The sequence below is a fragment of the Odontesthes bonariensis genome, chromosome 1, assembly GCF_027942865.1.
Source record: "Odontesthes bonariensis isolate fOdoBon6 chromosome 1, fOdoBon6.hap1, whole genome shotgun sequence".
In the NCBI taxonomy this organism is placed as follows: Eukaryota; Metazoa; Chordata; class Actinopteri; order Atheriniformes; family Atherinopsidae; genus Odontesthes; species Odontesthes bonariensis.
Genome location: NC_134506.1, coordinates 10,380,446 through 10,493,074, shown reverse-complemented (window position 1 = coordinate 10,493,074; position 112,629 = coordinate 10,380,446). Strand labels below are relative to the sequence as shown.

The following is a 112,629-nucleotide window of genomic DNA, read 5'->3' as shown; positions in this document are numbered from 1 at the left end:
TATCTGAGGAGCATAAAACTTCACAACCTGGATGCAGAGGTTGATCTGCTCATTGGGACAGATGCTCCTAAGGTGATGGAACCCTGGGAACTGATTAACAGTCAGGGGGAAGGACCATATGCAGTCCGAACCAGAGTCGGCTGGGTAATCAATGGACCGCTTCGTTGTGGAAACAGCTCTGTCGTCACGACCAGTGATGCCGGTAACGCGTAAATTAGTAACGCGTTACTGTGGTCGGACTACTTTTTACAGTAACGAGTAGTCTAACGCAACTACTATTTCAAAAATAGTAGTCAGATTGAAGTTACTTATCTAAAACATCGTGCGTTACTATTTCTGCATTTCAGGGGAACATATATTTGGCTTTTGTCAACATATATTCACGATTATTACAACCATACATTTGTATTGAAATAATTTGGGATAATTTCGTTTTCTTATGAGTTATATCAGTGTCCGCGACGGGAGCGGGGTTCGCCTGAAGTCACTCGTTATTTTACATCTACCTACCCAGTAAAACTGATCTGTCCCACTAAAATGTTAAACACCAGCGATATCATGTGTTACATTTTACTCACTTTCCCTAATCATTTTAAATAAGTACACCAATCTAAACCACAGTTTTCATCAGTGCCTGTCACAGACGATAGTTGATAGGTTTAGCCATTCGTGCTAACTTTATAACATATAGCCTACGTTTCAGGCAGTGCTATGGAGAGGGCTAGCTAGCTGTTTATCTTACCTGGTCGCAATTGATGACTCAAAGATGACTTGTTAACGTCTTTGTACTGTATTACATCCTCTATGATATCTGAATGAGTGTACGGGTGTTTATCTATGTATACTTCGTCAGGTGTAGCTTTGGGTAATCCAGTAACAGCTGCAGTTGTAGGCGACTAGCATACAAACATTTCTGCAAAGCGACGGGTCTGACGATCAATCAGGTTTGTTTAAACTTTTATTGGTCAACGAGTGGATAAACGTGACATTTTTCGGTCAAAAACTTGACTGTCATACTGGCTTGGGCCAATAATTATCAGCAGGTTACGTGTTATGACCGTCCGTTTGTCTGCATCGCTGCGAGTGAATGACTGATGGTCACTGAATCACTGGTTACTCCACAGTTTCTCGCATAAAAGCAACTAAAAGCCAAGTCATAAATACAGATACGGGTTTTGTTCTGATTTGTTTTGTAAAACCACTCCTTGCTGCTCTAATGCGGGACAACTACATGTTCAATATAACTTAAGTGTTACCGTAATTCATAAATAGATGCAATCAGAGTTAAATGCATGGAGTCAAGAATGTCTATTGTATTTTTTTTTTTTTTAAAGAAGTGTTTATGTTAAATTGAGTCAAGAAACGCTACTTTATTTTTTATAAGAAGTATTTAAGTTAGATTTAATGAAGTCAAAAAATCATTTAATTTGTAATAAGTATTTCAGTTAAATGAAGTGAAGAAAGAGTTGTTTTTTTTTTGTTTTTTTTTTCTTTTTTATATATACTGTTTTTGTTTCATAAAACCCCTTCTTGCTGCTCTAATGTTAGACAACTACAGGTTCAAGGGATGTTCAATATGTATTACTTTTTTACGTAAGAGGTTTTTTTATATTTTAAGTAAAGTCAAGAAAGACTGTCTTATTTTTTTTTATTTAAAAAACATGTAAGCCTATTTTCAGAAAAAGTTTGCAAATGCCAGTGTCATTTTTGATGTTCCGGTTAAAATACATGTCAATAAAGTGAGTATTGGCAGAACTGGTAGTCATTTTCATGTTATAGGGGCGGGGGATCAGCCTCGGCTGAAAGTAACTAAAAGTAATCTAACTTAGTTACTTTTGAAAGCAAGTAGTCAGTAACTTAACTAAGTTACTTTTTAAAGAAGTAATCAGTAGTCAGTAGTTGGATTACTGTTTCAAAGTAACTATGGCAACACTGGTCACGACTAATCATATCTCTGTGGAACATCTGGAGGAGATGCTTATTAGTCAATATAATCATGATTTCAGTGAAAAAACATCAGTGGAGCAATTGGAAATGTCAAGAGAGGACATTAAGTTCATGAAAACTATGGAAACTACAACAGAACTAAAAAAAATGGCAAAAGAGAATGAGAAAAAGGGATATCTTCATTGGTCTAGAAAGACTAACATATATTGCTAAGGGAAAACTGAAAGAGTTTGTTCATCTTTGGGTGCCATACATGAGCATTATAGAATCTGGAATGTATTGTATCTATTTATGTTTGTTTATTTACTTATTTATTTTAAGGGAGATCGTTATTACATTGAAATGTAACTGTATTTCAGTTAAGAATTTTGTACTTTGAGTTATTAATGTTAGGATTGTGCAAGTTTAGGTATGTGTGTGCGTGCGTATGTGTGTGTATGAGTGATACTGGTTCTGTGACGTGTTGCAGTCACAGTTACAGTGTTCTATAAAGTAAAAAAATCCAATAAAGATATTTGAAAAAAAAAGAAAAAGAGATATCCCGGAAACTTTGTTGACCAAGTTTTTGGTGGGGAAATGACTATAATGTGTCAGCAGTGCAAAACGGTGTCTGTGGTGATGGAGTTTTTGGATCTTTCTCTTCCCGTTTCATATGAGGTATACAGGACGAAAAACCAGCAGAAAGGAGTTCAGCAGACCAGTGAGTCAGTGCAGGATGGCAGAAACAGTCCTGCCTCGACAAGTGGAAATTATGATATTCCTGTTGGAGCTGGCAGCAAATACCAGCAGAAAAAAGCAAAGAAGCAAGCAAAGCATCAAAAAAGGCAGCAAAAGTTTGAGGGCAGAGTGACTTTGGACAGTCTGACACCTCCAAGCAACACATATACTAATATACTGCCAGTGTGTCTGAACAAGATCAGAGCACTGAGCAGGAAGAAGAGGAGGACCAAGATTCAGTGACTGACTGTGACTCAGCTACGTCATCCGTCAACAATTGTTTCACTCTTTTATCAGAGGAGCAGCACTCACAGGACAGCTTATGTGATGAAATGGCCAACATGGTACAGTGGCAGCTGGAGAGGTCGATGTTTTGGACTGATAGCACGACCGTCCTCAAGTACATCTGTAGTGAAACTAGACGTTTCCATACTTTTCTTGCTAACAGAGTCTCTGTTATTAGAGAAGCTACAGATTTGGGCCAGTGGAGGTATGTTGGCACCAAGATGAATCCTGTGGATGAAGCATCACGTGGATTTACAGCTGAGGAACTCCTCACAAATGGAAGATGGATTAAAGGCCCGGAATTCCTCTATTTGTCAGAGAGTGAGTGGCCTGTATCTGATTTTGAGTCGGCTGTGATTCCTACTGATGACCTGGAGGTCAAAAAAGAGCCAGCAGTGTATGCCATCGTTAAGCACTCTGAAGATCCCACTGACTGTGTCATTCACTACTTCTCGTCATGGAGGAAACTTAAATATCTGTTGCCTGGTTCCTTGAGCTTAAAAGAATTATTTTGCTTTTGAGCCAAAAGAGAAAGGAGTTTAAAGCTGCTGAGAGTGACAAGGAAACAGGAGCTGAAAATTCTCCTCAACAGAAACTTCAGAGCTTCAAAGTCACACTTCGAGGGAGGATTTTGACCCCGAAACTTGGAGAGCAGAAGATAGCAGATTTACCGGAGGAGATATTGTCATCATCGCTGATGTTACAGCTCCCAGAGGATCCTGGATGATGGGCCAAGTTCTGAGTACTAAGTCTGATGCCAACGGATTGGTCCGTTCTGTGTGCCTGCAAACTAAGACCAGTGTTCTGGAGCGGCCTGTAACAAAGATCTGCCTGCTCCTGGAGGCCACAGTATAGGATCATGGACATTATTCTTTCTTTCTCCCTGGCTACTCTATCCTTTATCTGTGTTTTTTTTGTTCACAGCTTTCCAGAAGAAGACAGAAGAATCCTCTTTGTGGAGTTAGGGAGAGATAAAAGTAATAGCTCCTTGTAGAAATGAATATAATTGTGAGTTTAAACTTTTCACAATTAGGGCCCGGAATGTAGGAGCTATTTGTTATTTTGTATATTTGCCTCACTTATTAGTTAGTTATCTTTTGGGGGTTTAGTTTGGGGAATAAACCTTTTTTGGTTGTTTATGATATTTAGTATTGTTTGAGTTAATTTGGGTATTTAATTGTGCTTTTATTTTGAAAGCAAGTGGTAGCTGGGGCGCACTGGAGAGTTTACTTAGATGAGCAGGCAGTCACAGGTGAGCAGGCACCTGGGAGGGCAAATAGGTTTTTACCAGCGCAAGAGAGGCAGCAAAGGCCATTGTCATTTGTTTGTTTGCTTGTTTTTGGAGAAATAAACCGAAAGAAACGTAATTTTTTGCCTGGACAATGGACTCAATTACCTGCGTAAATTCACTCCCAAGGTGTCTCAGTGGCCGTTTGATTTAATTTAGTTTATTATGGTTTTGACATATTTTTTTTGTTTTGATTATTGACATAAGAGGACAAATAGCCACTACAGAACTGAACAAACTGCATTTGCTAGATCCAGAAATATAACATGCAAGTCTTTTTTCTCAATCTTGGCTGTCTGAATCTGATGCCAAATCATGCTTGTGTGCTCTAAACACCCTGCAAAACCAGGTATTCCTGCCTTCTGCACAGTAGTATCTATTAAGCTATTCTTTTCTAAATAACTAGCTAATCTCTGTGCAACTAAACTAAAGAAAATCTTCCCCTCTAGATTTAGGAGAGAGATCATCCGGAACTGACTCAGGTCCGAGGACTCTTTCTTCTTTGGAATAAGAACGCCTCCTGCCCTATGCCATGCTCTAGGAATAAACTGTTTCTCCCAAACTATTCTTAATTGCTTCCACAAAAACTTTATGATATCAGGTGCACTTTTATAAACCCGGTAGGGGACTCCATTTGGCCCTGGGGCCGCCGAAGCCTTTGCACGCCTGACTACCTCCTCAACCTCTTTCTACCTAGGTGGTCTAACATCCATCTTATGAGCTATCTCTCTTCTTATGGTGGCATGTCAGGTGGAAGACCTACTACTCTACACTGCTGAAGATCTGAATATGTATTTCTTAGATACTCTTCCACCTCTGACTTTGTTGCTATAAGCTGCCCTCGCTTTTCCTGGTTAAACAACCCTTTAATAAACTTGATCGGGTCCCTGTAAAACGCAGTCCTTACTTATTTTTTCTTCTTTCTCTTTTTCCTAAGACATTCAGCCCTTCTGAGTATTGCTAGTTTGCTTCTCAATTCTTCCTGCAAAACATTAATTCCCTCCCGTTCTTCTTCTGTAGCTCTTTTCCACTGCTTTCTTAAATTTCTTCTTTCCTTAACCAATTTCTCCATCTCTCTTTGCCGTCTAGACTTAACTAAATGTACTCTTTTAACCCTCTTTCTATCTTGCACCGCAAAACTTTCTACACCATAGGAGTAAATTATATTTCCCATCTTCTCCAGCTTCGCTCTCTTTGTTCTGAGAACTATTCTGCTCAGCTCTCGCCCTAGAGAATAGGTCCGTGTCCCCATCCTTCAATGAGTCACATCTCCACCTCATAGTCATGTTCGTTCCAGTGTCATTTGCCATGTAGTCTGCCTGTGAGTTATCTTCTGCCTGTGCTCTCGCTGACCCTAGGGGTATTCTCTAATATATACTATATTATCACATCATATCATATCTAGTAACAGAATTTTGACAACAGACCAAGGTGTAAATGTGGGATTGCCTTCCAATACACCACTTCTTTGATTTGCCCCCTATAAAACTTATTTTTTTCTCCTCCGTGTGTGTGCTGCGGGTGTGTGTAAATCTCTTTCATGATCTCTGGCACTAACACAGTAATGGCACATGCGGTTCGGGACCATCTCCTCTGCTTCATGCGTCTAGCAGGCCCACTCTAATTACATTTCTGTTCTTCACACACTTGCAATTTTAGGCTTAATGTGTTAGAGGGAGAATGATGATGGACATGGCAATTCTGCCGCAACATAAACGTGAAAACAATTCAGTTGAATGCGCAACAACATATCAAATTTTAAACTGAGAGAGAAATAGGTTTTGACAGGAGGATGTTTACTACTGTGTGTCATCAACTGTGTTTTATTTCAACTACACTGATCATTTGGAACAGAGGAGTCTAATTATGGGATTCTAGCACCTCAATAGTCCTGGGTCTTCTTTGTCAGATTTTGCTTTTCATGATGTGCCAAATGTTTTCAGTTGGTTAGAGAACTGAACTGCGGGTAGGTCAGTCCAGCCCCTGGACTCTTCCACTATGAACCCTGCTGTTTTAATAGATGCAACATGTAGTTCAAAGAATTTCACATTTAAATTCATTTGACCAGAAATCAGTTTTCTACTTTGCCTCAGTTTGCCTCAGTCTCATGGGCGTCGCACCTGTGGGGGATGGGGGTGTTTCGACACCCCCACTTTTACAGCAAGATGATTTCAGCCCACCCCCACACATTTTCAAAGGTAAACCCGTTTGCCCCATGGATGTATTATATTAACGGTTTGCCCACCCTCGTAGTGCACCGACATAAAATGTGTTTTAAAGACCCTGTACCCTCTTTAGAATAATTCCATCCAGATTTGAGCAGTCTAACTAATGTAGTTTCCATACAGGACCTAGTTTAGGGTGATGAGAATACAAAAAATGCTGTAATATGGCCCTGTTCTGCATTTTTACAAATCAGAAAAAGGTTTCACAAATCCCAAACAAGGTTTTAATGAATCTATAGCCTCTTTAGAATAATTCCATCCAGATTTGAGCAGTGTAACTATTGTAGTTTCCATACAGGACCTAGTTTAGGGTGATGAGAATACAAAAAAAGCAGTAAAATGGCCCTGTTCTGCATTTTTACAAATCAGAAAAAGGTTTCACAAATCCCAAACAAGGTTTTAATGAATCTACAGCCTCATTAGAATAATTCTATCCAGATTTGAGCAGTGTAACTATTGTAGTTTCCATACAGGACTTAGTTTAGGGCGATCAAAATGCAAAAATGCAGTGAAATGGCCCTTTATGCCCATCCATTTAATTCGCAAATTGGATGCCAACTTCAGCGTTGTGTCTATGGGCTTAATGTGGCGCTCATGTGCCCCCCCCCCCTCACATTTAAAATCACTGCTCCACCCCTGCTCAGTCTATTTCAAATAAGCTTTGCATCAGGGAAGAGAGTTGGATCATATTCACATATGGCTTCTTCCTTGCCCGATACAGCTTTAACTTTTTTTGATTTTTTTGCATTTTTTGATGGTACGGAGAGCGGTGTTCACAATGATGTTTGATACTGCAGTGATTTCCATGACAGAATCATACCTGCTTTTAGTGCTGTCTCATCTCAGGGCCTGAAGACCACGGCCATCCAGTACTGATTTTCAGTCGTGTCCCTGGCACATAGAGATTCTCTGAATCATTTGATGACATGATGTACTGCACAGATGACAGAATATTCAGTCTTCACAATTTTACATTGAGGAAAATTGTTTTGAAATTGCTTCACAATTAGTAGACACACCTTTTTTTGCAGATTCCTGAGCTTCTATCCATCTTCTGAGAGACTCCACCTCTCTTAAAGGGATATGCCACCCCCAGGCCAAATTAAGTGTATCCCCGCATTCCCGAGACATAAATAAGTGTGTGGGAGCGTTTTCCTGGCGACCCAGGCATGTCCGAATCTCACAGCACTGACCACTGCTTGGTTGCGCGTAATACATACATGCTAGCGTCGCCAATCAAAATATTTCGCCCAACGTGAATTTATTTACTTGATTTACCTTCTAATCACTGTGTGAGTGGTGTACTTTCACATCGAGTGCAAATGACTGTGTAAATCTACACGGAAGGTTTGGTTTGCTCATGTCGGTTCGGGAACTAGTTTCCAATGCGGAAAACACAGCCGAAGCACACTCCCCGCTGCGTCTTTGGGACCCCCCCCCCCCCCACCCCCGACTTCTTTAAACAAACCAGCGTGAAGCAGCCGGAGGGGGGGGGGGGGGGGGGGGTCCCAAAGACGCAGCGGGGAGTGTGCTTCGGCTGTGTTTTCCGCATTGGAAACTAGTTCCCGAACCGACATGAGCAAACCAAACCTTCCGTGTAGATTTACACAGTCATTTGCACTCGATGATAAAATCGCAAATGCACTTCCGGTTTAATCGTTTTCCTCACAAATGAATTAATTAGTTAACAGTACGACATAAAATCTATCAATTCCCGGTCTATTGTATATTGTTTTTATTTGTATTGTAAACTTTTGTTTGGTCAGTGCACACATTTTCTCTTGGGCTCATATTCATAAGCCAACATCTCACAAGATGCCATAGGCCTATACTGTACATTTTATTGTGTACTATAGAGTAAGTCACTGCTATTTCATTATCATTTCATTTTGACTTTATCGCACTGCTCTTTATATATATATATATATATATATATATATTTGTTTCAATTAGTTTTTCTGTTGTATTATTCTGTATTTTTATCCTTAACCACCATAAATGTCATGTTTGGTTCTATGTCTATGCCAATTATGTTCTTGTGCTGCTGGAACACCTTAGTACCACTAAATAGTACCCTAACTCTTGATATCTACAGTATAATCTCAGTCAAATTATTAAGGGATCAATGAGAAAACATAAAAAACACACCAAGTCACAACATGATCAAATGTTCTGTAGTGTTTATTCAGTCAAACATTCACAATATGACAAAATATGACAAAAAGGTCCACTCTGGCAGACAACAGTGGTTTGTTGGCCTCAGCCCACTCTGCTGCATGTCTGCAATTTTGAAGAATGCGATCTTCAACCGAGTCCTGTGGAAAAGACAGAAAGAAAGATGTTTGTACTCTAGCTGCCACACCAACAGTATCTGACCAATAGATACTGTGCAAAAGCTTACGCCTTCCACTGGTGTGTCCACATCAGCAAGTCTGGCTCTCTTGGAGACCTCTGCCTGCTGCTCTTCTTCCTGAGTACTCAACTATTAATATGAATACATGCATTATACATACTTTATACTCTTACCTGAATTTGTAGTCCAGTTTTCTCTGTCCAGTTGCCAGGATTTAGTGACTGGGATAGGTTTCTAAAAGACAGAAAGTGAGGTGTCAGAAGTTCTTCACTGCAACCTACATTCCCTTCATTTTCCTTTTACCCTTTTACAAACCAAACCACAACCTGCCAGAAGTTAGTAGCGTTGGCTAATACTTATGAGTACAAACAAACAGACAAATACATTATGCTTACCTTTAAATAAAATGCCACCTTTCGTATGTGCCTCTAAGTGGCTCTGCAGCTTGGACAATTTTCCTGGTTTAAATTGTAGGCATAGAGGGCAGTGAAACAGTTTGCAACATGAGGTGCAGCGTTCAATTTTGGGCGTAGTGCCGGCGGTTGTTATTGAAATATGCATCTGTAAGAGACAAATAATGTCGTAATAAGTAAAACTAAATTATATATATAAAAATGACGCATTTAAGTGAGCACTATCGATACGAAAACAACGCTAAAGACTAGCCAAAAGTAAAAAAAACCTGATTCTTTAAAATTAATATAACTTTACAGTATATAGTTATTGAAATATTTATCTGTAAGAGACAAATAATGTCGTAATAAGTCAAACAAAATTAAACAAGTCAGCACTATCGATACGAAAAATGGCACATTTAAGTGAGCACTATCGATACGATTGCAACGCTGAAGACTAGCCAAAAGTTTAAAAAAACCCTGATTCTTTAAAATTAATATAACTTTAGAGTATATAGTGTGCAACGTAACGTTAAAGTGAATAAAGACTGTTTCTGTTTCTTCGTATGAAAGAAAGTTGTTTTCACTCGACTTTTACTCAGTTCAATTCAATTCAATTCATTTTTATTTATATAGCGCCAAATACAACAAATGTCATCTCAAGGCACTTAGATAGTAAGTCCAATTCAAGCCAATTGGAATTCAATTAATTAATAATAATCATAATTCATAAAATAATCCAATTCGTTCATATAGAGCCAATTCAAAAACAATTTCCTAGCTAAGAAAACCAACAGATTGCACTGAAAACTTTTTGTTTTTTCGGTCCAATCTCCCGGCCTGAGCGTGCCTGAGGCGACTGTGGAGAGAAACGACTCCCTTTTAACAGGAAGAAACCTCTGGCAGAACCAGACTCAGGAAGGGTGGCCATCCGCCTCGACCAGCTGGGGTTTGAGAAGACAGAAGGAGGGGGGGGGGGCGCGGCGGCGGCGGCACTGTAACACCATTCAAAGGATATCTGTTGGAACAGGGAAACACGAGTTAATGACCACAATAATATCACATATACATAAAGAGAGTAAAGTGAGGAAAGGTGTGACAGATGAGGCCCCCCAGCAGTCTAGGCCTATAGCAGCTTAACTATGGGATGTTTCAGGATCACCTGAGCCATCCCTATTCAAGGTAAACACAAGAAACTTGTGCTAATGAAAATAAATAAATAAATAAAGGACCAGACTCAGTGAGTAATTCCCTATACTCCCTATCTAGATCCATATATAGAACCATCTTTTACAGCCACAAGCTACCTCAGCCTCTCACCAACTGCACACCAGTCACAGCGGGGTGGGGATGCAAACCCTGGTTCGGGTAGGGGGTAATGAAAGTATAGAGGGTGCCAGAGGTGGAGGCAGGACAAGACACACTAGCAGACACACTATCAGATTCAACAGACTTAACTATAAGCTTTATAAAAAAGGAAAGTTTTAAGCCTGGTCTTAAAAGTGGAAAGGGTGTCTGCTTCCCGGACATTTACTGGCAGCTTATTCCACAATAGAGGGGCCTGATAACTGAAGGCTCTGCCTCCCATTCTACTTTTAGAAACTCTGGGAACCTCAAGTAAACCTGCAGTTTGGGAACGAAGTGCTCTGTTAGGAAAATATCTTACAATGAGATCTTTAAGATATGATGGAGCTCGGTCATTAAGAGCTTTATATGTAAGGAGAAGAATCTTAAATTCTATTCTGAATTTAACAGGGAGCCAATGAACAGAAGCTAAAACTGGAGAAATATGATCTCTCCTGTTAGTTCTCATCAGAACTCTGGCTGCAGCATTTTGGATCAGCTGGAGGCTTTTCAGAGAATATGTGGGACAGCCCAATAATAAAGAATTACAGTAGTCCAATCTTGAAGTAACAAATGCATGAATTAGTTTTTCTGCATCACTCTGAGACAAGATGTTCCTGATTTTAACAATATTACGAAGATGAAAGAAGGCAGTCCTAGAAACCTGTTTTATATGCGAGTCAAATGATAAGTTCTGGTCAAAAATAACTCCACGGTTCCTCACTGTAGAACTAGAAGCCAAGGAAATACCATCTAGAGTAACTATATAGCTAGACAATTTCTCCCTGAAACGCTCAGGTCCAAAGATAACGACTTCAGTTTTGTCTGAATTTAGAAGCAGACAGTTCTGAGTCATCCAGGTCTTTATGTCTATAAGACATGCTTGTAGTCTGACCAACCTATTGGGTTCATCTGGTTTTATAGATAAGTACAGCTGAGTATCATCAGCATAGCAATGGAAATTTATGCCATGCTGTCTAATAATGTTACCTAATGGAAGCATGTATAAAGTGAAAAGAATCGGTCCAAGCACAGAACCCTGAGGAACTCCATGACTTACTCTGGTGTGTGAGGAAGATTCTTCATTTACAAGAACAAACTGAAATCTATCAGATAAATATGACTTAAACCAGCCTAATGCAGTTCCTTTAATCCTAATAACATGTTCAAGTCTCTGTAATAAGATACTGTGATCGACCGTATCAAATGCAGCACTGAGATCCAACAGGACAAGCACAGACACAAGTCCGCTATCAGAGGCTAAGAGGAGATCATTGGTAACTTTCAGCAGTGCAGTTTCTGTGCTATGATGCACTCTGAATCCTGACTGAAACTCTTCAAACAGATTATTTCTGTGTAAGTGATCACAAAGCTGAGCTGCAACTATTTTTTCAAGAACTTTAGACATAAAAGGGAGATTGGATATAGGTCTATAATGAGCCAACACTTCTGAATCAAGAGTAGGTTTTTTAAGTAAAGGTTTAATTACAGCAACCTTAAAAGTCTGAGGTACATATCCTGTCAACAAAGACAGATTGATCAAATCCAATATGGAAGTGTCAATTAAGGGGAAAACCTCCTTGAACAGTCTATTTGGGATTGGGTCTAAAACACAAGTTGATGGTTTAGAAGAGACTATTGCTGTTGTTAGCTCAGAGAGATCAACTGGGCAGAAGCCGTCTAAATATAAATCAGGTTCTAAAGATACTTCTAAAGCTGCTGTACTTGATGATACATCAGTGATAATAGTGGGAAGGACTCCATCAATCTTCTCTCTGATAGAAACAATTTTATTAATAAAGAAGCTCATGAAATCATCACTGCTGAGAGTTAAAGGAATAACTGGCTCAGCAGAGCTCGGACTCTTAGTCAGACTGGCTACAGTGCTGAAAAGAAACCTGGGATTATTCTTATTCTCTTCTATCAATGATGAATAATAAGCAGTTCTAGCTTTACGAAGGGCTTTCTTATACGTTATTAAACTATCTTTCCAGACTAACTGAGACTCTTCTAAATTAGAGGAACGCCACTGTCTCTCCAGCTTTCTTGCAGTCTGCTTTAAAGCACGCAGCTGTGAATTATACCAAGGAGCCAGCCTCTTCTGACTGATTACCTTCCTTTTCAGAGGGGCAACATTGTCCAGTGCTGTACGCATTGAAACTATAGTGCTGTCAACAAGAGAGTCAAGTGCTGCTGGAGTAAAGTTTATGTAGTCGTCCTCTGTCATATCTGCACATGGCAGTGAAGAAAAGGATGATGGAATTAATTCTTTAAATCTGGTTACAGCATCCTCTGATAGACACCTTCTATATGTAAATTTCTTCTCAGAAACTGTATAGTCAAGTAATGTAAACTCAAAGGTTATCAGAAAATGGTCAGATAAGACAGGGTTATGAGGGAACACTGTTAACTGTTCACTCTCAATGCCATAAGTCAGCACAAGATCAAGGGTGTGATTAAGGCAGTGTGTCGGTCTGTGAACACTCTGAGAAAATCCAATAGAGTCTAATATAGAATTAAAGTTCATATTCAGGCTATCATTTTCAACATCTCCATGAATATTAAAGTCACCCACAACAATGACTTTATCTGTACTCAGCACTAACTGGGATAAAAACTCTGAGAATTCAGACAGAAACTCAGAATAAGGGCCAGGTGGACGATACACAACAACAAACACAAGAGGTTTCTGTGATTTCCACTTTGCGTGGGAAAAACTGAGAATCACAGATTCAAAAGAGCTCAAACTAATCTTGGGTCTGGGACTGATTAGTAACCCTGATCTGAAAATAGCTGCCACTCCTCCTCCTCTGCCTGTGGTTCGAGGAACGTGAACATTTAAACAGTCAGAGGGAGTTGCTTCATTAATGCTAACATGATCCTCCTGCTGCAGCCAGGTTTCTGTAAGACTAAATATATCAATATGATGATCACAAATCAACTCATTCACTAACAGAGACTTCGAAAGGAGAGATCTGATATTCAGCAAAACACATTTAATAGTTTGATGTTTTTGTTCAGTTAAAGTTTTTGTTTTAATAATTTCTTTTTGCACAAGAGGATTTGCTCCTTTTGTGTTAATCGATTGGGTGGGTAGCAGCAGGTGGGAAGCTGCAGAGAAGTGTGTAAGACTACAACTCTGCATCCTGGTCTGAGCCCTGGGTTGTCATGTTTTAGGGTGGCAAATAAATTCATCCATATTTCTAGAAATGAGAGCTGCTCCTTCCAAAGTGGGATGGATGCCGTCTCTCCTCATCAGACCAGGTTTCCTCCAGAAAGATTGCCAATTATCTATGTAGCCCACGTTGTTTGCTGGACACCATCTAGACAACCAGCGATTGTAGGACGACATGCGGCTAAACATGTCATCGCTGGTCAGATTTGGCAGGGGTCCAGAGAAAACTACGGAGTCCGACATTGTTTTGGCAAAATTACACACCGATGCAACATTAATTTTAGTGACCTCCGATTGGCGTAACCGGGTGTCATTAACGCCGACGTGAATAACTATTTTACCATATTTACGTTTATCCTTAGCCAGCAGTTTTAAATAGGATTCTATATCGCCCGCTCTGGCCCCTGGAATGCATTTGACTATGGCCGCTGGTGTCTCTAATGCCACGTTTCTGACTATAGAGCTGCCAATTACCAGGGTTTTTTCCTCAGCGGGTGTGTCGCTGAGTGGGGAAAATCTGTTAGAAGCGTGGACAGGTCGATGGTGAACAACGGGCTTGACTTTAGAGCTATGCCTCTTCCTGACAGTCACCCAGCCACCTTGTAATCCCGGCTGCTCGGGTTCTGCTAGGGGGAGGCTAATGGAGCTAGCTACGCTAGGTGGCTCCACACTGGCTAAAGGGACCTGGCTCGCTATCGGTTGATTTTCAACAGTGCAGAGCCGAGCTTCCAATTCAGATAACCTCGCCTCCAAAACTACAAAAAGACTACATTTGTTACATGTACCATTATCGCTAAAGGAGGCAGAGGAGTAACTAAACATCTGACACACGGAGCAGGTGAAAGCAAGAGAAGGAGGAAGAGAACTGGTAGCCATGCTACGCTAGAGAACCAGACACACCGTTAAAAAGTGAGAATAAAGATCTGTAGGAGTGTGTTAGAACAGAACGGTAAGCTATAGAGTTTAAAAATGCAAAATTGTGTAAGTTATAGATAGAAATAAAGTGATTATCAGTACTCCAAGCGGAGCAAGAAATTCCACAGTGCACGAGCAAGGTAACAGGAAGTGATGCAATACGTCTTACCGCAAAGCAAAGCGTCACAGCCTCACCTCGTCGTCTCCACAGTTCAAATGGGGAACGAAAAATATGTGCTCCTTGCTTGTCGCTTCGGGTCCTCACAGTGCAGGTGACGTCACAGTGCATGTCTCCAACTAAGGGTCCTGACAGTGCAGGTCATGGGTCCTGACAGTGCAGGTCTGCAGCCAGACGCCTCTCAGACACTTTGCAAAACTTGCATTTTGCAGAATGCTTCTTCCTGGCCCCTGGACTGCAAATGTCTTTATGGTCCGTAAATGCAAATTTGATGATGGCGGAATTCGCTGACATTATAGTTGGGCTACTAGGTCTGATTGAGACTGAGCTACGACATAAACCTAAAGTTTTGCGCTGGCTCTTCACTTTGATTGGATGAGCGCCAGTTTCTTAATCACAACAAAATACATGTATGTCATTGATTGGTTGCATTTGAAGGGCGTGAAAGGCGAAATAATTTAATGTTGCATAATCGAATGTTATGTTTTGTATCATGGACATTATTTGTTGCAAATCTCCCGAGACCAAGACAGTGAGACCAAGACAAGACCGAGGGATCCGAGACCAAGACAAGACCAAGACCAAAGACGGTCGAGACTATGACAAGACCGAGAACACGTAAAAGTGGTCTCGAGACATCCAACTCTACATTTAAGTGAGCACTATCGATACGATAACAACGCTAAAGACTAGCCAAAAGTTTAAAAAAACCTGATTCTTTAAAATTAATATAACTTTACAGTATATAGTTATTGAAATATGCATCTGTAAGAGACAAATAATGTCGTAAACAAAATTATACAAGTGAGCACTATCGATACGAAAAATGGCACATTTAAGTGAGCACTATCGATACGATAACAACGCTGAAGACTAGCCAAAAGTTTAAAAAAACCTGATTCTTTAAAATTAATATAACTTTAGAGTATATAGTGTGCAACGTAACGTTCCAGTGAATAAAGACTGTTTCTGTTTCTTCGTATGAAAGAAAGTTGTTTTCACTCGACTTTTACTCACCTCGTCGTCTCCACAGTTCAAAGGTGATAGAGAATGGTTGAATGGGGCATTAATCCTTGTTCTGTGATGTAATATGTAGCCCAAAAAAAATTGGTTGGGTCTGTAATGGCTCAGAACCTCCCTAAAAGGCTCTCTGAAACAGCTGTTACTATGCTGGGTTTAGAATGCGTCTTTTCCCGTCGTTTCAGAGCTTATCTGGCAACCTCATTATGAAATGCAGGTTGCCGTTGCTTGATTGGCTGCCCTTGCTCTCACTGAAAACAGAGCTATAGAGTAATACACTGACTGAAAAGAAAGCTCATATGAATCAGAATTCGTTTTATTGCCATTGTTAGTGAACAGTGTTCACTAACTAGGAATTTGCTGCGGCGTAAGGTTCACACATGTAACATAGGATATAATAACAAAAAATAAAGAATAAAAATATATGAATATAAAATGTACAAGGTGTGTAGGCCTACAACAACACACAGTATCCAATATACAGAGCAACAACAGTGCAGCTTCATTAGTGCAATTTTAATGATGGTAAAGTGACTGGGGCAGGTTATGAGGTGATTATGAAGTGTTCATAAGTCCAACTGCAAGGGGGAAAAAACTGTTTTTGTGACGGGAGGTTCTGGTCCGAATGGACCGAAGCCTCCTGCCCGAGGGGAGTGGTGCAAATAGAGAAGGGTCAGCTGTGATCCGACCTGCTCGCCCCATAGTCCTGGAGAGGTGCAGCTGATCACCGGAGCGAGACACAGACTGCAGCGAGCGCGCAGTCTGGGCCTGTCCCTGTCGGAACTGACCATGAGCTGCTCGGAACGAACGTTTGTGAAACTGTACTCCGTGAAATGCGCAGCGCAAAGGAAAAGTCGGCGGTTGGGGATGCTGTTAAAAATAAATAAAAGCCATTGATCGCGAACATTGCTTTCCGGGGGAAGAATATGTGACGATCGTAGTCCGCTTTCACAGCCTTGGAAGGCACACCTGTTTCTGTTTCTCGCCGAAGGGGCGTGTCTAAAACGGAGTGGCTGTGGACTTGGGTGCGGGGGGGGGCGATTTCTGAAAAAGTGACGTCACTTTTTCACAAAAACGGATAGGGAAAAAGGGGAGAACTTGAAACAGAGGTTCTGACGCTTGCTGGCACTTCGTGTGTACTCCCCACAGCGGGGAGACTCAGGACTAACACCAAAAACGGGAAAAAGACGATTCTGATTCTCTATCCCTTTCAAATGGGGAACGAAAAATACGTGCTCCTCGCTTGTCGCTTCCGGTCCTCACAGTGCAGGTGACGTCACAGTGCATGTCTGCAACGAAGGGTCCTGACAGTGCAGGTCATGGGTCCTGAGAGTGCAGGCACAGCCCTTTTACAGACAGCCGTTCCACTTCCTATTCGCCCCATTATAAAAAATTTGGCTGCAGTTCAGTTGATTTACTCTGGGGGCGCTGGCGAGCGAGTGCAGAATGACCATTTTCCATAGGGCTGGCGCTAATAACTCAAAAAATGTCCCCGCTAGCGGCTGAAACCTGAAAATAATACTGTGATTTCTGACAGAGGGATGTGAATTTATATCGAAAGTACAATAACCTGGGAGTTATAGCTTTCTGTTTTCTTACAGGTCTGGCATTTGCGAGTCAGTATCCGCTAGCATCTAGCTAACGGAATCTGAATAACGCACGGCTGATTACGACCGGCTGCTTTACGGCACTCGTCCACTGTGCCAGAGTGCTAACCTGGTGCCGCTAACAACAACCAAAGCTAAACCAGAGGCTAGTCAGAGAGTATGTAAAAGGGCTGTGCTGAAATCTGTAACTATTTGAGCTAACCCCTCTCTGCTAGCTCAGCGCTAGGACTGACCATGCCAAGTGATGCCACATGCGTGACGTCAATCGGGATGCAATACTGACAATAAATGTGTATTTTAAACAAATCTAGTGAGTCTAAAAAATCAAACCAAGTGCCGTTTGAAAGGATAATTTATCCTGCCTTTAGGAAATTAAAATGAAAAAATATAAAAAATTCTATCAAAAGCAATGGCTGCATCTAAGGTGGATTTCATAGTACCACCATAGAGTTCGGCGTGCTCTGCGCTGCTTCGTTGGCGCCCCTAGAGTGCAGTACCACCCGGAAATAGCCGCCAGTTTTCCCTCTCCTCATAATAGAGACCACAGATTCTATAATAGTACAGATACGCCACTCACGGTGCATTTCCGGTTTCCAACGAGGCGATTTTGGTTGCAGTTCCACCCTTTTTCCACGTGGGGCGCTCAATTTTGGAGACCAGAATGAATGGAGTCCTATGGAGCTATACGCCCTTTCGTGCCCTCATCTCAAGATATAATTTTTTCTCTAGTAATTCGAATGTTGTTTTCGAAAGAGGATGTTTAGAAAATACCCATGGCTGAGTTTTAGATTTTTAGAGCCACTCATTTGCTTAAAAAAAAGATTTGAAGTGTATATGACGTCATACATAGCTTACGACTGGAGATGCCGCTTTACGGCAACAATCCTGCTTGTTGTTGGTCTCAAAGGCAGCAGCGTTTTCAAGGAAGAGCTGTATTAAGAGAGAATGTGTGGTAACATCACAGATTCTTAGGCTGTGGTAACATAAGCGGAAAAAGTCCATCTTAATTCTGTTGTCGCTTGGTATGGAGCCAGCCGTCAAGCGGTGCCTCTGGTCGTAATTCTGGTCGAGCGCTGTCATTAGCACAATGCTAGCGCGTGGTGGACAACAAGAAGCCAACCTGTAAGAAATCAAAGGGATATATGTACTCGTTCAGTAGATTTTTGACTTGAAACCCATGTTGAGCTCCCAGAAACTACATTCAAATCTGAGCGCTCTTGAGAAGACTTAGGTGAAACTGACCATTTGTAGCATCTAGCTCCATTTGGCCCCATTCATTCTGGTCTCCACAGACGCCCCCAGTGGAATTCTGGTGGAACTGCAGCCAAAAAGCCAGTACAATGGGGCTTAATAGAGAGTGGCAAGGCTGTTCGTTATAATGGCTGTGATAGAGACTCTCTGGTGCAGGTCATGGGTCCTGACAGTGCAGGTCTGCAGCCAGACGCCTCTCCTTATTTATGTCTCGGGAATGCGGGGATACACTTGATTTGGCCTGGGGGTGGCATATCCCTTTAGAGTGCTCTTTTTTATAACTAATCCTGTAACTGACCTATTGCCAGTTAACTATTTAGTTTCAACATCTTCCTGCACCTGTTCCCTTTTAGCACCACTCACTTATCCAGCCTTTTGTGGTGCCGCCCCATTATTTATGTGTTACTGCTGATATTTTTCATGTGAAAGTCTTTCAGGAAACAGCAGCTTTTCACTCAGAGTGACAGACTGTCACTCTTCTCACACGTGAGGACGCGGTGGTCAGCTCTGCGCGCCCGCTTCTCTCTCTGCGCACTTTTCCATTTCAGATCATATCTTATGTGTCTCGATCGTTGGGACACTGAAGAAATATTTTTCAAAGCTTGTGACGAGGATTTTATTTTTTTAGCTGATCAACCTGAGTCCCTTTTACATGACGGACAACAGAATTGGAGTTTCCATTCCCAAAGTTATCGCCGCGTTTTGTTTTGTTTTTAACCAAAGGACTTATTCTGTTATTTCTCATTGGTATCACTTTGTGTGAAACATCCAGTTGAAGCTTCATTTTCCGGCGTTGAGCATCTGAAAGTCGTGCAGCAGACTTCAGGTGGACCCCCGACAGCACTGCTGGAACCCCTGAAGGTTAGCCCTCTTCTTCTGCTTCACGCTGGACTAATGGTTTATAATGCTATGAATATGACTTGTGGAGGGTTTTATATTTATAAGCAGCTCAGTTACAGAATGGCCTATTATAAACTAAACACTGTCACAGTTTAATTTTAATTTCCTCAAACGGTGGCATAAATATTAATATTCTGGAAGTCATCGTTATTCTCATTTGGACATGAATCAAACCATGTCCGTTTCATACCGTTGAAAAGTCCTAAATTGATTATAAAAGCAGTATTTTGTAATAGACTGATTTGCACTCCTTTGTTGTTCTTTTTAAATTGCATTTGGCCCCTCATTCAAATGAAACTTTATCGTTTTTCTTTTTTTATTCTAAGTGAACGTACGCGCTGATGTTTTTATTTCCTGGCCCTTGTTGGATTTAGAGTGACCGGGTCTTCATCATCTTCATAAGCCTTCCTGCACGAAGTGGTGAGGTTTTTGTTGTTGGTGTTGAAAGGTGTAAATGAAAGGCACAGAGCAGGGACTTCATTGCTCTAACCTGCTCTCTGTGCAGCTGTAGTATGTGGTTTCCTGGCTGTGCCAAGGTGTGGAATCAAAAGACTTCACTCAAAGAAGAAGAAGAAAAAAAGATGCGAAAATGAGTATGAAACGAGGGCATTGCCCTGTTTTCAAGATCTAGAACCTGGCAGATCAGAGAAACGACTGAAACCAAAAGTCAATAAATGACACGCATCAGTTGTTGTTTAAAAAAAAAAAAAATATTTCTGCAAACAGGGCCGCTGACAGGTTTTGCTGGGCCCGGGACAAAATTCTCTGAATAAAACTCACGATATTTTATTAATTTAGAACTCATAAACTGCACATTTCATCAACCATTTTTCACTTGACCAAGGGAATCATGTTAAGGGTACTTTTATTTATTGCCAGACCCAAAATCAATTCAGCCTGATTGGCGTGCCTGAAACATTTGGACATATTTGCAGACTACTGTGCATATTCCTTTTTTTTTTTTTTTTGTCCCCCCCCATTCCTGGGCCCGGGCCAAAATAGCCGTTTGTCCCCCCCCCCCTATCGGCGGGCCTGTCTGCAAATACAAACGATGTGGCTGTGGTGAGTCACTTCAGAAACCCCTTCCGCTTTGTGCTGACACAATTTTTCATAATGCGGAAAAGAAAGCCCTTAATGGCGAACTAAACCTCGTGACCCACACCTAAAGACACACAAGGTGATTTAGGCCTAATAATATGCTGCCTTTTGTCTGTATGTGTGTGTGTGTCGTTTTATTGATTTATTCATGGTCCTGAAGGACCTATCTGCAGCATTCCACCTGCTCCTCCAATTTCCTCACCAGATAAAAGTCACGATACAGATAAAAGAGCACATAAACACGTGCACAGGCGTGCACGATGCATCATTGTGGTGCTGTTACAAAGAATGCAACTCAAATGTAGCCCAGGGAGCATTCCACGCCGGCCATATTACTTCCAATCTCCCGCAGAACATTTCTGTGCAGAGGGCTTATATTCTCACTGCTGCTATGATGCAGCTCTTTTAGTTTTAGTTTCAGCATTTGCTGCGTGTGGGAACATGAAAACCATTACAAATAGATTGTAGACGTCTCAGTTTAGAAACGTACTCAGGAGCTGATGGATACATGACTGTAGACATGTTTTCACAGACTTCTGTGCCGCTAACAGCGTGTTATGTACAGCAACAGCAACCACAACACGTTGCTCGCTTCTTGTATTGTGACACAGGGAAACCAACATGACATAGGCATAAAGAGTGTTTATTCACTTCTTCTTACAGAAAAGAAGGTATTTCCCAGCAAATTTCCAACACTTTGTTTGTTTGCTTCCACGTAGACAATTGGCACGGTGGCCGAAGTTGCTTTAAAAGTGCGTCACTCACGGTTGATGAGCTTCATCGGGTTTCAGGTGTTGAAGTAATTTAATCCACAGTTCCAGTTTTCCAGATCCTTAAATATTTTCGACTTTGTAAGGTCCAATTTTTTCCAAAGTTCCAAGGAATGGAGAAACACTAGGCCTCGGCAGGGATCGAACGTGCACTCCTTTTGTTGTAGAAAATAATTTATTGCGTCCAGGATGATAACAAGTGATGAATGAAAGTGTAGTCAAAATAAGTTAACAGTCCAAACTAAACGAAAAGATGATGAAAATGTAACAACATAAAGTAAGTACGGTCGAAAATAGTGTGACAGCCCCGTCTGCATTTCCCTTTCACAAAAACCAACCCAAAAACCCGGATATAATGCCTTTTGACCCAATGACGTCACCCCAATGGTGATCGTCATACTTAAACCAACCTAATAACAAAACTAAATCATAATCCAGGCATAAGCATTCCACATTTTCCATAACAACTAAATATTTCATACCTCATATGTCATACATAACCCAAATGTTACCTTAGTGGGCCAAAACATAAAAAACATCAAAATAGCTGTAACAGTGTGGATGCCATACTTTGTACTGAGAAATCCTAAGGCCACAGTAGGTGAGCAGTGTCTGCATTTTACGCAGTCACACACACACACAATCTCTTAATGCCAGTGCTCGCTCGATGCCTCTCGCTCTCACACAAGAGCTGGGAAGTGAAAGAAGAGGGGAATTCTTTTGCTGAATGGATGCCTGGTTGCAGTGCAGGGACAATAGAGTGGGCGTGGGAGGAGAGAAAGAGTTAGATTACATGTCATGCCAATTCAGCAGGTTCAAACGCTGTGTGATGGAAGGAAAGTAGAAAATTATGAACTGAGGAAGAGTAAATTCTTCTGTCATTAAATGCCAGAGAAAGGAATTTCACGTTTCATCTTAAGACACGCATACAGAGACTTTGTGCCCCATGCAGGGTAACTGAATGTAAATCTCAACTGGGATATTAGAAATTTTTATACAGGCCACTCACTATCATGAAGACACACACACACACACATAGTGAAGGCTTCTGTGTTGACGATGGGGCTCATTTATGCCTCTCCTCAAACATTTCTGTGAAACTGTTCACACTTATCTTTGGGTGGGGTGACAACGGTGTACTGGTTCTTCTTCTCTTCTCTGTAACTTGAGGTCATCTTTGCCAATATGCCGTCAGTCACAGAAGTGTGATGAATTCACCTCCGCCTCTGCAGTGACTATTGTAGCATCTTCTTGTTGAGTTTCTGCATGTGTCATCATTTCACCCCAAAAACACATTAGTTGGCCCAAATTCAGCCACTTTGGACATTGTTGTTTGAGTAGCCATTAGTGAACCTAGCATCATTTATGATTTATTTGCAAAAAAAAAAAAAAAAAAAACATACCCTGTGTTACATTTATTGTTTAACTACTTACAAGTTTTGTTTGGAGAAAATGGGGACAGTTGAGACAAATAAATTCATCTTTTGAATGAGCTCACTATGCAGCTTAGAGACAGAAAATGTAGCATCAGATTTTATCACACGCTTTCATCACAATGTTGATGACACTGCAGGGTTGTCAGTGTTTTATCTGGGATGAACAGCATTGGAAAGGATAGCCGTGCACCACTAGCCTGGGCGAAAGCCGACTGTTGACTCCGTCAGACAGTCCCATCAACCCACAACGGTACCATTTGATAAATCAAACTTTTCCCAAAGCCAGTTGGAAGGAGAGCTACGACATCCTTGCCACTAACAAAATTGACGAAGAATTCCTCTTGCTCTTGTTTTAATTGTGTAATGCTCTCCAGAGTTGAGACAACTTCATGGATAGCTTCTAGCGTCTCTTCTTCCGTCGCCATGTTTATTTCCGCTGCGGTTGAACTACAATTACATGGACTACAATGGACTCCGCGCGTGAGTTCTGCGTCACCACTCTCAACTGTTTGCTGATTGGTGAAACACTGAGCGAACCGAGGTAGGGGGGTTGGGCCAGACTATGTGCGGAGCCAAAATCTTTGGGCGGAAGTACGTAGGATGGCGTCGCCAGGCTAGTGCACCACCACTGGCAAAACAAAAGGGGGATTTAAAAATCTTTGATTAAAGTCTGCTCAGAGCCTGGGGCCCAGTCGAGCTGCACTCAACTGTGTTTCCATTCTGAATGTAACATGGCTGGAACCTTTCTGGAACTGGTGGTGCGTCCGATCCATTTACACCGATTTAATATCCGTTTTTATGACGAAACGTATCATTCAGACAAAAATGAACAAGTAGAAATTTCCGTCAAGTTATCAAATACAATTCATGTCGTGAAAAAGTTACTCAATTTTGAATCTTCTTTATTAATTTCTTTACTAAATCACAAAACATAAATACCCCGTGACCCTGAACTGAATTAACTGGGTAAAGCAAACTGATGGATGGACAAAACATATAATGATGTTACAGGAAAATACACATTACTATTAGCCTGGGAATTCCCATGCTGCTTTGCGCTCGATTTCATTCTCACTGCAAAGTCAGCCTGGAAACCACCGCCCTTATTTTTGCCAGAGTTTGGGAACCAATCACAGAACGGGGGGGGGGGGGGGGCGGCGGCAGCAAGACGATGACGACGTCTATGCGCTACACCAAAGCTTGTAGAGTGTTAATTCAACATGACAGCGGACACAACGTTACCGTTCAATGCAGCCTTAGAAAGTGTTTCGGAGTAGATTCACCCTAGGGTCATTTGAACCGTGACATCCAGCCAAGTAGCCCACCCGAAGTTTTTCCGATATTGGCTGAACATCAGCTGAGTTACCGAGTTATCCCGAATAGCTTCGTACAAGCGCTAACGGACCCTGGCAGTATCTCCAAAATTACCACACTAAAATCACATGTCATGAAACCAAACTTCTACAGTAGTACAAATATGGTCTGTACTCACAAAACGATGCATTTGGAAGTTTGTACATAGTCCAGGAGTTTATTATTATCATCAACACAAGCCTGATAGCTTTTCTGCTGCTAAAGCTACGTCGACGTCACTTCTGGGAGCTGGGAGCTTCAAAGTAAGATGAGGGTTGAGCTACTACTGTAGACAACAAAGCAAGGCTGCTCAATTTCTCCATTATTAAAATAAATTCACAACTCTACAACATAAAAATTCATGTAGAATATAGTATATAGGCCTACTTTGTTGTCAATTTAAGTAGCTTAGAGCGCAAGTTTACTTTTATTTTCCATTTTTTTCTTCTTCCTCGTTGAATTTCTGTCGTCATCTGGTATAAGTGATACAATTGGCTATGAATCGCGCGCAAAGCAGCATGGGAAATACCTGACGTCATTTGACAGACATTCGTAGCGCCCAATAAACGGCTCTAGGCATTCGTAAACCACGCCTCAAATACGAGAAAATGCACACCTAGTTCCCAGACCACCATCTCATCGAGATTGTGGACGCGTCAGCCAGGCTACATTACTATAATAGTATTGCAACAATCAACACTTCCTATGGAGGATGTTTTTGGGAGGTTATTTCGAGCAAAGCACAACCGCGGCGGGTTTCTGCATGCCTTAAGTTAGTAGACCACTGCCACAATGTGCATTTACTACCACCACAAGCCTACACTATGCACTATGAAATCAGACCAACTGAAATCAACTTTGTGTCGATCAACGTTTTTATCAAAGTTAGTTATCCTGTTCAGTACGTCGTCATTGGACAGGCTATGTCAAACATATGGATTTAGGGTTGAAATGATTTGCAAATCATAGCATTCTGTTTTTACTGTCACACACCACCCTGATGTCTTCAAAAATTGGCCTGTAAGAATTGTGATTCTTTCAAAAAATTAGATCAATGAATCTGAAATGGTTGATGTACTAGTTTTGAACATCACCAGTTTAATTCCCATTGACTTCTAAATCACAACATTTCTGAGCCTAAAATACAACGTATCATTTATATGACAAATGATACGTAATCAATTATTAACCACTTGAAATCACACCGTGGCAAGCCCTAAATATGTCATGTCAATTAAAGAAAAGGGAACAAAAACCACAAACATTTCTTGCGCGTTACGCAGAAGTTTCATTTTCACACATTTTTTGGATTAAGCTGAGGTGAGAACCAGGCTGTGTGATATTGTTTGCTTTCAACATTATTACTTTGTCCTATTTGGTCCACTTGTCCTCCGGATCTGAGGTGTTCTGGTTGACACGCATGCACACAGGCCTTTGTCAAAGTGAAACAAAAAATGTCATATGCCGAAGCCTTGTTTCCACTTATGTAATGCTTCGTATTTTACTGAACTGAGAAAGAGATCAGACTTGTGTTATTCCTTTAGAGCCCTTTATCTACTTTTCCCCTCAGTACAGTAAGGAATGTATCTGATGTCGAGATGAAAGGAAAACAACAGGATACTGGCCTACATAAGCATACATAAAACTAGTTCAAATGTATTTGACTTTTAGTTACATACCTGAGCTAACTAAGAAACAGAGGTATTACAGCACTGGGTTGATTTGGAAACCTTGCTTGAATAAGATCAACAAATCCAATTAATTTCAGGATGAAGGATATCCATCCATTCATCCATTATCTACTCACTTCATCCTGTTCCGGGTCGCAGGGGGGCAGCAGCCTGTCCCAGTGAGAGGCGGGATCACCCTGGACCGTCATCAGTCCGGATTAGGGATGATGTCTCGTGTAAAAGAAGTGTGGAAACGTGAGGGAGCACATGAATTTGTCTTGAGTGAGACGGGGACTTACATTGTCTGTGTCTTGTTAACAGACTTTACAGCTTTCGCTTTTACTGTCTGTTAACTCCTTTAACAGGAGTCCCAAAATGCCAAACTTGAGGCCTCAATACGCTAGTCAACTAAGCAATGAATAGTGTCACGGTGTGGTATGTCCATCTTAATACATTGTATTATGTCCAGTGTACGAGTCCAAGACAGATGAACAACCAGAATGGCATGAAAATGTTTCACATTGTTGCTCTGTGTTGTTTTAACTGTTCTGTCTGCCTTTTTGTGTTGTTGTCCAAGTCTTAAGTACTGCTCAAATATCAGGTGTGTGTCTCGGTATACGCTTCTATAAAAAGCCAACTGAACTGACCCCCCCACAAGACAATGCAGTCAGGTATATTTTCTGCTCTCTGTTGCTCTTTGTCTTAGAATATTAGAGTATCATTTCCTTTCTGTCACTGCCTACTACATGGTCTGTGGTTCAGTCAGTTCCTGTCTGTCCTATGATGTTCAGGAGAACTGTAGCATTTCTGTTTCCCCTCCAAAATCAGCCTCTGCCTCTGTCTCCCCACACAAAGAAGCAGCGTTTGGTTTAAGTCAAAATGTGGTAGTTCTTCTACAGAACAGAGAAGTGTGTTATCATGCGGCCACTTGCTTAAACCTTTCAAGTCTGTCAGTGTTGCGAAAACTGTCTGGGATGAGCTTGCATCTGAGGTCAAGACTGAACATTGATAAAATGGCAGTCATGTGGTTTAGACATCACTGTAATATTACATAAACTGGTGTTTTTGAAAGGAAACTGCTTTTTTTCCCCCATTTATTTAGCTCTCACTCCTGCTGTTTCTGCACTTGACTGTTAATAACCAAAACAGTCGATATCAGCGATGTTAGCCTGTATGTATGTTTTTGCTGAATGGTCCTTTATGCATATGCAGAAATGAAATATAGATCTGTTCCTGTTTTTTTTTCTGTATTTCAGTTTTTGTCTCTCTGTGTTGCAGCTGTTGGTTATGGAGACCCGACTAACGGATCCTCTGAAGACTGTGCTCTTCTTGATCCCCCTCCTCTGCGCCGGTATGATTACCTCACTGGGACCACAGTTTATTCCTCACGTTCACATGTCCATCGAAACTGTCGCAGCTCACCACTTTTTTTTTTGTTTTGTTTTTCAAATTAAAGTCATTTCAAAGTTTTCCTTTGTTCAGCATTGGAAGGGTTATGCCTTCCATTCTGTGTCAGTGATTCACAACAGAAAAAGATCCTCATTTCGACTGTGTGGTCTAGGTGTAAAAATGGACCATACAATGAAATCTTTTGCACATGTCTGCATAATGCCATGGCTGACATGACCACAGAATAACAGACACATCAGTCTGCATGAGGCTGGACTGAGAAGAAAAAACAAAACCAGAGAAAAGAATGTCAGTTATTTCAAGGGCTGTACACCTGCAGCACCTGCATACCACCATAAACCCTTAACCGGGTGAGTCACATGTGACTGCCACTTGTCACGATCAACAAACGTACCTTTTTTTAATTTCAAAACATCTTTCACAAACTGCTGTTTCTCTCATCTTGAGGCGCTCCAGATCTCCGAAGCACTCAGCTTTGTTATGTTTTGACGTTAAAATGTCCCGTTAAATCAAATATAGTTTTGTCATCAGATCCCTATTTTCAAAACACTAAATGATAGGTGTGGTGCATTTTTGGAATCCTGAGAGTATTCTTTGCTGACATGAGAAAAATTCCACTTCCCACCAGTGAACTTTCACTTGTACAAAGAGTTATCTAAGGGTCAGATTAGGGCTCCAATGATGACTGAAAGCAATAATGATGAGTCATATCTTCAAGTGTGTGCAGCAACTCTGCATTATCCACTAAGACAACAGAAAGCTCAATAACTCCTGAGGCAACAGTGGTTTATATACACAACGATGGATGTGCACGCCACACAACTATTTGACAACATTTAAATGGTAAAGTCAGAGCAAAGTTCTGCCGAAAGAAATACAGAGTAGGGGGAAGGTAACAGTATTTTTTTGCGCAGAATATTGTGCATTCACCTGTTGTACGTGGGAGTCATTGAAATTATTTTCTCTGACGATGACAGCCTCATGTTTAAATTGGATGGAAATAGCGGGTATAGTGGGTGTCCATGACTGTCACAGCTTGTGACAATCCCACTTCTAATGTAAGAGAATAGTTGCCCAATAGCTGTGCAAGCTTACCTCACACACCTGTGTGGCTTGGCCATTAAATGACTAAAACGTCCTTTAGCACATCTACATTTGACTTTATACACCTGTTGATCCATGGACAGAAATTGTTTACAATTTCACATTAATCACAGATAAAAACAGATCTCTGAACACCATTTTACAAAACCCTGTATACTACTGTTTCATATTAAGTGGCTGAAGAAAAAAATAAATGACAATTTTTGTTTATGATTTGTTTCTATATTTTCATTGTGTACGTTTTTTTTAACAGTTTCCAGTGAAAATGACCTGTATTTGAAGTTTTGTGGCACCTGGCGTCACGGCAAGAACGCCCTGAACCTGAACGTCAACCTCTCTACCGGCTGTGGTGGGATCTCCATTTCAGCCAATGAGAGCTCCCTGTCCATCAATGGGAAGATCACAGCGCAGTGTGCCAGGTCTGATGTGATTCCTCTCAACAAATTTGGACTTAATTCAGAGGTGGACAGTGACTTCTGTCTGTACTGGGAGCCACTGCTGGACCAGTTGAAGCTGAAGGTAAATCAGAAAAAGAAAACTTATAGCCCAGCAGGTCCTCATCTCTCACATCTCAGAGCTAATATAACTCAGGTTTTTCACTTGTTATCTGTAACGGATCATCCTGCTCTATTGAGCAAGTAAAAGTGTAAAAGCAAAAGAGAACAAAGCTGAGTGTGTCTTCCTTTTTTTCAAAGTCAGCTCGATGTGAGAAGGTGTGGAAACATAACAGCTTCATTTTTTTCCTCAGAAACCAGATCATCAGTTCTGAAAATAAAGCCATTTGTTGTGCTAAAATGCATGCATGTGAAACGAGTAGGAGTCTTAAGAGTACTTCATTGCTGGAGAGCATAAAAAGCTATGTTTTTTTCAATTTTATGCAGTTTTGTTTGTTTTATTTTGCTGTTTAGGTTGGAGGAAGGAATCTCACTCTGTGCTGGCCTGCAAGCCCGAAGGACTCCTGCTGCACTGATCTGAGTTATGGTGCCAATGCACCCGAAGCAAAGTATGGAATCATCAATGGAGCAGTCCAAGATGACATCATCACAGATAAAATACTGACAGCCTACAACTTTTCAGGACGTTCCACTAGCACCGGTAAGGAAGGATGGGAATCTATGTAAAAATCTACAAAAAATAGTCCAAATGGGTAAAATTAGATATAAAGAAAAACTTGTTTTTAAAAAAAAAAATGTACAAAGAAAACTGATGAATTCATATGTACTCACCTCCACAAGATGAGTACTTTGTAAAGCCACCTTTTGGAGCACTTTCAGATTTTAGGGCATATATATACATATACTAACCACCCTATATTTAGCACCAACCATCACTCCCTGCTGACCCCCCCCCACCCCCCCCCACCCCCCCACCCCCCCCCCACCCACAGTATGAGGCTGCGACCACCATGCTTAATGATGGTGTTCTAAGAGCGATGGGAGGTGCTGGATGTGTGTCAGACACATCGTTGATGGCCAAGAAAATTCAGTTTTAGTCTCACCTGACCACGTGACCTTCATCCATATGCTTTTGAAATCCCCTTCATGCCTTTTGGCAAATTTTTCTGCAAGCAATGGCTTTTTTTGAATACTTTTTCATACGGCCGTAGTTATCAAGATTAATGTTTCAATTATTAACCAAATATTTTCTCAACTGTCCTCTACTTCTGTCACATTTCCACAGCAGTTGTTATTGTCTTTGGTCAAATAAACTGTGCTTAGATAAGTCCGAATCTGCTTAAATCTGAAGAAGATACTTTGGCTTCATTTTAACAGTCTGCGTTTGTCTTTTCTTTTTTTGCAGATAAATTATGTAAACAAGCAAACCAGACCTTCTTCAACAAGTAATTTTTTTGCACCTTTTTCATCAAACCCATTCCATCTGTTGCAGAAGTATCATGACGTGTATTTTTGACAACACCCTTCCTCATTCATCTTTGTCTTGTTTGTGAAAGCCACTGCAAGTGAAGGTTAATCTAATCACAGAACACATTCTGACTCCAAACAGGAAGCTAAGCATTAAACTTTGCAAGGGTGTGGTCTTACTAAAATAACTTTGTTTTCAACTTAAAATCCTGACTGTGTGGGTTTTATCTCTCTGTCCAGCACTGGAGAGACTGCGACGAGGCCTCCCTGCGCTAAAAGATTTGAGTCAGGGTTGAAGGAGGCAACAGGCAGCGACATCACATCATCTGTAAGTAGGGTTGCCAACTCCCTGAAAAATAAATAAGGGACACCTCATTAGAAGGGCCGGCCGACCCGATTGCCTTCACCTTTCCTGGCCTAGAGAATTTTTTAGCCCATTTTTTTGTGAGTGAAACGATTTTTTAACTATTTAACTAGAACCTGAATTGAATTAGATGCATATTTTTTGAGTGACATGAACACATGGAAAACAAATTATTATTTAGGAATTCACTTTAATACAAAATAACAAAATTAACTGAATAAAATGATTATCTTTCTTAAAGGAGAAGTTAATTTTTTTTTTTAAATCTGGACCTTATTTCTGGCATAAAATACGTTCATCTCCTCACCCTTTAACAGTTTGGTGAAAGTCAGCGTCCTTCGGAAGATATTTAGATCACTGGAGATCGGCGTATATCCATATAACGGGAGAGAACAGGGCAGAGACAATACAGCCTCTAAATAAGACATTATATGTCTTTATTTCCCCTATACTTTAAGACCAATGAATGAATGAACGCGTACGATTGCATTGTTAGCTCAGAGCTGCCGTGTTTTTATTTTGTAGCAGAGTGGTGCAAAAAGTCTACATTAAGTGGTTTCAAGGCAAGGCAAGGCATCTTTATTTATATAGCGCATTTCATACCACAGGCAACTCAATGTGCTTTACATAAAGACAAGGCATTTAAAAGAACAGCATAAAGCAGCAATTTAAAGAGAAAAAAAAATAGAATAAAAATTAAAAACACAGTTAAAATCAATCAAAGAAGAGGGGATAAAGAAAGATATAAACTCAACCATACGGTTGAGGTTTCAGAGAGTTTCAGAGAGTTACATGGTTCTGTAAAAGCATTCAGAAAACAATACAGCAATGTACTGATATTAGAAAACGTACTTTGTACTTTTGAATACTTAAGTATTTTTAAAAGTAAGTTCTTCAGTATTTTAACTTGAGTAACATTTTGAACTTGTAGTTGAGTAAGATTTGACCATGAGTATCAATACTTTAACTCAAGTACTGGAGTTGAGTACTTTGTCCACCACTGCTTAAAGCAGTGTCTGCTTACTGTCACCCATGCATGCTGACTTGTTGTTTTCCGCTATCTTCTCCATGAGCAACAGTACCTCCTCGACCAATGAGCTGACAGCATATTCTGGTGTGTGAATATGCTGTCAGCTCATTGGTCACACAGAGCAGGACAGGGCCTGGGAAAAAGTTTACCGAACATTTTCATTTAAAGCCCCGTTATTCATTTCCATTGGCACGGTACTGACTATTTTTAGACTCTCACAGTAATACGGGACAAAGTGCGTCCCTTTTCAGCTCAATACGGGACAGGTGCTGTTGTTACGGGACTATTCCGTTTTTCAAGGAACGGTTGGCAACCCTATCTGTAAGGCAAAGCTCACAAAGAACTGTTACAAGAAACTCACTTTCACTTTGGGAGAGTTTCCTCAACTGAGTTAATTCCTAAAACTTGAGCACCAACAAAACTCGTGAGGAGACCCAAAGAAAAAGTGTGTCGGCAATCAATATGTTATCCTCAGAACAGAAGCTGCGCTCGACAGCAGGGAAGAATAACACATCAGACTGTGGATTCACGCCCACCTTAGTTCACAGCAGGAACAGGACACAATAATTAGTCATACCTGTTTCTGTGTTGAAGCTACTGATGTCACCAAGGCCTGATCATAAACAGTAACCACTGTAATTGTTGTTTTTGCAGCGTTTTACCTGCATCTCTTCCTGAACAAACTAACAAGCATCCAGCTCTTATTCTTGTTGCTTTGTTTTTCATGAAACTCCAACGTGAGTGAAGATTAAAGACTTTTCCCAGCATGCATCTAACACAGCAGTGCAGTCAAAAAGACTTGGGAGTCGTTTGGAAAAACGACCTCTAACCAACAATTTCTTCTTTGTTTGTCTTCTTGATGTTGCCACTTTGGCAGCAAGGCTGCCTTACTCCTGCAGCTGTGCAACCATTTTATTCAGGCACCTACTTAGTAGCAGGCTTTGAAGTCGAGGGCACTGGTGTTTTATTTGAGAAAAAAGGTGGCAGGGTAGCCATATGAGAGAGCAAAGGGGCTGCTTTTTTCTGGCAAGTAGAGGATGGATGTAGAAAGTTGACATTTTCAACCAAATTATCTTAAAATAAAACCACCCAGCAATCTACAGATGTACTCATTACAGCTGTTTGTGTTGTGGAGAAATTAGAGTCGAATCCCGCGTTGGTCAGCCGTCCATTGGGGAGTTTATTGAACAAACCGTCACAGCAAAACGTGCATTCAGAATGTACAAAATGTCCACCGTCTTCATACTGTGAACCAACTTTATACTGGTTTAATCATAACATGCATGCGTCATCCGGACTCAATCTCTTCCTGCGACGCCGAGCGTCTGCCCTAAATGTAAACAGCCCATACTACCTTTTACCCATATTCATATGAATCAGTCAACAAGGCCCAGGATGTAACTAGGCCAGAAGTCATGAACATGTCATGACATCCTTCTCCCACATAGTCCCCCCTGAAATCACTTATCAGTGATTTAATAAAGAAATAATCTAAAATGAAAGAAAATCATCCCACATAGTTAATTAAGAATTAATTAACATAATAAACACTAAATTATTCTAATAATTCTACAATATCAATCAACGGGACCATTTTGAATACATGAAAAGGAATATATATATGTGTCTACTCTAATCATATTCAATGATTAACTTAAATTACACGATATTGATTTCAACAACACTACAAGTTTTACATTGCCATCACACTTGTCCACTGTTCGCAGTGCATAGGTGCGAAAAACCCACCGGCTGCTACTTTCGTAACTCATGTTCTTATCTTGGGAAAATTCACCTACGGCCCCCCCCACTGGCGACCGACCACTTTACCAAGGTCGCACTCCGAACAGTTGACTGACACAATTGGCAATGGACATATCAGTGATCAGTTTTGATTGATAATACACATAAACTGAATACACCACCTTCAAATCAGTTAATCACCGTTTTGTATCAAGTACAATACATAAAATTATGGATTATCACACAACAATAGTAATAAAATGCAATGTAATGCAGCTCCTCCAGTCCCGTCCCATCTCCTGTGCTCTGGTGTCATCTGCTTCTGGCCGAACATCCGTCCGGCTGGGTCTGGAACTGCTAAGCTAACTCTGGGAGGAGAGGTCGCCAGTACGTCACTCCCCATCAAAGAGATCTTCAGCATCTCTTCTCCCTGTCAGACTAAACTTGGTTCCACCCTCGAAGAAAGAAACTTGTGAACCGTCCGTTGATAACCTTCATTCGTTGACCAGCTCTTCCATGCGTTGGTCCTCAGACCTGGTCTCGCATGGTCACCCGCCTCCAGATTCCTTCCGCTGTTCGTTTGAACATCACTTGCAGCAAACACCTTCTTAGAATGGGTATAATGCAACACACCAATAGGGAAACCATCCTCACTATCAACAATATTGCTATTCCCGCCTTAACTGCTATCGCTCCCCCTTCTCCCAAAATCCCAAACAGACCAGTCCACCACCGTTCACCTCCACCAGCATCACACGCCAGCTCCTCTCTCCGTTCTCTGATCTTCTTCACGGCCGTTGTAAACGTTCTATCAGCTGCAGTGTTCCCGGGTATAAATGTACAACATTTTCCCCAACCATCTGGCACACACCATTTTCCCTTCTAATATACCTTCTAAAACTTGTCTGTTCTACCAAGCCATCATATTCGTCTCATGTAGTTGTTCTCCAAAGCCTGCAAACCCTTCACTCGTGTAGCTAAGAATTCCCTGTTGGTTGTGTTATATGTAATTAGTCCACTCCCCATTTTGTTAATTGTGATCCCCTGCAAACCAGCCTCAAATCCAGCTGCAACCTCCCTGCGTGCTTTGAGCTCAAAAGGAATCCCTTTCGGCTGTAATATAGCATCCAAGTAAACGTGCTTATCCCTGATGTAGCCATCACTAGATCTTTTAACTCTCCCTTTTTCCACAACCAAACCTCGCATCTCGTTTACCTTGTCATACACTACCACAACTGATGTGTTCCTCCTCACCAGTGCCCAAAGACCTATCTCCCTGTTGGGTAACACATTTAACAAAACATCATCTCCACACATCCAGTCACTCTCAGCCACTGGTGTGTCTGACCCCAAAAAGATATAGAGTTAAAATGATCACTTCTATATTTTCACATTTTGATCCAAATAAATAAATCCCAATAAATCTTGTTTTCATTTAACATTAGTACTACCTACGCGAGTTCCAAAAGCATTCAAACTCACCATCGTAATCTACTCTATAATCAGTGGGAGGCCCCTCCTGTGATGTACCCAGATTAACTTCAGCACAAGAAGACTCCAATTTGTGGCCCTCCCTTATTTTGAAAATAACTATGTAATTTATTTGGCCCAAACATCAATCTGCACTTAATACCACACATAGGAGACAATAACCGTTTATCCTCTTCCGATGTGAACCTACCTTTCCTGCATTCCCGTTGCTGGACCACTGCACAGTCCCTGAAGGTGTGTGGCTCTGGAACAACAACAGGCAATGCTCCTGGAGCGTCTGCACATATGAGGCACTCTGTCGCTGTCAGTTCCCTCGTAGTGTACCATGCCCATCTATACCACATATCCTGTGCTGCCTTAACCCATTTTCCACAGTTACACTGTTTTCCCGACTCCACCTGTGCATGTACACTCCATCTGTTCTTGGATTAACATGATTATTCTGTCCTGTAGTGCTAATGGTATCAAGTCCCCCTAGTCTTCCCCGAAAAATCTTTCTATTCTTACAACCATTGTGAACAACTCCTTCTGACCCAATCTGACATGATCTTACCAGATTGCCCCTTTGTCGTGGCGTCCAGAGGCGGTGATTTGGTCGTCTCCTCCACCGGACCCATGATCCACACTTCCTCACACTTACCCCTACTTACTCATACTTACTCATCCTTCCTCATACTTCCACCAACCTTTATTCCCACGTACTTAAATTCAAGCTTAACATCTGCCTTTTCACGACTAGCTCTAGTGTGTATTGCTGGCAAAGTCTGTGGCGTGGCATGGTCTGAGTGGGTGTGTATTGTTGCATCATACTCATCTGACCCAGGCTGGCTACTTCCCTGCGGGGTGGCTTCATCACGGGACCCTTCCAGCCTCTCCTGTCTGCGGGATCCCGTCCAACATCTCCAGGCTTCGTTCTCCTGAGCCCCTGCTGTCGGCCAACACCCACACCTGGATGCTCACAGTGTCAGAAATCTTAACCTCTTCCTTTTGTTCATCCTTTCCCTCGGACTCAACTCCGTCTGTGTCTTTAGTCCGAACCTTAGTGCAGTGATTCAAATGGTACCATGTGTTGCTACCTTCCACTTGAACTGCTGTTGATGTTGCTCGCACCATTGTGTACAGTCCTTTCCGTCTTGGCTCGTGCCCCTTCCTCCGGAACACTTTGATGTGCACCTGGTCGCCTGGCACCACTGGCCTCTCAACCAGCTGTTTGAGACTCGAGTCTCTGAACTCCTCCTGTAGATAGATTGTTCTGTGGATTGCAGTTAGTTGCTTCATGTAAGCTGTCCACTCTGTTTGCACCTGCTCAAGTGGGAACTGAGGTGCCGGCATGGGTCGACCCGTTAGCGTTTTATGCGGTGTTAGTGCCTGACTCTATGAGTCTGCATACGAAAGCTCATTAGTGCAAGCGGCAAAGCATCTAGTTAGTTTAGTTGAAGCACAGATTCAATTCAATTTCACTTTCCAGGTTCCATTGATCCTCTCAACCATCCCTTGACTCTGTGGACGATAAACGGCCCCACAGCGCTGCTTGATTCGCAGCTGCTGCAGAATGCCTCTTGCACCTTTATAAACAAACACTTAACCATTATTTGAGCTAATCTCTGATGGAAAGACAAACAGATGAATCAATTCTCTTACCAAAAAAAATAAAAAATTTACGACTATTTATCCAATATGTATGACCAATATCCTTGTGATGGCGCGACATCTGGCTCCAGTAACACCATTGGTGCCAAAACAGCAAGCTGGCACTTTGATGCTACTTTCGCTGCTTCATCAGCCGCGTTATTACCTTTACCAACCATTTTGTTACCTTTACGATTATTTGACACTGTATCACTGCCAATTTTCAATTTTCATGACTGCAATCCGCTCCTTCATTTGGACCTCATGTTGCACTGGACTTCCGTCTGACCTCCTGAACCCTCTCTGCTTCACAACTGCTTCAAACAAATAGCAAATATCATGAGCATATGCAGAATCTGTGTACACATTCGTAACCTTACCTTCCACCAGTCAACATGCTTCCGTTAGTGCCTTCAGTTCAGCCAACTGTGCCGAACATGGCCGTTCACACTTCTCAGCTTTCACCGTCACAAGGTTCTCCACCTTCCTGTTTCACAACTGCAAAACCTCATGATCACCCAAATGATCTCACAACATGATCCATACACAACATAAGTGACATCAGCCTGAACAAGTGGAGTTGCTTCTAAGTCAGGTCTCAGTTTAATGTATCTCACAGCTTCTGCCACACGCTCATGTGGTTCTCCTTCAAACTCACGTGAAATGACATCCGCAGATCCCGATGTAGTACACTTCTGTAATCACATCTGGATGTGTCAAAAGATGCACAACCTGCAAACATCCTGTCCGAGTCACAACATACCTACTCTGATTTATTAGTTCTGAAATCTTATGGTTTTTATTGGAGACATATAAGAAAAATGGCTTCTCATAGACTAGTGTTGGCCGTTGGATGACTTTTGCTAATTTCGTTTCAAATTTTCAAAGGCTAACTTAGCCTCGGTTGTCCTCTCCAGTTGTGCTTTCAACCTTTGATCTTTGGATTTTTCATGATTCCTTCCAGAGGAAGCGCATTTTTTTGCATAATCCTCCCAAAAGAAGATCATACTTGTTGTATTTTAATTTTACTTATTTATTCATTAGTTATTTATTTATTAATTTTGGACATGGCGCTTTTCTTACTCCCTCCAAGTGGGATGGAGAGATATCAGTAATTCCCTATGGGCTAAATAGATACTCTAATTCAGACTATCAATGCTAAAATTTAAATTAGAAACTTTGTTCCGTTCAAATTTTAGAACTTCGTAATAGTGGCACATTTAAATTTTAAATTCAGAAACTTTATTTTGTTGTGTCCTAGTAACAGTGACCTATTTAAATTCAAGTTTTAGAAACTTAGTAGTCGTGATACATTTAACTTAAAAACTTTTTTTTTTTTTTTGTAGTATTGACACACCTGAGGGCGGTTTTTAAACCCTTTTGAGTACGTCTGGTGTAAGTGTACTTCTTACCTCTATATGTCAATGTAAACCAATACTGGGATTCCTCTGCCAGAGGAACGCCTTGGACCTGCCGGGCCACTTGCTCCGCCCCCCAGGGACTGGCCACGGTCCTGCCGAACACTCGGGTTTCTCGGTGCTCTCGGACAGCTGTAAACAAAGTGTCCCCTCTCGCCACAGGCCCAACATGCCCCCGAGGACCTTCGTCCTCCAGGTGCACCTCTTCTTGACCTTTGACAGGGTCGACGATGGACTTGCCCCTGTGATGGCAGTTCAGCGGCCCCCGCTGTCATGGCCTCATTTCGTACTTCTTGCTTCGCTTGCAGTTCTTCTAACTGCAACCGTGCAAGTTCCCTTTGCATATCCTCCTCCTGCTCCTTCCGTTTCAGTTCTTTTCTGTATTTGTTTACTGCATGCACCACGTGGTCTCGGAATTGTCCATGTGACATTGAATTCAGCCCCACCACATCCTCCAGCCTCCCCTGAACTGGGGCAGGCAGAGCCTCTTTGATGGAAACTCTGAACAATGTCACCCAAGCTGGGCTCTTCTCGATTTCTCCCTCAGCCTCTTGTCTCCATTTCTTCAATTGTTGTGCAATGTACACAGCCGGACTCTCTGTTCCTGACAGTGGCTCCCCCTTTAATGCTTCGAGGTCCACTCCCACATGAAACTCAGCTCGTAACGCTCTCCAGAGTGCAGCTCGATATGCATTAAAGTCAGTTCCATCAGCTCGGTGGCTTAACATCCAGTCATTCTCACTGTGTCTCAAAATGCCCTCCATGGTAGAAGTTCCCAAACACAGTGCCCACACTGCCTTAATGTGTCCCACAGACAACAGTTTATGCACAGTCTCTTGTTCAAAAGCTCTTATCCATCTACTTGCACCTGTGTGAATGTCCGGCAATCGAGCAACCAGCCCCCCTAGGTCGAGTGTCTGCTACGGCACATACTGTCCCTGCGTCATTTCTATCAAACTCGGTGCTGACGCTGTTGGACTCTTATGTTCTTCAGAAGATGCCTTTTGAACTGGAGGTGCCAGTTCTGGTGATTTTTGGTATTGTGGGAGCTGTCCCCTTGCCTGATCTGAATTACAGACGGCGTCTGGCTCAGGAGCTCCATGACTGCTTGATGTAGCTATTTGTAGTTCTGAACGTTCATGAGATATTTTATGATCTTTTATTTCGGAATCTCCTTTTATGTTTGCTGCTCCTGGCAGTGTTGGAAATAGCTCTGCATTTTCAAAGAAATGTAAAACTTTTAATTCAAGCTCTCTTTTTTCCTGTCTCTTTTTGCTTTTGTCCTTTGGTTTGTAAGCTTTAATCCTTTGTTCCATACTCTTACAGGTAGTTACATTGAAAGTGCCACCTTTTGGCCAGGGTGAGATGTTATTTTTTGTTCGTTTTTCCCATTTTAGAGATATCTTTTTAATATCTTTGGAATGTTCAGGATGTTTGGCGCTGATGATTATTGTTGGTGTTACCCTCCATTGTTTCACCTAGTTAGTTCCCTTCTATTGTCTTTTGACTTTTTCTTTTTATTTACTTATCTATTTTCTAAATTTTCCTTATTTATTATTCGAATTCCCCCTTTTTTTTTTTTTTTTTTTTTGAAAGTCAATTTAAATGCACTAATTATTTAACTCTAATCAATGCTAATTTAATGCTCGGCTAAATTTAGCTTAGATGCAGCTAATTATTGGATTGGATGTTGTCAATGCTAATGTTAAGGTTAGCCTACGTTAGCTTCGAAAGCTTATGCTCTAGGTTTTTTTTTTTTTTTTTTTTAAATTAAACCAATGTTAATTCAATGTTAGGCTAATTTAGCTTTTTGACTTCCGGTTTGGAGTTCGGTTCCTATTATTGCTAATGTTAATGTTTGCCAACCAATGCCAATTGATGTTAGCTTCCTAGCTGTTGCTAATAAATGCTAACCTATTGCTAATTAAGATTTAAACCAATATTTGCCTTATTGCTATTGCTAATCAATGCTAATTGTCTTTCTGATCAATGCTAATTATGGCTAATGAAATGCTAACAAATGCTACTAATGCTAACCAATGCTAACTATTGCTAATCAATACTAATTGTATTTCTGATCAATGCTAATTATGGCTAACGAAATGCTAACAAATGCTACTAATGCTAACCAATGCTAACTATTGCTAATCAATGCTACTTATTGCTAATCAATACTAGCTTCCTTGTTGACCAATGCTAATTGAATGCTAATTATGCTATTCAACACTAGTGATTGCTAATCAATGCTAGTTATTACTAATCAATACTATTGATTGCTAATCAATGCTAATCAATGCTAAACAATGCTAGTTATTGCTAATCAATACTTGCTGTATTACTAATGCTACCCAATGTTAATTTATTACTAATCAAAAGCTCAGTTAATGCTTACTCTGTTTGAAGTGACTCAGGCTAAAGGCGTTGCCCCAACTTTTGCTCACATCCGGATGCTTCCGATCCAATCCACACACAATGTCCTCCACCAATCCAGATGATCCAATGTACGTCACAGCTACGTCAATTCTGACCAATGAAATAAAAATATTTTTTGACCAATGAAATCTGAACACACCTCTAAATCTAACTCCAGTGAAACACGTCTACGACAGTAACTTCTAACCAATGAAATATGAACACACCTCTAAGCCTGCCTCCAATGAACCACGTGAATTTCTAACCAACCAAATCTGAACACATCATTACATCTGCTTCCTAGACTGTTATTAACTCCTCCCAAGCATAACAATTGAACCAGACATAACAATTGAACCACACCCCAACTCAAAATGGCGTTTGTCACACTTATATTACAAGTTGAGAAAAAGGAGGAAATACAAACTTTCAGCTGGACAGAGAAGAAATACAATTTAACACAGAAATAACAGTTGCACTATTCTTCACCTCGAAATGGCATTTCTTAAGAAAGAGAGAGAAATACAATTTAACACGCTGTGGACAGGGAAACTACAAATCAAAAGATACAGAAACAATGCACAAGCGAAAAACTTTCTTTATCAGGAATGTCACATTCAACTTGACTAGAGACAGCAACCTCTCCTCTAGAATTGTGAAACCCTCATTACTCGACTGATAACAACTCCGCAATTAGCACATTACCTAAAGAAAACTAATAATTATTACAGTTCAACCATAAATTGCCCCTGGAAGACACAAGGAAAGAAAATGTGATCACACACGAACATTTGCAGCAGCAGAAAACTCTCAAGGACAGAGCCCGCGCCTCCACACCGGCCTCGTGAACGCGCAGCACCCTCTGTCCCCCTGAAAGCCAAAACACATTCACTCGCCTGTTAAGAATAGAACTTTAGAAACTTAACACCAATCACAGCAGTACTCAATAATTCAATAATAACAAGATGCACTCAACGAAAAAGTCATAGCACATTACTGCAACAACTCCTTATCTCCCCAAGTTATTAATGTGGCAACTATAACAATGAAGCAAATTATAACAATGAAGCAAATTATAACAATGAAGCAAATCTGAGTTTAACTTAAAATGCTACGAATACTCAAAAGTCAAGGGATGATATGAGTCAGAACCTTTTTTCTTTTCTTCTCTTTCTTGATTCACACAAACATCAGATTTCACACACACATTGACAGACAACAGAGACCGGTCCCACACACTCACACCAAGTCGGTCAAAAGTTTTGTAAGTCACCGTTCAAATCTTCACATTTTTAAATTATCAATTTCTTTCATTTAGACTTTTAATTTTTCAGGAGATGTTGGTGTCGGCAATATATGGAATACAAAATGTGTTTTCCCTACAAGCCTTGTGATATGGTCTCTGACCAAAGCAACAGATGCTGACGTGTACTTTACCAGCTTCGCTGTGACCTCTCAATAATAATCTCCTGTGGCCAATTTCATAAACGAATTTGAATTTTCTTCTCAAAATGTCTTTATACTGAGGTCTCGGATAACTCCAAAGAGTTCTAAGCAGATATATAAAATGATATAAACATATATACTTAAAATGTGCTCCTCATAGAACTGGATTTTTTCATTTCAGAGTTTTTTTTTGAAAGCCTGATTGATTCAATCGTTGAACTTTAATGTTCGCCAGTCAATCAATTATCAGTATTCGTTTTACTCCTTGACTAGTGAAAATAATTTTCACGTATGTTTAATGCGTCTAGTGTACCCCGTACTCCCATCAGTGTTCCTCCCCCCCATGCATTGAAGGATGGCTGATAGAACGCAAGAGGTACTATTGGTGGTCGCTCAACGGCCTACCCGCTTCTTTACAGCTATTAATTAATCCAGTTTGAATTCATCCGATTCACAATTGGCCGGAGCGCAGCGACTATAGTCCTTCTTAATTACCAACAAAAAAAATACAACAACACAATAGCCCGACCAGCTGCTCACAGCTGTCTGCTTCACAAAACACGTCTCACATAAGCTGCTGTTTACCCAATTTTTATCTCAATTAAAACACTCGGCTCCCCTTGGCCCACAATTTCAACAATTTCAGCAGCCCCCCTGCGCAGAGGTAACAATGGAAGAGCTTACCGTGTGCAGGATCCGTCTCTCTCCTGTGTTCTTTTAAATTTGGGGAAGCCGGAAGAAGCCGTCAGCTGTGCTCCACTAACCGAGATCAACTGTGTAATGGTAGGAACAAAATCCCACCTGCCGGCTTGTTACAGCTGATGTCGGTTGTCGGGGCACAGAGGACACGCTCCGCCGGGATCCAGATGCAAACTCTCACGAATTCGGGGTCACTGTGGGGGTGGTGATGTTCTTACAAACAAACAGAGCTGCTGGGCGGTACAAGTTGTGTCTCAAGCTTTGAAATATGCAAAGATCTTCCATTGCATATCTAACTGCAACAATTAAAGGGATAGTTCGGGATATTTGACATGGATCTGTATGGCATCACCATAACCAGTGTCGTGCATTCAAACTGACTTACCCCCGACAGTGTCCTGTGAGCCGAGTTTTTGTCCAGTGTTGGTCAAGGCGAAAGTAGTCCGGCTTGTTTGGTGGGGTCAAGAAATTAGCGCGTTTTTCTTTCCAAAACAGTACGTGTGCTAAAGAGTGATTTATTTCATCACAAAAACCGAAGCCGGCAAAAGTCACTCCTCGTTATCACTTGGGCCCTATACTGTCTCTCATTGTGTATCAGTGCGCACGTCATTCTGACCGCGAGCTGTGCGCACGAGTCGATTCACTTTGTTTACTGCTCGGGAAGATGTCTGACTACGAGAGCGACGAGGAACATATTGACTTCCGTTCAGAGCCAAGGGGGTATCTTTCTGAACCCGTTTATACTGAGGAGGAAGTTCGCCAAATGGACTTAGATCGGGCAGAAAGAGAGAGGGTGGACAGAGAAGTGATGGAAACAGAAGCTGGAGCCACTGCTGGAGCTGCGATACCCAGGGTGGCCGACAAATCCTGGTGCACTTGTTTGAAGTGCGAAGTAATGCAGACAGAGGTGGAATGTTACTGCTGCCACGAGTGGGATTTAGTTATGCCCCAGATACAAAACCTTTCCATAGATGAGGATGTCGGCGGCCGCGGGACAGCTGCTGCCTGCATCACAAATAACGGTGACTTCCCTGCACTCCTGAATGCAGGCGTCTTGAGAACTTTTTTCCATGTTCCCAAGATCAACTGGAAGAGGCGTCCCAGACCAGCTGGACCCGATGGCCAGTTGTCTGCAGAGTAAGTGTTGAGCACTGCCAAAGAACAAAAAGACTCGTGCGCACAGCTCGCGGTCAGAATGACGTGCGCACTGATACACAATGAGAGACAGTATAGGGCCCAAGTGATAACGAGGAGTGACTTTTGCCGGCTTCGGTTTTTGTGATGAAATAAATCACTCTTTAGCACACAAACTGTTTTGGTAAGAAAAACGCGCTAATTTCTTGACCCCAGCAAACAAGCTGGACTACTTTCGCCTTGACCAACACTGGACAAAAACTCGGCTCACAGGACACTGTCGGGGGTAAGTCAGTTTGAATGCACGACACTGGTTATGGTGATGCCATACAGATTCATGTCAAATATCCCGAACTATCCCTTTAAGAATTCATTTGGCTGATTTTTGATTGGGTCCATTTCTTTTATGTATTGACTTTAAAGTGACTAAACTGAAGCCATGGTGTGCTAGCTGTGTCATGCTGTGCTCTCTTTCCATCCTGTTTTCTAGGCCACTTCAGGTTTATCAGAGCCCGCTGTAGCTGTCCTCCTTCCTCGAGTGTTAAACAATTTGACAAAATCTTCAAGCAAAGTGGTCATTACTTTCTTCAACAAGAACTCGCTGTTCCAGGTGAGCTGTTGTTAGCTCTCAGTCAACGTAGATATTTGATGACCTCATGCCCTGCCTACCTGCCATTTCTTTCCAAGTTTTGAGTTGTGGACATTGTACTGTTTGTATCGACTGGAATGTTTTAAAGTGATAGTTCGGAGTAGATTCACCCTTGGGGTCATTTGAACCGTGACATCCAGCCAAGTAGCCCACCCGAAGTTTTTCCGATATTGGCTGAACATCAGCTGAGTTACTGAGTTATCCAGAATAGCTTAGTACAAGCGCTAATGGACCCTGGCAGTATCTCCAAAATTACCAAAGTATATGCTATATTCTACATGAATTTTTATGTTGTAGAGTTGTGAATTTATTTTATCAATGGAGAAATTGAGCAGCCTTGCTTTGTTGTCTACAGTAGCAGATCAACCCTCATCTTACTTTGAAGCTCCCAGATCAAGGAAGTGACGTCGACGCAGCTTTAGCAGCAGAGAAGCTATCAGGCTTGTGTTGATAATAATAAACTCCTGGACTATGTACAAACTTCCAAATGCATCGTTTGGTGAGTACAGACCATATTTGTACTACTGTAGAAGTTTGGTGTCATGGCATGTGATTTTAGTGTGGTAATTTTGGAGATACTGCCAGGGTCCGTCAGCGCTTGTACTAAGCTATTCGGGATAACTCAGTAACTCAGCTGATGTTCGGCCAATATCGAAAAAACTTTGGGTGGGCTACTTGGCTGGATATCACGGTTCAAATGACCCTAGGGTGAATCTACTCCGAACCATCACTTTAAGTCTCAGACACTTTTGTTCTCCCATGTGCAAATATAAAGGGTGTATTTCAAGAGGGGAAGGTAACGAAGTGTGTATGTATTTGTGTGTTATAGGAGGGGTACAACGAGGTCAAGCTTCTTAATGATGTGGTGGATATTTCAGTGGAGAATGAGATCATTGCAGATCTGTCTGAGCCAATAAGGATTGGCTTTAACCACGATGTCATACCTGTAAGTTTGTCTACTTTGTTGCCTATTATGGGTCTTTAGTTTGTACAAAAAAAATTTGACGGCCTACTTCATGCTCAGTGAAACACACTGGTTTTGACTCATATAGTAAGATGTGAAACACTGATGTCCATAACGCCATTTACTGTACTGTGTGCACCATAGAGCTCAACAAACTCAGCCCCTCACATTTGGTTTTGCAGCAGATGCTGTTCGAAAAACAAGGGATGTTCCTTTTTATTTCCATGACGTCCGCTTGTGTTGTTCAGCGACTCAGACAACACGCAGAAACCACCTGTAGGTTTCTTTTCTAACCAGACACAGAATGTGCTCTTCACTCGGCTCAGTCTGTTGCTTCTTCTCTGTTTTGCACACGGCAGCACATCGAACCACCTTTTAATGTCTGGATACAAGCCGTCTTTGGCGATGTGGTCACAGTCAGCAAGCCACCTTTTTTTTGCATTGAGGACACAGTTTGCAGTTGCAGCACTTTCAGTCACAAGCATATCTGAACATCCAAAGCTTAGCTGACATCAATAAATCTGTGTTGCATCTTCCTCTTTATTTCAGAAAAAGCATTCAAGGAAATGCGTTTCATGGGACACTCGGAAAGGTTTGAAGCCTTTAAAATAAATATCAGAACCTCTTTTTATACACCACACTGTATATCTGTACTTTATTTACTGTAACACACAGGAATAAGCTGAACTCTGTATTTTCTTTGTGCAGATCCATTGCTGGTGAATTGGTTGGTGGATGGATGTGAGACAATAGTGAGAGGAGCAGAACACACAGAGTGCATGTGCAACCATCTGACTTACTTCACTGTGCTGGTGGTAAGACAAACAGCAGATAAACAGCTATGTTTTATATGACAAACAAACTACAGAGAGAACTTAAAAGTAATACAATCGTCGAACGGAGGAAACGCATGAAATGCATAGTACTGAGAATACAGACTGGCCCTGTTGCGCTGCTCATTGCACTTTATCCACTGGCAGGAAATGAAGCCTCGACCAGTGCGCCATCTGCTGGCACTTTCTGCCATTACATCTGTGGGCTGCGCTATATCCTTCATCAGCTGCATTGCACTCATTGTTTTACTCTGCAGGAAAAGGTAATACCATGTTTTAAAGAGTTTATACGCTATATGAATAACAACGTTTTATTGTTATTATTATTTTATTACAACTAACCTAATTTCCTCTCCACGTTCCTCTCAGGAAACGATCAAAGGAGCAGTCCATCCCCAGCCGCCTGGGCTTAGCTGTGTCCCTGGCCTTACTCAGTCTGCTCTTTTTCTTTACTGGGGTCCTCGCCAACGTGGGAGGGGGGCGTGTTTGCACATGGGTGGGGGGATTCCTCCACTATGTGCTGCTCAGCTCCTTCACCTGGATGGGCATAGAAGTGTTCTACAACTTCTGGTTGCTCTACAAGGTCCACCCAAGGCCCTCCCCAAAGTCCTATGTCTGGATCCTGGTTGGCTTCGGTGAGTATGTGAAGTCATATTTCTGAAAATGGATCTCATGGTTTATGACAGTGATGTACAGTACTAATATTCTCTTCCAGTTCTCCCCGTTGTTCCTGTTGTCATCCTGACAGCAGTGGGTGATATTTATGGGCTGAGAGAAGTGGTGCCAAGCGATGACATCTCCAGCCCTTATCTGATGTAAGCTTTTTGTTCTATGACTCTTGCCATGAAGAAACATGCAGCAATACTTGGGGAGTGAATAAGTAAAAGTACACAGATCTTGAAATAATGGTAGACTGATTGTATTTGTTTTCTGCAGGTGCTGGATGAAGGGAACCAGTAAGGCCTTACTAGCTCACTATTTCACTACTATGACAGTCCTGACCATCTTGGTGTTGTCAGGGATAGTGATGCTTTTCCTCGTCTTCCGGAAGAGCCGCACCTGGGATGAATGGAAGAATAACCAAGTGGCTTTTCTCAGCATCTGGGGCCTCAGCTGCCTCTTTGGCACAACTTGGGGTCTGGCCTTAATAAACTTCGAACCACTGTCAGACTTCATCCACTTCCTCTTCTGCATCCTAAACTCCTTTCAAGGTTTGTGTCTGTGTTTGTGGTGTGCAGTTGCTCCAGACTCCACTTTAGGTTTAAAATATGTATCAACTTGTGTGAAATATTTCAGATTTCTTTCCCCCTTTTTTTAAAGAGGTTTTAGGCCTTCCGATGAGGAAGCAGAGTTGGGGAGCTCGGACGTGGGACCTCCCATCTCTGGGGCTGAGGTCGCCGAGGTGGTCAAAAAACTCCTCGGTGGCAAGGCCCCGGGGGTGGATGAGGTCCGTCCTGAGTTCCTCAAGGCTCTGGATGTTGTGGGGCTGTCTTGGTTGACACGCCTCTGCAGCATCGCGTGGACATCGGGGGCAGTGCCTCTGGACTGGCAGATTGGGGTGGTGGTCCCCCTCTTTAAAAAGGGGGACCGGAGGGTGTGTTCCAACTATAGGGGGATCACACTCCTCAGCCTCCCTGGTAAGGTCTATTCAGGGGTACTGGAGAGGAGGATCCGACGGATAGTCGAATCTCGGATTCAGGAGGTGCAGTGTGGTTTTCGTCCTGGCCGTGGAACAGTGGACCAGCTCTATACCCTCCGCAGGGTCCTGGAGGGTGCATGGGAGTTCGCCCAACCGGTCTACATGTGTTTTGTGGACTTGGAGAAGGCGTTCGACCGTGTCCCTCGGGGACTCTTGTGGGGGGTGCTCCGGGAGTATGGAGTGCCGGACTCTTTGATACAGGCTGTTCGGTCCCTGTATGACCGGTGTCAGAGTTTGGTCCGCATTGCCGGCAGTAAGTCGGACATGTTTCCTGTGAGGGTTGGACTCCGTCAGGGCTGCCCTTTGTCACCGATTCTGTTCATAATTTTTATGGACAGAATTTCTAGGCGCAGCCAGGGCGTTGAGGGGGTCCGGTTTGGCGACCTCAGAATCGGGTCTCTGCTCTTTGCAGACGATGTGGTTCTGTTGGCGTCCTCAGGCCGTGACCTGCAGCTCTCACTGGAGCGGTTCGCAGCCGAATGTGAAGCGGCTGGGATGAGAATCAGCACCTCCAAATCCGAGACCATGGTCTTCGGCCGGAAAAGGGTGGAATGCCCTCTCCGGGTCGGGAATGAGATCCTTCCCCAAGTGGAGGAGTTCAAGTATCTCGGGGTCTTGTTCACGAGTGAGGGACGAATGGAGCAGGAGATTGACAGACGGATCGGTGCGGCGTCTGCAGTGATGCGGGCTCTGCACCGGCCCGTCGTGGTGAAGAAGGAGCTGAGCCAGAAGGCGAAGCTCTCGATTTACCGGTCAATCTATGTTCCTACCCTCACCTATGGTCACGAGCTGTGGGTAGTGACCGAAAGAACGAGATCGCGAATACAAGCGGCCGAAATGAGTTTCCTCCGCAGGGTGTCTGGGCTCTCCCTTAGAGATAGGGTGAGAAGCTCGGTCATCCGGGAGAGGCTCGGAGTAGAACCGCTGCTCCTCCGCATCGAGAGGAGTCAGATGAGGTGGCTCGGGCATCTAGTGAGAATGCCTCCTGGACGCCTCCCCGGTGAGGTGTTCCGGGCCCGTCCCACTGGGAGGAGGCCCCGGGGAAGACCCAGGACACGTTGGAGAGACTATGTCTCTCGGCTGGCCTGGGAACGCCTCGGGGTCCCCCCAGAAGAGCTGGAGGAAGTGGCCGGGGACAGGGACGTCTGGGTCTCTTTGCTCAAGCTGCTGCCCCCGCGACCCGATCCCCGGACCAGCGGAAGATGATGGATGGATGGATGGATGGTTTTATAACAGCACAGAAACACTTATGTGTGTATGTTATCTTATTTAACTTATTCGAACCTTTGCTGAAGGTTTCCTATCTGTATATGCTCACTTAAGGGTTTTTTGCCCCGTTCAAAGAGAACTTGATACGCAACATAGGAAATTAAACAACTTCATCTGATATAGCAAAGATTAAGATGAAGTGACTCCCTTCCTGTTGTCTTTGAATAATAAAAGTCTTTGATGATAGTCTAAATGCTGTGAGGTTAAGGAAAGATGTTTGGAGGACTTCTTAAGGACTTGTGAGAAGACGACCGTGCTGCAACAAGAATTCAAACACACTTACTCCAGGTTTTGACGTGGGTCTGCAGCACTGAAATGACGTGTTCAGTTAATTTTCTACAAAAAGTGCTCTAGATACTGTGTCTAATACACCCTTATCATATATCAGTTGTACGCTAAAGGAGATAATAAAGAAGCACTGAAGCTCCTTTTCCCAGTTTTAAGAGAATACTAAAGGCTCCTTTAATGACTGCTGATTAGATTCTTTCAGGTCCTTTCCACTCATTTTGGAACCTTCCAAAACCAAAAAGACTATTCGACAAGACTTTTGGTTTCTTGTTAGGAATAAAACTTCCTCTATTTGAATTACAGCCAATGGCTATGTAGCTTAGCCGCGACCCTCTGGCAACACTGCACAGCCTAGTTTATTTGAAGGTGTGTAAACACTGTATAGACAATTAGATTATTATTAGATTATTATTATTAGTTATTACTAGATTATTAGATTATTACTATTAGACTATTAGATGCTCACAGACAGCATCTCACATTTTCCTCTTTTATCACATTAAAGGTGGCTTGCTGCCTTTTCTAGAAGCCGAAGAAAACGGAAATTCTGCTGAAACACTTTTTTCTCAAAAGGATTTCCTTGTAAATTTCTAGCATTAATGCTATAAACCATTGTCCTATCACATCCTGACAGCTAACACAAATGGAATAGATTATTCTCTAAAGCGTCATTTGCAGGGCTGTAGTGGAGGGTAAACGCACGTAAACGCCGTTTACGCACCTCTGGAATTTAGGAAATAGCGTTTACCCACCTCTAAATAGCGTTTACGCAGCTCCTAATGGCAATTACGCACGTCAAAGTTCCCTGCGCCTTGTGATCTGCCGTTGGAATACAGTGAACCCTCGCTATAACGCGGTTCACCTTTCACGGTCTCGCTGCTTCACGGATTTGCATCGTGCATTGTGTTCTGCATTCTGATTGGCTAAACAGTCTCTCCGCTTCTTCTCTACCTGTGTGTCAATAACGTTGCGGTTTAATATGTACACGTACACGTTCATTACAGTTCTCAAACATAATCGATGGTGGCATGTCGGTATATATAAATCTTTTTACCCAGAAGAAAAAAGAGCAACAACAACTACCGATCTATGCTCTTCTCTCGAAAAAAACACACCTGCACCGCGGGCTTTAGAAGAAAAAAACGCTACAGAGCGGAGTCAGGATGCAGCGGCTCAGTCAGAAGAGCAGTGAAATACACGCGAGTCACTATTTGTCCCACTGTACTTTGTATTTTTTTTCAAAATCATTTTTCATTTTCTCCCGTTCTAATCCAATGACTCGGGTCGCGGTGGGGCAGTGCTGATCTCCGCAATTTGAAGCCTTCAGTTCGTATTGATGATGAAAATGATTATTTTACAGTAGGCTACAGTAGTTATTTGTAAAAAAAACAAACAAACAAACAAAAAAACGTTTATACAGTACTTTTATTTGTTAAACAAATGCTTGGGCCTGTAAAAAGGCTTTGTTCTTTGGTTTCAATGCATTATGCAGTATTTCATTGTATAATAATTGTAAAAAAAAAAAAAGGTTTCTACTTCACAGATTTCGCCTATCACGGGTTCTTTTTGGAACGTAACCCCCGCGAAAAACGAGGGTTCACTGTAATCCAAAATAAATTTGGTGTCCTGGAAATGAAGTCCTGGCTGGTGAAGCACAGGGGAGCCATGGACCCCAGAACACGCCCCTGCAAGGCAGAACCTGACGTAGAGGACAAGGAGGCCCTCTGGGCACTACTTTAAAAAGCATGCATACTAACACACACACACACACACACACACACACACACACACACACCATATCTACTGTAGATAGAGCTTACTCTACACATACTTTTCTTTACTGTTGAAATTTGAAATTTAATAAACTACAAACTACAAACACATTTGTTGACTGTCATTGATTTAATATGACTTTAACTGATAACGTCATGGAATATGGCCAGGACAGCCATACAGATTCGCGACACCTTGCGTTGCTTTGTGCTGTGTCGCGTCATGTTGCGTTGCGTCGCGTCACGTCACGGTCTGTCTGATAAAAAAATTCATAGTTTACCCACCTCTAATTTGACCACTACAGCCCTGGTCATTTGGTTAAATAAAAAAAACATGAAACAAGTTTTAGTATCCTAAAACTACGAAAACCATGTTAACTATTCTTGTCTTATTTTAGACTGCATCCACATTCAAAGTACGCACATATTTATACATTGATCAGCTATTCTGCTGGCAAAATCTGCATCCTGCCACTCACATGGACCAGTTACAACCCACCTAAACAGCTTTGCTGACCAGTCACATCTCCCATATGACAACAGGACTCACCCTACAGTCGCAGCTTCCTCCAGCAGTAGGGCAGTGAGCTTTTTAACTCATTGGCTGCCAGCCATTTTAATTTCAGAGAGACCCATACTGCCAAGTGTTTTACAGTATTTTGACTGATTTTCCAAGACCCACAGAAAAGTGTGTCTTATGACTATGTACACACCGAAATTACCAAACGAAAGAGTAGACTCTCTTCTTTCATCAGGAAAAAAAGTTTGTTTCTACCATTTTCAGTCCTTTAGTGATAGACAGTAGAACACAGGTTGGTTTCACCAAAAACAGCTGTTTGACCCAAAAAAGGAGAAAACACGCTTCTTCTTTTTTTGTGCAAAGTGGCACTGCTGCCACCTAGCGGGTAATTTTGCCAGTATATTCTCTGTTTAATGTTTACAAGCCTAAGATTTAGTGACGAACTCCACTAGATTGTCCCCCAGCCCGCTCCGTTAAAAAACGCAATTAACGTCTATAGACGTCTTTGGCAGTCAGCGTTTTTTTTTTAAATTGACGTCTATAGACGTCAATGGCACCGAAAGAGTTAAGCTGCCCCGCTTCAAACTCTCCAGGTACCAATCTGATGGCATCTGTGGGAAGCAAGCTCAATCCACAAAGATCCCAGCTCAATGTCAGGCTCCCCGGGACACCCTCAGACGTTCTTTGTTCACGCTTTGACGATTCAAAGTTCAAAGTTGTTCTTAATATCATGGCTAATCTAAGTATTTAAGAACTGAAAGTTGAAATGGATTCTGAATAAAAGGATATTTAAAAAGGTAAAGATGCATAATGAATGAATCCTGGGTCTGGTTTGTTCCCCAGGCTTCTTCCTGATGCTGAGGTTCTGCATGTTGGACTGGATGCGGAAACAGGCGAGTGGCTCTGTTCTGGGCAGCACCAGCTCTGGATCTACAAGGCAACACATGCTGCAGTGCCAGGAGAAGAGTTAACTGGGCTGAATAAAGGTGTGGTGCAGAGTACAGCAGCAAAATCAAAGCTGCAGCAGTCAGGCTTTTGTAGAAAAATGCAGTCTACCGTCGGACTATATTGTTGGGAAAATCAGACCGGAGAAGAATGCACCACCACTGTCTGAGTTGCTGTAGATTCCCTGTTTGCTCAGCATGTGGTGAATATGTGTGGGAGCAGTCTTTGTATATGGATTGGTTTGCACAGGCACACCAAGTAAGTTTCTAAAAAACTTCTCCCCAGTCAGTTTGAGCCACCGCCTGCTCGGTGCGGCTTCAACTGGCGGCTTATTCAGTTTTTGTGTTGAGCTAATGATGATGGGATGACGGTCAGTATTTCTTACTATACAAATTATATTAGTTTTAGCTTCTAAAGGACTGTTTTTGTATAAGCCAAATTTTGTGATTTAAATCTCTCTGTATGGTTCATTCCCTTAGATGTGTTGTGTTCATTAGAAATCACGTGAGGTGAAGAGTTAGAAAAGTGCATTTTGCAAACATTTTTTGCGCAGTTATAGTGGCAGACGTCACTCCTAGTTCTCACGCATTTGGGTGAAGATTAACTAAACATAATGTTCAGTCACGTTTTGCTGGAAGCATGTTTGTCAGGGGCCAGATGCATAAACTATAAGCACACACATGAAACACGTGTTTGCCTTTTTGTGCACATAAACAGGTTTTACAAAGGAAGAACGTGTGCACCTCTTCAGCACATGTTGGATGTGGTGGAAGCAGAATAAAACAATTTCACAGAACCTGCTCCTGAGTATGACAGTAGCTTTTTTGTGTTTTTGTTTCTAATTAGTTTTTGTAATATCCTCTTAATTGAGTGCTATAACCGATGAGCATTTCAATTTTACATTTGATTAAATTGCGCTTTTTCATACCTGGTACTTTTATGTCTGTTCAGTAGTGGTGCAAACAGTGCTTTTATATGCAAATGGATGGGGGGGGGGGGGGGGGGTTTCATGGCTGAAGATGTGAGTGGAAATCAGGTTCAGGCATGTTTATACAATTACACCATGGCTGAGATTTATGAAAGAAAACCGTGTGGAAACATGGCTTTATAAATGTCATGAAAAAGGGATGTGTATACACAGTTTTAGTCACGAAACACCTGAGTTTTATACATCTCGCCCCTTGTGTGGTAAACTCCATCCATTCAGCAGTCAAATCAGGTTTAAAAAAATGTGCGTGTCTGAGCCAGTAGCAAAGAAAACACCACAGTGACTCAGGAAGTCAAAACACCGGCCCGGAGCCTGTGTCTGCACAATACCTAGACTGGTTCTAGTTCAAGATGGGATGGAATTTATTTGAGATTTAAATAATAATTTGGGGATAGAGTTGAGCTTTATTTCCAGACAGAAACATTGGGAAGCTCAATGATTGTAGGTTACTTTGCTGTGATTTCTATTATACAGTGTATAAAGAGAAGCATATATTATTATTGAAAAACCCTTTTGTACCTTGGATAAGCTTTTTATTTGAATTGTTTTACTTTTTAATGTTTTGTACTGCGTCTTTCTTGAAACTGATTTTTTATTTGATGTCTTTTGAAATAGCACTTCAGCTGATCATTGTGTTATAGAACCTCAGTGAGTTGTCTTTTTGTTCTTTGACTATGCTTAGAAAGCTCGTGTAGATTGTAAAATGAATGTTTTGTGATAGTTGACTCCAAACTGACTCCATGCTGTTTTAGCATTCAGTTTAAGCCGTAATTTAAAGCACATTTGTTTGGAGGAATTTGGTCAGATGTCAAACAGAAATTTCAAATCCCTACATCATGAGTTGCAGTAAATATGTTTGTTTTTTCATCTCCAGATAAATCCACCATTAAGCTTTTATACTTTGATCTTTGCACTTTCTTTTTCTTCTTTTAAATTTTATAAAGAAAATGATTTTGTTCCTCAGATTATGTATGTTTGACTTGTTGTTGATTGCTTATAGAGTTAATAAAAAATGTGATTAAAGAGCTTGTAGTTGTTTGCTTGTATAAATTTGTGTGTGTGTGTGTGTGTGTGTGTGTGTGTGTGTGTGTGTGTGTGTGTGCAAGCACATTTACAACTTGCTGTTTTTCTGCTCAGTCGTCCCTCCCTTGTGTATGTGTGCTTCCTCCCCTTCGTGTTTGTTATTTTCTTTAGTGCTTGTTTGCCTCTATAAATATGCCACAACGTGACATTGAATAGCCAAAATATTTATGCCACTTTTGTTTTTGGGAAGAAACTGACTGAACGTTTCATTGTGGCCTGCACTGCCAAAAAAGCCTCAAACCAGAAATAGAGCAATACTACAGAATATAATATAGATAAAGTATCTCCTCCAGAAAGAGCAGCTCTACATTTACTGATCAGTTTTAACAACCGGTGGAACCTGTAGGTTATCATTTCAGTAGTTTTTGGTGTCTCTTCTCTGTCAATTATTAACAATGCAGGTTTTTGGTTGTGATGCATTTCCCTCTCATAATGCCAACTAATCTAAGATAAGAAAATACAACAACCCTTTGAAGTAGATATTTCATATTAACAAAGATAATGATAAGAATAAATGAGATGTAATACATTGGATAACTCTGAATGGTCTATATTTAATTAGGTAATATTGTTTGTCTGGGGATGGAATCCTGTTTGAATTGTAAATTAAACATAGAATATTATTTTCTTCATCAATAAAGGTTTAATATCTTTTCCACTAACAAACTAATGAACATTCTCTAAGAGTGGTGAGTCCATAGTTTTTGCCGGGGTTGTACCTGCATATAACATAGTCATGAATATGATGCTGCTTTGCTCCCCGTACACTGCCTGAAATGTTCTGAACTTTAAAAACTTTGTTTCATTTGCTGTTGTTTGTTTTATAGATATATAGATATTCAAATTCAAAGTAAACACAAGAAACTTGTGCTACAAAAGAAAATGGACCAGACTCAGTGAATAATCCCTATAATCCCTATATAGACCAGTGAGCAGTGCTGACCAACATGTCATTGGGGTCATCAGGTGGGAACCTCCTTTCATCAGTGTTTCTCGTCTAGTTGGGCCCACAACACCTCCAGGAGGCCACACAGTGATCACTGACGTCCCAGAGTCACTCCGCTAAGGCCAGCCATCACTGCTCCTCACACCACAACAACCATCTTTTTTCTTTTTTTTTTGTTCCACAACCACAAGCTACCCCAGCCTCTCACCAACTGCACACCAGTCATAGCGGGGTGGGGATACAAACCCTGGTTCGGTTAAGGGGTAGAAATAGAAGAGGTAAAGATAAGTAGGAATAGTATTCAAACCCTGGTTTGGGTAGGGGGGTAATGAAAGTATAGAGGGTGCCAGAGATGGAGGGATGACAAGACACACTAGCAGATTCAGCAGAGAAACTCACCTTAACAGTCCTACAGTCACTAAAAATACCAGCAAATACAAGGCCATACAGGCCAAGTCACCTAAAAATGGCCGCCTGGTTTCAAAAGGCTCTCACGGGCCACACCCTCCACTTAACACATTGACTCCCAAGTCACATAAAACTACGTTTTTACTGCCCATGCGTTGGATCCCAAATGGTAAAAATACGTTTTTACGTTTTTTTTATGGATTCTGAATCTTTACATTCTAATGCACATTCTGTGTGATTTTTCAATTCAATTCAATTCAATTCATTTTTATTTATATAGCGCCAAATACAACAAATGTCATCTCAAGGCACTTAGATAGTAAGTCCAATTCAAGCCAATTGGAATTCAATTAATTAATAATAATCATAATTCATAAAATAATCCAATTCGTTCATATAGAGCCAATTCAAAAACAATTTCCTACCTAAGAAAACCAACAGATTGCACTGAAAACTTTTTGTTTTTCGGTCCAATCTCCCGAACTGAGCGGCGTGCCTGAGGCGACTGTGGAGAGAAACAACTCCCTTTTAACAGGAAGAAACCTCTGGCAGAACCAGACTCAGGAAGGGTGGCCATCCGCCTCGACCAGCTGGGGTTTGAGAAGACAGAAAAGGGGGGGGGGCAGGGGGCCACCGCGACGGCGGCACTGTAACACCATTCAAAGGATATCTGTTGGAACAGGGAAACACGAGTTAATGACCATAATAATATCACATATACATAAAGAGAGTAAAGTGAGGAAAGGTGTGTCAGATGAGGCCCCCCAGCAGTCTAGGCCTATAGCAGCTTAACGGGATGTTTCAGAATCACCTGAGCCATCCCTAACTATAAGCTTTATCAAAAAGGAAAGTTTTAAGCCTGGTCTTAAAAGTGGAAAGGGTGTCTGCTTCCCGGACATTTACTGGCAGCTTATTCCACAAGAGAGGGGCCTGATAACTGAAGGCTCTGCCTCCCATTCTACTTTTAGAAACTCTGGGAACCTCAAGTAAACCTGCAGTTTGGGAACGAAGTGCTCTGTTAGGAAAATATCTTACAATGAGATCTTTAAGATATGATGGAGCTCGGTCATTAAGAGCTTTATATGTAAGGAGAAGAATCTTAAATTCTATTCTGAATTTAACAGGGAGCCAATGAAGAGAAGCTAAAACTGGAGAAATATGATCTCTCCTGTTAGTTCTCATCAAAACTCTGGCTGCAGCATTTTGGATCAACTGAAGGCTTTTCAGAGAATATGTGGGACAGCCCAATAATAAAGAATTACAGTAGTCCAATCTTGAAGTAACAAATGCATGAATTAGTTTTTCTGCATCACTCTGAGACAAGATGTTCCTGATTTTAACAATATTACGAAGATGAAAGAAGGCAGTCCTAGAAACCTGTTTTATATGCGAGTCAAATGATAAGTTCTGGTCAAAAATAACTCCAAGGTTCCTCACTGTAGAACTAGAAGCCAAGGAAATACCATCTAGAGTAACTATATAGCTAGACAATTTCTCCCTGAAACGCTCAGGTCCAAAGATAACGACTTCAGTTTTGTCTGAATTTAGAAGCAGACAGTTCTGAGTCATCCAGGTCTTTATGTCTTTAAGACATGCTTGTAGTCTGACCAACCTATTGGTTTCATCTGGTTTTATAGATAAGTACAGCTGAGTATCATCAGCATAGCAATGGAAATTTATGCCATGCTGTCTAATAATGTTACCTAATGGAAGCATGTATAAAGTAAAAAGAATCGGTCCAAGCACAGAACCCTGGGGAACTCCATGACTTACTCTGGTGTGTGAGGAAGATTCTTCATTTACAAGAACAAACTGAAATCTATCAGATAAATATGACTTAAACCAGCCTAATGCAGTTCCTTTAATCCCAATAACATGTTCAAGTCTGTGTAATAAGATACTGTGATCGACCGTATCAAATGCAGCACTGAGATCCAACAGGACAAGCACAGACACAAGTCCGCTATCAGAGGCTAAGAGGAGATCATTGGTAACTTTCAGCAGTGCAGTTTCTGTGCTATGATGCACTCTGAATCCTGACTGAAACTCTTCAAACAGATTATTTCTGTGTAAGTGATCACAAAGCTGAGCTGCAACTATTTTTTCAAGAACTTTAGACATAAAAGGGAGATTGGATATAGGTCTATAATGAGCCAACACTTCTGAATCAAGAGTAGGTTTTTTAAGTAAAGGTTTAATTACAGCAACCTTAAAAGTCTGAGGTACATATCCTGTCAACAAAGACAGATTGATCAAATCCAATATGGAAGTGTCAATTAATGGGAAAACCTCCTTGAACAGTCTGGTTGGGATTGGGTCTAAAACACAAGTTGATGGTTTAGAAGAGACTATTGCTGTTGTTAGATCAGAGAGATCAACTGGGCAGAAGCCGTCTAAATACAAATCAGGTTCTAAAGATACTTCTAAAGCTGCTGTACTTGATGATACATCACTAATAATAGTGGGAAGGACTCCATCAATCTTCTCTCTGATAGAAACAATTTTATTAATAAAGAAGCTCATGAAATCATCACTGCTGAGAGTTAAAGGAATAACTGGCTCAGCAGAGCTCGGACTCTTAGTCAGACTGGCTACAGTGCTGAAAAGAAACCTGGGATTATTCTTATTCTCTTCTATCAATGATGAATAATAAGCAGTTCTAGCTTTACGAAGGGCTTTCTTATACATTGTTAAACTATCTTTCCAGACTAACTGAGACTCTTCTAAATTAGAGGAACGCCACTGTCTCTCCAGCTTTCTTGCAGTCTGCTTTAAAGCACGCAGCTGTGAATTATACCAAGGAGCCAACCTCTTCTGACTGATTACCTTCCTTTTCAGAGGGGCAACATTGTCCAGTGCTGTACGCATTGAAACTATAGTGCTGTCAACAAGAGAGTCAAGTGTTGCTGGAGTAAAGTCTAGGTAGTCGTCCTCTGTCATATCTGCACATGGCAGTGAAGAAAAGGATGATGGAATTAATTCTTTCAATCTGGTTACAGCATCCTCTGATAGACACCTTCTATACGTAAATTTCTTCTCAGAAACTGTATAGTCAAGTAATGTAAACTCAAAGGTTATCAGAAAATGGTCAGATAAGACAGGGTTATGAGGGAACACTGTTAACTGTTCACTCTCAATGCCATAAGTCAGAACAAGATCAAGGGTGTGATTAAGGCAGTGAGTCGGTCTGTGAACACTCTGAGAAAATCCAATAGAGTCCAATATAGAATTAAAGTTCATATTCAGGCTGTCATTTTCAACATCTACATGAATATTAAAGTCACCCACTACAATGACTTTATCTGTACTCAGCACTAACTGGGATAAAAACTCTGAGAATTCAGACAGAAACTCAGAATAAGGGCCAGGTGGACGATACACAACAACAAACACAAGAGGTTTCTGGGATTTCCACTTTGGGTGGGAAAAACTGAGAATCAGATATTCAAAAGAGCTCAAACTAATCTTGGGTCTGGGACTGATGAGTAACCCTGATCTGAAAATAGCTGCCACTCCTCCTCCTCTGCCTGTGGTTCGAGGAATGTGAACATTTAAACAGTCAGAGGGAGTTGCTTCATTAATGCTAACATGATCCTCCTGCTGCAGCCAGGTTTCTGTAAGACAAAATATATCAATATGATGATCACAAATCAACTCATTCACTAACAGAGACTTCGAAAGGAGAGATCTGATATTCAGCAAACCACATTTAACAGTTTGATGTTTTTGTTTAGTTAAAGTTTTTGTTTTAATAATTTCTTTTTGCACAAGAGGATTTGCTCCTTTTGTGTTAATTGATTGGGTGGGTAGCAGCAGGTGGGAAGCTGCAGAGAAGTGTGTAAGACTACAACTCTGCATCCTGGTCTGAACCCTGGGTTGTCATGTTTTAGGGTGGCAAATAAATTCATCCATATTTCTAGAAATGAGAGCTGCTCCTTCCAAAGTGGGATGGATGCCGTCTCTCCTCATCAGACCAGGTTTTCTCCAGAAAGATTGCCAATTATCTATGTAGCCCACGTTGTTTGCTGGACACCATCTAGACAACCAGCGATTGTAGGACGACATGCGGCTAAACATGTCATCACTGGTCAGATTTGGCAGGGGTCCAGAGAAAACTACGGAGTCCGACATTGTTTTGGCAAAATCACACACCGATGCAACATTAATTTTAGTGACCTCCGATTGGCGTAACCGGGTGTCATTAACGCCGACGTGAATAACTATTTTACCATATTTACGTTTATCCTTAGCCAGCAGTTTTAAATAGGATTCTATGTCGCCCGCTCTGGCCCCTGGAATGCATTTGACTATGGCCGCTGGTGCCTCTAATGCCACGTTTCTGACTATAGAGCTGCCAATTACCAGGGTTTTTTCCTCAGCGGGTGTGTCGCTGAGTGGGGAAAATCTGTTAGAAGCGTGGACAGGTCGACGGTGAACAACAGGCTTGACTTTAGAGCTATGCCTCTTCCTGACAGTCACCCAGCCATGATGTAATCCTGGCTGCTCAGGTTCTGCTAGGGGGAGGCTAATGGAGCTAGCTACGCTAGGTGGCTCCACACTGGCAAAAGGGGCCTGGCTCGCTATCGGTTGATTTTCAACAGTGCAGAGCCGAGCTTCCAATTCAGATAACCTCGCCTCCAAAACTACAAAAAGACTACATTTGTTACATGTACCATTATCGCTAAAGGAGGCAGAGGAGTAACTAAACATCTGACACACGGAGCAGGTGAAAGCAGGAGGAGGAAGAGAACCGGTAGCCATGCTACGCTAGAGAACCAGACACACCGTTAAAAAGTGAGAATAAAGATTAAAGATCTGTAGGAGTGTGTTAGAACAGAACGGTAAGCTATAGAGTTTAACTATGCAAAATTGTGTAAGTTATAGATCGAAATAAAGTGATTATCAGTGCTCCAAGCGGAGCAAGAAATTCCACAGTGCACAAGCAAGGTAACAGGAAGTGATGCAACACGTCTTACCGCAAAGCGTCACAGCGTCAGCAATTGTAATTATGTGATGAACAGAACTGACATAGATGGCAGTCAAAAACTGGTGTCATCATCTGGACATTTTGATCATTACGCAAATGGCTTTGCGTCAACTCAAGAACAATTTTGATAACGCTGCATTGATTGTTGTGCATTTCCGCATTTTGTCCAATCGCACGTGTCGGTTTCCAGAGGGTGGCGGTAAAGTAACATAAACAAAGAACAAGAAGGAGAAGAAGACACGCGACAAGTCTAAGGAGGCGGTCTTATGAACAGGTTAGCTTTGCAACATGTGACACGACGCAAATCCTCTGACCCGGATATGTAAGTATCTAAAGTGCGACAGGCTGAAAGAGCGCACGTTTCACAAAAGCCCCGATATCTCAGTTTGTTGTTGATTTTGGTGGATACCCGCCTTGGTTTAGCTAAGGATAGCTCGCTAATGGCGGCACCTAGAGACACGCAGTTTTGACCCACAAAGAGTTTAAAGTCTCAGCTTTCAAACGAGCCATAACATGTTTCAGTGGCCCTATCACATAATATGCTGTGACTGTACAAAAAACGTCAAAAAATGGTTTAGAACGCTGGGATTCTACGACATAATTCCGTAAACACCGCCGGTATTCAATGTGTTAAATACATCCTGGATTTCTTCCTTGCTTCTCCCAAGAGTCTGTTTACCCTAAGTGCTCCCCCTGCTGGGCCCCCAGCTACTATTGCTTCTTCTAATCCAAATCCACTGACTGGACTTTACTGCCTCATCTGACACTTCCTTCACCATTTTCCTCACACTCTGTCCACTTACACCCAGCTCCCTCAACAATGAGACAACAGACTTTGCAACAAATCCTCTACATCCTACTTCCACTGGACAGATCCTAACCTTCCATCCTCGCTGATCTGCTTCTGCCCCCAACTCTACATACCTAAGCTTTTTCCTTTCATATGCTTCTGCCAGGGCTGCACGGTGGTGTGGTGGTTAGCACCGTCGTCTCACAGCGAGAGGGTTCCAGGTTAAACTCCCAGCTGAGGCCTTTCTGTGTGGAGTTTGCATGTTCTCCCCGTGTATGCGTGGGTTCTCTCCAGGTACTCCGGCTTCTTCCCACCGTCCAAAAACATTCATGTTAGGTTAATTGGTGTCTCTAAATTCAATTCAATTCAATTCATTTTTATTTATATAGCGCCAAATACAACAAATGTCATCTCAAGGCACTTAGATAGTAAGTCCAATTCAAGCCAATTGGAATTCAATTAATTAATAATAATCATAATTCATAAAATAATCCAATTCGTTCATATAGAGCCAATTCAAAAACAATTTCCTAGCTAAGAAAACCAACAGATTGCACTGAAAACTTTTTGTTTTTCGGTCCAATCTCCCGGCCTGAGCGGCGTGCCTGAGGCGACTGTGGAGAGAAACGACTCCCTTTTAACAGGAAGAAACCTCTGGCAGAACCAGACTCAGGAAGGGTGGCCATCCGCCTCGACCAGCTGGGGTTTGAGAAGACAGAAAAAGGGGGGGGGAGGGGGGCAGGGGGCCACCGCGACAGCGGCACTGTAACACCATTCAAAGGATATCTGTTGGAACAGGGAAACACGAGTTAATGACCACAATAATATCACATATACATAAAGAGAGTAAAGTGAGGAAAGGTGTGTCAGATGAGGCCCCCCAGCAGTCTAGGCCTATAGCAGCTTAACTATGGGATGTTTCAGGATCACCTGAGCCATCCCTAACTATAAGCTTTATCAAAAAGGAAAGTTTTAAGCCTGGTCTTAAAAGTGGAAAGGGTGTCTGCTTCCCGGACATTTACTGGCAGCTTATTCCACAATTGAGGGGCCTGATAACTGAAGGCTCTGCCTCCCATTCTACTTTTAGAAACTCTGGGAACCTCAAGTAAACCTGCAGTTTGGGAACGAAGTGCTCTGTTAGGAAAATATCTTACAATGAGATCTTTAAGATATGATGGAGCTCGGTCATTAAGAGCTTTATATGTGAGGAGAAGAATCTTAAATTCTATTCTGAATTTAACAGGGAGCCAATGAAGAGAAGCTAAAACTGGAGAAATATGATCTCTGCTGTTAGTTCTCGTCAAAACTCTGGCTGCAGCATTTTGGATCAACTGAAGGCTTTTCAGAGAATATGTAGGACAGCCCAATAATAAAGAATTACAGTAGTCCAATCTTGAAGTAACAAATGCATGAATTAGTTTTTCTGCATCACTCTGAGACAAGATGTTCCTGATTTTAACAATATTACGAAGGTGAAAGAAGGCAGTCCTAGAAACCTGTTTTATATGCGAGTCAAATGATAAGTTCTGGTCAAAAATAACTCCAAGGTTCCTCACTGTAGAACTAGAAGCCAAGGAAATACCATCTAGAGTAACTATATAGCTAGACAATTTCTCCCTGAAACGCTCAGGTCCAAAGATAACGACTTCAGTTTTGTCTGAATTTAGCAGCAGACAGTTCTGAGTCATCCAGGTCTTTATGTCTTTAAGACATGCTTGTAGTCTGACCAACCTATTGGTTTCATCTGGTTTTATAGATAAGTACAGCTGAGTATCATCAGCATAGCAATGGAAATTTATGCCATGCTGTCTAATAATGTTACCTAATGGAAGCATGTATAAAGTAAAAAGAATCGGTCCAAGCACAGAACCCTGGGGAACTCCATGACTTACTCTGGTGTGTGAGGAAGATTCTTCGTTTACAAGAATTGTCCCTAGGAGTGAGTGTGAGCGTGTGTGTGTGAGGTTGTTTGTCTGGTTTGTCTCTGTGTGGCCCTGTGATGGACTGGCAACCTGTCCAGGGTGTACCCCACCTCTCGCCCGATGACTGCTGGGATAGGCTCCTGCCCCCCCGCGACCCGACTGACGGATTAAGCGGGTATAGAAAATGGATGGATGCTTCTACCAGTAGTTCCTCCCAAGGAACAGTCAGCTCTATGAAATAGACTCTCATTTTACTCCTAGACCACAAGACTATATCAGGCCTTAGATTTGTAGAGACTATTTCCTGGGGAAACAACAAGCTTTCCTCCCAAATCTACCTGCATTTCCCAATCACAAGTATCCTCTAAGCCGCCTTGCCTCCTTATTGTCTTATTAACTTTCTCCCCCTCTTGAACAAACTGAATTGCCACTCTCTTCAGCTTAGACCCCCCTAAAGCCTTTGTTTATCTTCAATACCTGCAGCTAAGCTTCTTAATACTTGGTTATGTCGCCAGATATACCGGCCTTGTGACAGACTAACCTTACAGCCTGACAAAATATGTCTAAAGGCTGAGTTATACCTCTTTTAACTGCCCTTGCGCTTGTGTTAATGGCTCGAGACGTTTATGCTTCATTTTGCTTTGTCGGCGGTTGCGTGTGCTGCGTGGCGATTCACCGCCAGGACAGTAGGTGGAGCAGCGGGTTTTTTCAATGACAAGCCTACTACGATGAAAGGAAATTCACCGCCAGGACCTCTTCGGCAAGTCTCTCTTCGGCAAGTCTCTCTTCGAGTGGATTCATGCTTCTTCTTCTTCTTCTTCTTCTTCTTCTTCTTCTTCTTCTTCGCTTTCTACCTTGGCGTTTGAAAACATAGACATAATATGTCTATAACATGTCTATGTTTGAAAACAGCGGTCTTTTATTAGGGGATGAAACCGGAAGATGAACACGCCGCCGGATGTGATGTAGATAGTGGCTTTCGCTCGCGTCTTGCGTGAAGTTTAGAAAATTGAGGTGACACACGCAAGCACGCAAGGGGGGGCTTTCAACCGCGCAAGGGCTTGCGTTGCGTCTTGCGTTGCGTCTTGCATCACCGACCATAAATCAGGCTTTAGAGTTGCAGTATCTGAACATAACGAACATATACCCAGAGTTTTAGGTTCTGGGGAGTTGGCAATACATCATATGTTGCCCATATCAAAAATCTAATTCTCCTTTCATCCATACTCCACAGTTCTTTCCAACTAAGCTTTTTCTTCTCTACACCTTCCCAATTCAACCACCGTCCCTGCTTAGCCTGAGTCACTGCCTTTGTACCCCTTAACATTTCCTCCTGTCTACGAACCTGCTCAACAACTAACTTTCTCTTCTCCTTGGGACCTGCTCTACTCCACGCTGGTTTGCCTGGGCCAAGCTCCAACCCTCCCCGGCCTATTTGCACATTACCCACAATCTCTGCATGTCTAAGAGTTGCTTCTGCCTCCTGAGCTGCCATTCTTGGTTTCTATTTCCTCCCCTTGGTTGGGTTTGGAACCACCTTACTAACTACCACATCTTTACTCCCAGCTAACAGGAGCTCTTTCCTAACTTTAGTACATATAAACTCCTCTACTAGACTAGATACTGGGAGCTGGAGTATGCCCTTCCCATACAGTGCCACAGTACTTAAGAATCTAGGAACACCTAGCCACTTCCTAATATAAAAACTAACTAATCTTTCCATTTTTTCTGCAACAGATAATGGAATCTCATTCACAGACAGTGGCCACATCAACCTAGGAAACAATCCAAACTGCAGACACCACAGCTTCAACTTTCCTGGAAGCTCTGATTTATCTATTCTATCCAGTCCCTCAGCAACATATTTCCGAAATTTCACTGCCTGCTCTCCATCATTCATGTCTGCCTGGTACCACCTGCCTAAACTCTTTACTGCCTTTTCCCTAATTATTGGAATGTTTTCTTAATCTATTATAAACTTTCTATCACTTAATTTCCCTCTACTTATTGAGATACTTCTAGACTTAGTAGGTTGGATTTTCATACCAGCCCACTTTAGATTTTTGTTAAGTCTCTCAAGTATTCTCTTCATACATGGCACTGTTGTAGTCACCAACGTCATATCATCCATGTATGCTCTAATTGGTGTAAGGCGCATGCCATCCTGACGTCTCTCTCCACCAACAACCCACTTGGAAGCTCTAATAATTATCTCCATCGCCATTGTAAATGCTAATGGAGAAATCGTACACCCTGCCATAATGCCTACTTCTAGCCTCTGCCAGCCTGTTGTGAAACCTGCTGTACTTAGGCACAGTCTAATATCCTGAAAATATGCTATTACTAAGTTACGGGCACTCTAAAATAATCAAACGCTTTCCATATAAGACTATGTGACACTGAACCAAATGCATTTGCTAGATCCAGAAATATAACATGCAAGTCTTTTTTCTCAATCTTGGCTGTCTGAATCTGATGCCAAATCATGCTTGTGTGCTCTAAACACCCCGTGAAACCTGGTATTCCTGCCTTCTGCACAGTAGTATCTATTAAGCTATTCTTTTCTAAATAACTAGCTAATCTCTGTGCAACTAAACTAAAGAAAATCTTCCCCTCTAGATTTAGGAGAGAGATCATCCGGAACTGACTCAGGTCCGAGGACTCTTTCTCCTTTGGAATAAGAACGCCTCCTGCCCTACGCCATGCTCTAGGAATAAACTGTTTCTCCCAAATTATTCTTAATTGCCTCCACAAAAACTTTATGATATCAGGTGCACTTTTATGAACCCGGTAGGGGACTCCATTTGGCCCTGGGGCCGCCGAAGCCTTTGCACGCCTGACTACCTCCTCAACCTCTTTCTACCTAGGTGGTCTAACATCCATCTTATGAGCTATCTCTCTTCTTATGGTGGCATGTCAGGTGGAAGGCCTACTACTCTACACTGCTGAAGATCTGAATATGCATTTCTTAGATACTCTTCCACCTCTGACTTTGTTGCTTTAAGCTGCCCTCGCTTTTCCTGGTTAAACAACCCTTTAACAAACTTGATCGGGTCCCTATAAAACGCAGTCCTTACTTATTCTTTCTTCTTTCTCTTTTTCCTAAGACATTCAGCCCTTCTGAGTATTGCTAGTTTGCTTCTCAATTCTTCCTGCTAAACAATAATTCCCTCCCGTTCTTCTTCTGTAGCTCTTTTCCACTGCTTTCTTAAATTTCTTCTTTCCTTAACCAATTTCTCCATCTCTCTTTGCCGTCTAGACTTAACCAAAACGTTCTACACCATAGGAGTAAATTTTATTTCCCATCTTCTCCAGCTTTGCTCTCTTTGTTCTGAGAACTATTCTGCTCAGCTCTCGCCCTAGAGAATAGGTCCGTGTCCCCATCCTTCACTGAGTCACATCTCCACCTCATAGTCATGTTCATTCCAGTGTCATTTGCCATGTAGTCTGCCTGTGAGTTATCTTCTGCCTGTGCTCTCGCTGACCCTAGGGGTATTCTCTAATATATACTATATTATCACATCATATCATATCTAGTAACAGAATTTTGACAACAGACCAAGGTGTAAATGTGGGATTGCCTTCCAATACACCACTTCTTTGATTTGCCCCCTATAAAACTTATTTTTTTCTCCTCCGTATGTGTGCTGCGGGTGTGTGTAAATCTCTTTCATGATCTCTGGCACTAACACAGTAATGGCACATGCGGTTCGGGACCATCTCCTCTGCTTCATGCGTCTAGCAGGCCCACTCTAATTACATTTCTGTTCTTCACACACTTGCAATTTTAGGCTTAATGTGTTAGAGGGAGAATGATGATGGACATGGCAATTCTGCCGCAACATAAACATGAAGACAATTCATTTGAATGCGCAACAACATATCAAATTTTAAACTGAGAGAGAAATAGGTTTTGACAGGAGGATGTTTACTACTGTGTGTCATCAACTGTGTTTTATTTCAACTACACTGATCATTTGGAACAGAGGAGTCTAATTATGGGATTCTAGCACCTCAACAGTCCTGGGTCTTCTTTGTCAGATTTTGCTTTTCATGATGTGCCAAATGTTTTCAGTTGGTTAGAGAACTGAACTGCGGGTAGGTCAGTCCAGCCCCTGAACTCTTCCACTATGAACCCTGATGTTTTGATAAATGCAACATGTAGTACAGAAAATTTCACATTTAAATTCATTTGACCAGAAATCAGTTTTCTACTTTGCCTCAGTCTATTTCAAATAAGCTTTGCATCAGGGAAGAGAGTTGGATCATATTCACATATGGCTTCTTCCTTGCCCGATACAGCTTTAACTTGCATTTTTTGATGGTACGGAGAGCGGTGTTCACAATGATGTTTGATACTGCAGTGATTTCCATGACAGAATCATACCTGCTTTTAGTGCTGTCTCATCTCAGGGCCTGAAGACCACAGCCATCCAGTATTGATTTTCAGTCGTGTCCCTGGCACGTAGAGATTCTCTGAATCATTTGATGACATGATGTACTGCACAGATGACAGAATATTCATGCTTCACAATTTTACATTGAGGAAAATTGTTTTGAAATTGCTTCACAATTAGTAGACACACCTTTTTTGCAGATTCCTGAGCTTCTATCCATCTTCTGAGAGACTCCACCTCTCTTAAAGTGCTCTTTTTTACAACTAATCCGACCTGTTGCCAGTTAACTATTTAGTTTCAACATCTTCCTGCACCTGTTCCCTTTTAGCACCACTCACTTTTCCAGCCTTTTGTGGTGCCATCCCAACATTTATGTGTTACTGCTGATATTTTTCATGAAACATGTTTTCTGGGTTCCATTTAGAATAATTACTTATTGTTTTAATTAGCATTTACACAATGTCCTAACTTTTCTTGGCAACGGGGCTGCTGTATAATTCCTTAACTTTAACAATCATAACGGCTTGTTTATTAGCACATCTTGCATTGAGCAAAGTGATTCAATTTCCCTCTGAAAGGTGCATATTTTCACTCCTTTCCCTTTCTCCATCTCTTCCATTCTCCTACATTGGTGACCGTTTTCAGCTAAATAAAACAGAAAATAACAAAGCAACGATGGAAGTGTGTAGAGGTGCAGTTCCTAAGCCTACACTCCCAGCATGCACCACGCCGTGAAGCACTCTCACATTCTTTAATTGACATATTGACACATTCACATAATTTAATTGTTTGCTCAGACACAAGCTTCGATAAACTACGCCAGTGTAGCCAATACCCTCTACAACACTTTGTGACACCCAGCCACTCATGTTAGAAGCTTCCAATTAACCTAATTACCTGTGACCTTCCACACGTTTTTTTTTCTTTTATCGTACTAACTCGTGTTTCAAGATGTTTCTGTCGGCAAATTTAAAATTTACTTGTATCTATTAACGAAAATAAAACTTAAAAAAAAAAAGATATTAGTTTCAATGGGCGTAAGCGGCTGTTTACAAGTGGTGACAAGATTTGCGAATATTTACACTTGTGTTCTTATTCAGCCGTGTGTTTTGCACAACCAGATGTATTTGGTAATGGGGTAGTGGTTCATTCATTGTTGTAGCTGGAAACATTAATTCGTCCAAAGACATCTACATATAGTAATACGATGCTCGTACAGTAACAGCGTCACATGATATTTCCTCTGGACTGCAGGAGCCAGTTGTTTACGGCTGCTGCGGATGTCTTTGTCAGCGGACGCCGTGTTGGCTGGCTGTCAAAAGCACTACAGGAGGTAAACCGGCGCAGGTAAGGCTGGGCAGTAATGGCCTAATAATTGACACTCGGCAGGAATAATCTCCTTTTAAAATGTTGAGTATTCGTTCAAGATAGGGCTATTTAAATTTTGAGAAAGGAACAGGACAAAAGAGAGGCAAGTTGGCGGCACAAAGCCGACAGTAAGAAAGGAGTTCAGGCTTAATGGAAACTAAATTTAGCGATACATCATTTCAAATAGTGAGTTCAGTTTGTGTTTTTTATTTTTATTTTGTTATAGCTTTGTTATTTAACGGAGGTGAGATGAAGGCGTCCTTGTGGGTTGCCTCAGTTAGATTCAACTCTGTTATAGCTGTGGGATGGAAAAAAAAACAAGCTAACAAGCAGTACAATTAGCTTGGAGCGGCGCTTTGCCTTTAAACTGCTCCTGTTTAACCGCAAATGGCCTCGTGCCATCTGAAGCTGAAAGAGCCGCATGCAAGGTTGTTCTTGACAAAGAAACACCACTCGACGTGTTCGGCGAAAAGCCAACAAGGGTAAAGAAAGAAGGTATTTTTCCTCCAAAGCTCCAAAATATATTGGCTTTATTTTGAAAGTCTGAAACGGAAAAGTAGTGTCGTAATGCAGATCGTGCTTGATACAACATGCTGTAAAGACAAACCGCTGGCTGCTGTGACGTTTCAATCTGTGTTTATGATCATTCAACAGATATGGGTCTGGAAGAAACAAGATGGCTTTAGAAAGTTGATATTCACTCCTTTTATTGATGCTATCACAAGTTGATAGCCGTTTTTAAAACTAGACCCAACAAAAAGTGTCCCATCCACACTCAGTATACGGTGAAATGATCCTGCTTTTGTTCCACAATTTATTGGCATGGAATTTAGCTGAGGCCACTTGTAATATGGACATAACATATGGCTTCTAGAATGATCCCCTTTTGACAAAAAACCTGTGCCTGTTTTCACCTTATATTGCAATATGTTGCTGTAAATGGCTTAGCTACGAAACATAAGTAAACTTACAAGTTTCACTGTTTATTCAGTGTCCACTTTACTTCTTTTATTACATTTTGGAAGAATAGTAAGCTTTGGCCAAGGGGGTTCAGGCAATTACTCTAATGAAAGAAGAGACAAGCTGACAACAATTTATAAAAAAAAAAAAAAAAAAAAAAAAAAAAGGAAGGGGGAGGTTGGGTATCAAGTAGGACGAGTTATTAAAAAGATTTGATTACAAACTGAGTCCCGTTTACCTGGCCGGAGCTCCTCCTACACTGAGCCTGTCCCCGGTTACTCAGCTGAAAACAACTGAAACCGCCTGTAGCCACAGACTATAACGACCTGTCTGTCAGACGCATACAGTCCTGTACGAGCTCGTATGTCTACATAGTTGGGAAGAACGGAAGGCACACAATAAGAAGTCCAAACATGAATATAACCAACAGTTCCTATAAGCTGTATCTTTATTATTAATTATGGATGCCAACGGCAGGGAACGATCGGGAATGGTGTGCTTGTATTTTTCTCTCTCATTACTCGAAAGGAATTCTGGAAAAACATGGAATTTTCCCTAATGAGGAATGCATTGAAAACCACAAAACAAGGGCTCAACGAGCACCAAAAAGCTATATCCTATAAATAGGAGTTATGAGGCCTCCTTTTTTGGAGGTCTCATAACTCAGCCATACGGCAACACAGAGACATAATTCAAAGTTTTAAACGTGACAGGAAACACTCAACTTTAACTGAACAGAACTTTGTGCTGGACCTTATGGTTTTCTCTCAAATCACCTCAGATTCATACAACAGTGCTATCGCACACTGCCATCCCAATCATTATAAAACAGCTCTCCTTCAAACTGACAGCGAGGGGTGTGTTCAAACTGCCATGAAACCTGCATATTAAACAGGACCTTGATAGAAATGACAAAACTGTCTTAAGCAGACCTTTCTGCTATTAACAAGTTCATTTTTTCTTTACACTGTGACCTAAAAATCTATTGAAACAGCTGTTCGGTCTAAGGGGGCACAACCTGTCCTCCTCTGTCTCTCTCTGGCTTAAACACACCTTCTGTGCACGTTCCCTTCCTCATGCTGTCTTAAGGCCCATTTATGCCCTACGTTAACTACGGAAACGGACGCTTTCACCCGGTTCCGGGGGTCGTTTCATCCGTCAGTTTGTCCGTAGGTCAAGAGCTTAGCAATCCGGTGAGCTCCGGGCGAAACGGAGCAATACCAGAGGAATTCGTGGGGGCAGTAGAGAGTCAGGAGCGTGTTGGCTCCGGAAGTTATGGAGGAAGAAGAAGAACGAAGAGTAGAAGATTGAAACATTTTAAGATTTAAAAATGCCAGGTAATGGAGGAGAGGATTTGTGAGATGGTCAGGGTGTATATACATTTGTATGACTGCAACTTCCTCAAATGACGCCATGTTTCTCAAACCCGCGGCCGACAATGACTCAATATATAATACCGCCCTCTAGAGGATTTCTTACGGACGTGCGCAATACGGACGGAGGCATAAACAGAAGCTCCGGGAGCAACGTATGGACCGGACAGACGAATTTCGTCCGGTTCCGTAGGGCATAAATCGGGCTTAACTCAGGCAGGTTTCACCAAGCCAGTATCTCATATTTCATTCTGGATTGGAAATATCGAATGCTTGACTGGCAACAAGCAGGTCTGTGAGCACAGCATCTGTCTCTCGGCGGGCAGGAGCTTGGCACCCATCAAAATTTCTTCAGAAATTTTCTAGTTGGTTAGCTGTTATATCTATAAATCCATAGCAAATTGTTAAATATGCCTGTTGTAATTTCTAATAGTTCATAGCTTCCTCAAAATCAACATTTAGTTGTCTCACCAATAGCCCGTGCAGACTTAACATTCTAATGATGTTAGGCAACCCCCTCAGGGTTGTCATCTGATGTGTTCACAAGCTCAGGAGCTGGCACACACATCTAAAGACTCCCACCATCATGCTTTGCTTGCAGGTCAAATGAAGCTAAACACGATGAATTGTTTGTGGACAGTGCAACGCTGTAAATCAATGGGATTTTTTCTAGAAATGAACCCTCAGAATAAAGTTGTAAATCTAACGTTTATTTGTGTCTTGGAGTTTGGATACGAACAACTGCAAGAAAAATACTTTTTGTCAAATATTGCAGAGGAGTCGGCGAGCCATTAGGAGCCGGTTTGTTTGGCTCATTGATTAGTTTGTGTTATCATCAGATTGTTAGGTGAAGCGGTGGTGAGTTTGTACATGAGCAACAGATGGACAATGTTTGAACTGAGGCATGCATGTTGAGCCATAGTTATGGTGCGGTCTTGTAAATGAAACATTCCACACCTACATTACACACAGGCCTGTTCCTGACTTGCCCTAATCTCTTCTATACACCACTACATCTCTCTAAGGTCTGCCCGGACATGTTAGATGGATAAAGTTGGGCATCAAGCCCCTCTTTATGTCACCAATGATAACTCCGTTCTTCTGAATCCGTAGGGCAGGTTATTCCAGAGGCTGTCAGAAAGGAACAAGCGGCTGTAGCATCCACAGCCACTCCGCAGTTCCTGCTGGCTCAGCCTTGAAACGACAGCGCCATGGCTGACCGTGACGGATCCCAGAAAATAAACGTCGGCGCCGGTCACTCTTCCAGTCCCCAAGAGCCTCCCAAAGAGAGCATGCAGCTTAAGAAGGAGATCTCGCTCCTTAACGGAGTCAGCCTGATCGTAGGGAACATGATCGGCTCTGGCATCTTCGTCTCCCCCAAAGGTGTGCTCATCTACAGCGCCTCTTACGGGCTGTCGCTAGTCATCTGGGCGATTGGGGGCATGTTCTCAGTGGTTGGGGCCCTATGCTATGCTGAGCTGGGCACCACGATCACCAAATCAGGGGCTTCCTATGCATACATCTTGGAGTCATTCGGTGGCTTCATTGCATTCATTCGTCTGTGGACGTCTTTGTTGATCATCGAGCCCACCAGCCAGGCAGTCATAGCCATTACGTTTGCAAACAACTTGGTGCAGCCGCTCTTTCCGACATGTGAACCGCCATACGTGGCAGCCAGGCTCATCGCTGCAGCATGTTTATGTAAGTATGTTTTGCAGCCGTTCATTTTGCTGCTGCTGTTTTGCTCATGTCTGTAGAGCTGAGTGCAGGAACCTCCACCATCCCTCTTTCTCCCCAGGTTTACTGACGTTTATCAACTCTGCCTACGTGAAGTGGGGCACCCGCGTGCAGGACATTTTCACCTATGCAAAGGTGGCCGCCCTCATCGTCATCATCATCACTGGCATCGCCAAGCTGTGCCAGGGTGAGTGAGTGGCAATACTCAAGAGACCAGAATTAAAGATGGCATCCAGTTTGACAGCTTAATGCCAGCCACCCACGATCCTCTTATATTTGGGTTTAGTCCTCCCAGCAGACATTTACAATGAAATCAGCTGCTCGTTGACATTTGCGATTCGCCATAAACACGCAGTTTAATCATTTCCATCCAATGCAACCAAATTTCCCCTGTTTCCTTCTTAGGCTACACAAACAACTTTGAGTCATCCTTTGAGGGCTCATCTACAGATCCGGGCGACATTGCGCTGGCGCTGTACTCTGCTCTCTTCTCTTACTCTGGTTGGGACACCCTCAACTTCGTGACAGAAGAGATCAAAAACCCAGAAAGGTGATCTTTCTTTTTGTTTTGTCTTTTTTCTTGGCTCTTTTTCAGTAGATAGAAGGTACCAGCAGCTGCCAATCAGAACACTTAAATAAGCCTTGTTTAGGTCACATGTCCTGTTATTCCAGGAACCTGCCCCTGGCCATCGCCATCTCCATGCCCATCGTCACCGTCATCTACATCCTGACCAATGTGGCCTATTACGCTGTGCTGGACGCCAGCTCTATTTTGGCCAGCGATGCTGTGGCAGTGGTGAGTGAACAATCTGCTTTTTGGGGAAAAATCAGAATAAGCTGATGGATTTGAGAACAACATGCATGTGTTGTGGATAAGTGTCATCTGCTCGCTGTGTTCTTTTAGACTTTTGCAGATCACACCCTGGGCGTCATGAGCTGGATTATCCCCATTGCTGTGGCTCTGTCCTGCTACGGAGGCCTCAACGCCTCCATCATAGCTGCATCCAGGTAGAACACGTACGCCATATTGAAGCATAGGTTGAATAAATCTGAAGTTCTTTCAGATGTTTTTTTTTTTACCTTTCTTAAAGTATCTAATGGTATAAGTATAAATTAATGGTATTAAAGACAATTACGTTGCTTGATGTTCTGGTGTCCATTTTGATCCACATTTGTTGCTTCCAGGTTGTTCTTTGTGGGCTCTCGTGAAGGTCACCTTCCAGACGCACTGTCCATGATCCATATTCAGAGATTCACTCCGATCCCTGCTCTTATCTTCAATGTACGGGAAAGAAAAGAAAGATATTATAGTGATAGAAGCACAGCAGATTGTTTAAACCACAGAAGTCAAACATTTCGCAGTCCAGTGTCAAGGACACAAGGTGACATCTAGTGGCACAAACCAACTGAACACTTTCACCCAAACTGCTGAGGCTGTGAAAAACACTCAAGCCAGTTATCAGTTTGTCCCTTCTGGGCTCCTCTAATGCAGTAATTTGGTGGTGCAACATGGAGAAAGCGTTAGGAACACAACGAGCATCTTTGGATATTTTGCTGACTCTGCTGTCATCAAAATACATTAAAAGAAACAAAGATTCTTATCTTCATGTGATTGTAAAGTAATAAATCACTCAGTTACGCACTGGATTATGAAATCTTCAGACTGTCACACTAATTGTTATTTTCCTCTCCTTGTTGCCACCCTCCCTTTCTTCACCGTCCACTCCTCAGTGTATCATGTCACTGATCTACCTGACAGTAGAGGATGTCTTCCAGCTCATCAACTATTACAGCTTTAGCTACTGGTTCTTTATGGGTCTGTCTGTCGCCGGCCAGATCTACCTCCGCTGGAAGCAGCCTGACAGACCTCGGCCTCTCAAGGTAACAGCAGATAAAGGAACCCGAGTCATGCATCGCGATCTGGCTGATAGACAGGTTAAACTGCACAACCTGAGCTGAACTACTAAAGGCAGCCGGCCTAAGGGTTTTACTGCACGGCAACCATCTGAGCTGCAGCTCTGAGTCAGAGCTCCAGCAGAAAATCAATACAGGACATAATGTTCATGCTCAGGATGAATCTGGCTCCCACCAGAGCTACCCCAATATTTTTCATTTTCTGCAAACGTGTAGATATTGATCAGATATAGCATCAGAGGAGGTTATTGTTGTTTAAGAGCTGTTTAACACTGATTGGTTCTGATGCTGTTTGTTTCCATGAAAAAGAAAACAAACACAAAAATGTCATTTAACCGTTTTTTTGTTTTTTTTTTAGTGTGTGTGTGTGTGATTGCACCTGTGATAGTGGAAGTTCCTCTTTTTGTCTGGCAGAAAGACTTTTCTCTACATTCCCAAATTTCCGTCATGGGTTGGGCTTAGAATGTTAAACACAATCCTGCCTCGCTCCCAGCTCTGTCTGCCACATGGATGGCGATATAGTGTGGTTTTTTTTTTTTTCAAGAAAAAGAAAACCCAGCTCTTTATTTGTGCATCAGAAGACACCAGAACACAGTGAGGCTTTTTTTTTTTCATTGGATTAATGTTTATTTGAAAGCTACAGCAACATGACTAGAACTTCCCTACCCTTCAGCTGTTCCTCCTTCCTTCTTTCCAACCTTTGTTTCACTTGTGGATTGTCTTCTTTTCTCTCTTTTTACTGTCACAACTTCATTTGTTTGTCTCATTCTCTCTATCACAGAGAAGAACCACAGTATTGCATGTTTTATCCTGAAGTCATGTTGAATGCGACGTTAAAGCAAAACCCCCCCTTTGTAACGCGTGTTCTGCCTCCCGACGTCTCAGCTGACGTTACTGTACCCGGTGGTGTTCTGCCTGTGCGCCGTGTTCCTGGTGGCAGTCCCTCTTTACAGCGACACAGTCAACTCCCTGATTGGCATCGCCATCGCACTGTCAGGAATTCCCGTCTACTTCCTGGGCGTCTATCTGCCAGAGTCCAAACGACCGCCCGTCATCACAAAACTACTGCGTGAGTTTCCAAGTCTTTCAGCTCCCTGAAGAAACAGGCGCGCTAATTAAGCTCTGCTAACACGCCGTCTCTCGCTGCAGGTTCTCTGACCTACCTCAGCCAGTACAGCTGCTTCTGTGTGCTGACAGAGATGGACAAAAGCCAGTAGCATCTGTTACGCTTCAGAACTTCTGCCAGCAGACACGAAGCCATCACACAGGAGAATCTGCAGGGAAAAGAGCATTTCCAGCTCATACGTTGTGCTGTCCACCATGTTGTTTACAACACTTAAAAATGCTGCCCCAGACGCACACGTCCACACAGACGACGCTGCGCGTTCTTAGATTTCAACTTTATAATGACCTCCGTTAGCAATAATGCACCTTTGAAGCTACACCAGTAACTGAACCTACTTAATGCCTTTAAATAAAAATGGTTTATTCTGTTGTATGAATTCAATCCAAAGGAACTGAAATATAGTGTGCAGTATCAGCATTGAAAAATGACTAGAAAATTGTACTGAGCCATCAGCCTATGTTTGTATGCTGCCACGTGTCAACGTCTGTCTTTCATGTGCTGTTGGTACCATTTAGTTTAGTTATTTTGCATATTAACATTTGTTGCTTTATATCAACAGCACTCATTTCCCCACTTGTATTCAATGATGTATTTGAATGTTTTACTGCCGTTCCATCTTAAAACTGTGGAACATTTGCACAATCTAAAGTAAATTATGCTCAAAGATTCCACATTTCATCCTTGGACAGCAACTTATTTCTGCAGTTGTAATTCAGTTCATTCAAGGTTCACGAGAGCAGCGGTGAGACTGCATCAGGAGGCTGGTGTGGTGTGTTAAACATGAGGAAACCAGCCTTCTGTTCATCTGCACCGACGGACCGAAGCTGAGCCACCAAATAATTCAATAAAAATGTTTCATGATCTCAGATCAGACCATTTACTTTTATAATCTTGTGTTGACGGGGAAAAAATAAATATTTATTTTGAAAGCTTTATTTTTTTTATACACATCTACATATTTACAAAAATCTTATTTCAACAAACATCCGAGAACCAATCTGAACTTCAAACAGGAATTTCTGAACCAAACACGCAACAGAAAACTCGGCACCATGCGTACACATTATGCAAAACCCTAATGCACAGTTACACGTACACACTACCATGCACAAAATGCAACCACACGCGGCCTGAGACGCCTCGCTAACAAAAGTGGTGACGGCACAAAGCATACGAGGCATATCACACTACTGTGCAACAATTCTAACACACGTCCACTTTGAACAAACACCCACACACAAGTTCACTCCACCAGCTTAAAAAAAACAAAACAAAAACAGTAAAACACACTCTGGATCCTTCTGGAAATGACACCAACTCCTTCACCGGCTGTGTAGCAGAGACTGACTAATCTAAACAACTTGCTTGGTGACTGATGTGTTGTTGCTTTGGCACATAACTGATTATATGTAGCGGTTATCTTCTTCCAACTCAACTACACAGAGGCCCACAGAGTGTGGTTTCATTTGTGAAAAGGGTCCTGGAAAGATCAGTCGGATTCATTTTTTTCTGCGTCGTCATCGTCGTCGTCACCGCTTCCCAGCTCGCGCATGACTTCTGTCCGGTAGCGCTCCCAGTTCCTCCTGCTGTACGAGTGTTCTTCCTCCCAGTAACCTGGACACGCGGGACATACAATGATCAGACACGAGTTTCAGTGTGACCTCATGAATACGAGACTCATTAAAGCTGCGCTCTGACAAGCACTTAAATGCGATTTGTTTATAACCACAAGACTTAGATATAAAAAGTCTGAAATGATAAGCGTGTTGAACATAAAGCGTGTTCATCTTTTTTTCACTGTCACAGAAGAAATGGGCACAAAGAAGGAGCTGAAAGTTTTTTTGTTTTTGTTTTTCAATGACTCATCCTGTCTGCTCTGCTTTGCACTAACTCTTTGGACACTGAACCCGCCAAAATATATCACTGGAGACACAACCAGGTTATCATTCGATGTGACCGAGGAGACATTCATGTTTGCCCTTTCAAAAGAAGGTAGACACGCATGTCCCAGACCGCCTCCATGTGGTCTAAAGCGGCATTTCAACCGCTGGAAGTTGTCCAATCAACTATGGCCTTTTGTTGTGCGTTTAGAAATCAAGACATGGACACAAAACATGTTAGCAGACCAACTTATGGGATTTCCTGCAAGCGTAGGGACCAAACTGCTGTCAATCCCCTCAGTGTCCAAGTGCCAAAGTGACCTTGGTAACACCAAACCCCACATTACCCCCTAATACGGTAATCTGTGTGGGACTAGTTTGTTGTTTGTGGACCTCTGAGGAAATGGGGCTGAACTATAGTTGTAGCTTCTTGGAAAAAAGCCCCCTTTGTTTCACTTCTTTAGGTCAAAATGCGCCGTGAATAATCAGATCCCGAAACCTCCTAAATGAATGCGTCCCCGATGTAAACCGTCTCCATGTCAGTCTTAGTGTCGGGTCAGAAATAAACAGGCACGGTGCATCTCGGCTCTGCGAGTCAGAAAATCTACACCAATCTTCCGTTCAACTTCATCATTCTATTAATTTATTGATAAAAGAGGAGAGCTCTGTAAAATAACAAAAATATTCTGCAGTTTAACAATATGGATGAGATCTGAGCGTCGGCATATCATTAACATCATTTTTATCCTCCGACCGTTCAGTGAGAAATCATTCCCCTCAGGCCAAAGGATGTTCATCTGAGCATTTGGCTCCGACTGATGAGTCACATGACGCACTGCAGCAGTACAACTGCACCCAGAACACGCCTCAACATGATATCACACAAACCTCTGATGCTGCTCCGAGCATTTCCCCAACAAACAACTGAAAAATACCCGAGTGAAGTGAAAATATCTGCCAGCTGAACATGCACAACACAGGGGACACTGATGATTCAGGTCACAGCTGTAGCCGAACTGACGCGGCTGTTCACACCTGAACAACTCGCACACCCATTAAAAAAAAACAAAAAAAACACACAAATCAAACACATACCACCATAGCGCTCCTCTCTGTCGCCGTCTTCATCGCTTTCCTCATCAGGATAGTCATTCCTCCAGTTGCCCTCTTCATTCTCATCATCCTCGTCTTCATACACCTCCTCTTGATGAACCACCAGATCGGGAACCTGAAGTAGACGAAAACCAGTTTGTCCGACTTCACAGTGGTTACACGGAATAACAAAAGGAAAGACCTACATGACTTTAAGCTCCAAACATAAACAGATACTCCTAAACAGGGATTTTAAAAACATTTCTGCGGAGTACATAAAACACATGTTAGTGAGATTACCGACTGAAAGGTTTCTGACAAACATAACTCAGGAAATGTCCCTTTCCCACAGACCTGTGATGGCACTGATTCAGATAAAGTACAACTTGTTATATCATCTGCTTTGATTATTACAGCAGCAAAAATAACCCACACCGCAGACATTTTCAGACCTCGCTTCTTTCAGCTAAAGTAACGGATTCAACCATGACGTCATACACTCACTCCGATTTCAGCACTCATTCATCTGTCCGTCCATCCATCCACACACACCAGTTCTCCCTCATCAGTGTAGACCCTGACAGACAGGATGTCCTGGATCCAGCCTGCTGTGGCCGTTTCCTGGTAGTAAAGATCGTAGACGTAGTCTTCGTCCTGCTCCCGGTGCTCCTCCCCCAACTGCTCTCCAGAAACGCTCAGACGCTCCCGCAGCATCTTGGTGTTGTTACACAGAATCACTTCTGGGTCTGAGGAGAGCACCTGAAGAGAGAGGGAGAAAATAAAGCATGTTAAGAACAACCAAGGCGTTCCATGTGAGCAGTGTGGACTGCTGCCTCCACATGCAGGTGCCGTGTTTTTGTGACAGCATAAGAACAAGTCATGTGCCGACAGCTTCCTTCTTCTTCTCCGCACCCTCGTTTATTCAGCACTTTGGGCAGCTCGTTGTCCTGCTGAAGGACAAAGAAGCTGGAATTTATCTGCAGGCACTGACATTAAGCTTCTTCAGCCACGTCCCGTAGCAAAAAGAAATAAGACGGTCATAAAAAGAAAAACACTGATATGATCTGATCGCCATCTCGTATGCTATGTTATGTTAAACTTATGTTACAAAAACTGAGGCTGTCAGCACTCATAAATATGAGACGTCTTTACTTTCTTATGAAATTAAAAAAAACTGAATTCTTACTGAGTCAGCACCTGTCTGAGCTTAGAGGGATTCCTGAGGAGAGCACACGGGTTCATTTTATAAATAATGTCAAATTAACCATCCTCCAACTGATGAGCCCCAGAATAAGTCCCAACTTCATCAGGAAGTCCATATAAGTAAAAAGGAAGAGTCTTTGTGCTGGCCCCAGCAGGTCCAGGCACACTTTTTGGCTTTTTGTCCGGTAACCGGGCTGAACCTGGTTGACTGAAGGAACATTGAAAACCCAAAGCCCAACAGCATCTCGTCATTCCACGGCGCAGCGTGTTTGACACTGAAAGGTCAAAGGTGAGGGATGTACTGGCTCTGATTGGTCCACGAGTCATCTGTGAGCGGCTGAGTCAGCGCAAAGCTTCACAGAGGGCTGGAAGACCACCAACAACAATATCATTTACAAGAAGAATTACTGATGGCACCACTTTTCCCCCACTTGTTCGATCGGATGACTCAGCGATTTTCCAGGCAGGAGAGAGAGAGAAAGAGAGGACGGAGTGATGTTACATCCCTTCTCTAAAAAGAATAAAGTAATGGCTTAAACAACCTACTAAATGTTTAAGTCCTCTGAAACGCACTGGAAAATGTTCAGCGAGCGCACTTCTTACTGCCATCGTTTACTCTGTTTACTGCATGTGGGCAAAGATTTTCCACTTTAGCCAAAGCAATGAGAATATTTCTAAATGCCACCGTTATGAGGAAAAGAAGTTGCACACAGAGCCGGTCACATTGTGCAACCACATTTTGAGTCAATGCGACTGCGTTTTTTAACTCTTTCAACACCTCTTAAGGTGTGTGTACGTGCACGTTCTGTGCGAGTGACAGAGCCAGTCTGAGGCAGTTGTCATCGACACAACGCAGGGTAGTCAAGAGCTGTAACGCCTGTCCGGTGCTGTCACTCTTGCCCCCCCCCCTCACGGAACTGAGACTTTACCGTTCAACTCCAAGGATCAATGAGACTGTCCCGGAACGCTTTGTTCCCTAATTTCCGATTAGAACAGAAAGAGGAGTGGAAAAGAGCCGCTCATGGAGTTTATCCTGTAAATATTTTGCCTCGACCGCAAATTCTGGACAAGAGGCCAACATAGTTCCAACAGCAAAAAGCAAACTCTCGGACGACGCACCGACGCACTGAAGTGAAAGCAGAATTCAACACATCCCACGAGCTGCTGGTCACCAACCTCATGGATCATATTTAAGCCAATTTGTTAACAGAAACAGAGTTTAAGCGAATCAGACATTTGGTTTTATTGATATAATGACGCGTGAAAGTCGATCCGTCACTTTACTTACACGAGCAAGAAAATGTGAAAGATGAGACAGAATAAACAAACAGAACACAGCCTAGCAAGTAAGACTGGTTGCAAAAAGAGGGGCTGGCTGTATGTAAAACGGTACATATGGTTGCTTTGAGTTGTAGACATCACAGGAAGAGTGAACGCACCTTGCTCAGAGGTTTGTCCTTGTTTCCAGCGTCTTCATGGAGGAGATCCACCACCTGGCAGTCACCAAGACCCCATTTGTCCGACCCTTTCCTGCCTTCCTCCACAGCATCAGGCGCATCTGTCTGGGAGGGCTGCCGCTCAGCCGGGCTTGACAGACCTGCACGGTGGCTTGACAGTATTCTGTAGCGTTCCTCCCTCCGGGTGCTCCACTTTGTGCTCCGCAGGTCCCCGATTATGCGCTGTGAGCTGGCCACTGAAGGGCGCAAAGCATGGGCCGCGCGAGGCCGAGCCAGAGCCTGCCGAACCTGCGTCTGCACAGGAGCATCCTGGGAGGAGACACGAGAACGAGGAGAAAGTCAAAAAATGTTTCATTTACCTCCCGACTCACTGAGGCGAGGGAGGGCCTGGATGTGCACCAAATGGCACGAAGAAAAAAATAACAATAGTTTACTGCCGACATTGACTTGTATTGTTTTCAGTCACAATATAATATCTGGATTTTTTTTCTGGAAAAAAACAACAACCTTGCATTCTGACAGTATTAACGTGAAAAAAAACCAACTTACATGTACATTTTAGAACAAAGCTAAAAAGAAGCTAATCCAGTTCTCTTGCAATAGAACTAATTCCAATACTACGTTAACCAAAATGTGACGGAGGCCCCCCTCAACGTCGGACTTTGCTTTTAAATACATTTCAACTATAAAGTTTCTATACCCTCCACGCTCTTCAAAACGAGCCAAAACATTTTGTGGTCCGCAAAAATCGTCAATAAAGATCAGCCAACTATACTACTGGCTACTGTAATTTAGAGCCGTTACGACTGCTGTTGGCTAACAGCGTTCACTAGCCTATCGTAGCACTGAGGCTAGCGACGTAGGCTAGGCTAATAACAGAGCTTAGAAGCGCTCTGTTTTCAAAAGACAACTATAAGGAATAATGTTCAACCCACTAACTGGCACTATTCAACACATATTTTTACTGAAACGGAGCTATTCCCCCCACCCAGGGCCATTCCTAACGTCTCCACCGCCAGCTGCGTTGACGTGAACAAGCAGCATTCGGTTAGCCGTGGCCTCTCACCTGTGTGGCTACAGTCGCCACGAGTTTGAAGACAGAGTTTTCCACTTCGGCTTCATTGGGCTCCGGTACCGTTTCGCTTGAGCTCTGGGACGATTCGGGTCGGATACGTTTGCACGCAAGCAGCAAAGCATCTGCGGGATCGGTTCCCCTCTTTCTTTTGACTCGCAGAATCGTCGTGTTTGGGTCCATGACGCTCCACTATCCTCTGCTTTCTGTCTGCTCCAGTCAGTCCGGTGGTTACAGATGGGAAAATTGCGAGAGCTGTCACTCCACCTATATTTCTGGGTATCAGCACTTTGGCGTTCTGGGGGGGTGGGGGGTGATAGCGATACATATACTCTGAATCGCATTACTGCCCCCTTCTGGCTTTAACGCTGTAAGTTTATTTTCTGCTTGTTCCACTCAAGTCTTTTAAGTCCAGTTGCTTTCCAAATACACAAATATCTCTTTCTTTCCATTCACTGTGCTCCCACGCAGAAGCAGAGCTTAAATTTAAGCCATCTTCTGTGCACTTGGGAACATAGCCCCCATTTTTGTTTGTCATCTGTGAAACAACCAGGACACGTTGCCGCTAGATAAACTCTTGGGATATTCACTCCAAAAAACTAAAATAATTCTTGTGCATTGATCACAGTCACACAACTTAAGAGTTATTTTTTCCTGTTTAAAGAGTGAGCTTAATTGTTTTATGACATTTGTGTCAACGTATTAAGACTAAAGAATTACTCCCTAAGTGATGTGACCAAATATTCGTCTCTGCAACGCACTCACCAATCTTATGAATCTTATTAAGAACGACCTTCTCGTTCTTATTGATAGATGAGTAAGAGGGAAATTATTTAAAAATAAATAGCATAACAGTTACAAGGTCGTATTTTCAAAGTTTGTGTCAAATGTTCAGAAATAAGTGAATGAGCTGAATAAAATATGGAAAACAGTACAGAAACCGTGTCAAATACTCTTTACTTTGCTCACTGAAAATGTTGTGACCAATAAGAATGTTTTAAGTATAAAAACGATCCATAAACTTGAGAGAATTGTGAAAATCTTTTCAAGGGCAGTCTTTGATATGAAAACAAAACAAAAAACAATTAGGGATCTGACTGGAAAAAGAAAAAAAAAAGTTTGGACCCCTGATTATCACTTGACCTCCTTGATTTTGTATCTCATCTTGACCTTACACATGACTTGTACCTGTGTTTACCTTTTTTTTTTATGATAACACTGATAACAATAATACATTTGATTTATGTTATTGTATTTATGTTTACTATTTTAAACTTTTTGTTTATCAAGAATTTCTTGTGCTTTCTCTCAACTCATGTATATGCATCCTAATATTTGTAATACTTAATTTGCTCTCTCTCAGCTTATCTGTGTGTTCAGTGTGTTGTGTATGTGTAATAAAAGGGCAGTTCAGAAAAGGTTAGTTCAGAGCACATTCCTGTCAGTGCTTGATTATGGGGATATACTGTATATGCACTCCAGGTTATTCTTTCTTAAAAAACCTGGATGTGTTGTACCACTCAGCCTTACGTTTGATCACAGGTGCTACAGCCAGGTCTCACCACTGCACTCTTTATGAAACTGTACAATGGTCTTCTCTCTCCATCCGAAGAAAAATCCATGCGCTGACTTTTGTTGCTAAAGCCCTAATGGGTAAACTACCTTTATACATTTTTAATTTGTTTTCTTTTCAAAATAGTGTTTACAGGACGAGGTCATCAGAAAAAATACTTTTACATATTCCACTTACAAGAACTGAACTTGGGAAAACAGCCTTTTCATCATATGCACCAAAAGCTTGGAATGAACTTCAAGCTACTCTAAATTTTGAAGTTCTTCCATCCATAAATTCTTTTAAAGACCTTTTAAAATTATCATTAACTGACCACTGCAATTGTTTTTAATTTCATTCCTTGTTCGCTGTCTGTTTTTTAGTGTCTGTGTATACTCCAGCTGGTTGTAAAAATATCAAGAAAAACTTGTTTGGGGTTTTTGGGGACATTGTGCGATGAGTTTCAGTGCAGAGTAGATGTGGAACAACACAAAGGAAGAGTCGTGCTCCTAAGCTGCCGTTAGAGGGTGCTAAGATCCTGTTGAAAAAGGCAAATCTCTTGGTCAGCAGTTGACATGTACACTGTTCAGAATGATTTAATGACATTTCATTACAGAACAATCAGAACAGATTATATGACATAGACAGTGACTCATCAAATCCTTTTTTCTTGGTGGTTTTGGGTTTAAGTTGTTGCCTTTATCCATCCGAAGAAATATCCATGCGCTGACTTTTATTGCTAAAGCCCTAATGGGTAATCTACCTTTATACATTTCTAATTTGTTTTCTTTTCAAAATAGTGTTTACAGGACGAGGTCATCAGAAAAAATACTTTTACATATTCCACTTACAAGAACTGAACTTGGGAAAACAGCCTTTTCATCATATGCACCAAAAGCTTGGAATGAACTTCAAGCTACTCTAAATCTTGAAGTTCTTCCATCCATAAATTCTTTTAAAGACCTTTTAAAATTATCATTAACTGACCACTGCAATTGTTTTTAATTTCATTCCTTGTTCGCTGTCTGTTTTTTAGTGTCTGTGTATACTCAGTTTTTAATATGTTTGCTTCTGTTTAGATGTGATGTCGTAGTGGTTTTGTCTTGTCTCTTGTGTTTTATTGTAATGTAACTTTTTTAAGCCGCCTTCTTGGCCAGGACTCCCTGGCAGAAGAGTTATTGTAACTCAATGGGACAATTTCTATGTTAAAGAAAGGTTAAATAAAAAAAATAAAAATTTAAAAAAAATTAAAATTCAATAAATAAACAATTGAAAAAAAAAAAGTTAAATGAAAGATTGGATGTCCTTATTTTCTGATGTAATGAGGTAAGAGTAGATGTATAACTGTAATGCAGCTGCGGATAAAGCTGTGGATAACCCACCAGCTGGTTGTAAAAATATCAAGAAAAACTTGTTTGGGGTTTTTGAGGACATTGTGCGATGAGTTTCAGTGCAGAGTAGATGTGGAACAACACAAAGGAAGAGTCGTGCTCCTAAGCTGCCGTTAGAGGGTGCTAAGATCCTGTTGAAAAAGGCAAATCTCTTGGTCAGCAGTTGACATGTACACTGTTCAGTATGATTTAATGACATTTTATTACAGAACAATCAGAACAGATTATATGACATAGACAGTGACTCATCAAATCCTTTTTTCTTGGTGGTTTTGGGTTTAAGTTGTTGCCTTTATTGTTCTTGTATAATTTCACAGTTTTATTTCATTTCACGTCATTTTGACCTATTTCTGATAAAGAGTGGTAAGCTACGTGAGGATGGCTGAAGTGAGTTCTTGACAGCCATCAAATGTCAGTCATCTGTCACTCATTTCTGTTTCTACAGCCATCTTTAAAAAAAAAAAAAAAACATCTAAACTTGAGTGACGCAGAGAGGACATGTCCCAAAAGTCAGATGTTCCTGGGAAAACCCTGACGTCAGGCCTTGCTGTGGAAAATGTAATTGTGCTGATGCTCATACGTATGCATTGGTCTAGTCCTAATGTCACTAAGTTTTGTGGTCTTTCACACCCATTCCCTGACATCAAATGTTGAAATGAAACCAGAACTTTTCTTTGCCCTGTTTGTTGGGGGTGGTGCATTTACTTTTGGGAAAACAACATACTCAAGCTCTCACTTCTCTTATTTGCGACCAGCCATCCTGCTTTAGTGGACAGACATCGCCTTGTTCGCTTACAAAAAATGTGCCAGCAGACATTATATACCTGCTTAAAGGGGAAGTTCGGTTTTCTTAAACCTGGACCTTATTTCTGGCATAAAATACGTTCATCTACTCACCGATAACAGTTTGGTGAAAGTCAGCGTCCTTCGGAAGATATTTAGATCCCTCGAGATCCGTGTATATCCCACAAGAACAGGGCATAGACAATACAGCCTCTAAATAAGGCATTATCTGTCTTTATTTCAGCAATACTTGAAGACGAATGAAGGAATGAACGCGTACTATTGCACTGTTAGTTCAGAGCTGCCATGTTGTTGTTATCCAGGGCAATCGTCTAATGGGATGACTTCATCGACACGCGCCGCTGTCGTTCCTGTACTCTAACTTGTAGTGGTCAGAAAAGTACCCTGTACAGTAAAGGGATGGTCCTTAAGGTAATTACTGTGGACCTTTGTTTAATCCTAAAGGTACAAAATCATCACTGACAGCTAAGAGGGCTTAAGTGCACCTATGATAACCTTCAGATATGGGCAAACAGACAGGCTTCTTAGCTCACTGTAAATGTTCAACTGGATTTAATGTCAGAACTTAGTTTACTGTCGTTCCCACCATAGTTATAGTTTCTTCCTGTTTTACTTTTCACTTTCTTAATAACCAGGTTGCATTTTGTTCTTGTGCCTGCGTGACCTTTCGTCCCACGGTCCAAACGTTAAGTTATTATTTCGCGATAATTCTTTTATTTGCAGATAAAAACATAAAAAAGACAAAGCCCAGAGAGGCTGATACAGATGCCTCCCCATGGCTGATGTAACAAATGTGAAAGAAGTCAAAGACATCAAGGTGACAAAAACCTAACAATCTATTAGAAGAAAAAATATATATGTATATATATGTCAAGATTTCATTGAGAATGTCTCAATGCATTAAAACATTTTACAATCAAAAACCTCTTAAGACTTTTCCTGAATAGAGATAACTTATAGATTGTTGAGTGTGAGCTTGTCTCTGTGTTAGCGATGATGATGATGATGGGCCTATTTGTGCTGTGTCAGCGCATCGCAGCTGAAATACGCTCCAGCTCCCCCACAATGCTCAACATGATGATGGTCGTATAAAAAACTGGCCACATGCATTTTTGGTCTGTGGCTTTAGAAATATGTTTACAAGATAACTTTCTGTACCAGAAACTAAAGATAAATGATTGTCTCTAGGGGTGCGGAATAGTTCTTTAAACAGTACAAGAAGGCCAAACAAATGCACAAAATTCTAAATACAGTGCTTGCGAGCAAAAACAAAAATCACACATACTCTTTTGGGTCAATTCCTGCATCTCCTCGGTGTGCAGTTAAACTCCACATCACCTTATCCACCCAAAACTCAGGTACAGTATAAAGGCTATAAAGATTTTAAAATATTTTTCTTTTTCAGATAAATCCAGTAAGTTTCTGATGCTCTTTGGGTGATATTCCATGAGAGTCGTAGCAGTATAAACAATTAATACTCAATAAGAGGTTATTATTTATCATATATGATTTATTTTACATAAAAGGAAGCAGAAAAACATGAAGAAAGTTGTTGTGAGATATATTCAACGTCATGCAACTGTAGTCCACAAGTCAGTCAACACCTAATATAGGCAATGGATGACATCCATGTAACAGGGGTTAATTTAGCTTGTTTATAATTCCACAAAATGATTATGTTTAACCTGATATTTATAAGACTACTTTTGTAGTACTTTTCTTTTCTGTTTCTGTGCACTCTTTGATGGGGAGCAACATGCGCGATTAAAGACACTGTCCCGCCTAAACTTTCCCTCTTTTTTGTGATGTTCGGTGCGGAAAGTGAGGAAAGGTTGCGGAAAATAAAGACCTTCGTTGAGAGCAGCGGTGTGCTCTCCATCCTTCCAAGCCTTAAACACAATGCAGAGATTTGGTCCCTGGTTACATACAGTTATTTTTTCAGTTCTTGAAACTGGTAATCATCATTTTCTGAGAGGAAGGGTCGTTGACTGATGAGTTACTGTCAGATCGAGACTTGCAGGACAAAGCCAAAGACCACAGGAACATGAACACACCTGTGCGGAGAGAATTTCTCGAGTCAAACGTCATCATCATCCACACGACATATATGAATCATTACACCTCCATTTACTGACCCTGCAGGGAGTTGAGTATTGTGAACATGTAGATCCCGGGTAAAGAAACCTTCAGGTACGTGGTGCTGGCAACTCCCCACGGTAACCCCAGCACCCAGCTGAGGCTCAGCACTGTGGCACAATCCTTCCATAACTGGGGCCCTTTCTCCTTCATCATCTTCTTCCAGTCACTGCTGCTCTCATAGCCTCGTTTACCACCTCTTATCTTCCAGAGCTTAAACACCACTATCACCAGCATGCAGGAATTATACAGTGTCACAAGGCAGAGAAAGCCCACAGTGAAGTAGCCGACTATACGCCTCTGTGCGAATTCGCTGCTCAACCAGCATCTGCTCAATATAAAAAAAACACAAAAATGAGACTGAGCCTGTTTTTTTTAGATTTCACGGAAGTACAACCGCTTATCTAAAATTCTAATGTCTTACATATGTGATCTTGAAGTATGGTTGTTGGAATCCTTATATTGCAGATCGTATTTGCCATAGACACCTAAAATCCCACACACCACTGCAACCAGTGTAGGAAGACCTGATGAAGCAAAAGTCCAAGTTTAAGAACACTGTTTTGAATTTCAAAGCTGCACTGCAGTTTCATGTCCACATTTCCAAAGAAAGTGGCACACACCACAGACCGGAAGCATCAGTGGTTGAGGCCCTGCTTTAAAACAGGCCAAAAAATAGACACGACTATGAACCAAATATCCTTTCACAAATGCAGTGCTTTGTCTGAGATTGCCCAACGCAGTCAGAACAAAGCTACATAACTCACCCCATCCCACCAGGCTGAGTTTGAGCAGGTATCTCCGGACGTAGATGTTAAAGACACGGACGAGGAGCAGGTAAAGGTGGAACCCCTCCAGAGCTATCCAGGTGAAGGTGGCCAGTAGAGACCAGTGCAAAAAGAGACCCAGGCCTTGGCAAACCCGGCTGTCCTCCGTCTCATTGAGCAGCAGAACCCAGAAACTGCAGAGCAGGAAGCCGAGGTGGAGGCAAAACAGTGCCACTGTTAGCTGAATATGTATGCCAATGACCTTCTCAGGACGCCGCCGTCTAAAGGAAAAATGACAGTATATAGTTACAGTGACCTGAGTGTGATAGGTTCAGCTGTATGGACACGATTTCTCACATACTGAACACTTGTTGTTATTATCAGCCAAACTTAAAGGGGTATTTAATTTTTTTTGAAGCGGGATTGTGTTGAGTACTTATGATCGGTGGGCACACTTTCAGTTTGAGGAATCAAGGAAGAATACTGTCCGAGAGCGGTCAATGTTGTTGACCATCCTGTTACGTTGAGATAACATAGCTTGTATCACGTCACAAGTTCATTATTCTTGAGATCACAACGTGAGTCCAGCTTTGGTTTCTCAAGATCACAAGGTTAATTTTACAATTATTAAAGTAAATGTCTGCTTGAGCACAGAACCTTCTGTGGGGATAGATAAGAGATGGACCAATTCCACAATGCATCAACCCGCTGTTGCAGTGACGGGAAAATGAACTTCACTAGAACTAAACTAACAAAATATATCAACCATGTCTTTTTTTTCTTTAGAAAACAACTACAACTCAACAAAACAACTCAAACTAAACTAAATTCACAGCAGGTAGGATGAACACCGCTGATGGCAAGTTGTATGTAAGTGCGTGATGCCTTTCATATATATCCAGTGACTGACAATTGTAATTATTCTATCCCAGTAAAAAATATAAATATATATATTAGTGCACCCATACAGTTGAAATTGTATCCCAACCACCGATTTACCTTCCTCTTTTGCAGGCTAACTGGCATCTTTACTGACAAGAAACCCCGATCTAACACTTTATTCTCGGCCTCTTGTGCATGCCATGTTGGGGAGCTGTGGTAAGGACAATAAGAATCTGTCAAAAAACCTAAATGATGGCAATGTCATAATGACAAGGCACCAAAGCTTGTAGTTACTATCAGGCAGGCATGAAAGATAAACCATCTCGTCGAAACCCTTCACTGTGTGAGGACATCTACTTCTGGGCTTCCTGAAAATGCTCATCCACGTGATCACACGATATGAGCAAGAATGCTCATATCATGGAAACTTGACAAGAGGAATTTTTGATGAAAAAAAGAGTAATGTGTGTGTTGAGCAACACATGACAGGAAGTCTAGAAGAGAAGATGACGAAGATGATGAGTTTTGTAGTTTGTGGTTAATACTTACACCTACTTTTTTGCATAATGCACTAGAGATATTTTGAAGATTTTTCACACTATAACAGATGTTAAGTCCAAATAAATGAGTGAATGAACCTACTGTAGACCGACATAGATGAACAAGCTGATGAAGGCGAAGAGGACAGAGAGAGACGATCCTACGTAGGTGATATAATTAAGGCTCACGGCGTTACGTTCATCCACAGATATGTCCGGGTTCTGAAACAGAAAAAGGTGCAGATGAGCTGAGATGCATGTCAGACTTTCATCGGTAAAAAGATGTAGATTTGTCTTCAAAAAGCTTGGCCATTTACCTACAAGTTAGTTCCCATTAATCTGTCATTAGCCGCTTTCGGACTGTAGGAACCTTTGGCAGTTCTAATAACCTTTTAATCCGCGGGGCCGTTTTCTCCCGTGTTCGGACATACAGGAACTCGGGGCTATCTCCCTCAGTTCCTATAACTATTCAGCTCCTTCTCCGAGGTCGGGTCTTTTCATGGTTCTATAGAACACATCTGACGGAGGTGTTTGGTGGTCGGTAGCTACGCCCCTTGTCATGCTATCACGGCTGAAATGTTTCATCATAAGACACAGACACAACCGGTGGGTGTTTAATAAGTTAAACTTACACTGGTCTCCTTTGTCTGCAGCGCTCTGCTCTCCTTTCTTCCTTCATGAAATTAAAAAGTATCGTCTCCTGACTCTCTCTGTGAGCTCTTCCAGCCTCGATATTAGACGCCTGATGTGATCGTCCATGATTAATATCACCATCATGCAGACCATGAACACGGTGGCCTCCCCGCTCTCCATATTAGCTTCTTTGTGGTGTTTTTTCTTCTCTCCTTACTTTTACGGGTTTTGTTTTGTTTTGTTGTTGAATGTGGCGCTAAACGGCTAACGGCTAACACGTCACTGACGCAGACGGCTGCACGCGGCGCATCAGTCCCGACTTGGTCCCGACTCATGTGCGAATGCAGACTGAAACAGAAGGACAGTTATCAGAACGAAATTCGAGTAGGACAGTTCTGATAACTGCGTTCTTAGAACGGTCTGTCCGAAAGCGGCTATTATCAATATTCTCAATCTGTTCATTACAAAACGGAGCATAGACAGAATGAAACTTGCATTCTCGTTGTTTTATTTTTAAAAGCAGTGTTTCTATGAGTATATAATTGCTATGCTAAATCATTACTACTATTATCTATTATCTATATTGATCTTTTCACACCTCTTAATATGAGACATTTATATCTATTTGCATAGTGGCTCCTTTTACACGCTAGAACAGTGGTTCCCAACCTTTTTTGGCCTGAGTACCACCTGCAGTACCTCCGCGTACCACTAGGGGTACGTGTACCACTGTTTGGGAACCACTGCGCTAGAACAACCATCAGTGTCATAAAGGCAAGTAGAAGAGTAGTGTTCGGAAAAAAAAAAATCACAAGAAAACTAAAGGAGGAATTTGTGAGTCTTTGATGCCGTTATGGTGACAATTTTAAGACTTTAGAAAGGAGGAGTCACACTCGTATTTTGTAACAAGGCAAAGTGGTTTTCAACTTTGTCAAAGAAACAAAAACACGAAGAGGGGACTCCTCCAGATTCCAACATGAATGCATGAATCCATTTATTTTCACATGCTATGCCTAAGTAAAAAGGATTATTATTTACCACAAGCACAGCGAAGAAGCTCAGGTGATTGCAGCTGCAAGTAAATTCAGCCCCTGTGTTACTGGTAATACAGCCATCTGCACTCCATCGACCTGAAAGCACACGCAGAGTGTCAGTTCATGTTCGTGTTTTATTGTTAGAGCAAAAATGCTGTTTGCATATTTTATCCACCTGCTCCACTGGCATCCTCTGACAACTGCCAAAACACGCAGGTTCCTTTTCCCACCTGAAACATTAGTCAAACAAAGGGAATCAAAAAGAGCAAAAACACGTTTTTACATTCAAAGTGTAGTGTGTGAACAGCTGCTTTATATAATTGTACCGTTTTATCGCGGCTGAAGAATAACTTGATGGGTTGAGTGAGGTTTCTGACTGGGTAGTTTCCTGCCCTCACAACCAGGACTAGCCCCCCTAAAACCGTGCCTTGGATTGGCTGGAAGGGAAGTAGCCCCCTTCCTTTCCTCGGAGGGGGGCTCTGCTGCATTGACGGAAAGATGTGTTAAAGGTGTCACACGGTGTTAATAAAAAACTCACACGGTGAGTATTATAAGATGCAACACAGCTTTCAAAACTGATGCAAGAATGATATCAACATTAGATACAATTTTAAACTTTCCCTCATTTTCATAGTTCAGCACAGAGTGGACATAATATGGAAATCAACACAAATGAGCAGGAGAAGAAGTGCTGCCTTGTACACACGCAAACAAACTGAAAGTGGAAGCTCGCTCCATCTGTACAAAAAGGTGAAGGCTTTCTCACTTTTGCAACTTTAATACTACAGACCTGAAAATGAGTGCTGTTGATCACAGTGGCCACCACTAGCACCTCCTCCTCCTCAGAGCCAGCTCCTCTGCTTTTCTGGAGAGCCGAGGAGGGGATCTGAACCCTGTGTTCATTTGTAGGGCTCGCCTCAGTCTAAAAACCATAAGCCGGTGCAACAACATGAATATGCAGCACACTGAGGGTTCATATGATACAATAAAAAACAAAAAAATCATTCATGAGAGTTGACTTTTCTTGGGGGGAATCTTAAATATAAACATAGTGGGAAACGTAACATCCTTCTATACAGTCTGTGAAATCAGAAGCTGTGAAACTGCTGAAATGTAACTTTCTGACTCTGAGATGGCTCCTCGCTATACTTATTTAAGTTAATATTATAATATACATACTTAACTGCTGCTTTCAGGCACTGTTTATTTTCTACTCTTCATTAGCTTGAGTTTGAACACCCATAAACTATTCGTGCATAATGTCTGTTTTACAATTGAATAAGGCTAATACGTGTAATAACATCAAATCAACCCTTTTTTTTTATTATACTTTGGTGCATTTCAGATAGAAGTACATACTTATTTACCTCAAAGAACCAAATAACATAATACAGCCTCACCTCTTGCGATGAGTTTACTGTCTGACGAAAAAATCCACGATAAATACGAGACCGCGGTCTACAGGTCCCAATTCTGTCCTCATAACACCTGCCGACAAATGTTTAACATGCTTCAGCAATTCAAACACAAAACTATACGCCATGAAACCTGCTATATGATAAGCCCTGTATTTTTGGGGGACAAAAGGGAGGGGACAAATTCAGGCAAGGACATAAACAGCAGCACTTTAATCTAATGGCTACGGCACACATGCGTTTATGATCTGAGGAGGTTGTACACCTCTTTTACAGATGAAGCCATGTTTAATACAGCAGTGTGAACAAATGTGAGTCGGTTCTGGAATGGCATGTGGTAATGACAGAAATTCATTACATTCTGATCACATAAAAAGCTGTTAAAGCTGTCACAGCAGTAAGACCAGCTGCTTAGTAGTAAGCCAAAGTAAGTCATCATTGTACAAGACATAGAAACACATCAACTCTGCAGGATCAGATTAGTATCCACTGTATGAGTTACCTGGTCCAAAATGTAGGATCTTGCTCTTGACACTCACGGATGACATCTTCACAATAGTCTTCTTAAATCACACACAAAGAGAGTCTAAATTAGTACTGTTTATAGAGCCAGCAGCTGAATAACACTGAGCTTAGAGGTGTCATCTCTGACACCAGAGAAACATGGGGGGGGGGGGGGTCGGCTTTGAATTCTTTGGGTCTGAAAGCATCGAGTGACTTGAATTTTCTCATCATTGAGTGATCCACAGCTTTGATTGATTAGCAGTTAAAGTGGTAGTCACCTCACACACACACACACACACACACACACACACACACACACACACACACAAAAAGAGTATAAAGTATACTCACTAGCAGCTTGGGATGTAGAAAAAGAGACGAGTATGAGGAGCATGGGAGTAATCCACATCATGTCTCTCTGTTCCACAACAATAATAGTCACAGTTCCACGTACAACGATGTTCTGCTTGAGTCCTAATCTGCTTAATGTGATGGAAGGGGAGTTTCACATCTGCTTTGATCACATGTTTGAAGCGTCATGCCCCATGAGCGTTCATATCAGGAAATCATTGACTCTATGTTGGTTTCTAAAAGCAGAGCAACGTCCTAGATCACTGCCTGTACTACTTTTAGAATTTCACAGAGAGGGTTTGAGGTGTGGGAGCCTTAGGAAGTCATTTATGGCCGTTTAGTTGAAGAGTTTTTACATAAAAATGGCCATGACAACACTTTGCTGAGAGTATTCGTTGGTATCTGGAAGAAAGAGGAAATTTCCAAATCTTGATGTTTTCCTATGCGCAAGAGGAAAGAAAGTGTCAAGTTATTTCAAAGAAGCACTTAGATACACATTACAGGGGAAGTGAAACTCATAACTAGCTAAAGTTGGCTGCCTCCACAGGTTTAAAATCATGCAGTTAACACTTATTACTTAAGAGTTATTTCAAACTCATTTAAACAATTCATCACTAAAACATAGATGAGCATCTACGTTACAGCACTGACTGAAAGCTAAATTATCAATTTAGGGTAAAGTGAGGACAAAATGCTAAGTGCATTATTCACGTCATGAGGTCCACTTGTTGCTATAGTTACACAAAGGGAATCAACGTCTGTTTTGGTATTAAGGCTGTAATTTTTTGACTAATAGCAGAAAACCGGCTCCAATCAGACTGGATTTTCTTTTTTTAACCCCCCCAATATCTACCTTTCTCTGTTGCTTGGATCACAGAGCCACTGAAAGATAAAGAACCCTTGATAAACAGACACATCTTGTTTGTGATCTAGTTAAAGAAACTAAACAAATATGTAACATGTGGTTCTCCTCCAGGCTTTGAGTTTTTTTGGATCACTCGATTACTGTCTTGTAAGGTTGACTGAAACCTCACACGACCTTCCATTAAAAAAAACATTCTGTTTCTACAAGTGAGCTCACGTAAAGCACTGAATGTTGTGATGAAACTGGATGGCATGAGGAAAGGAAGTCCTATAGTTCCCTCTACTGCTCAGTAGTTCTTTATATTTACCAATATGAGCCATGTTCCAGTTCACCGCAGAGAACAGCTTATATCAGTGTTTTTTTACTGCAGTGAAACATCATGTTTTCTTATTGATACTCAAAGGCAACCCTAACCCTAACCTAACCCTAACCCCAACCCTAACCTGACCCTAACCCTAACCTGACCCTAACCCTAACTCTAACCCTAACCTGACCCTAAAACTGGCCATGGCCCTTATCGGGCTCTGCAAGGCATGTTTTTCAGTGATGTAACACTGAACAGTGAGAAGGCTTGACCTTTTGAATTGTTGCAACAATCAGTCACAAGATGACACATGCAATCACATGGGTGATTTGACTGGCTGGCGTCTGCACTTGAAAAGTTGAACTACTTTCAACTTTTCTCTGAGAGCGAAGCGAAAGACCCAAAATTCGATTCAGCAATGCAAGACGTCATATTACTCAAAGCGAAAGAGAGAAAGAAACACCTGTGGAATGTATAACAATCAATCCTACATATAGATGGTCTGATCAAGAGGCTTATATCTATCTATCTATCTATCCATATATATACATATATACCAGCTTCTTCTCTCTATGAAAGATCTATTTTGCTTGGTTTAAACCTTTTTCTTTACTTTATGAATCTCATTGTCTCATGTCATCCTTCAAAGGTCTTTTATAAATTACTAAAAAGAAAATGAACATTTAAAAAAAAAAAAATCAGGCAGCCCAAACATTTGTAATGAAGCTAAAACTTTATCGGAGACATATCATGTCCTTTTTTGTAACACAACTTCCTCAGTTCCCACCGCAATGTATGAAACAGGCTTTGGTGAATATATCTAGTTGTTTAACCCCGGTGGCCCTCATGATATCAAGATCGAGATCTAGAGCCCCATCGTGAGAAAGATGATGGCTTCCTGTCACCATGGCCTGGGGAGGAGGGAGGTTTACACACAGAAATTGACTGTCTGTGAACAAGAAGGAGCTTCCGGAGCGGTTCATATATAGGTATAAATGGCTAAATATAATGGCAATGCAAATGTTAAATGCAAGTTAAATTAAATGAAAAACTGATTCTTGCCATAAGCATCTATGCTAATTTTGCATAAATAAATGTGACAAATAGGAATAGATTGTGTGTGACATGTTAGTTTAGATGCTTGCCTAGCTGCCTCCCCTCTCCTGTACTCCAACCTACAGTCTTAAAGCCGATCCAAAATGCTGAAACAGCTGAAAAAAGGATGTGGAAGGAGCCTGGAAATGACACAGGAGCGCATATACGGATAAGGCAAGAGAGAAAGACATTTCCCAACTTTCCCTAATAGGCCAACTGGACACAGAGTAGCCGATGTGAAACAATTTAAAAAAGCCAAAATGCACTAATGGAACCCAATTTTTGACCTACTAGAACTATCCAACATCTGTGGCATATAAAATGCTACTTTCACCATTAGCTGGGGCCAGGGCAGCCGTGGCTCAGTGGAGAGTTAGTTAGAGTCAGTCGTTCCAATAACCAGAAGGTTGGTGGTTCAAGTCCCACTCTCGCCACTCAAAAAGATAAAAAGATTGGTGAAACTGATAGCTGCCGGGGTGTCAGTCCACCTCTTTTTCATGGCCACGGTGCCCTTGAGCAATGCACCGTAGCTCCATGCTCCCCGGGCACAGTGAATGGCATCTGTCTCTATGCGTGTGACCCTGTGCATGAGTGTGTTCAACAGGTGCTGACCTGGATGGGTTAAAAGCAGAGGACAAATTTCGTGCCTATGCATGACGGATTGCGTGAAGGATTTCACTTGCTACACATATAACTAGTAAACATATGATTTGCATTAGAAAAGACGGATGCCACCACCTGAAGCAGTTCCCCCCTCCTGTCCAGCATTATGGCAGCACAATTGTAATCTGAATACCGTTTTATGCTAAACACATTTGCTTTGGAACCATCAGAAACATCTGCAAGTAGACAAACAGAGAGAAAACAAAACAAAACAAAAACAACACAAGGAGCAACTACACTAACAGCGAGTAACAGAACTGTGGGTACAGATAATAAGCATGTGACTGGGTGAATGAATGTGTGCTTGAACATGCAAAAATATGGTACAGATTTTACATGAATCGTGCTCAGATATGAGGGGATACCCCCCCCCCCCCCAAGCGATCAGAAGCAGGCAGAGAGGCCCCCAGGGTGCAGAAATTGAAAATAACTCGATTTTGCAAGTGCTGTGTTGCTAAAAGAGTGAAAAGGAGTGCAGTTTGATGTTGTTCTGAACGACATTCTAAGTGAAGGTTTGTGTAAGTAAATGAAGGTTAGCGGAGACAGAGCGTAGGAGTCTAAAAGAAGGATGTTGCAAGTGGAAAATGGTTTAACAGAGCTGTGTAGAAACATCTGAAATAGTGTGGTCATAGTGATGGTCTAGGTGCTTTTGGATTGTATTTGGCTGAAAAACATTTCTTTTCTCATGTATCTATGCAAGAAATCTACACGATATCTTTTAAATGATCTGGACTGTTGCTTGTTTTTAAATTCATTTAAATTATTTTATTTGTTTCTCTTAATATTCTTTTATGTATTTGTAATGCTTCTTCCACTCCCTGCTGCAATGCTTCTATTTTATGTAAAGCACTTTGAATTGTTTTGTAGATGAAATGTGCTATACAAAAAAAATTGATTTGATTTGATTTGAATACACATAGTTACACACACACACACACACACACACACATACACACAGAAAAATCATCATTAACATACAACCTTAGTGTTATAAATTGGCTTTATTCTTAGACTTTATGTATTCATATTCTGTAGTTCACTAAATAATCTAAGTTCCTAGTTTGCACGTTTTCACTCTGCTCATACAAACGCAATGTATGTCAGATAGGTCTGTACAGTAGATGCACGCCTGAAACAACACTCACACACACACATCGTTTATCACATCCAAAGAACATGACAAAGACGGTGGATGGCCTGCTCATATCACTAGCAAATATCCAATTATACTTTGTTGAGTGTAAGTACAACCTCTGTGAGATAAAGGTGGACATAAATATGAAATGTTTCCGGATATCGGGGCTCTGTCTGGCGGAGGCCCTGCGAGGGCCCGGCTCTGTCACTCCGAGTTCAGCGCGGCTAAACTTCACATGTGACCACGAATAAATACTTTGTTTAACTTAAGATTTCTCCAGCTTGTTCTTGGGCTTCCAATAAAAGAATCGGGCTAACATTAGTATATTTAGTATTGAACTAAATGAAAAGAGAGCTAATGTTAGTAAAGAACAGGCACGTGCAGAAGGTGGGGGGTATTCTGCCCAAGGTGCCCTTTTGTCAAAATTGTAAGCGTGTGTGTGAAAGTCTGTCTGTGTGGCCCAAAATAATAATTTAGATCTACCCTCGGTTGGTCACATGATCCACTCAGTGCCCTGACGTGCCCTGACGTGCCCTGACGTGCCCAGACAAGTTGCCCTGCAGCTCAGTGCTGCTGAGCTGCTGGGAACAGAGAGCACAACTGACAGTCCGGTGAGTAGGTTCTGCAGCGGTATTTGTATGTGCACGCCACAGTGTATTCTTGCAAGATGACTGACGAAGTTAGTGAAGTGAGCAGCATCCTGTGTGTGTGCGCCTCTGCAGTCTGCACACAATCTCATAATAATTTTTACCACACACAATTAACCACACACAGCGTGCTGAGGGGAAAAAGCATGTCTGTATGGCTTCTTTTTGTTTCTCTATGTTTCCTTTGTCATTGGCAAAGTGCATTAGAGAGATGTATGATTTTACTGTCAAGTGAGTTGCAGTGTTTTTCCTACATGTATGTTTCTAGGGACAAAGGGGCATAGGTTGTTTCACTAAAACTATATAACCTGATGTAGCCTACATGCTTATTCACATAATTTTGGACTATATTAGTATAAATACCTGTGATGGACCTGCAGCCTGTCCAGGGTGTACCCCGCCTCTCGCCCAATGATCGCTGGGATTGGCTCCAGCCAAGCCCCCCAACCCCCCCGAGCGACCGACGGATTCAGCGGGTATAATGGATGGATGGTGTAAATACAACGACAATAATAATATGAAGAATTTGTATTGGGATTTTCTCAACCTCTCATTCAAACAAATCAGTACTTGTTTATAACATTTGTATACACACAAATGAAATATGATATGCATAAATGTAAAATATATAACTTTTATAACCTTGCTGTCTAGCGCAAAGTGGATAGTCAAGCACAAATACATTTAATTATTTTCTACTTTATTATCAGCACTAAAGGGCAGATTATGAATCAGCACCATGGAACAAATTTGTAGCTATACAGTATATGTCTTGAAAGGCTACATTTACACTGCAAGTCTTGATGCCCAGATCTGATTTTTTGCCTAAATACGATTTTTTTAAACGTGTGGTTACACGTACTTTAATAATGTGACTCATATCTGATTCACGCGATTACACTTGCCTATCACCTGAAACATCGCGCATGCCTACTTAAGTGTTCACCAAACTCTACTGCTGAGGCAAATGGACGACGTTGACATAGGTGTAATGCTAGCGTTGCGGTACATGAGAAGTTCGCCCAACATTGGCAGGATTTTAAGGCAGAGAAGGAGGGAAAGGGCCATTATTGCAACCTGTGCACCAGAGGTGTGACCAGAATGGCATGTGTGGGTGGGCAGTTAGCTCATCTGGGGTGGGGGCAGAAAACAATACCTGAAAAAAAATCGGTGGAAAACCACTACTACAACTTCAAGCATAATAATAATAATAATAATAATAATTCATTTCGGTAATGAAAATATGGTCACACTAGCATAAATCATGACCGTCAATTTTGTAAACAGTGTGGAATTTTTTTATGAAGTTTTTTGTTTTTTTGTTTTTGTAAAGAAATGAAGAACTTGTATGATGCATGCAAACACACCATTACAACGCCATCAGGGTCACAAGAAATGTGTTCACCAAGTAAATGCTAAAGAGAAGAAATAAAGCTGAGAGTACCAGAATACTACTATTACCCTCCAGTCCTGTTGTATACCAGAACTAAAATCTACATCCATTGTCCAGCAGAAGAACAAAGTGTTCAACACTTAGAGGATGAAACCCAACTACCACTCTATATAGACAATTTCAAGACAGTCACATCCATCTGGAATACTCTTAAATTGTTTATAAACTATTCAGAGTAGGCCTATGTCAGATCTCGTTTGTGGCTCAGTGGAATTTTTTATGAAATTTTCTCAGGGGGGCAGGACTTGTTCCTTGTCCTATTTACATGGTCAAAAAACATATCCGATCTGTGTCACGTGAGAGCAAAAAATCGGAATTGGGTAACATTTAACTGACAGTGTAAATGTAGCCAAAAAGTATGAAATGTCAATGTGTGTGTGTGTGTTTTATGTGCATCAGATTATAGTTTATCAATCGTATTTCATTCTGCAGAGATGCCTCATAAGGTGGAGGACGTTAAAACAAAAACAAAAGGAGCTGCGTGAGGTTGCGAAAGGCAGTGAATCACTCACCGGCTGGATGACAAATAGCACAAAAAGGTAAGAATAACATGTACCAGCTATTTAGTTTTGATAATTCTGTTTGGTTTGGTGGCGGTGTTTGGTTTACATGTGAATTGACACTCTGCCCTATATTTTGCTCTACCACTGGTGCAGGGTCGGACTGGGAAAAAAAAATCGGCCCTGGCAATTTTCCCCGGGATCTGAACTTGTCCTGAAGAAGCAAGGTATGTGCACCCCCCCCCCAAAAAAAATGTATACAATACATTACGAGCCACATGCCCATTAACGGGCTGCTAGCAAATGTAGACTAGATAAATACATTTAAAAATCTTTAAAAAAAAAAAAAAAAAAATCGGAGGCCACCGGCCCAGATGTGGACGACCCACCGGGCATTTGCCCGGTCGCACAGATTGCCAGTAGTCCGAGCCTGCACTGGTGGCGGTGTGGGGGAAGTCTATATAGGTGTCAAGGTGAAAGGGCAGCGAGGTTATGGTGTGGGGAGGTCATACGTTTTTTTTTTCACCGCTCTCTGTTGTATGCTGGTTTGGCTTCATATCCACATATTGACCATAATTTCCATATTTTTGCATGCTGCCATAGACCGCCACCCTGGATTTTGGATCTCAGCTTGTATTTAATAAATGGGAGCATTCCCAAACTTAGCTCCCAGTCTGGACATTACCTTTTGAGCACGTTAGGACCTGGATTCCCCACACCCAGAAGCGACTACATTGCATTACATTACATTACGGTCATTTTGCAGACGCTTTTAACCAAAGCGACTTACAATAAGTGCGTTCAACATCGGTAGGCAAGAGAACTTCAGGTCACAAGAAATCATAAGTGCATTTCCTTCCAAAACCAAACAGCTAAGAGCAAAACTAGTGCTAGAGTAAGTGCGGTAAGTTAGGTACCTCAGCCTCTCACCAACTGCACACCAGTCACAGCGGGGTGGGGATGCAAACCCTGGTTCGGGTAGGGGAAGAAATAAAAGAGGTAAGAAAAGCAGGAATGGGATTCAAACCCTGGTTCGGGTAGGGGGTAATGAAAATATAGAGGGTGCCAGTGGTGGAGGAAACAATAAGTGCGTAAGGAACTAGGACGGAGCAGGTGATGTCCTAAGAGGGCGGATCAGGGTAGTGTTTCCTGAAGAGATGGGTTTTCAGCCTGCGGCGAAAGATGGGCAGCGACTCAGCTGTCCTGATATCAGTCGGGAGATCGTTCCACCATCGGGGTGCCAGAACAGAGAAAAGCCGTGATCGTGTCGATCGTGCGCAGGGACCGCTGAGTGACGGGGCAGCCAGGCGCCTGGTGGCCGCAGAGCGAAGTGGTCGGGCGGGGGTGTAGGGCTTGACCATAGCCTGGAGGTATGAAAGAGCTGTTCCTTCCACTGCCCTGTAGGCCAGCACCAGAGTCTTAAACTGGATGCGAGCGGCTACAGGGAGCCAGTGTAGAGAGCGGAGAAGGGGAGTGGTGTGGGAGAACTTGGGGAGGTTGAACACCAGACGAGCTGCAGCTTTCTGAACCAGCTCCAGAGGTCTGATGGCAGAAGGCCAGCAAGGAGGGAGTTGCAGTAGTCCAGGCGGGAGATGACAAGAGCCTGGATGAGCACCTGTGCTGCCTTGTCGGTGAGGAAGGGGCGAATCCTCCGGATGTTGTGGAGGAGGAATCAGCAGGAACGGGTCACTGATGCGATGTTTGGCGAGAACGACAGTTGGTCGTCCAGGGTCACACCCAGATTCCTCGCGGTCCGGGTTGATGTCACCACGGAGTCATCCATGGTGATGGCCAGATCTCTGAATGGGCAGCCCTTCCCCGGGAGAAACACCAGCTCAGTCTTGTCCAGGTTGAGCTTAAGGTGGTGCATCGACATCCACCCCGAGATGTCTGCCAGGCACGCAGCAATGCGTGCTTCCACTTGGGTGTCAGAAGGGGGAAAAGACAGAATCAGCTGGGTGTCGTCTGCATAGCAGTGGTAGGAAAAGTTATGGGAGTGGACTAAAAATAGGATGGAATTTGATAGTCGCTACACAAAGTAAAAAACCCAACCATTCGGACTAAAGGTTATGCCACTTTATGAAGAGGACAACTCACCTGGAAAAGTTTGGCGCATGCCCCCCTGCCTAGCTCATCTGCACGACAAACAAAGGAGCTATATTCACTCAACCATCTATCCCTGTCAATTCAAGTAAGATCGATCAAATAATAAGGTATGAGGCACGATTACCATTCAAGACGTCTTTGGTGAGTGCAATCATCCTTATTGAATACGGACATATGACGCGTTGGACTGGCTTTATGTGTTACGGCGTTCGGCCTACGGCCTTCCAGAGATGATGCTATAGCCTGGTAAACGGCTAATGATTTTGTGGTGGCTTTCACTCAGTCATATCTCAAAGTGTGAACATTCAACAGCTACTCATGTGAATGCATCTGTGCCTTGTGGAATTTTTGGAGTATTTGGCTGCGCGTAAAGACCGATAAAGCACAATGCAGCCTGTTGCTGTTATTGTTGATTCACAGTCGAAAATGAGTGATATGAATGCTGAAATTGAGCCGACGGGAACTCAAAGTGAAAAAAGACAAAGAAAACTTTACCTAAAGGGAGCTGCTCTTGCTCTTGAAAAGGCACTGAAGGAAAGAAGATAAGTTTTTAGAAATGCAAGTAAAATAAAGTCGAAAACAATAGAGCTTTGGCCGTCAAATAAAAACGTTTCTGAAGTAAAACAATGCATGTAAAGGTTTAATATACTGTGTGAAAATGCGTCCTCTCTTCATAACACCTTAAATGATTTAAAGTTACCTGAAGACGAGCAGAAAAGGCAAAACACTTGGTTTCAGGAGAAAAGTGCGGCAAATGATGAGTTTGTGAATAAAGTGCATATTTGGCTGAAAGAAAATGAAGTGGACGATGATGCCCGTGAAAATGTGTGTAATGAAGTTGCTGCTGATGACGTTCAAGCAGGGAAACACGATGATGAGGATGACGAAGGTGTAAATCCTGAGGATAGTGTCTCAAATATTTCAAGTGTGCGTTCTAAACGCAGTAAAGCGTCCAGCACATCCTCCGCTCGTAAACAAACATCCCTGGCTGATCAAGCAGCTTTACTGGTGAAAGCGGAAGCTTTAAAAGGAAAACATGAATTGGAGGAACTAGAGCAAAGACATAGATTGGAAGCTGGACATTACCTTTTGAGCGCGTTAGGACCTGGAATCCCCGCACCCAGAAGCGACTAAAAATAGGATGGAATTTGATAGTCGCTACACACATTATATCCAATTTATATTTTGCAACCTATCAAAATTGAACTTGCCTATGCCTTAATGCAGGAACAGAACTGCATAGAACTTTAAAAAAATAATGAGGTAATATTAAACAGGGCTCTAGAGTGTGACCAATTAGGTCGCACATGTGATCTAATTTCTCAATGATGCGACAAAAAAAAAAAATCTGAGGAATGTGCGACCAGTGCAAAGAGTTAGTCTAGAGAGCCCTGTTAAAATCATGAGCATATTTCAAGCTATCATTCATTCACAATCCCAACATTATTAAAATTTTATCTAATGATGTACACACAAAACAGATACACACAAAGATTTGAATACAAAAATGTTACGCTATCAGCAACATGTTCCACCGCACAGCAACATCTGTGATGAGCTTGTGATGTGGCAGTCCAAGCATTCTTTGGATTCTCTTCAGTGCATCAGCGGCTGTGGTGCTTCTGTGGAAGAACATGAAAATCCTCTTGGCCCTCGCAATGAGTCGAGCAACAGCTGTCGCTTTCAGGGCACGCTGTGAAGCGAGGTTAAGCACATGTGCAAAACACTGAATGTGTTTGTATCCAGTCAGCTCAACAGCAACAGTCATATTAGAATTTAAGATTCTTCTCCTCACATATAAAGCTCTTAATGACCGAGCTCCATCATATCTTATCATATCTCATTGTTAGATATTTTCCTAACAGAGCACTTCGTTCCCAAACTGCAGGTTTACTTGAGGTTCCCAGAGTTTCTAAAAGTAGAATGGGAGGCAGAGCCTTCAGTTATCAGGCCCCTCTCTTGTGGAATAAGTTGCCAGTATATGTCCGGGAAGCAGACACCCTTTCAACTTTTAAGACCAGGCTTAAAAGTTTCCTTTTTGATAAAGCTTATAGTTAGGGATGGCTCAAGTGATTCTGAAACATCCCAGAGTTAAGCTGCTATAGGCCTAGACTGCTGGGGGGCCTCATCTGTCACACCTTTCCTCACTTTACTCTCTTTTTCCCCTGTTCAATTTCTCAAATGACATTATGTATATGCGACATTATTGTGGTCATTAACTCGTGTTTCCCTGTTCCAACAGGTATCCTTTGAATGGTGTTACAGTGCCCCCCCCCTTTCTGGCTTCTCAAACCCCAGCTGGTCGAGGCGGATGGCCACCCTTCCTGAGTCTGGTTCTGCCAGAGGTTTCTTCCTGTTCAAAGGGAGTTTTTTCTTTCCACAGTCGCCTCAGGCACGCTCAGGACGGGAGATTGGACCGAAAAAAAAAGTTTCAGTGCAATCTGTTGGTTTCCTTAGCTAGGAAATAGTTTTTAAATTGGCTCTATATGAATGAATTGGATTATTTTATGAATAATTATGATTACAATTAATTGAATTCCAATTGGCTTGAATTGGACTTTATTATCTAAGTGCCTTGAGATGACATTTGTATATATAAAAATGAATTGAATTGAAATTGAATATTAGATGCGTTGTCGGTGACCACCACTGGATCTTTCCCTGTAAGCTTCCGCTCCGCCGTAGCCTTCCATATGACTTCTGCCATGTTAGCACCAGTGTGAGACTCGGACATCACTCGACTCTGGATAACTTAGGACTGTAGTTCCCATTCATGAATAAAATGAGCAGTGATTGTCACAAAAGACTCTGTGGCCCTGGAAGTCCACGCATCGCATGTAAGTGCAAGTCTCTGCAGAGTGAAGTGCATTTTCCACTTTTGCTTTCGTCTCTGCGTACAACGCAGGGATAGCTTTTTCAGTGAAGTATTTTCGACAGGGTATGTCATATCTTGGTTCCAGTCTAAGTAGCATTCGGCGGAAGCCTTAATTTTCGACTACACTATATGGTCGAAGATCTTTACAAATAAAGAAAGCAATGGACTTGGCAATACTCGCAGCCCTGGGGGCTACAGAATGAAGCTTTGCTTTGAATACGTTATAGATTGTAGGCTGGCTTACAGAAGCGTTAGCATTAGCGTCGTTAGTCGTCCGCGGACCAGGTGGCTATGCATGTTCGTTGTGTTGCCCGTGTACTTGACCTTCGTAAGACAGTTCTTGCAGATTGCAAAATCTTTATCAAGTGTTGTTCCATTTTCAGTACAGTAAAAGCTGAAGTGGGGCCCAGACTATAGATTTAAAATTTGACGGTGCATCTTTCTACAGTGTTTGATTTGGTAGCCCTCCTTGCGCCATTGCCTTCTTTTCTTATGCCATTTTCTCCTTCTTCTTCTCTACCGCTGTCGACTTCACCCACTCTCATTCATGCTAAGCGCCATCATGTGGACGCTTGAAGTAGTGATACTGTAAATCAAAATTGTGGCAGGGTTTTGTGAGAGAATCTATTTAGAGCGGCTGTGTGTGCGGCTTGTTTAAATATCGATATTTGCCGCCAGTGTATCGATAATGTCCCGCAAGACAAAATATTGCGATATTTCTTAGTATCGATATTTTGGCACACCCGTACTGCTGACCACACGTTCCCTACTTTGCAAGACGACTACCGTGTTAAAGTGTATTACGTTTTTGTGGACACAGATGTTTCACCTTGGTTTTATTCATTCAAAGTGGCACGTTTTATTTAATAGTGCACCATTTGCAGCTATAAACCCAACACATCAGTGAAGCTGTTACATAAAACAACAATTTGCAACATACAGTAGAAACTTTGAGAAATAGATGCAAACGTGATGGATAGCTGTCTACACAAGACCAAAGCCTGTAACATACGTTGCAATGCAGCTCAGCTACGTGCTTTGAAAAGTCTTCGTGGTTGTGGAAGTGCCCAGGAACTTGCAATGTTGCAAAACATGTCGAAAGACTTCAGGAACTCCCCCTCCACAACTTTGATCTTCATTTCCCCAGCAGGAATTTCCCACCCAATCCAGAATTTTGTAATGCGTTAAAATGAGTATTAGTGTGGTTTTAAACATGTGTTTGATGGGATCACCGGATTTGTAAGTTTTGTTGTGAAACTGTGTCACATTTCTGTTAATATTAACACAATCATCACAAAATGCAGTCCCAACACAAACATTTGTTTTGAATATCATATCACAATTATCAGCATCATCTCAAATTTACTTGTTTCAATGAGCTTCTTTAGAAATCCCACTGTCTGGTTCCGGATGGTCAGTGGGTATGAGTCCTCTTCTTCGTCATCACTGTCCTCACCAGGACGTACAATATGCCACAAGATACCCAAACGGGATAAGCAATTAAACACACTTTAAATATGACAAGTTTCTGGAGTTTACCTTTTCTTTTACTTTCATAATGTCTCAGATGTTGGTTAAAGAGGAACTATATAAGTCCGGTCGCTTTTCTTGTCTTGCCAACCCTCTTCCTGTGCATTTGTTTACTATGAAGCCGAAATCATTCAATAGAGCGGTAGATAACGTTATATATATGATGTTATGACGTGTATATTTGTGCAGTTTAATCTGTCATAAACAAGAGATTACAGGTTATGGGGCGTGTTTGTGTCGCTGCGCTGGAACACCGGCTCGGAGGCTCTGATCTCACTGATCTCACTGATCTTCTGTTAAATGGGAGGGCTGTAAAGACAGGTTAATACAAACACAATGCACTTTTTAAAATATCATACATAACGTTGAAAAAAAAATATACATCTCATTGATAAATTTGGTACTGAACAAGGCAGAATTGGCTGACTTTGCCAGCTGAAGCAAACATGCAAATATTCTCCATATCATGTGGCTTGTACTTTTTTAAGTAATTATACAAACAATCAGCAAGTTCAGAAAGTAAAAGTAAATATTGCTATCGTGGGCAGTGTTTACAGCACAAAAATCCTCACCTCACACTTTTGCACATATAATGTAAGTAACATTATGTCTGAGTAAAAAGTCAATATTATCCTTACCTTCTAAAATACAGTGTAGCGGTCCTGCCCAGTCAACCTGTGGACTTTTGTAGAAGGCAAGTATTTCCCTACTTTGGGTTGTTTTGTCTTCTCGGATATCTACACTTGCCTGGATTGGGTGTTGTAACTCCTTTGCCCGCAAAGATTGTTTCTGAAGAGGGTTGCGGCCTCATGGGGGCAGTTGATGCTTTTCCAAGCTGTAATTATGATGATTGTGACATGATCTGAGTTAACACTCATCATTTGTAAATTTTGGCCTTCAGGTCAAGCAGCATAGCATCATACTTAACATACTTAACTACAAATATGCAAATGTAATACCTCTGTGTGGTCAGCATTGTCATTAATGCTTATGGTGCATTTTCCAAATCCAGCCCTTAGGAGCCTGGACTCATCTTTTGGAGTCCTATCAGTTGTTTCTGGTAACAGACAGAAATTAAATTCCAGCTGTTTGCCAACTGGAATTGTGATACTTGGCAAAGGCCTCTTTCCTCTGCCCCTCCTCATTTGGAACAATGCTGGAAGTGATCTATTAAAGAAATTAAATAAGCTATATTAAATACTATAATCACTGTAACATTATGAAAATGATCCCATATGGTCAAAAACGATAATAGGAAGACAAATTATGTTATTTCTATTAAACTATTCACAGTGATAACTTATGTTATCATAGGGTATGAAAAATGAATAACACAAATATGTGCACAAACATTACTAACCGTAACAACCGATGGATAATCTGTACATATGTCATACCTTGCATTTCTCTTCCAATATTTGAAGCTGCTGGTTGTTGCCCTGGTGGCTGCATGAGGACTGGTGGCTGCATGAGGACTGGTGGCCGCATGAGGACTGGTGGCTGCATGAGGACTGGTGGCCGCATGAGGACTGGAGGCTGCATGAGAACTGGTGGCTGCATGAGGACTGGTGGCTGCATGAGGACTGGTGGCTGCATGAGAACTGGTGGCCGCATGAGAACTGGTGGCCGCATGAGAACTGGTGGCCGCATGAGGACTGGTGGCCGCATGAGGACTGGTGGCCGCATGAGAACTGGTGGCCGCATGAGGACTGGTGGACTGGTGGCTGCATGAGGACTGGTGGCCGCATGAGGACTGGTGGACTGGTGGCTGCATGAGGACTGGTGGCCGCATGAGGACTGGTGGCCGCATGAGAACTGGTGGCCGCATGAGAACTGGTGGCCGCATGAGGACTGGTGGCCGCATGAGAACTGGTGGCCGCATGAGGACTGGTGGCCGCATGAGGACTGGTGGACTGGTGGCTGCATGAGGACTGGTGGCCGCATGAGGACTGGTGGACTGGTGGCTGCATGAGGACTGGTGGCCGCATGAGGACTGGTGGCCGCATGAGAACTGGTGGCCGCATGAGGACTGGTGGCCGCATGAGGACTGGTGGCCGCATGAGGACTGGTGGCCGCATGAGAACTGGTGGCCGCATGAGGACTGGTGGCTGCATGAGGACTGGTGGCCGCATGAGGACTGGTGGACTGGTGGCTGCATGAGGACTGGTGGCCGCATGAGGACTGGTGGACTGGTGGCTGCATGAGGACTGGTGGCTGCATGAGGACTGGTGGCTGCATGAGGACTGGAGACTGCATGAGGACTGGTGGCTGCATGAGGACTGGTGGCTGCACGAGGACTGGAGGCTGCATGAGGACTGGTGGCTGCATGAGGACTGGTGGCTGCATGAGGACTGGAGACTGCATGAGGACTGGTGGCTGCATGACGACTGGTGGCTGCACGAGGACTGGAGGCTGCATGAGGAGTGGTGGCTGCATGAGGACTGGTGGCTGCATGAGGACTGGAGGCTGCATGAGGACTGGTGGCTGCATGAGGACTGGAGGCTGCATGAGGACTGGTGGCTGCATGAGGACTGGTGGCTGCATGAGGACTGGTGGCTGCATGAGGACTTGTGGCTGGAGGCTGGAACTAAGGATAACATGAAATTATACTGAAAGACATTGTACAATAAGTCACACACTCCACCTTCCATGCAGAGTTAACACCGTTCTAATGGCAACATTCAAAATTTGTGTTTGAAGTTATTTGTCCTTGTATGTATTTTTTTCTGAAGTTATTTTACTTTTTCTGCTGCCACTTGAACACGGCTTCCTGTCAGACCAAAAAGAGCTGGACTTTGCAAACATCATTCTGTTATTTCTTTGTACAGATCCTCTGGCCAGCACTTCTAATGTCCCTAATCTGCCTTAATTGGACATGTTCTAAGTTTATAATTAGAAATGTTAACAATACTGAGCAATAAATAAATTATACTCATGCCCATCTCATCATACCCTTGCCTGGCTCCTTGATGTGGTGCAGCTTGTGTCCACGAATTTGACAAAATATCAATGAAGTTGCGGATTGCTGCCTCAACTATAGGGGGGGGGGGGGGGGTGTTGGTTGTTAGGTTACACCATAGCCACAACACTGGTGAAATGGATGAATGAAAATACATTCTCATGTCTCGCAGGTAGAGCTAATTGAAAGACTGGATTAACGTTTTTGGGTAAACGATGCAATGCGCTTAGGCTTTCTTTTGGCGTCTGTCTTTTTGATACTCACGGATTAAACTGACGAATGTTTGCAGTGGACAGCCTGGGTAAGTAAAGATGTACGGTTTTTATAGTGACAAAAGAAGCATCTGGTGATCTCTGTCGCCTCCACACTCAGTGGGGTTACATGGCACTGAAAGGATCGGATTATTGGCTAAATTACAATAAGATTGAGTTATTAAATGGATGTAGACACCATAATCGTACAAGAAATTGGATCGGATTACTCGCGATTGGATCAAGACCCCGAGATAACTCGGTTGAAAGTCAAAATTAACGTGCTTGTAGACGGTGAAGCTGAGTCCGCTGAGCGAGCACACACACACCGCATGTCGGGCCGCGGAGGAGTTTCTCTCACTTGGTGCAATGAAATCGACGGTGATCAGAGTAATTTGTGGTTATTAATATTATCAGTACAAGCAGAGCAAATCACGACTTTAATGAATGTGGTTCAGTTTGGCATTATTGGCAGTCTGTTAGAATAACATTTAACTGTATCAAAATGAAAAATAAAATGTATACCCTGTAGGCTGTAAAAAATAATAATTGTCATGATTATAGTGGCCGACTAGACTTAATTGTGTAACTGGCTATATATGCTAGCCAGTTTTGTTACAGTACACAAAATGTTTTTACAACTTCAAAACTTTGTTGCACATGTAAACATCACTGTACGAGTGCAAAATCTTTCTGACCATTATTTGATCCCATAGAGGAGCTCCTGGAAAGGAGGATGCAGAAGCAGAGAGAGGAACAGCTGGCCAGAGAATAACAGACTGCTGCACGTCCGCAAATCGATGGAAACTGGTGGTGTTCTTGTGGACGATGCTTACCGATGCTAACGGAGGAGGAATGCCTTTATTGCTCCGAGTGGGATTTGAGGTCAGGAGACACACATCTCGATGTATCCAGAAATGACTGTCT

At 42.1% G+C, this 112,629-nt stretch overlaps 4 protein-coding genes across 6 annotated transcripts; 2 read left to right on the top strand and 2 right to left on the bottom strand.

Annotated features, from left to right (window-relative positions):
* The first annotated feature begins 19,119 nt into the window (after positions 1-19,119).
* LOC142384336 (adhesion G-protein coupled receptor G1-like) lies at positions 19,120-54,619 on the top strand. Its single transcript, XM_075470550.1, has 15 exons — positions 19,120-19,561; positions 27,206-27,278; positions 28,695-28,960; positions 29,350-29,536; positions 30,242-30,281; positions 30,544-30,631; positions 44,160-44,279; positions 45,148-45,264; positions 45,832-45,874; positions 45,991-46,097; positions 46,263-46,378; positions 46,485-46,750; positions 46,831-46,930; positions 47,052-47,326; positions 52,507-54,619. The coding sequence occupies exons 2-15, from the start codon at positions 27,215-27,217 to the stop codon at positions 52,632-52,634; spliced, it is 1,917 nt and encodes a 638-aa protein (XP_075326665.1). The 5' UTR covers positions 19,120-19,561; positions 27,206-27,214; the 3' UTR covers positions 52,635-54,619.
* A 14,773-nt stretch (positions 54,620-69,392) lies between these two features.
* On the top strand, positions 69,393-77,536 carry slc7a6 (solute carrier family 7 member 6). The gene is made up of 10 exons (XM_075470297.1): positions 69,393-69,476; positions 72,944-73,531; positions 73,629-73,754; positions 73,973-74,117; positions 74,240-74,363; positions 74,472-74,575; positions 74,753-74,849; positions 75,299-75,448; positions 76,367-76,550; positions 76,631-77,536. The coding sequence occupies exons 2-10, from the start codon at positions 73,042-73,044 to the stop codon at positions 76,696-76,698; spliced, it is 1,488 nt and encodes a 495-aa protein (XP_075326412.1). The 5' UTR covers positions 69,393-69,476; positions 72,944-73,041; the 3' UTR covers positions 76,699-77,536.
* Positions 77,525-83,594, bottom strand: slc7a6os (solute carrier family 7 member 6 opposite strand). Its single transcript, XM_075470426.1, has 5 exons — positions 83,306-83,594; positions 82,222-82,548; positions 80,132-80,338; positions 79,583-79,715; positions 77,525-78,221 (listed from the first exon to the last, which is right to left on the bottom strand). The coding sequence occupies exons 1-5, from the start codon at positions 83,492-83,494 to the stop codon at positions 78,097-78,099; spliced, it is 981 nt and encodes a 326-aa protein (XP_075326541.1). The 5' UTR covers positions 83,495-83,594; the 3' UTR covers positions 77,525-78,096.
* Positions 83,595-86,443: 2,849 nt separating this feature from the next.
* On the bottom strand, positions 86,444-95,453 carry adgrg3 (adhesion G protein-coupled receptor G3). Of its 3 annotated transcripts, none has more exons than XM_075469997.1 (12): positions 95,320-95,453; positions 94,967-95,027; positions 94,450-94,537; positions 93,840-93,971; positions 93,376-93,531; positions 93,225-93,279; positions 93,054-93,145; positions 91,486-91,604; positions 89,962-90,242; positions 89,619-89,721; positions 89,194-89,522; positions 86,444-89,112 (listed from the first exon to the last, which is right to left on the bottom strand). In XM_075469997.1, exons 1-12 carry the CDS (start codon positions 95,378-95,380, stop codon positions 88,997-88,999), a joined length of 1,593 nt encoding a protein of 530 aa, XP_075326112.1. In that variant the 5' UTR covers positions 95,381-95,453; the 3' UTR covers positions 86,444-88,996. The 3 variants fall into 3 exon arrangements, with proteins under 3 accessions (XP_075326112.1, XP_075326198.1, XP_075326283.1); XM_075470083.1 differs by having other exon boundaries at positions 93,376-93,528; XM_075470168.1 differs by having other exon boundaries at positions 94,967-95,024.
* Positions 95,454-112,629: the final 17,176 nt, after the last annotated feature.

What these genes read in the sequence shown, in the direction of transcription:
- LOC142384336 (XM_075470550.1), top strand. Translation starts at nt 27,215, where the DNA reads ATGGAGACCCGACTAACGGATCCTCTGAAGACTGTGCTCTTCTTGATC. An exon ending in TTCATGGGACACTCGGAAAG is followed by an intron (nt 45,875 to 45,990) that starts GTTTGAAGCCTT and finishes TTCTTTGTGCAG; the next exon opens with ATCCATTGCTGGTGAATTGG. An exon ending in GTTTTACTCTGCAGGAAAAG is followed by an intron (nt 46,379 to 46,484) that starts GTAATACCATGT and finishes CGTTCCTCTCAG; the next exon opens with GAAACGATCAAAGGAGCAGT.
- slc7a6 (XM_075470297.1), top strand. Translation starts at nt 73,042, where the DNA reads ATGGCTGACCGTGACGGATCCCAGAAAATAAACGTCGGCGCCGGTCAC. An exon ending in GAGATCAAAAACCCAGAAAG is followed by an intron (nt 74,118 to 74,239) that starts GTGATCTTTCTT and finishes CTGTTATTCCAG; the next exon opens with GAACCTGCCCCTGGCCATCG. An exon ending in ACAGACCTCGGCCTCTCAAG is followed by an intron (nt 75,449 to 76,366) that starts GTAACAGCAGAT and finishes CCGACGTCTCAG; the next exon opens with CTGACGTTACTGTACCCGGT.
- slc7a6os (XM_075470426.1), bottom strand. Translation starts at nt 83,494, where the DNA reads ATGGACCCAAACACGACGATTCTGCGAGTCAAAAGAAAGAGGGGAACC. An exon ending in AGGACAAACCTCTGAGCAAG is followed by an intron (nt 80,339 to 82,221) that starts GTGCGTTCACTC and finishes CTCTCTCTTCAG; the next exon opens with GTGCTCTCCTCAGACCCAGA. An exon ending in ACACTGATGAGGGAGAACTG is followed by an intron (nt 79,716 to 80,131) that starts GTGTGTGTGGAT and finishes CGTCTACTTCAG; the next exon opens with GTTCCCGATCTGGTGGTTCA.
- adgrg3 (XM_075469997.1), bottom strand. Translation starts at nt 95,380, where the DNA reads ATGATGTGGATTACTCCCATGCTCCTCATACTCGTCTCTTTTTCTACA. An exon ending in TTCTACATCCCAAGCTGCTA is followed by an intron (nt 95,028 to 95,319) that starts GTGAGTATACTT and finishes GTGTGATTTAAG; the next exon opens with AAGACTATTGTGAAGATGTC. An exon ending in TCAACAGCACTCATTTTCAG is followed by an intron (nt 93,532 to 93,839) that starts GTCTGTAGTATT and finishes CCGTCAATGCAG; the next exon opens with CAGAGCCCCCCTCCGAGGAA.